General features: G+C 39.0%; 5 protein-coding genes and 4 non-coding genes across 13 annotated transcripts; 8 read left to right on the top strand and 1 right to left on the bottom strand.

The window, feature by feature from the left end:
• Positions 1 to 4,675: 4,675 nt before the first annotated feature.
• map3k14a (mitogen-activated protein kinase kinase kinase 14a) lies at positions 4,676 to 33,663 on the top strand. Of its 2 annotated transcripts, none has more exons than XM_017697544.2 (16): positions 4,676 to 4,767; positions 19,957 to 20,225; positions 20,353 to 20,392; positions 20,488 to 20,689; positions 20,966 to 21,370; positions 23,118 to 23,252; positions 23,392 to 23,521; positions 24,258 to 24,386; positions 27,142 to 27,240; positions 27,323 to 27,480; positions 28,216 to 28,366; positions 28,474 to 28,833; positions 30,681 to 30,790; positions 31,347 to 31,485; positions 32,232 to 32,332; positions 32,426 to 33,663. In XM_017697544.2, exons 2-16 carry the CDS (start codon positions 19,967 to 19,969, stop codon positions 32,642 to 32,644), a joined length of 2,637 nt encoding a protein of 878 aa, XP_017553033.1. In that variant the 5' UTR covers positions 4,676 to 4,767; positions 19,957 to 19,966; the 3' UTR covers positions 32,645 to 33,663. The 2 variants fall into 2 exon arrangements, with proteins under 2 accessions (XP_017553033.1, XP_017553034.1); XM_017697545.2 differs by lacking the exon at positions 4,676 to 4,767 and adding an exon at positions 14,166 to 14,309.
• A 3,156-nt stretch (positions 33,664 to 36,819) lies between these two features.
• Positions 36,820 to 51,385, bottom strand: LOC108427425 (apoptosis regulator BAX). Its single transcript, XM_017697546.1, has 6 exons — positions 51,318 to 51,385; positions 47,986 to 48,034; positions 47,735 to 47,893; positions 45,979 to 46,114; positions 39,521 to 39,625; positions 36,820 to 38,804 (listed from the first exon to the last, which is right to left on the bottom strand). Exons 1-6 carry the CDS (start codon positions 51,343 to 51,345, stop codon positions 38,706 to 38,708), a joined length of 576 nt encoding a protein of 191 aa, XP_017553035.1. The 5' UTR covers positions 51,346 to 51,385; the 3' UTR covers positions 36,820 to 38,705.
• Positions 51,386 to 66,906: 15,521 nt separating this feature from the next.
• On the top strand, positions 66,907 to 69,701 carry rps11 (ribosomal protein S11). The gene is made up of 5 exons (XM_017682844.1): positions 66,907 to 66,987; positions 68,172 to 68,306; positions 68,505 to 68,580; positions 68,874 to 69,003; positions 69,505 to 69,701. The coding sequence occupies exons 1-5, from the start codon at positions 66,973 to 66,975 to the stop codon at positions 69,626 to 69,628; spliced, it is 480 nt and encodes a 159-aa protein (XP_017538333.1). The 5' UTR covers positions 66,907 to 66,972; the 3' UTR covers positions 69,629 to 69,701.
• On the top strand, positions 68,011 to 68,095 carry LOC119265175. Its single transcript, XR_005131458.1, has one exon. It is a non-coding gene; the product is annotated as a small nucleolar RNA SNORD35 (small nucleolar RNA).
• On the top strand, positions 68,339 to 68,423 carry LOC119265173. Its single transcript, XR_005131456.1, has one exon. It is a non-coding gene; the product is annotated as a small nucleolar RNA SNORD35 (small nucleolar RNA).
• Positions 68,651 to 68,735, top strand: LOC119265174. Its single transcript, XR_005131457.1, has one exon. It is a non-coding gene; the product is annotated as a small nucleolar RNA SNORD35 (small nucleolar RNA).
• On the top strand, positions 69,099 to 69,183 carry LOC119265172. Its single transcript, XR_005131455.1, has one exon. It is a non-coding gene; the product is annotated as a small nucleolar RNA SNORD35 (small nucleolar RNA).
• A 1,071-nt stretch (positions 69,702 to 70,772) lies between the features above and the next one.
• hrob (homologous recombination factor with OB-fold) lies at positions 70,773 to 84,719 on the top strand. 4 transcript variants are annotated; one of them, XM_017682845.2, is made up of 11 exons: positions 70,773 to 71,197; positions 71,401 to 71,442; positions 73,954 to 74,578; positions 75,656 to 75,984; positions 76,667 to 76,750; positions 77,784 to 77,921; positions 78,412 to 78,520; positions 79,564 to 79,649; positions 81,099 to 81,221; positions 82,462 to 82,657; positions 84,609 to 84,719. In XM_017682845.2, the coding sequence occupies exons 1-11, from the start codon at positions 71,186 to 71,188 to the stop codon at positions 84,647 to 84,649; spliced, it is 1,785 nt and encodes a 594-aa protein (XP_017538334.1). In that variant the 5' UTR covers positions 70,773 to 71,185; the 3' UTR covers positions 84,650 to 84,719. The 4 variants fall into 4 exon arrangements, with proteins under 4 accessions (XP_017538334.1, XP_017538335.1, XP_017538336.1 ...); XM_017682846.2 differs by having other exon boundaries at positions 70,774 to 71,197; positions 82,483 to 82,657; XM_017682847.1 differs by lacking the exons at positions 70,773 to 71,197; positions 71,401 to 71,442 and adding an exon at positions 71,674 to 71,751.
• Positions 84,720 to 100,393: 15,674 nt separating this feature from the next.
• Positions 100,394 to 118,141, top strand: LOC119265085 (acid-sensing ion channel 2-like). The gene is made up of 3 exons (XM_037544502.1): positions 100,394 to 100,485; positions 103,338 to 103,969; positions 117,918 to 118,141. The coding sequence occupies exons 1-3, from the start codon at positions 100,470 to 100,472 to the stop codon at positions 117,954 to 117,956; spliced, it is 687 nt and encodes a 228-aa protein (XP_037400399.1). The 5' UTR covers positions 100,394 to 100,469; the 3' UTR covers positions 117,957 to 118,141.
• Positions 118,142 to 126,144: the final 8,003 nt, after the last annotated feature.

Genomic DNA, 126,144 nt, shown 5'->3' with positions numbered 1-126,144 from the left:
GATGGTCCATTAAAAGAAAAAATAATGACCTCACTAATGATACTTTGAAAGACAATTGCTAATAAATGCCTTTTTCCTAGAAGATCTCATCAAAATTTGCAGAAACCCAACATAGTGACCTTAATGACCCTGAAAACATTACATCCCCATATTCTAAAGACTAAGAAGAACATGGTGTGAGATTTAATTTTTTTAGTTTTTTTAAGAGTGGTGCTAATTGATTTTGCACAACTGACATGTTCTACAGATGGAGGACAAGAATAATGCATTCAGTCATCTGATTAAAAACGCTTCGTCAACAGTTATCATTTACATATAGTTTGTGCGGCAGTTGCTCGCCAGTATTTTGAAAATAAAACAACATAAGAATCAAAGCCTTTTCTACTAATAGTCTCCTCTGCTTTAGCAGGAAAACAACAAATGAACATGATCTTAAAGGGGAATTCCACTGATATTCTGAAGAAGTCAGTTGATGAAATGTATATAGTGTCATTCATGGTGGTTTAATGTCAAATTCTCCATTCTAGAGAAACTTGCAGAGACTGATTTCCATGAGAGGTGGTGACAGGAACCAGGAGTCACGATGTCTACAACACAAACAAGGGCGTTTTATTTACTACACAAAACCACCAGTGAAACTACATGTGCCTTTATACATGTTTTATATACAGTGTTGACAACAATAATGTTAAATCTACAAAAAAGTCTGCTGCTTGATACTGTTTTGCCTTGCAGTGCCCTGCATGCACTCCACTATGACTGTATTTAATCAGACAATCAGAACAGAGGTCATTTATTCCCTACATGTCCAGAAGTTTGTAGGGAACCATCATTGTGACAAAGCAGCTAAACAGAAATCCTCTTCCAGGCACCTAGTTTAAGCAAGCCAAGGGTGACAGTGGCAAAAAAAACTCCCTGAAAGCAAAAGGCAGAAACTTTGAGAGGAACCAAGACTTAAAAAAGGGAACTTATCCTCCTCTGGTCGACACCAGATAGCAAAATAACAGCAAAATATTGTTGATTCAGGGCAATTTGCTGAAACAAGCTACGCTACTGATTTATCTTGGTTTCTCACCCTCATGGCAGCATGCCTTGCTTGCAATTCTTAGGGTCATCAGAAGCAACAGAGTCCCCCCAGAAAAAAATGTATTGAATGTATGGGTCAGATGTTGCTCTTTAAAGGCTCCAGACACATGATGGAGATTCTGCTAGAATTCATTAGGAGAAATAGCATTACTCAAAAAGAACACATGAGATATGAGACAGATAAAGGAGAGGGAGGAGTTGAGCTGCAGACACACATGACAAATATGAGCACAATGCAAACGACACATCAAAAAAAAAAAAGAAAAAAAGAATCTCCATTTTTGTCGGTTTTTATTTTTCCACATCATGAACACAGCAGCTGCCCCTTACATTGTGTGAAAATGTCATGATACACGGACCAAAAGAAATGCTCCAAAATGACTTGGAATAAAACCTGTTCACAGTAACTTACATTAAAATGTAAGATATTTTTGCATTCTCCTGTAAACTTAATCATCTGGATAAACATGTTTTTCTTTGGATAAAATTAAACAAATTTGTAGCTGTGTTGTGCTGAGAGAGGACGGGGTCTAAACAGGCATATTTGGTAGAAGGTTGATATTTCTGACGAGAGCAATTCCATATGGTCTGTTATGCTATTTTGCTGTGAGTTGTGATGTCCTGATTTTTGTTGAGATAGAGAGGTAGGGCATCCCAATTTTTGTTGAGATAGAAGGGTAGGGTGATGTGTTAGGCTACATTGCCCTCCAAACAGGGTTTTAAGAGACACACTCCAGAGTGTTATGAGAAAAAACGAAAAGCACGCAAGACGGCTGTGCAAGCGATCAAGACAAATGTGAGAATTTTCTCCGTTATGATAACCGTTGTATTTTCTTAATGTTGCTTCATTGCATTATGGTCCTTTTCTTCATAACAAGCATAAAACATTGCTAGTAGTATACCAATGTCCTGGTAGCTACAGTAGCTTGCTAAATTTCCCATTCCACCTCAAATGGTGCAGCAGTTGCATTCTGGTGCCTGTCAGAACTGCAGCAGCATTTAAGGTGGACTGGATAAATTTGAACAAGAAGCTGGTGAACAGCTGACTTCAGCTTCATATCACTGAAGAATTAGCTGTAGGTGATAATAAATAATTGCGCCCTCTTTGAAGGCATATGATGACCTAAATGGAACTAAAGCCCAGCAGTGAGGAGCTGAACTTGACCCTCCTCTGCTATCACTGCAGGCTGGCAGGGTCGCCTACAGAGCAGCACTAGTCGTTATTTATTGAAGAAATATTCTTCTTTATTTGAGGGTCCCATTTCCAGACAGAAGATTTCAACCACTACTCCTTGTAACCCAGTTCCAAGGGGGCAAGGTGACACAAAACAAGTGGTAGGGGTAAAAATAAGAAATGAGATTGGGCAAAAAAAGAGTCTGGCTTCTATAAAAGTGCAATTACCCAAAACATACCTCAAAATTCACCATGAACAACTTAAAATACAGCAAACTGAAGCTTTTGAAAAAGCGTCTTAAACGTGCTGTGCATGCCCAAGAATGTTACAGAAGCGTTCTGAAAGAAAGAGTTGGTGAAAAGTCTTAAAAATAGAAGAGAAAAAGCTAGCTACAAAAAGCATTTGCAAGCTGTGATATGTGCTAATCAGGGTGTTAGGTACTGACTTAGTAGGGTCCAAACTTTTGCACATGCCACAACTATTTCTTGTCTCTGTACCCACAGATTTCCAATGATGTTCAAATCAGGGTACTGTGAGGGCTTTTTCAAAAGCTTCAGTTTGTTGTACTTTAAGTTGTTCATTGTGGATTTTGAGGTATGTTATGGATAATTGTGCTGTTATAGAAGCCAACCTCTTTTTTTAAGTTAGTAAAATATAAAACAATTGTGGATTAACATTTGCTGAAATGTTAGCCTTTGTATTTACAAAATCAGCACACTCCTAAAAATCCCACATCTAAAATCAGCACTATAAGCTTATTAGCACTTTTGTGCATGAAATTACTGTTATAACAAACAACTGACCAAGAAACAATTCAAGGCCACTTGAGCTTGGTCCACGGAGGAAATGAGGGGAAGGCAAAGAAAAGCTAAACATGCCCTTTCTGTCATGTATTGTTGTTAGAAAATACACGGATGTGCTTGTATGGATCATACAAGTGTGTTGTGTTAATTTATTAACACTTAAAACATCATCAGACCAGAGGCGCATATGACTGTAACTGCCACTTTAATGTGTGCAGAATTAAAGATGAAACTCTCGACAAGGATGTTAGAGAGAATAAACCAGTAACTTGGTGCTGAATGTAAGCATTCTGCATTGTTATAATAATTCATGAGAAAATAAGGCTTGTTTTGTTACAACCTCTATTATACATGGGAATACAGGAAACAAGACACTCAGATTTCTTTACAGTGGTGGTGACCAGAGGTCACAGTGTCTACAATGCAGATATAACAGTTTTATTTACTATCCAAAACCACCATTGACACGTCTCTTCTGAGTTTTTATCCAATGTTGGTAATAGTAAAAGAGTGGAAAATATGAAAGAATAAGTTTTATGTGGGGGGCTATTTTGTCTCACAGCCCCCTGCAAGTAAATCTATGTGTCAAGCACATATGGATTAAAAACTGTTTTAAACCAAAACCTTCTCAGAACTCATCTCTTCTCAAAACTCTTCTGAAAATCGTAAAACAATGTCTCAGAGCTTTTTAACTCTTCAGATATCTGGTTCATATCACCACCACTGTGAACAATTCTGTCTTCATTTCACATCCAACCACTCTGTATTACTTTGTTTACATCTAGTCCATTTGATTATAATGCTGAAATATAGAAAAATTGCTGAAATTCTCCATTATAAAAATTTGAAAAAGGATGGAAAATAAGCAATATTTAATACACAAAGGCTCATCAAAGGCAAAACAGTGCTGCGTATTTCTATTAATGCTTAATCATTAAAATGTGTCAAGTGGTTGCACGTAAATAAAATATGGTGTTTCACCATATTTATACATTCATACATCAGTTTGCCTTTGTCTTAATGCACACTCTTGAAAAATGGTTCTTCAAGCGTTCTTTAGCAAAGGAAATGGTTCTTTTTAGAACCTTGAGTTCTATATAGAACTCTGCATGCCTTAATGGTTCTTTGCATGATGAAAGGGTTCTTCAGACTGATGGAGAATGTGTTGTATGTGGTTCTATATGCCACCAGAAAAGGTTTCTTCTATTACAATGTCAAAGTTGTAACAATAGCAGAACCCCTTTTGGTGCCATTCAGAACCATTGTCAAAAAAGGTCTATATATAGAACGATATTCAACACATTCTCCATCAATTCCAAGAACCATTACACAATGTAAAGAACCATTTAAGCATGAAATTGTTCTATAAAGATCTCATGGTTCTAAATAGAACCATTCGCTTTGCTAAAGAGCCATCTTTAAAATCATGCAGACTCGAAGCACTGTTTTTATCAGTGTAATACAGGGATCACAAGTATTGATTAGTGCTCTGTATATTTATTGCTGTGTATATCGTCGGACAAATGATCGATATTTGGGTTTCGGTATTAGTCACAGAGCTAGAACACTGCTAGAGCTAAGAAGCTACTTCCTGCTGAAGAAGGCAGGCAGCTGTGTCTGGAGGACAGAAGCTCCGGCAGAGCAGAAACGGGGCGCCGTGGTGTTAGACGACGGTGTTTTTCTCCAGTCCTGTGAGTTTATCGGTAAGTCCCCCTTCACTTTAACTACCTCAGACCAGCTAGAGTATGTGTGGTATCCCTTCTGTAGGGTCGTGGTTTAGTGATAAATGTACTTTGTTTGCGTTTTCTCAGAAAGAAACCGTACTTTCATTAACTGTGAAATGGCGGATAAAAAGAAGGAAGTGGAGACAACTGAAGTTAGCTTCTTATTTGAATTTTCCGTTCCACCTTAAATGCTGCGGTAGCTGCACTACAGCGCCCAGAGGCGCCTCAATGGAGCTGCTGCACCGTTTAAGGTGGAATGCTAGAGTCTGCGCGAGGAAGAGGCAGCGTTATTTAGCCTTTAGCTCAGTCCTGTGGGTTGAAATCCTAGTGTGTGTTTAAAGTTATAAAGGCTTCTCCGAAGAGTCTTGAACCGATGTTTGTCGAAGTTTTAACGTTTTTCACCACACGTTTTATAAACGAACAGATTTTTACAAGAGATCTTGAAAACTGTGGGTGAAAAAAAGCTTCTTCTGGCATATTTATATTCTAGACGTTTTATATATGTGTGGTTTGTGTGCTCTGGGCTGCAAAAGCCTTTAAAGAAGGTTATCATTAGTCTTTTAGAGTAGACCGTTTTTATGTCATGGAGTAAGTTATGGGTGTAACTTTGGGCCTTCATTTGAAATATACAATTTGTGTTGACACAGTAGCTACTCAGGTAAGGTGAGCATCCCACCTGTCCTCACTGCTAAACAACAACAAAACCTTGGTGTGGGATATAGATAGTAACGTGCAGTCTTTTGAACACCTAACCTAATGAGTTTAACTAAATGTTTCTGGTTTAAAATTTTTGGACGATACTCTTAAGAAGTTACTTATATCCAAATAATAACACACCTTAGGTTGTGACATGCAGTGTGTACTTGTAAGGTATGTGTTGATATTTGGAGGTATTTTAAATGTTACTACAGGTTTAACATTTTATTCTCAAAATTTAGTTTTACATTCAATTTAATCTAAAATTTACTCTCCCAGAATATGTTTAACATTTATTACGCTCAGATAAATTCCCCATTCAACCACATAAGGATGAAGAAAAAACAAAAAATAACAAAGAAATAACAAAAAATTTCCAAATTTCTAATTTTCACATTATTATGTCTTCAGCCACTTACATAGTCAGGGTGGATCCAAAGTTCAATTACACACTTCTGTCCCTGTAGTTACTGAATAATAAGCTCTAGTATGTAATAAGCCCAAGATTTAAGAGGTTAATGCATACTAACTGTAATTTAGCATTAGTTTGGAACAGAAAGCTGTCAAAAACCACAGTCTTTGTACCAAGGAAAGTGGTAAAAATACTCAAAGATTTACTAAACGGTCACTTTCCTGAGCTCATACCAACAAGGGTTCTATATGGTATTGAAAAGGTGTTCTTGGGCTTAATATAATAATGATATAACAATATATATAATAATAATGGAGCCCTTTTTGGTGCTGTATAGAACCAGTTGTAAAAAGTTTTGTTTAAAGGCCCATGTACAACCGGGTATTCATCACAGAGATGAATCACTTGACCATGCAAAGAACCATTCACATGGTTCTATGAATGTTCGTGGTTCTAAATGGAACCATTGCCTTTACTAAAATTTTACTAAATTTTGAAAAGTAGCAGGGAAAATAAAACGTTACTCAGTCAGAATCAATGTATTGGTGCATCCCTTAATTAATGTAGGTTCCGAGCCATTATACTTCATAGTGTAGTGCTGTTTAATGAATGCAAATCTTGGACAGCAGTCGGCGTAATGTCTGGCATGGTCAAATTCCACATTGCGAAGTGTATATGGCTTTGTGTTCATGTGGTATTTTTAGCTCTTAAGCATAAACAGGTGTCCGCAGTGGCTGTTGTGTTTAGTAGACGTTGCCACAGCATGCAGAAGATTCTTGCACTGAAAGGTTCAGCATCAAGTGTCAAGTTGAAACATTACTAAAAAAAAGTATTAAAAATTTAGTTGAGTAGAATATATTGAAAGGAAAGCTGTCTTGAAGCTGATATCGATGATGGTGCTTGCTCCTCTTCAGATCAGTTGTTGTTTCTAAGAGTTGCAGCGCTAAGCAACATGGGAATCATTTGCCTTTTTTCTTGGTTTACTGCACTTCCAATTTGCTGATTGCTTATTCAAATAAATGTATTATTTTGTTTTTTTCTTTTCTTTTTCTTTTTCTTTTTATAGTTTTTCTTAAGGCTGTCGTAATTAATTTCCTAGCATGTTATTATTACTGTGCCTTTAAGACTGATCAGAGAGAGTGAGCTCTGTTCTGAAACACTATTTATAACTTCAGTGTGAGTGGATAAACTGCTGTGGGCTAAAGGAGTTGTTTTTTGTGACATCATGGTAACAGTGCATTCGAAACCTGCTGTTTTTTGGAGCATTGTTGTCACATATCAACCGTATTGACTGGGTAGTGAATTGAAGTGCTGCGTAAATTTAATCTATACCATTTCAGAACGTTGGGCCTCATTTACCACTGTCTTCCTAAGTTTCTTTCCTAAACTTGTTCTTGAAAAAGGTCCTTAGACAAAGTCTACGTTAGATTCACGACGTTAGATTCTTATACTTTACAAGTTCAAATACTTTCTCTAGATTGACAAAGCACTTCTTGTAAGTCGCTCTGGATAAGAGCATCTGCTAATTGCTGTAAATGTAAAGTTCTTAAACTGCAGAACTGTTTGCACTTTTGTCAGAATCTTCGTTAAAAATTTTTTTTTTTAAATTTCTTCTTAAGAGCAGTTGGTGAATGATGCCCGTTGTCTCCATGTGTGTGTGGACTGGGTACATTTTGAAACTTTAACAAAGTTTACATATTGCATTTACTCATTTATTTTAAGGAAGTGAGGGACGTTCAGTTTTCCATGATATGGGCCTTTTAAGCACCAGGCCTGTTTATCAGCGGAAACATCAGCACCTCAATTTTTTCAGCCTTGAGGCTTAAGCGTTGAATGTTGTGTGCCAGACTGCCAGTTCACGAGCTCTGTGTTATTAGCGTAAATTTCCCCAGTTAAAACTGTTACTGCAACATTCAGTGATGTAAAATATAATTAAAATTGCAGTTTGGCGATTTGTAAATTGCACTCTTTCAGATCGCAAAATTGATACAAAAATTTTTGCTGTTGTCAAAAGAAAACCCTGTATCTCCAAAATGGTAACTTTACAGGAGAAGGATAAAACCTACTTTACTTTTAATGTAAGTCAATGGAACCAGACTTTTTGTCCAAGTATATTTGGGTCATGTAAAGAGCAACAGGTATCCTAAACACCTGGCCTAAGTAAGCTACAACACTAGGGATTTTCCAATCTGAGGAGTATGATATACAGAATTCAGAAAGCTACTTCACTCAAACGTCCCTCTTAGTATAAACACGTTTGCATAGTTTATCTTTAAATGCTGATGAAAGTTCTTTCAACTTAATGAGCCACTTTTAAACAGCACCCTTTGAGCTTAGCTGGGAATCTGTGTGGGTGGCAGCTAAATGTGTGTTCGTTCATGTGTCCCAGAGCTTTCAATCTGTACAGCAGAGTCCGAGCTCATTGGATGAGTGGCAGGGCAGTATTTGGGGCACACTTGAATGGCCAGTCAGGCTTTAGGTTCTATTAGGCTGCAGCTATAGAGCTCAAAGCACACTTACTCAGACCTTAAGCATCCTGCACATCTGTGGGGGCGTAGATGACTCACTGCCTCGTTTTGTGCATGTGGGTGTGTGTGTATGTGTGTGTGTTTGTTTTTGTACAGTTTCAAGCTTGACTTTGTTCCCAAAAAAAGTCTTGGACTTTGTAAAGTGCTTTTATTGTTTGATGTAATAACATTATTTCTAATTATTACATATAGATGCTTATCTATATATGATATATATTGCTGCTGTTGGAACAAAACCTTGTATTTCTGTTTCTTTCTTTTTATTTAGTTTTTGACACAATTTCAATATAAATTTTGCCCTTTGCATTGTCTATAAATCTTATGTCGAATGGACCAAAAAGAAATGACCCAAAATTACTTAGACAAACGTCTGGGTCCATTGACTTACATTAAATGTAAAGTATTTTTTTCTGTCTTCTTTTGGAGATACAAGGTTTTGTTCTGACAGCAGTGATTGTTGTTACATCTAGGTACTTATATTTACGTAATATAATTTATGTTTACATGTAGATACTTATGTATATATACACAATATATATGGGACGTTGTATGGTTACTTACAGATATTTAAGCATACAATACACATCAGACACCACCCTTTGTTTTTTTTAAATTTCCAGTCAAAATGATCAAAAGTACAATTCATACATTTTTCAGCTTGTGGAACATAGCAATAACATATATTTAACAGAATTTAAATTACACAGAAGCATCAACAACTAAATATACATAATTTATTTCATTATTAATTGCGTCTCTTTACCTGAATAACAGCTTCCAAAGTTCAGTCTTAGAAGTTGGTTGCATTTTATGCTTTTCATGATCCAGCTAGTTGTAACTCCAAATTTATGAAACCTTGCTTCACATCTCAGATTTACAGGTTTGATGTTTCTTTTTCTCACTAAGTGCTTCTTGACAGCTACACATCCTTTCAGACTCACAGTGTTGGGTTGTCTTCTCACAGTGGAAGGATGGACAGGCATTTCTGTGAATATTTTCAGCACTGTTTATCTGATGTGGACAGTTTTGGAAGTGTAATGTCGTAGTAAGGGAGTGAGGGCGTAAGGGTCCACATTATCTCTGTATCTTAAATTTTTTTTTTTTTAACTCCAGTTCTTTTGCTCATTTTCCTTTGATGTTCCTCTTTATTATGCAAATTAATTATCTTAATTGTAATCTCTTCAAAAATGTCTCATTCAAAAATGAATACATTTTACTGTGACTGGAATTAAAATAAATAAGGGGGGGTCTCTGACTTCTGCCCAATAGTGTATGTAATACATATGAGACATATTATTATTATTGTTGTTATTATTGTTAGTATATAGGTTCTTTCATGTATATATAACATATGGGGGGCTCATTTATGACCCCATGTCCTGAAAATGCATGAGAGCAAGTGTGCTTGGGAGTGTGTTTCTTTCACATTCCTCTTGAAGTGTCTTTATTAGTAGTGTGTGAATGCATGTGTCTTGGAATTACACATTCTTGTCTATCTGACGATCTGTGGTGCCTCTCGTTGCTCACATTCATTACCTTGCCTCAGTTGCTTTCGGACACGCCCTTCTTAGAGAACAGCTCTGTAATCCTTTTTTCTCATGCATTCAGACGATACACACAGACATGCTCTGAATAGCAAAGGCATTTTCCCATCAAACATTGTACTGCGCTTCCTGTCATCTGGTACTTGTTTTGTAATTCCTCTTGGCTATGAGAGATAACGCTGCGTTAGGCTTCTGACATTGTGTATAAGACACTACTGTCCAATTACGATTGATATTCATATAAAAAAAACTGCAGACTTTTTGGAACTATGCGTTTCAACATGGAAGGTTATGGTTAAAACAAGGTTAAAACAATGAAGAGCTAAATCTTTCTGTTTACAGGCTTCTGTTATTGTAGCTTTCCTTTGTAGCTTATTGTTAGTAGGCTATCAGTAACAATAATTAGCTTTGTCTTTTTCATTATTAGTTTTAATGTACACACACAACATTGAAATCATTTAACCCCTCATCCATATCTTGCGAAGAAAGTAAGTTAAATGTAATAGCTAAACTATATTCCAATGACAACAAATTTATATATATATATATAGTTATTTTGAAGTTATTGAGAAAATACATTTAGAAAAATGTATGCCTACCATCTGTTTAATTTTTTTATGAAAAAAAAAAATGCCATGTCACTCCTAAACAGAGTTTTAGTCCATAGGCAGAGCCTTATTTTAGCCACTCCCCTGCATTTCAGAGCAGGAATTGAGACTCCCTCCCTGTCCCTCATGGCCACATGTTGAGCAGTTAGATCCCAGCGTTTTGAAGTGTGTACCAAAGTCTAAAAATCAGCGTGTGAAAACTAACATGATGTTCACAGCTATGTTTGCCAGTCATATACTGGCTAGTGTTATTAGCTAATCATTAGCTAATGTTATCGCTACTGAAACATTTGGTAAGTTACGATTAGATAGATTGTTTTAGTAGTGACAAAATGAAAGGTTTAATTATGTATTTTAATAAAAATTCATAGCAAAAGGATTTCAGAGTGAAGTCCCAGTTGAAATGGGTTCTCTACTCTGAAAATGATCGATACAGGGAAGCTGGCATTTCTTCATTGTCTTTTTAGAAAACACTGCTGTTATTATGACAGGTATTTGAGAATGGCCTGGGTCAGGGTGGTTGTAGTGGTGGATATTTCAGTGGTGAACCCTCTCAGAACTGCTCAAGGCCACGACTGTGTATTTTTCTCCCTGGTGTGCTGCCAGTGCTCTGCTCACCGCACAGTTCCTGCTGCCACAGTGAGAACTATCCACACTTCCCTTTAGCATGGCCTGAGCTAACGGCCCGTCTCCAAGTGAAGCAATTGTGGCTCTCCCCTATCTGCCTGTTTGTCTCTCACTTCCCCAAATGCTCATATGAAACCGTTCTGGATAGAAACAGTGACCCATGAAGGAGCCCATACTGTTGAGAGCTCCTGGGAAATTGTTCACATTTTAATTCGATCCAGTTGACGTTCAGACTCGGTGTTACAGTCCAGTTTCTGATGACGTCAGAGCCAGCGCAGAGCCGAGTGAACACCCATAATAACTGGGTTTCATCCAAGAACACTGTGAGGCAGACCGCACAGTACCAAAAACAGAAGTAACGTCTTTGACTTGTGGTTTAACGCTCAGGCATGTGTTAATCCGTTAATCATCCTGACTGTAAGCCTGAAAAAAGATTCAGCATGCAGTTGAGTAACATTTCATAATAATTAAAAGTGATATTTCAGCAAAAAATCTGATGCAGTTTTCCCCAGGTGGCCTTGTTAATGTGGTTTTTATGCGGTCCTGTGCAAAAAAAAAAAGAAAGAAAATGAAACACATCCTCAACACTGTAAGCCCAGATAAGTTGAATTCATTTATTTTAAAAAAATGCAAACCGGCTGCCTTCAAAAACTTAAGTTAGAATAATGTAAATTTTTGTGCTGGATTAATTTAAAATGCATGTTTGAGTAACTCATGAATTTTAATTATTTTAATTTAACCTTTTGAGTTAATCAAGCCTAAAATTGAAGTTTAATGGTATGTTTCATCCGGTAAATACAGTGAAAATCTATGCTTTTTAGCAACAGTCCAAGCAGCTGACCAACACATACACTAAAAAAGTGTACGCCAGAGGAAAGGTGGGTGGAATGAAAAGGGGTGAGTAAAACAAGCAGAAAGAAACACCCAGTATGCAAATAGATGGAGCCAATAGGAAAACAATACATTTTACCCAACAAGATTGTGTTAACCAAACATTCATGTTCACCTAAACAACATTGCTTACCTAGTTTCACTCAGAAATACACATTTGTGAAGTAACTTCAGAGAGAAACCATTAAACCCAACAGTAGTGCTGTTTCATTTTTTTAATGTAGAGTTTCAAAGACTACACTAAATTGCAATAAGTTGATTCAGCTCAAAAATGCCATTTATGAGTTTGAAATAATCAAAAACAACTTAAAATAATTAAGACATAGCTGAGGTATATTCAGTTTTGTGTACAACAGATGTCATTTATCTGAGTTAAAACGTGGGAACAGTGTACAGAAAATAGTGTACTATTTATTCACTGATGATATATTGAAAGAAAATAAAACATAAAATGTGTCCCAATATGTCCAAAATATTTCATTGTTTTCCCTGTTTTAACTTATTTTTATTTAGGAAAAACTAAAAATTAGCTAAACCTACGACTAACTTAATTAGCCAGAAACACCAGTAGCAGCCATCTTGAGCCAAACTTTGGTCAGCATTTTAAAGCACCTAAGCAAGTCTGTTTGAGATTGATACCAGTGTGTGATGATTTACACACAAGACCACATCCTTTGGTGTAAGTTGCCGAATGATCACTGTAACCCTATCAAACCAAACGTCTTGCCGGCGATATGTTCAGAGACTGCCAGTCTCTGCAAGTGTCCCATTTAAGTCTGCCGCCACATTGATTGCAGTAAAATGGATCAGCATGTTGAATTAGAGCATTCTCTGAGCTACCATGTTTTCTGTCCCTACATAAAAGAAGCTCCATGTTGCCTCTATTGTTGGATGCACTAGGTTAGTTTTATTCCCAGTGCAATTTGGGTTGATAAGCTCATTGTTGATTAGTGTTTGATTTGTTTAATCAGAGTAATGTTCAAATATGACTGATGTGTGGCTTAGAATCCTATTCTTTGGATGTCTTGTTAAGAAAATTAAATAAAAATCCATGAGTTGATAAACAGGTGGAGATTTTTAGGATTTGTAGGTCACATGCTTACTGTATCAATGCAGCAACAGTGTGGAGAAATCACAAGGAGGAAAAAGAGTAGATTAAACAAGAGAAATGGCCATGTTTTGTACATGCCTTGAAGGGTTAAGGCTGTAAAGAGCATCTTCTATCCACTGCAGACAAAAGTAATCGCTGTATAGACAACTGTATAATATAATGACTCATTATAGTGTTTGTAAAAGCTTGGAGGCACTTCCTAATGCTGCATATTGTAAAAGAGATATATCTCATTGTTAGTTAACTGCACAAAATTGTCCACTTGCCATTTCAGTGAAATTAGCCCTCACAACTAATATCTGAAAAGTCATTTCAGTACTTTCACATTTCTTTTTTTTTTTTTTTGCAAAACATATCTGATCTTTGCACATGGCATAGCAGGCCTAGTCCATTAAAAGCCACTTGTGAAGGTAACGTTTGAATATCGGTGTGACGTGAAAGACCAATCAAAGGATCGTATGATCTCAGGAGGGTGGGGCTTTAAAACAGTTCCTTACCAATTAAGGAACTGACGGTTGTTAGTGTAGTATTAGTGTAAGCTATTAGATATCATGCTGCACCAGCTGCACCCGTGCAGTTTGGTTTGGAACCCAGTCCTTCGCCCCCAAAGCATAAAACAAGAGTAGGTGAATCCAGTAAGATGCTATGCTGAAGTTTGATGACTCATTAAAACAACAACAAAATTAACAGATTTTACCAAACAGAGTAAGATTTGACCAAATTTCAGTTGACCTTGTGGTTAAACAGAGTGTAATGAATTGGTTGTTAAATAAAGAAATCAGGCAGAGAGAGCGCCTGTAACAGAGCTTTTGACTTTTTCAAAGGTCACACTGTAGCCCTGTGCAACGGGAAGGGGAGGAGGGAGTGAGCTGCTAAAGAAACGGATGGATTTCTGAGAAATCAGCTCCGTCCAATCACAAAGCTCTGCTCTGCTGGCTCCGGGCCAGCAGGGAGAGGGAGGAGCCGAGTGAGCCGGAGCTTGTGAGTAAACGAATGCAGTGAGAGAAAGTGCAGGTCTCTCCAAGCGTCGCTTATGAACCTGAAAAAGAGTAGAAAAGGGAAGAGACTACGGAGAATGAAAGGTCCTCTCCAGAGTCTTAGCTGGTATGTTTTTATCCCCTCACTCTCTCTCTGTCTCTCTCTTAATCTTTCTCTCACGCTCTCTCTTTCTGCCTCTCACTGTCACGTTCCGTTTTATCTTCTCTTGCGTGTGCATGTTCTCGTGTTTTGGCTTTTCTTTTTTTTTCTTAGGTCTGCACATATAAGCAAGTCGCTTCAGCCCCTGTTCGGAATGCAAATGTGAAATGTTTGCCATTCATAATGTGTCTATGTCCATGCGTACACGGGGTGTATGGCTGTGGACTTCACAGTAGCAGGAAGTTGAATGGAGAGAACAATTAGACTGGAGTAGACCGGAGAAGGAGAGAGTGGATGGATGGCTTACGTTAAAGAGAAAGAGAGTAGATTAGATTGCCATTATTTCTTCCTCAGTACTACTTTCTCCATCTAAATAACCCTGCATTATTACGATATTTGTGCTATGCTTGTGGTTTGTAGATTTAATCCAGTGTATCAGGTCCTTATCTGGATAAGAAGTCCTGCTAATGAGCTACTGCAGAAATAGCCTGCGAATCACTTTGCACTAGGGCTGACATGATTACTCGATTTTAACCAAGCACAGATGAAATTTTACATTCTCAAGTTAATCGCTAGCATCACGTTTCAAATTTTTCTAATGCCGTCTCTTACAGGAAGAAACATTAATGGATGCACTCATTAATATGCATATTATGCAATGTTGTGCTTTTAACTGAGTCCTCTAAAAGCCTCCTTGTGTATCACTTTCCAGTAAATTTTGAAGGCTATGTATAGTTTGTCATTGCTCATTCAAGTCTATTTTTGTTGTTTGGCCACTCTCATTTGTAAATTAAATTTAGAATTTGTCAAAATAATTATCCAAATGTTAACGTGATCAATAGTGGCAGCAGTATTTTACACAGATGAAGGCGCTGAACCTTGCACAGTTTGCATGGCGTTGTCTTTTTTAATCTGTCATTTTCGCAGCCTGAGCAGATGCACAGTATGTGAAGTCAGCAAAAAGGGCCAGATATGGGGAAAAATGATCACGGTATCTATGTAACCTGTACCCTGTATCGTAGCTAGTGCCATGCTCAGATATTGATCCATAAAAGAGGGAACACCTTCATTTGTAGCTGGAATGGGGTTGTAATGAGACTCCTGAGGAGCTGAAGCTGGGCCATGGTCACCCGCAGATTCTCCATCTTGTTTTCCGTCTCACAGAGAGACTGGCCACACCCTCTACTGAATCTTGTCTTTGGTTCTTCAGTGAAAACATCTTGCAAGTAGGGCTTAATATATCAATCTTTAACTAAAAGCAGGGTGATAAATGCGAGCATCATGTTAATTACTGTGCGAGAGAAAAGGGTGGCTGCCAGACTCGAGGAGCTAGACTCATGTTTTGCGGATAGGCCGGTATGATTTGCATGTTTTACATGTGTTTGGGCGCTCAAAACAATACTTACTTGTATGAGCTGATTTTAATCACGCAACAACCTTTCAGTCAAACAGGAATGTCAGAATATGCAAACTTTGTTATTTCAAACATAAACTGCAATTTGTTCAATGATATGTTTTCAGATTATAAGTGAAACAACCCTCTCGGTTAATGTTTTTGACTATAAGCACAATGTTTAGCCACGTTCAACTGCAAATGCTCCCAGTTGCTCAGGAAGCGTTTTGATGATGTCACCAACTGCCTTGCTAAGGAGGGATCAAAATGGAGGATTCAGCTCTCTGAGGCCAGCAAGCGCTTGGCAGGCCTTCTCTCACATGATGTCACCATCAGATCGAGGTCTGTTTTCTCTTAGTTGAGAGATATGCATGAGAAAGAGAGAGAGAGAAGGGAAAAAGAGGATGGACAGGCAGCGAGAGATGGAGAGGGAGCCGCAGGAGGAGGAGGTAGAGTGAGTGAGTGAGAGAGAGAGAAAGCTTGAAAGCGAGCACGTGAACAAAGGCTAACTGGGTCATGTGACAGCTCTCTGATGCAACATGCTGTAAGCACTGCTACATTCTGCCCTTCTAGACTCTCAATCAATAGGCCTATTACAACACCCAGTAGAAGTGCTGAATAATAATGAATAATTTCTACTAATAATCATTTCTTGTTCAAGTAATGCTTTGCAGGGTTGATTTTGTCATTGCAGTTCTGCAGTCACATAGAGTCAGACCTTGCTACCTCAACCTAAAATGCACTTGCAATTAGAGGTGGGCCATATGATGGTATTTTATTGCTATGGTGATAAATTTAGTTGTGAAATATGTTTTTTTCTCATGGATATTGTCAGAACACTGACAAACTGTGTGTGTTATTACATAGAGAGCATAATTAGGCCTGTTGAATTAGATTTAGTGCATTAAGTAGGTGAACATGATTGTTTTTGATAGCAGTTTTTAAATGTTGCGCTACCAGTGCATTGTGCCAAAATATTGTGATGTATATTGTACATCTTTAAGTATCATGATGTATTTTTGCCATATTGCTTAACCCTAGTTGCAGAAAGTGTTCACATATTGTCAGTTTATACATCAAACAACCTGCTTACTTTGTCTTTTTGAGTGTAGGCACCAGTTTCTTTGATTTACGTTTACGGCATTTGGCAGACACGCTTATCCAGAGCCACTTAGAATTTGATCATTGTACTCAGGTTGGAAAAGGTAGTGTGAAGAGTCTTGCCCAAGGGCTCTCATTGGTAGTGTAGAGTATGTGCCCAGGCAGGGGGAATGAACCCCAGTCTACTACGTAGGAAAGCAGAGGTGTTACCCACTAAATCATACCAACCTTTGATAAAACAAGTCGAAAGCAGGGGGAATTGTAAATGAAGATGTGCAAGTTTTTTTTTAAGATTCTGTGAGTCTACATTAATGGCTACAACTAGTAAAGTACACATTGGAAAAAACTTATGCTTTGAATTAGGGATGCACCAATACAGGAATTGTGGGCCAGTTCTGATATCCCATACTTCTCATTCCATAGTTGTACATATCTACTGAGGCTGATACATAAACGTATATAAAATATTGGAAAAGTGGGACAGAGTCTTTCAGATTTCAGCACAGCAGCCCAGCATCACCTAAATATTCTGCTCTTTCTTATTGGTCAAATCTAAACATCTGTCCTTTGATCGTAACTTTTTAAGCAATTATCTGATGATACTGATATGAATCTGATATCATCATGCATTCCTACTTTGAATTGACTCAGTGATTCACATGTATCACAGGAGGTTGGAAACAAAAAAATGTGTTACTTCAACACAATTCTTGTCACAAGATGAAATCTGAAAGACAGCAATTGTGTACTTTATTATTCACGTGCAATCATTTGACACATCTGAAACCAACATTTTTTTCAGTGTGGTACAATAGCAGAAACAAGCAGAAACGGTGCCAACCACTCAAACATACCAAAATGTCAGCCTGGGTTTGCCATGCTCTTTCTTGGTACACTCAGCTAGACATCGCCTTGGTGCAGCTACCGCACGGTTCACCATTTAATCACCATTGAAAAGTCAGATTTGCACTTTTTTACAATTAGCCCAAATGTAGTTGTTAAAGTGGTGTCCAAATATAGCAAAAACAAGTCAATAGTGACTCATATTTTTTTTGGAATACATCCACAAAACGTCTCTCAAACCGCAGGTCATCATTAAGGTTTAGCTCAGTGCAGCAAACAACAGAAATCCTAACCTAGCTCCCATATATCTAAGTCCAGTTTCAATACTTGTGTGAAACAGCTGCACCCAGCATTCAGCTACGTGGTGAAGTTTTGCTATTTTTTTTAGTTTCTCTATTTAATACTGTTGCCAGACAACTCGTATCATATTCCACCCTTGAAGCCTTACAATAAACCAGCCTCTCTGGCTTAAACCTGTCAGCAACTTCCTCATCAACTCAATTTGTTCCTCTGTTCTCATTGTCAAACCAGCCTTGAAGTGCTGTATCCTCTGGCCCAGCTGTGATACGCAGCTTGATGATTGGGTTTCATCATATTCCGTTTCCTTCTCACTCGACCCAACACAAACACCCTCCGCACACTCAAGGACGTGCTAAGAGAACAGAGGAGTGTTTGTGCTTTGTTTGACAGAACACAATGAGAGCTGTCTACTCCATTTATCTCATCACAGGTACAAAGTTCACAGGAGATTAGAGAATCAGCTGTCATTCCAACTAAATTAGTTTTTATTAACGGCTCATGTCTGAAAGAAAATACTCGACACTGTAAGTTACCGTGACCAGCAGCGGTTGAAGAAGTCCAGGTGTGAGATGGCATTACTCACTGAGCAGATGTGAATGGCAGCTTCTCTTACCATTTAATAGCTCTCAGACAGGTCTTCACAATATACCATTTGCTAGTCATTTTTACAATACTAGCCTTTATTTTTGTCACAGAGGGTAATTAAGCCCTCCAACTCATCACAAAGTTGTTTATTGTGTGCTGTGAGCATGCTGACCAATCCTGTTGAGTGTTTCATAGGTTTGTTGATGAATGAACACTGTAATCATGTAAACATGATTTTGTCAAAATAATGCTGGTCTTCGGGAGGTTGATCCTCCCTCTCCCACCATCACTCATCAATAGTGTTCTCCTCCGAGCGTGTTGAGGTGTCCAGTGACATTGCGTTAGCAACACTTAAAAAGATCTTGAGTTATCTGATCATAAGTGGACAGCAATACATAAAGCCATTTATACCTGGCATTTCCATGTGTCTCCAATGCGACACCATTTTCATGACTAGAGAAAGGGTCCTGCCCAGATTCTTACTGATGACATTCTGTCTTTTGACCTCTAATATTTGCTGGGATTGACTAGGGATGTGCATTCCGACTAATTTTAATATTCAGTTGTCTTCATGAGTTAATAAATGGGTATTTGCAGAAAAAAAGGAAAGGAAACTGCAGGATAGGAAATGTTCATCAGGCAAAAATGCAGAAAACACAGTGTATTATATAAAAATAGCAGTGGTTAAATAGTTGGTTTTTATGTTGAAAGCGGGTCTTCAGAGAAGCTATTGAGCTGACGATAAGCAGTATGATGATGAGGACCCATCGTCTTATACGTAAGGTTTTTTCTCCTCAGTGGACGATGGACCAACATGATATTTTGTCAGGGACATATATTTTCACTGTTTTCAAACCTACCTAACATCAGCTAGAGTAGTTGGTCTAGTTAGTGAAAAAGACGCACCAGAACGGGCCGCACTGCCTTCTAAGATACATATTACCCGTATGAGTTACTTAATATGATATATATTGGAATGTCATCTATAATATGCTTGGTATACTCAGAAAACTGTCACATTTTGCAGTCCTCTTAAAACATAATAAGCACTTGAATAGAGTTTTCAGTATTTGAATACTAGCATAATGAGTGGTACTCAGCTAACCACTTGTTATGCTAGTATTATAGTATATATATATATATATATATATATATATATATATATATATATATATATACACACACACACACACACACACACACACACAATATATATATAGTATAACCACTGGCATAACGTGGTTAACATGAGTACCTGTGCACATCCCTAGTACTGATATGATACCAGTACTGTGCATTGGATCAATGCAGTCTTTAGCAAATGCAGATGCCTCCATCTCATGTCCCTTTCTAATTATTGATTAGTTGTGTCCGATTTTGTTTTCTTCACAGGCTCTAAAAGATGGAAAGAATCTTGAACTCCACCAGACCTTTTTCCATGTCCACAGATCAGCCAAAATTCAAGGCTTATGGCTGCCACGACCCCACACCAGAACCACATGCAGCCAGCAGCGTTGGCAAAAGCAGCGAGCTTGATGAGCTGTTGTTTCAGGCAGACTTTTCCAACTTTCTTCTGAAGGTCATCTCTCATGGAACAGCCAAGCATGTGGGGACGGGCCCTCTGGGGACAGAAAAGCCATCCATTATTGCCCAGGCAGAGTGTGAGTACTGAATCAGTCAAATGTAATGGAAGTAAATGGAAATGTGTGAAGAAACAGGTATTATTTATGTAGTGTTCTGGGACACATCAGTGGCTCACCTATGCTGAACCTCTTAACCTTTTTACAGGTGAATCTCAGGACTCGCAGGAATTCTGTCCCAACAGCAGGTAAAGGCCTGATGGTCTGTAACTTGTTCACTGAATCACATATTAAACATGTGCCTTGTTCATAATCCTTAACCTCCTCTTCCATTTATTTTCAGACACAAAAATGTCACCTACAGTGACCTCAGCACTCCCCTGTCCTGCACCCAGGGGTCAGTCTCTCGCCGCCGGCCCCGAAAGAAGCATCGAAAGAGACAGCGGCGGAGGCAGGGAGAGAGGGAGGGTCAGCAGAGGGATGGAGGGAGTGAGAGAGTGAGAGAGAGAAGACTGACCGGAGTGCCGGAACAGGACAGTGGAGAGGTGAGGCCAGCTTTAGTAGATCACTACCGGACAGGAATTTGAAAACTTTGTAAAACAAATGCTATTTTGTGAAGAGATAGTTGACATTATTATATTTATTAATTTAGGGTATATAGATAATAACAGATGATGATAATAATATGGAGTGTTTTTTTGGACCTTTCATCATATGATTCTCACATTTAGGTGTGCATGTTAATGTTAAAGTTGTTATGAGATCACTAACATGAAATAACCTCACTGGGAATTGTGGCTGTCCTGCTGTCCTTCCTCCAGGTGGGAGAGTGTAGCTACAGCAGCACCAGCAGCAGATCCTACAGCAGCAGCAGAGCTGTTAGCACAGAGAGCCTGTCTGTGCAGGAAACGGCACGGCCATGTTACCCTTCTCACCTCGGCCTCCGCACCTCTCCGCTTTCTTCTCCAGACCTCTGGGGGTCAATCCAGGCCCTGCCCTCCTGTGAGAGCTATGGTCAGGAGTGTGAGAGTTCACAGGAGTTCTTGAACAGTGAAAAAGACTGCAGCCTGGCTGTACAGGGGCTCCGAAACTACGTCACACAATCTGAGCGCTCTTATGCCTCAGCTTTCGTCAGAGAAATGGTCAAAGTGGAGAAGGACAGAGAGGAGTATGAGGAGGAAGAACAGGAGGAAAGCAACACAAATGAAGGGATTCTCTTTAATGAGGTTATTTTTGCCCATAAGACATAATTGCTTTGTAACTACTGTGTACTTATGAGTGCTTAGACTTTACAGTGTTAAGTGCATACTCCAGGGCACACATTTTCAAATTCAGACCTAAAATCCAGTTTGCTGTCCTGCATATTGTAATTGATGGTAGGTATGACACTATGTGGCCAATTAGTTGAATCAGTAGTTCAGTTATCTACCAGTGAATACAAAAGCCAGGATTGGAAACTGGATCCAAGGTGTAGCTTAAAATAACTCTTCACTAGAATTTTTAACCTAAGGTCTATCTGCCCCATTTATACATCATAACTATGTACATTATATATATCAGCTGGCAACTAAATGATTGATTGCAGTTGCTGGACAATAAGCCAATAAGGCATACTATTCTCTTTAACTCTCTATCTACCGAGCTGTAGCATACGGTCAATCACAGGCATCAAGGCTGACAGGCCTGGTCCATAGTAATCTACTGTATGCCATGGTCAAGGCAGATTTAAACGCTGCCTTTAGTACTTATTATACAGTAACTGCAATTAATTATTCTGTAATTACTGCTTCTTCTTCTTTCGGCTGCTCCCTTTAGGGGTCGCCACATTATTCTGTAATTACTGCAATTACCTTAATATATAATGCACTTGCACTGTAAACATTCATTGTAAAATGACAGTAAATTCCTGGCTTCTAGTTGCATTTCTTTTACAGTAATTTACTGTACCATGTTAATGGTAAATAATAGTAAAATAAAAACTTTATATTGTGAATACACAGTCACCACAAGATTACTGTGATGTAGCTGAATTCTGCTGTACACTTACAGTAATTAAATACAGTAATCTCCTGTATTTGTACCTATGCATACCTATAGCTGTAAATGTAATGCAACTCAGTGGCCAATAATTTTTCAGTAAATTTACATGAGAAAAAATTTTATTTTACCAGAAAAATGCATTTTTTTAGTATTAACTTTTAGTATTAAGAGTAAATCCAAAACTAAACCTATTACATGATTAGCTTATTTTTTTAGCTTTAAAAATTATATTTTAAAAAAATTATTAAAATGTTTACACCTTTTTAACTCTCAGTTGCTGTTGTGTCCCATATAGCAGTGTTGATTTTCCATTCTTTATTGTTAAAAAAGGGTTAAATATTGTAAAATCCTGTCAATAGTTAACTGTGTAGTTATGAATGTAGGAATGAAGTGCTTCTCACGCTCAGGCAAGAACACGCAACATGACATGCGTGTAAAGTAACACGCTTTATACGTCATCCCGAAAGAGAATGGCCAACAAGTGAAACACATCAATCGCATCGCCTGCTCATTGTTACTGCTGTCACAACCTGATACAACTACATACATGACTGCACAGCTTAATAGTTGAGCGAGGATAGGCTTAGATACCTGTTTGAACCCATGAAAGAATGAGTCACGTACAGTAGTCATACTAATACAGAGAGAGAGTGAAACATACTTCACTAAAAAAAAAACATCTCTGCTTAATACGGGCACGAACACATGCATGTTTTGAACAGCTACAAGTTGCCATTTGTGGCTGCTGATTTCCTGTTTTTCAGTGCTCTGAAGTTTCACGTTTACCTCAGTAGCCTAGTTCTGCTTACGGGAGTTTCCTCACACGCACCACACAAACAGATGAACATTAATAGAACTGCGTGTACACTCTGCAAGTGCAAGCAGATCACTTGGCTCCACTTTTTTACTTTGCTCTCTGTTCTGTGTCTGCAGGAACTGCACCCTGACAACTATGAATATCGGGAGGGGAGGGATTATGAAGTCTGTGATTTACTAAAGCAAGGATCGTATGGAGACGTCTACAGCATCAGAGACAAATCCACTGGCTTTCTGTGCGCTGCCAAAAAGGTAGCCATGAATGTTCTGTGCACACACAGTTTATGCAAAGTCTGTAAATGTATCATTTCCAACACAGGAGTACATTTTGGTATGGGTGTGTGTGGATGTACATGTGCACGTCTTACCCTCCTCTCTTTCTGTTTGCTAGGTGCCGGTGAAGAATTTCTGTATTGAGGAGGTGGGCTCGTGGAGTGCCCTCCAGGCTCCTCATATAGTAGATCTATATGGATTTGTCAGAGAGGGTCGATCCATCATCCTTTTTATGGACCTCAAACCTGGTGAGAGAAACACACATGTGCATGTGTACATATTAGAGAAGGCACAGTACCACTGCTCCTGTTAGCTTCAATTGAATTACTTCACCTAAGATGCGCTTCTAGCATGCTTAAAATCTTTAGATGGAAACGTCACAGATTTTTCTAAATGCAAAGTTTGCACACTTCAGTCATTCAGAATGGTGCATTGCAGGCACTCTTACTGATTGTGATTTCTTTATAGTGGTGGTGATAGGAATCAGGGGTCTACAGTGCAAATACTATTTATTATCTAACATGACCAGTGGACCTACACATGTCTTTTGAGACTTTATATGTAATGCTGATAGTAGTGGAAAATCTGGTCTTTCGGGACGATTTTGAACTATAATGCTCTGTGTGTACCCCTCCTCAGTTAATGTCACTAAAAATGTAAAACTATCATAAAACAGTGTCTCAGACGTCAGGCAGCATTTTTGTAGCCATAATAGCTACCTGTGTGGTAGCTATTAGAAGCATTAAACTCCTCAGATGTCTGGTGATAAGTTTCCTAAGAACTAAGCATTTCACAGCAAACCACTCTGAATGGCTTTGCTTTTATCATATCCATTTAAACTTTAAAAATCTGTGTAATTCCCCTTTGAAAACTCCACCACCCTACAGGATAAAACACATAACCAACTGAAATGAATTATATAGAGCCATAGCTTTTCTCTCTGTAGGATGTCCTGACTCTTTACTTTCTTCTTATGTCCCTTAGGCTCTCTGGGCCAGTTGCTGAAGGAGAGGGGCCGCCTGCCTGAGGATCTCTCCCTGCATTACCTGCACCAGGTGCAGGGGGCGCTAGAGCACCTCCACAAGAGGCGGATCTTACACCTGGACATCAAAGGTAATTTTGAACTTGTGTTTGTGTGCATTGGAGGCAAGTACGAAAAAGTAGCCGCTAAAATTGAGTGGAAGGGTGACAAAGATGAAGACGGTGATAAAACAGTCAGATGCCATATTTGGAGGTAGAACATACATTTCAGGTTAGTGTGGCCAGTTTTGGAATTTCTGAGTGTGTGAAAGATGTCGTGAGCTCTGCAGCTAATGTGTAAGATTTCTGAGCATTCACTTTGAAACTGAGTGGCTTTCAGTTGAGTCATACATTCATAAACAGTTTGTACTGAGGAGGTGTGTCCGGTGTTGGACGGCAGGAAAACAGTCATATGTAACTTTAGCTCTCCAATATTCAGTGGCATGCTAACTGCTGTTGATTGATGCATTTTACTAATATTAGGGCTGCCATGATTGCTCAATTATACTCGATTACTCAGTTTAAAAAATTATTAAAGTTTACCTCAATTAAACAGCAGTTGGCAGTTTATTAGAAGATAGTATATGTTTTCACTTCTCTTACTGCTCTCTTTTACAGTAAGAAACAGAGCCTCGTGGACACACCCATTTATATGTATTTTTTGCCACATGCTTTTAATGATCTCCATTTATATGCTTCTAAGTTCACCCTTTTCCAATAATTGGAAACCATGAAAAATTATATTCTCCTCACTCTTCCAAACAGAAACATTTGTTGCTGTAGGTGAACATTGTTAAAATTTCAAAGTGTATCATTCACTTCCTATTTGACACAGTGCGTATTTGGAAACTAAGCAGAAAAACAACCCGTTTTGCATTCATTCTTTCTGTGATGTCCTAAAAACCAACACATATATCCCCCTATTCGGCCTACATCAGTTTAGCTCTGCCCATTCACGTTGAAGCTATAAGGAGTGTTTCAGTCTGAACTGCTTTTACAGGGCAGTCATTCAGAGCGTCAACATCAGAGCTACATACATCAGTCTTAAGTAAAACCGGTTTTCATTGTTTTGCCTTTTTAAAGACTTGATTAATCGCAATCACTATTCACGTACTAACATAATGTACAGTCGTACATAAATGTTTGGAAGCCCCTGAACAAATGACATGTTTTGTTGGTTTTCTTAGTGAAAATAAGTGAACACATCCTCTACAGAGAACACACTTCCGAACGTTTTGATGAATAATTACTGTTTATTTGCTGAATTCTTCATATGGGGGGGGGGGATAAAACATAACACATGGCATGTACATTCGTTATGGCACATTTAGTGTTATGTTTTATATTTTCCGATATGTTAAATTATGTTAAACTTATTTTCACTTAGAAAATCAACACAACATGTAATATGACTAGGGGGTTCATATTACATACGACTCTAGTTCTGAATGTGATTAGGGGTGTCAGTATAAAATGATGACAGTATTACAAAGACATTGTAATGGTGCATTAAAATGACTGTGTTTGTGCTTAATTTACTTTGCTTGTTTAGCTCAGGTCAGTGTAGCTTAGGGCAAAGGATTATTATTAGAATGTTATATTTTTACATCTTTAATTCTTGAAGAGCTTTTTTCAGAGGTGTTGGGATGAAGTAGATAATACTATTACAACACGAAGTCACTTATTCATCAGCTCAACCAGTTGTTTGTTCTGTGGCTTGCTATTTGGTTTTATGGCTCTTCAGAGGAATGGGGTGAGGCAAAGAGAACGCAGCACCTGTGGTGAGGGAGAGAGGAGTCTGTGTGTTTGTGTGAGAAAAGGAGAGAGAGAGAGAGAGAGAGAGTGAGAGAGAGAGAGCGAGTAAGTGAGACTGAGGTTGGGAATTTCCCAGAGTGACTCATGAAACAGAGAGCGAGAGGGGGGAGGAGTAGAGAAAAGGGGAAAAAACAATATTGACGGTCAAAAGAAAACGAACATAGAGATATAAAGAGGCTATTGTAAGAACAGTGTGAAGATGTGACTCTGTAATATGAGTAAACATTTCAGTTCAATAACATGTTTAGGAAGAAAGGCAGAGATACACGACAGCGTTTCAGGAAGACTTAAAGCTGACTGTGCTCTGTGAGTCATCTACAGTGCCCCCTGGTGTTTGGTTTGAGTAGAAAAGAGAATGAATAGCCTTAGCTGTTTGTGTGGGCTATCAGACATAAATTGCAGCTCTGGTCACGATATGGAAACCGAAAGGACTTTTCTGACACTGTCTAGACCTTCCTGGAACAACTGCCCAAACAAGCAGTTTGCTTTCTGGGAAGAGCCAGTCTGCCTGGCAGTAGGCTTCATTAAAATAATCTGCTGTTTAACCTGCCTGCCAGTACACGTCCTTTATAGGGTGGTGACCTCTAAACAGACATGGTCTGAGCTTTGCTAATGGGAGAATTCAGCAAATGGTTTATTCTTATAACCCTTGGAAAGTTTTCATTCTTGGTTTGCTATACTGTTCAAATGTAATTACATAGTTCTGTTTTTACTTATAAGAGCAAATACCTAGAAAGAAATCATGGATTAAGGTTCCCTGGAGTCCTTAATAACACATTCTTGTGTTTTGTTATAGCAAGGTATAACATAATATACTTACTTTACCGTAAATTTAAGCAAAAGTCTCATACTTGCTGGCTGTGTTTGACCTAATCAGCAGGCTTAAATCTGCATGTACTACTTTCATCTGTTTGTTTGGAAGTCAAGAAATGCTTAACTTTGCACAAATGTCAAGACCAAAAATGTATTGAAATGAAATCATACCATGGCTTGACTTCTCAGGGTTAATCTGCATCTGTATTTGTGTTTTCAGTGGATAACGTGTTGCTGTCCAAAGACGGAAAAGACACATTCCTGTGTGACTTTGGGCAGTCAGAGCGATTAGACCAACATGGATTCAGTCCTTCTAAAGGTAAATGCTCTGCTAACATTAGCAAACCATCAGAAACTATCGTGTTAAAATCTTGTTGGAAACTGAATATGTGTCTGTGTAGTTCTGAAGGGGACGGAGACACATATGGCTCCTGAAGTGGCGCGTGGAGATAAGCGCAGTGGAAAGGCGGACGTGTGGAGCAGCTGCTGCATGTTTCTGCACATGCTCAATGGCTGCCAGCCCTGGACCCGCTACTACACTCGCCCACTCTACCTTAAGGTAATTATAGTTGGACACTAGAGATGGCCCAAATCACTTTTTCTCTTACTGATATTGACATTGAAACCTTGAGTCTGAGAATTTTCCTTAAGAAACACTACTAAGCTTTAAAATGCTGTTTTAATTAAAGCATTAGCTTCTGAAAGTAGGCAGAAATACACACCTAACATCACATCGCACAGTGTGAGTGAGTGCTATTTCAGGATAGGTTTGTTACAGGATTGGATCTGATTCTATTCTTTTTTTACCTTTGATAGCCAGTCTGGATTTTTTCTGCTAACAACCATCAGTACTGATATGCCATCTCTGCTGAACACCCAAATTTGTTATTTTAGCATATAAATATTATTTTAGCTCCCTCATCTTCATTGTTATGTCAACATATGCGCAGTAGGTAATTTAGCAAATAATCGAATGTATGCCGTTATGCCCTTAATTTAAATAAATGTAACAATCAATCTGTTAAGATATGTTTGCTTTGTTAAAAAATGCTTTGTTAGTTTTGCATTGGGAGAGGAAGGACCATCCTACCCTGATCCTTTAATGTTCTCTTGACTCCTGGCTACTCATTTTTAAAGATAACAGCAGGTCATACAGTGTCAGCACCTATGCAAACAAATCCATTTGAGATTGCTTAACAGTTCAATAGTTTGCTAAATGATGAGGTATATTCTTCCATTGCTCATAAGTTTAAAAAAGAAAAAAAAAAAAGATTCAATCTCTGTGTCTTTGAAGATTGCTGAAGAGCCACCACCCCTGAGGGAGATCCCACCTGACTGCAGCCCTCATACTGCTGATATCATCAAACGGGGCCTGCAGAAAGATCCGAACCGAAGAGCCTCAGCCAAGGATCTCAGAGTTCAATCAGCGAAAGCACTTAAAGAATGTGAGCATTTACATCATCTCTGCTTGCATCTTGTGTGCGTGTATAAGTAGACATCCACATGGCTATCTTATCTGTACTCTTTACTGACTATTTGTGTGTCACTGCAGTGGGAGGTCTTCGTAGCCCTGCATGGGGAGGGGCCTATCAGAAACCAATAGAGAAGCCAGAGAGGCGTGACCCCGCCCCCTTCTCCCATAGCTCTGTGCAGCAGTGGATGGGCCCAGGGCAGGAATGGAGAGAGGGGGCAGGAATAAAGGTGGGATCACAGCACAAGAGCACCAATGAGGAAAAACTGGAGGAAGTGGTAGATGAAGAGATGGTGCAGGAGGAGGAGGAAGAAGATGAGGTGGAAGAGGAAACTCGAAGAAATGAGGGATACCCTCCTCCAGCTTCTGCACTTTATATGCACTCTCCGTCTCCTGAGCCTAATGAACTCACTAAGCAGGAGCTTCGGAAACTTGAGAGAGGTTTGTTTCAACGTAACATGCAGTGACCACTTCCACCTGTTCTCTTTCTGCTATTTATACAATACCGATGCTGTTCACTAGGGTGCCGCTCCACTACGAATATGGCTGCATTTCATTATTCATCATCTTTGGCTGAACTCCCAAGCTTTAGGCAGGATGATGTGGTCAGATTTGTGGAAGAGCTATCAAGCACCAAATGTGCAAAACTCGATAAGGGATATAAATTCTTTTTTGAGCAGTTTATTTTTGATTATGAAGGTAAATCGTTAGCTGGTTCCCAGTGTTGTAGTTAGCTAGCTAATGCTAGCTACCTTACTTAATGCCACAGACAGCATGAGGAATGATAGACAGTTTCAGCATTCCTCAGATTTAGAGATCTTCAAGTATGTATCTGTTTAAGAAGTAAATAAACGATGTCTAACATGAATTATTGTGTTAAAGTATATCCTTCTCAGTATCCAGTGCTGCAGATAGGCAGATCCGTGTAAGGGCTCGGAGAAAAGCAAGGAACCACACAGACTAGTGGTCCTCTGCTATACACAGACTCTCTTGCTCGTTGACTCCAGCTAAAACGACATGGTACTGCGCCCCTTTTCAGTCAGATTTTTCCCTTCGGTGTAATGTAGATGCCCGACGGGTTGAAATGAGCGCTGCGCACATACGTGCTGTTTCACATTATTTTGAGTATCGGCCCCTCGCTCTTTTGTATTGCAATTAACCATTTCTTTCTGACCTCATCATCAGATAGAAATGAATGAAAACTCAAAAACGCAAATGATTTTACACAGAACTTCCCAAACCAGAAATGTCGACCCTGGAAACGAGAGAAAGGCTCATTGGGAATCCAATAAATACTGATATGATATTCTCCTTTTTAGGAAAAAATTTAAACAACCCATGCTCTAGTTTTTCATGACATCCTCCCACCTTCTAGATACATCATCTGAAGGAGGTTTTTTCTGCAATTAAACCCAAAAATATCCCTCTGTGTCTCCAACCCTGATCCTGGAGAGCTGCCTTCCTGTGGATATTAGTTTCAACCTGTATCCAATAAGCTTTCCCACCCCTTAATTCTTAAATCATCTAATCCATCTCATCAAGCCCTTGGGAAGAGGTTGATTAGCCGAGGATGCTTTGATTGGAAGTAGGCTCTGCAGAAAGGTAGATTTCCAGAACCAGGGTTAGAGACCCCTGCTTTATCATTACAACAGCTGTAGTAATGTAGTAATTGCTACAGCTGTTGTAAACATGGAGCACTGGTCTCTTTCTCTGGGACGCCTCTTCAAGAATAACTTATTTTCCATTTAATAGCTACATAGCTTACTTTAGGCTGTAATAAGGTAATAGGTAATAATTTGAAGGCCTAACCAAATTATTTAACGAACTAATATAAAAATGAAGCTTTCTTTGATTCTTCTCAACCGCCCGCAACCCAGAAGGAGAAGCGGCTTAGAAGTGTGTGTGTGTGTGTGTGTGTGTGTGTGTGTGTGGTTTTATGGTGCAGCAAAACAAAAGCTATATTGCCCCTATGCTTCCTGTAGTGTATTGCAATTTACCAGATTAACCATGCATTACTTTAAATAATAAGTCAAGTCAAGACATACATTTTAGTTCTATCATCTTACTATTATAAGTTCAGTTAACTTAAAATTTTAAGGCAGTCTGGTCTGGCATCTGTAAAACAGCATTTGTATTGTGTACTATTCACTCTTTTACTGCATCCTGTGCCTATAAGCATCCTACACTACCTTTTCTGTGCTTTTTTGTGCTTTATATTTATATTTTTATTTGTGCTTTATATTTGTATCATGTGAGACTAAAATGCTGCTCTCTTTTTGTGTCTCTAGATTTCTTCCTGAGCAGTTTGTCTCAGCCGCACTCCGCTGAATTACAGGAGCAGCTCCTCTCCTGCCTGGGCAGCGACTGCCTCTCCACCAGAGAGCCATGGGACAAAAAGGTAAACACATATGCTGCTTTTAGCACTGAACTAGGGTAATGCGGGGTATGAGGAAATGCAGACGTTTCCCTGAGCTGATACGCATCTCTCAGACGCTCTGACAGATCAGATTACTCAGAATAAGTGATGAATGACAGTAAGGCGATTGTTCACTGGAAGTTCAAGTTATTCTGCATGTTTTGTTGTCCCTGGCTGCTACCAGAAAACAGTAGGAGGCTTAATTTTCACATGATGGCTTTCAAAATAGTTAATCATTTCCTGTAGTGCAAAAGCTGTTAAAGGTTATATCGCTTAGTAATGAGGGATCATTGTAAGATTTGAATGCTTGTGCTTACTATGAAACACACACTTCTGCATGCTGTTTTACATTTTGCTGCTCACAGTAAACAACTTACTGCACTTCTCTATTCTCTCTGTGACGGGAAAGTCTACACTTCCTCAAATCTTCACAGGCTTTGCTTACCTCCTGTTTTTTTTTGTTTTGTGAGTGCAGTTTTGCATAAACTGTAAACATGCCAGTGTCCCTCACTGCTCGTTTCCTTCCCATCTCTTCCAGGATTCAGGACGCTGGTCTGTCGGTGCTGGCGATGACCTCAGCTCAGGCGTGTTCTCTTACAACAGCCAATCAGACGGCCAGAGCTTTAGCATGGACTGGTTGGTCCCTGCCCATCAGCCCCCACCGCGCTGCTTTGAGGGTGAGTGACAGAAACACTGACCAGGTGGCCTAAAACATACTCTCAAGTGTGACGGTATGTGGTAAAATAAATTAATAAGTAAGAACACCATAAAAGATTGAAAATAATAAAATGATCAATAAAAACATAATGGTGGCAGCACATGAATGCCAATTGACTCTGGCTTATAATTATTTTAGCTTTGAGATTTTTCAATTTGTGGTTTTGGTTTGTGAGTCATTTGGTTATTTTTGCCATGTGTGTTAAAGAGGGATTCCACAGATTTTTTTAAAAATCTACATAATTTAATAGTTAAGATATGTAACAAATCATTCAAAGTGGTTTGATGTGAAACAGTCAGTTGTAGAGAAACTGACAGTCAGAATTGTTCACAGTGGTGGTGAAACCAAACGTCTGGTGAGTTTCATTCCTCTAACAGCTCCATCGTGGAAAGTTATTATAAGAAGTAGAAATGTGATGCCTGACATTTAAGAGACTGTTTTATGATAGTTTTAAGATACACTTTTGGACTGTACATGCAGGGTGTTGTAAGGCAAAATAGACCTCAAGGAAAACTTGTTTTTTTGGGCTTGCTATTAAATAACATTACATATAAAACTAATTCACTAATGGCTTTGGATAGTAAATAAAATTATATTTGCATTGTAGGCATCACAACCCCTTGGTCCTATCACTACCACTGTAAAGAAATGAGTCACTATTGAATTATGCACATTCAGTTTTGAATTTTCTTTCTGTCTCCACAGGGGTGGATGTTTGCATCAGGGATTTCAATGGCCGATGTTTCCGTATCCGTGAAACACCCAGAGTAAAAGTGGGTCACATTGCTGTAGGAATCAGTGATCAGGTAAGGAGAGATTATGGACACAGAGTTAACATTTACATTATACTGAATTGTTATGTGTGTTGTAATATGTGTGTTGGTGTTTGTCTCTGTCAGATCTCTGAGAAAGTGTTCAGTCTACAGAGCGAGGATGGTTCTCTGGTGCCCCATGATAAAGAAGTGCAGGAAACAGGTCTTTTCCTGCGCTGCGTCCGTGCCCCCGACTGTAGCCACGCCCCCTGCTGCAAGAGGGCTCCAGACTGCAGACATGCCCCCTGCTGCAAGACCCCATGGGTCTGGAGAGTCCGAGATGGAGTGCTGGAGACCAGAGACTGATCCCTTCACTCCTGAAGCATATCACTGCTGTCGGAGGAAAACCTTGCATCTCCATTTTTGATGTTTTTTAAACATATTTTAAAAGTACATGTTAGAGTGTGTTTAAATTTCATGATGAACGGACTAAAAGAAATGACCCAAAACGACTTGGAACAAATTCTGGTTCCATTGAGTTACTGTGAAGGTAAAGGAAGTTTTTTTCCTTCTCCTGTAAAGTTCCCATTTTGGAGATATGAGACAACAGTGATATGCTTTCTGCTTTCGCACATATAAAGCTCTGACATTTTTACTTTCTCTGCTCTTATTGCCTCAAACGTTTTGCTTATCACAGTACATATCAGTTTTTACAGTGTCACAGAAGTGCCAAAAAATGATTATTATTATTATTTTTTTAATGAACTAATAATGATTAACATAAGATTTTACAATATGATGGTCATTCCTAGAACAGTATATCCAAGTCAGTAACCATTTAGGAACCTTTCTCAAAGGAAATTCTCAAAGGAATCAAAGAAAAGTGTCAGGTTGTTAGGTAATCTCATACAATCTTGCTTATGTGGTTTATGACATTGTAATTTTGTCCATCTGTGGTCAGTCCACCACTTTTGGGCTAAAAGGAAAATGGTATACAGTTGATTTTTAGCCAGACTATCATTTTAATTGTCCCTCCATTTCTACATATCTTTTTAAACAAATTGTAAGTAGCTTCTCAAACATTGTCTTGTCTTTTGACTTGCTTTTTAAACAATGTTTACAGTGGATACCAGTGTTTACAAATGAATATCAAGGTTTCAATGTAATGTAAAATGTTTTTTTACAAACTGATACGTACACAACTGTTTTAAAACCGAGTCAACCAGCAAGTAAGCAACTCGCACGCCGCTATCAGTCAGTCACAGTAATTACAGAGAGTAATTTCTAGTTCATTGTGTTGTAGCTTCACCACTGCTACTTACATGTACCTCTTACAGCTACCATGTGTATGACTGTGAGAATAAAAGCTGTGATTTTATACCATTTCCCAGCTGTCTGAATCATTCCCATTTGAAATGAAATATTTCAATGCGATTTTGCAGTAATATGGTGAACAGCAATTTTATTCTTATCTGATATAATAAAAGTGGCATAGGCAGGACAGTAAATATTACTATTATGGGATACTTTTGAATCACATTTCTGACTTCATGATTTCTTGATAACTGCATCTCGCGCAGCTTCCCTGGAAATGAAGTGAATCATTTTGCAATAACTTTTATGCATTAGTGAAAAAAGTGTGGCTGACATTTGAATACTGGGATAGAAACTTCAGAATGACTAATATCTAAGACAGGATACAACAACAGGTCTTACCAATGTAAATGAACCGATAAGCATACTTCTCCCAAAAATCTAGATTGGCTGTCTAAATCATATTCTGATCATATTAACATGATCACTTCTTAAACACATGATAGTCCTTTAATTACACTGTAATCTGTGGTGGTTAGCAAATGCACTCACTTCCAGCATCTCACACTCATTTCTGGTCTAAGCCACACCCACTTTCCGTTTATATGCAAATCTAATCGGTTTTCAGAATCCTTTGTGAGTATAAAAAGATAAAACAAATAAAAATCATAAAGATTAGAACAATAAGTACCTTTATTTGGTTAATTTATATATAGTAGAATGTAATAGAACCTATTATATATGTTAAGTGAAACAGACTAAAATAAGGCATTTCTCTGCGCATTTGTTTTATTTATTAATGCAATAATCAAATCAGCCATTCATGTATCATATAACAGCAGTGTGGTGCAGATAAGGGCCAGCTGCTTCAAGGCAACGTTCACATCAAACATGAATGGGAAAAAAATGTAATCTCAGTGATTTTCATCCATGGCATTGCTGAGGCCAGACAGGCTGGTCTGAGTATTTATATAACTGCTGATCTTTTAGGGTTTTCATGCCCAACAGTCTTTAGAGATTACTCTAAATTGTGCAATTAAGAAAAAACATCCAGTGAGCAGCAGTTGCACTGAAGCACATTGTTGATGAGACGTGTCAGTGGACAATGACCAGACTTGTTCAAGCTTACAGAAAGTCTACAGTAACTCAGATAACTACTTTGTACAACTGTGTTGAGCCAAAAAGCATCTTTGAACCTGGAAGTGGGTTGGCTACAACAGCAGATCACGTCGGGTTTGAATTCTGTCATCCAAAAACAGACAGCTGAGGACACAGGCTCACAAAAAACAGACAGCTGAAGACTGGAAAAATGTAACCTGGTCTGATGAATCTTGATTTCTGCTGAGGCACCATATGGTGGGCTCAGAATTTAGTGCCAGCAGCACGAATCCATAGATGCAACTTGCCATATGTCAGCAGTCTAGGCTGGTAGTCTAATGGTGTAGAGAATGTTTTCTTGGCCCACTTAAGGCCTGTTAATACCAATCAACCAATCTATTTAAGCATGGTTGCTGGCCATGTGCATCCCTTAATGGCCACAATTTATCCATCTTCTAATGGATGTCTACAGCATGATAATGCACCATGTCACAAAGCAAAACTGGTTTCACAAACATGGTAATGATTTTAGTGTTCTTAAGCGGACCTCCTTGTCACCTGGGACCAGTACAACATCCCTGTTATGCGGTTGACAAGGGAATCTCAGCATGAAAGTGCACCTGAAAAATCATGTCAACATGGGCCAGAATCTTACAAAAATGTGTCCTACATTTTGTGGAATCCATGTCATGAAAATTCAGGCTGTTTTAAGAGCTTAACTAAACATAAAATGCATCCTGTCACGGTACCACGCTGGGATTCACTGAGCTCCAGAGAGCAATGCATTCTTTCACAAATATTTCACAAAAAACCTGTGGCTACAAAATGTATTGAAACACCTGAATTCAATGATTTGGATGGGTGAGTGAATACTTTTGGAAATACAGTGTATGTATGTGCGCACACACCCACACCCACACCCATTTTATATATATATATATATATATATATATATATATCAATATCATCACTGTCCAAAGAGAGTATCTCAATTTTTATTTTTCTACACCATTTTAACACACCAGTTGTCATTTATATTGTATGAAATTTTCATGACGGATAGATCAATATAAAAGCTCTAAAATCACTTTGAATAAAATCGCTTTTCACTGGCTTACATTTAAACATGAGAGTTTTTGCCTTGTCCTATAAAGCTACTATTTTTGAGATATTTGGTTTTTTTCTGACAGCAATGACAAATATAAACAACATTATTATAAAAAGTAGTTTTTGCAAATATGTTCAAAAACGTGTAAAAACCTCTCCTGAAGGAACTTCAGTGTTATTTGTAGTTAATACATACCATAACCAATACGTCATTAAATCAGGTGTGCTGGTGATGGCCAGTGGCATGTAGACTAATTTGGAACTACTTCACAAGAGATCAACTACTTTTTTAAATGACATATGGCAATTTCACAAACAAAAACACACTTATTTCCAAGATTAATTGTCGTAATTAAGCGCCTAAGATTTCACTCTCCTGGCAAAATAAAGCTAGGCCTATGTGTTTGTTTTGCACTTAAGGACGGATTTATGGACTTATTAGTAACTATACTAATAATGGCCCATATATATATATATATATATATATATATATATATATATATATATATATATATATATGAATAAACACACTGACCCAAGATCAGGTCTCATCAATTCATGTAGTACCACATAAGCATAAACCTGTTCCTGGTCTGAATGTAACTGTGGGGCTTAACATTCTGAGCTCAGTACTTAAAGACAGTAAAACTGGCCTGAAATTCTCAAAAGCACATAAAATAATAATCTGTATAAGAGGAGCAGCAAAGAGTACTTTAGTAAAGATGACTTTAAAAGAATAATTGGGCAAAAATCCAAAATGTTTTGGCTGATTGATCATATAGTTAAAGGGAAACTGTAATTTATTTTTTTTTGCACCAAACTATTCCCATAAGAGGCCTGTCCAAGGTGTTATCTGCCTTCCGCCCACTGAATGCTGGGATAGGCTCTAGCACCCCCTACGACACAGAAGAATAAGTGGCTTAGACAATGTGTGTATGCATTCCCAAAGCACTGAATGTCTTCAGGAAATTACACTCTCAATTGGTCGGGTTCAGGTATCAATTAATTCTCCACCATCAATATTAACTGAAATCCATAAAAACAATTTATTATATCTTATAATGACTTACAAAACAAATGAATGGGCTCACAGCAAGGAAAAAACAGCTTCCAGGCATCAATTAGCGAAATTCTTACATTTATACAAAGATGTAGAAAAAGATGAAAAAGTGGTGACTGTATCAAAGCGATTTCATAGTAAAAAGGCCAAGGCACTGTCAACATAAGAAGGAATTTTAAAAAAAACAAAAAAAACAAGCAAATAAAAATGTTCGGTATTGTATCCATATGATCAAAAAGGAAAAGGTGTATAAAAAGAGTGACTGTGGGTGAAGACTGTGGTGTTGACTAACCATAGAAAAAATACAGTACTGAGAAGATCACGCTGAAGAGACGAGGTAAAGTGAGGACTGTGCACAAGTGTGTACTGTTACACACGTTCCACTCAGATATGGCGCCACATCAATGTAAAACTAGGGGGTGCAAAAACACAAGATGCAAAATATAAACTTGCAAGTTTTAACAATTCACATGTGTAAATATCCCCCCCACGAGCGTAAATGTGAAACTCATGAGCTCAGAAAGAAGTCCTGCGAGCATATTTAGCATCATATCGTGCACAAACCGCCTTTTTTTCACGCTTAATGTTTTTTTCCCCTCTCGATTCGATAGCTGTTTTCTGTGCTCGAGTATTGGATTGGGGGTGGTTTTGACAGTTTGGTGGTGGTTTTTTCATCTTGTGTTTTTGCACCCCCTAGTTTTGACACTGATGTGGCGCCACAAGGGGAGCTTGCAGCAGACTGGAGTAGCTGGTATATCTGGATATTTGTCTTCAGTCAGACAAGACAGGTCTGATTTTAGACTATACTTGCAGCACGATAGAAATCTTGACAAATCCTGGAAGACCCCGCCTCAGGACATAATTCGGCTCTGAGCATACCTGTGTCAGGTGAAACCTTTAAAATTTGACTCATGGCCTGAAGCTCCTCCAAGGACAGAAGATCAAAGATTGTCAAATTGTATTATTTCACTTTGCAGCCATATCTGCAAACACCCCACAGTGGCTTTAAATGCAACTTTCATCACCACAAAGCACAATCACAACCACTCACACAGACATCTCATCTCCAGGCATGCTTGCTTGCTGGCAGGAGGGTTTTGAATGTTCAGATGAATGAGAGGAGATAGTGAACCCAGGAAAAAGAGAGAGAAAGAACGAGAGAAACAGCAGAGTACCACTGGAGCCTATTGCTAACAATTCTGACTTTAGATGGTGATATATAAAAAAGAAAAGACACTGAGGTAAATAATAATGACATTTAAGCACTTATAAACCCTTTGAAAATAGTACATGATCAAAACTGAACCCCAAGTATGTGCAATTTCTGTGTACATCCTCACACATTGAGAGAGGAGAGTGATTCAAGTAAGCATGCAGATTATTTCCTAGTGCAGGAAAAGTCTGTAAATTCCTTTAACTATCTAATATATGCACTGTATAAAGACTGAAGGCATCCCCCCATTTCATTTGTCATGAAAACAAAAAATAAATAACTTAAAAATACGCACTCTTGCACATCCCTCGGTCTGTCTCTCCTTTTGTTTTCCTCCCTTTTCAGTGCATGTGTTACTGAGGTTTGAGTATGTGGATGAGAATGGGAATAATCTCAAGAGTCATGTAGAGGTGCAATTAATCATTACGCTCTGCCCTCTTTTCCTCTCTCTCTCCACTTTCCTTTCTTGAATGGACCCTTGTCCACTCTCTCTGCCAAATCTTTCTCCATTCTTATGCCATGGTCTCTGTATCTCTTTCCCTCCCTTTTCCCCCTTTACCTCTCTGTCCCTCTCTCTCACTCGCTCTGTTTTAACTCTCTTTTCCTTCATGCTCTCTCTCCTTTTTATATTTTCTTTACATCTTGCGCATGACCAACACAGTGGCGAGAACTCCAGCCAGAAAGACGCCGACAGTCTGCCAGGTAGGCGTACCAAAGTAGGACCGGATCCCTTCCTGTGAGAGAGAGAGAGAGAGAGAGAGAGAGAGAGAGAGAGAGAGAGAATTACTATAATAATACCAAGTTAAATTATATATGTTTATTAATGCTTAAAACTTGAGAGCAATTACTTGTATGTTTTGATCAATTAATTCCAAGTAATTAATTGGTAATTACACAATGAATTACATTTCCATTCAACTTCATTCAGGTTCAAGTCTACACCGCTGGCCTTTTTCCATTTTTTTCATTTGCATTTTATCTAATGTCTAATATTGGAGTTTTGTATATGTAAATACAAGAATACTCCTGATGCCTCAGACATTGCTTTATGACAGCTCTAAGATAAGTGCAGGGCGTACAAATGTTTTTTTTTTTTTTTTTAAAGTCCATCTGAAATAGCACCCAAAGTAAACTTAAGAAAACTTCATTTAGTTATTAATGTTTTACCGCTATCAACAGTAGATAGAAAACTAATTTATTGATCATTTTAAATAGCAAATTAAACAGTTATATTTGCTTTATTGACACTGTGCTTCCCATCACCACCACTGTAAAGAAATCTGAGTACAAGACTTTCTCTACAGGATAATTTCACATAAAACCACTCTGAATGACTGCATCACACCTCAATGACTGAATCATTTAAAAATTTTGAAGAGAAAAAAAAAAATCAGAGGAATTCCCCTTCAAACGAGAGACTCAACCAACAAATAAATAATGGGACAATTACCCAGCCTCCCTGTTCCCTGATCCAAGTAATCACATGATCACGCAGGTAGTCGATGGTCCAGTTGATGATGGTTCTGATGATGTCAGGAACCTTCGTCACCACAGCCTAAAGGTTGACAGGGGACAAATGAAAAAAAAAAGCAATACAATGAGGATCCATCACATACAGAGAGAGTAGTAAAGAGGGGAAGTAGAAAACAGAAGACAAATTAAAGAAAGCATACTCCACTTTAGAGGCAGCACCGATACCAGGCATTGTCCACCAATATAAGAGGGGGAAAAAATAAATGTGATCTGATTCCATAACAAGTTCAGCCTGATATATAACTGAACTGCTTCTAGCAAAACAAAACAACAAGCACTGATTACAATGGTATAGACACATATACTCACTGAGCACTTTATCAGAGACATATGCTAATACTGATTAGGGCCCTTTGCTCTCAAAACAGCCTCAAAACTCGGATGGATTCCACAAGACGTTGGAAACATTTCTTTGCGATTTTGATCCAGACTGCACTGTGCAATTCCTGCAGACTGTTCAGGTGCACTTTCATGCTGCAAATCTCCTGTGCTGCGAGATGTGCTATTGGATTCAGATCTGGTGACTGGGCAGGCCACAGAAGAACACTGAACTAAGTGTCACATTCATGAAACCAGTTTGAGACAAATTTTCCTTTGTGACATGGTGCATCATCATGGCTGAAGTAGCCAGAAGATGGATGAACTGTGGCCATGAAAGGATGAGCATGGTCAAAAACAACATTCAAATACACTGAAAGAAGTGAACTTGGCCCTTAGTAAATTTTACACAATAAAACTGCATGTTTTGCTCAATTTAAATGTGTTTTTGCTTCAACTAAATAATAATGAGTAATTTTGAAAATCAGTAAACTAAAACATACGAAACCTGCTTAAAGTGAATTAGAAATAATTGTGTTGTGTCCAGGGGAAGACTTGGACTACCCGGGAAAACTCTGTATACTGTCTACTGTTCGTCATTATGGACGTATAACATGTTCATGACATTTACGCAGAAAAATATTGGCCAAAACGTAACATTAAGGGAGGATTTAGCATGGCTTAACATTTGCTAACTTAAGCTAGCTAACCTAACTAGCCAGTTTAGTTCAAACCACCGCATATTTAAAGTTACACGTAACATCAGTCAGTCAGTCAAATAATCACTAAACTTATAAATCGGGATACACTATTATTGCTGCCATGTAACTTCATGGACACATACCGTTTGCAAATACACACTGATAAAATCATTTCATTTCATTGTAGACTGAAAAGAAAGAAAATAACAGGGAAACGCTTTGTTTAGCAGAACACTGGCCAGAAAATTCCAGCTTTTGCTAAATTGGTGTTGCATCCCTGAAAATGTATTGCAGAAACACACGCTGGCCCAAAGTGTATATTACTAATAAATTTCACAAAGGACCACTCACATGACAAAGTATTCTTACATTTAAAAGAAAGGTGAAAGGTGGTGTGCCACAAACAGCTCTACCACTGGTCACTGCCATGTCTGTTCTAAATACTCAAATTAGATTATGGGAGATAATCTACATCCCTTCAACATCTTTGGGTCCAATATGCATGACCTGTTTAAACATCCTGGATGTAACAATAATTTAGCTAGATTTGAGAAGCAGTGCATTTCCCTGCAGGTTTGATACTTCTGTGAAACAGTTTTAGTAATACACATTTTGGACCAATATGTGACACCTGTATAAACATCATGGACATAATTATAATGCAGCCAGATTTAAGAGGGGGTGCATTTCCTGACAGGTGGACTGCCTTAAAAAGCACCCCCTAAAACTTTCTGTTTACACAACTATAATATGTTTTTACTCACATATAATTGTGACCAACATGCGAAACCTGTGAAACAAGTATCATAAACGCAACAACCCCCCAGCCAGATCTAACAGACTGCTATGCCGTAGAATAGTAAGCAGTGGTGTATATGGGCTGCACTACACTGTATTACTATTTACAACTCACTGTACTTTAGAAAAACATCTGGGGTGTTTCTGTCCTGTAAAACAGTGATTTACTGTGTAGTTGATCAAAATGAAAGTGATGTTTCGTAAGTTCTTCAAACCGATATATGTGAAGTAAAAGCGGTTTACCTGCTTTTGAGCAAAAGACTTTGTGTAGGCTCTCATGTGGGGGTGCATCTCGCATCAGGGGTGCCGAATTCGACACAACACCTGTTTATGATGGAGCCTGCAAACGCCATTGTAGCTAGCATTAGCAGCTAGTAGGTTACAGACATTAGCTACCTGGTTTAATTTCAACATTTGTCCATTTAACACTTAATGCTCTGTTTGATGAACCCAGTTTGTAATGCGGTGTTCCAGCATAGACTCCGATACCGTTAGCACAGCTTGCTAGTTTTAGTTTGCTAAGTGAATTGTCAGTGGAGATTTAGTTCGGCATCATAGAATCTGTTATCTTGTTAACTATGAAGCTAATGACAACTGTTCAGCCCTGTGGTGGAAAAGAGGTTTATGTTTGCCCAAATAGAGCTTCACTGGTCATTATTATAATCAGAATATAATTTTGTATTTAAGATGCCGCATGCACACACACTCAAAAATGTATTTTACTTGTTTCCAAGATGGGGTTTACCTTATGTTTAGTCAAACTGCATTTCTGTTAAACATTACGGTCTTCACATGCCAAGTGGTAGAAGTAATTATTATACATTGATTTTGATGCTCAACAGTGCACAAACCCTAGACAGGGAATCCTGATAGCCAAATTAATTAAAAGAACCATGATGCGACTTAAATATCATAGTTTCAAACTAAAATCATGCTCAAAGGATTAAAACAAATAGTGAAATATGAGTAAAATAATATAATGATTGTAAGTCTGTTAAATTTCAGCCACAATAATGCACTGTTATGTCGTTCCACATGGTGAAATAAAACATTAAGGTAAAGCGATAAAACGTTAAAGTAAAGCTTATGTTTAAGATAAAATGTTAACATGGTCTTTCATTTAATTTCATTTAAATGTTCTCTTTGTTTATAGGTTAAGGCTTAACAAGGTTATTGAGGGCCATGTTTTAAAGGATTCTCTGGCATGTTCTAAGTCTCTGGTAAGTGCATTTTTTATGATCCAGATTTGAAATTTGTATTTAACTATGAGGCTGTTTGTTTTGTAAAGCTACTTTTTATTTATTTGTTCCATTCTTCAAATTAGTAATCATTTTTCAGTCTCTAAGATGATCGGGGTCTTGATGTTTATGTTTCTTTTATCTGTTCCTTGGATGCTTGTCAAGTTAATGTATCTTTTTTTTTTTTTATTAAACAGTTGAAAGTATATTCTAAAAAAGAGCAATCAATATGTGCATGCAAAGGATGTACACCCTAAAAGAGAACCCATCATAAAAGCTCTTTTTCCGCACCTGAATGATGGATTTCTTATCACGGAGTACATAGTAAGTCAGTATGTGACCTAAACGCATCATCATTCTAATTCAGTTCTAATTTCTAACTAAGGTAAATTCATCTTATTTCATATTTGAGCTCTTTTAAAGAAGTGGCAGTGAGCAGCCCTATCCACGGTGCCTGGGGAGCAATTGGGGGTTAGGTGTCTTGCTCAAGGACACCTCAGTCATGGACTGTCGGTGCTGGGGATCGAACCGGCAACCTTCCAGACACAGGGCCAGCTCCCTAACCTCCAGCCCACGACTGCTGAATTTACTCTTTATGGGACAATATAGAGTTGAATGGATGGATACAATGGAGTTTAGTATTAATAACAAGAATTAATGTATAGGACATTTATCGTGAAGACATACTGAGAGACCAGCACAGCACTGAAACGGACATTTATGTCACCAGAAGAGGGTGTAGCGCTTGGAGAAGACGTTGACGCCGATGGAAACGTTATTGTAGGACACATCAAATCAGTTGCACCAGCCTGCAGTAAAGCTTGGAGTAAGCTTGCACTGAATATAGCTCACCACAATGGGCAGTAAGGCTGCTATGAATTTGTACATTTCTCATGCCAAAGGATGGTGCAAAGCTCTCCCCTAATATTCTTGGTTTGGAGAACAAAATCTTGGCATCGTCAAAGTAGGCTGTCCATTCTGGAAATATATTGAACTTTTCACACCAGCTTCTATTTTGATTGAAAAGCAGAAGACTTTTGAACAACGCTTGTCACATGAAACAAGAATGGCTGTATTTGTCACCATCTCCTTTAAAATTCAATGACATTTCAGTGATTTTCTATACAACAGGTCAAGATCCTGGTCTTGTTTAAGAACAATATGTCTTATAAGGGCATGCAGTTAAACTTTAGAATCTTTTTTGCTAACATTGTACAAAGTAGCCTTTTGAACAATTTGAGCTCTATACATTCACCCCAAATCTGCATAGTCTGACAAGCAAAATAAGGTTGTGCTAACTATAGGAAGTGCTTTGATAAGAAGGTTGTACTCTTTAGGCACCATTTCTGAGGCATTATTTTGATCTTTGATGACAACTGAATATTGTATAAAGTCATGTAACATTAATACTGTGTTATTGCGCTGTTCTATTTTAAATATCAGCTGTTAAGTTGTACTTAAGGTTGGTGTTATTACATAATTACTAATGTTACTTCATCGTTTCACAAACTCTGGGCCATTATTAAGACTTAATTCATTGTGAATAAAGGCACATACATTTAGGTGAATATGTTTATAATTGCAGTGTATTTTTTTTTTTCTGTAGTCTTATTTATTACTTAATATTCAGTGTTTTTCTACACTGGTAAAGCAAATGTGTATTTTAGTTTATCCTAACATGCATTTGATGTACCTTAATAAAGTCACAATTTTTTTTAATGTCACAATAGCCATTGTCTTGACTATGTGCTTAAATAGATGGAACATTAATTAATTTGTAAAAATTAACATTTAAACATTATACATTAATACATGCTCTGTGGTATAATTAAGCTGTTGTATCTAATAAACAATGAGTAACTACTTGGAAATACACCAGAATTGAGTAGTTTTACTAAAACGTTATATAAAAATCTACATAATATAATGAAATAGTATGAACATGATTAATTTGAGTTCAAATCACACAAAATATAATTAAGCTGACAAAACTTACAAGCAATGAGTAAATGTCATCAAAAAGGCATCAAATTTGACTTAAAAAAAAGTTGTAATCATAATCTACATAATTTGCTTAAGTAAAAAGAACATGATTCATTTTAGATAAAATTACACTATTGAAGTAAATCCTGCAAAATATAATTAAGTTATCATTACTTATAGTTAATAAGTAAATGTTACTCAAATTATATCTGTAAATGTAGAATTTAATTTTAATTCAAATAAAAAAATTAAGTGAATCCAAAGTAATTTTTTGAGTGTAGGCTGTGTCCTGTTCACCAAGCAATAATCAAGTGATGACTGCTTGGTGAACAGGCCCAAAGTGTGCCAAAATAACTTTTAACACCATTACACCACCTGCACCAACCGGGACTGTTGACACAAGGCAGGCTGGGTCATGGATTGATACTATTGTCACCAAATTCTGACCCTTTAATCCTTGTGCCGCAGCAGAAATCGAGATCCATCTAGGCTACATTTTACCAGTCATCAACTGTCTAGTTTTGGTCAGCCTGTGCCAACAGCATCCTCGTCATTCAGCTCTTGGCACAGAAATGGGACCCAACCTGGCCTGCTGTTGTAGAACATCCACATCAAGGTTCAACATATTATGCAAGTTCGGGTGCCCTGGATCATAATATAATTAAAGAATTTAATTCCAAAATGCTGTATATCCATTTTCATATGTAAAAGAATCACATTTGATGTATAATGGAAAACACATTTTCCTACCTCTAATAAAGCTTCTTTTAATTATAATACAACACTAATGTCTCTTGCATATGTAAAGCCCTTTCACAGGGTATTTCATTAGGGGGGAAACGTCTTGAAAGTGGTCTACAAAGTGTTTCAGTATGTAAAACTTCAAGTGAAAACAGTTACAGAAAACACACTGAATTTAACATATTGGGAAAAGAAACACACAAAATGTGGCCCAAAAAAGTAACTGCATATTTTATATTCTATGTTTTTTTCCTGAAGTATTGAACTCAACAATAATAGAAACTGTGAACTTACATATGCAGAAATGGCATTTTTAAGTTTGTTCTCTGTAAAGAAGGAGTTAACTTTTGATCATTTAAAAAAACAACAAAACATTATTTGATCAGGGGCACACAAATATTTACAAACAACTTTATCTATCAAACTGGTATCGGTATCAGCCAATTATCCAGGTTTCAGTATCGGTGCCAGACACAAAAGTGTGTATTGTGCAATCATCACTTACAGCCACACTGAGAATGACTGAGTGTGAGAGGGTAAGAATCCAGGTCTTCGGGGAAAGGGAAGGGTTTCATTAACTGTGTGTGCATCCTCACCTTGATTACAAGCCGACAAGCAAAGTAGAAAAGCGCCACCACCCTGCCCCAGTTAAACTTCCCATCAGAGAAGATTTCACAGGCGACTTTCACGAATACATCTTTCGTAGGTTGTAGTGCTGAGTCGTTTATCATACTGTCAGAGAGACAGAGAGACAGACTGTAACTACTGCACACTGCCACCTAGAGGTCAGATCTGAGTACTGCAGAAGCTTAAAGAACAATATTTGAAGGAACAACATAACAGTAATATCAAAACAGAAATTATTTGGAATAGAGTTCAAACTCTACATAAGTTCAAACACTTCAAATAACCCACTGGCCATGTATCTAAACTGCAGTAAAATTTGCACTACACTTAAAAAATACAAAACATAAATCATGTTTAAGTAGTAGGAACATCCTATGTAAAAACAGTATTATTTAAACATGTGACAGATGCATATTGTACCAGTATTACACCATACATTATTGGAAAACATAGGCTAAGCAACTGGTTTAAAATGGAATTCCATTGATTTTTCCAAATTTTAGCATAATTCAATTGCAGAGATGTAAACAAGGTCATTCTGAGTGGTTCAATTAGATATGGATCACTCCTAAGAAACTTAGACTCACATCTTTAGGATAGTGCGGGCAGGAACCAGTGTCACAATGTCTACAGTGTAAATATAGACATTTTATTTACTATTCAAAATAAATAACAGAATAAATAGGGACCTTAAACATGAACATCTTGTTTCTATCATCATCACTGAATAATTCTGAATCAGTAAACTTCTTGAGAATGGCCCATTACACACCAAACCACTCTGAACGACTCTGTCTTAACCATTTTATTACACAGAAAGTTTGAAAATTCAGTGGAATTTGCCCTTACAGCTAGCAACAGACTTACAAACATTTAGGAGAATAATAAACCATGTACTGTTACGAACACAGTATATAGGTGGATTGCGCAATTAGCTTTAAAAAAAAAGTAGAAAACGTACAATATTTAATGATGTACATTAATCCAATGTACTCGATCTGTCTGAGCACTGACACTGCCCGGATATCAGTCAGACTTGACCAATCAACATTCAACATTGTTTCTAAGCCGTGGTCATTATAAAATTGGAACTGTACAATTTCTAAACCCTGATTATAGTGCTGGGCACTATATCTTTAATGGGCACTTTTTCATTTATATCATTTATCATTATTGTGACGAAATTATGTAATGACATGCAACAACTGTTACAGTTCTGGACATTGACAGTACTTCAACACACAACACTGACCAACCGCCATGCTGCATTACCATGAGAGCATGATTAGCCCGTTTATTTGGATTTATTGTAGTATAGAATTGTTGATTAAAAATAAGTGAATTTAGAGTTTTTGATAGTAGTTTTAATGGGTCACAAATGTGTCACAACTGATTCTTTTTTGTCAGCACCAACTTATCAGATGTTTGAAAAATTAAATATTATGACATTGTGATACTGTATTTTTGCCATATCTTGCTCCCATACCTAAATATAATTTTAAAAACTGCTCAATAATACAACGAATGGTCGAATCTGTTATGTATTAAGTTTCTAATTATGTTTATGTACTTTAGTATTAGGACATGTGCACCGATATCAGCACTTGGTATCGGCTAACAGATATTAGTACCAGAAAAGAAAAAACTGGATCCCTAATTACACACTATGACATGAATAAACTTCCAGCAACCACCACACACTCTTGAATCCTTGTATCCTCTCACCTCTGCAGTTGTACATTACTGTCCAGCTCGTCTCCAATCTGCTGCAGACACTGTGCAAGTCTCTTATGGCTGGGGTCGCACAGCTCAGACCCACCCAACTGGCTCCTAGTTACCATAGCTTTGTTGTCCCCATGGCGACAAATCCGCTCATAGATAAAGCTGGGAGTCATAGAGAAGGAAGAGTCAGGGCATGGTGATAGGATGAGTCAAAAGGATAAATGAAATCAACAGGAAAAAGAGTGGACACTCACTCTTTCAGTAGTGCAGCTCCTAAGTCTAGTAGTTGGTCATTGCTGGTGCCTTTCAACACAGAACACGCAAACATAACGCAGTGAGTGTGAGTGGAATATAGTCAGAAACGGAGACAGAAATGAGTCAGAAAATGCTGCTAACGTCAGAGACAAACATCATGTCATGAAGTAATGAGCAATATAACAATATTTTGTCTGAGTATATCACGGATAGCATCAGTACTCAGTGGAGTTTCTTGGACTGAGGGCCGTGGCCCACTGGGGGGCCACAGCGGGCCCTAAGGGGCCTGCAGAAAAATCTCAGAAGGTGTCTCTCTTCTTGATAAGTTTTGTGTCAGTTTATTAAATCTGCTTTGAGCATATCTAAAAACATGGTACTCATTTAAAAAGGATGGATATTAATAAACCCTAATCAAATGAAATACATTCCAACCAATCAGCAGCACTTAATATCCACAAAGGGGAAACTAACGTTTTCTGAGAACTGCTGACTTAAAGAACACTGAGCAACTGCGTATTCAGCTAAAAGACAACATAATTAATATGACTTCATTTTAGTGCAGCACAATATGTAAAGTGTGAAGAGTTAAATACAAATAATTCCACTCATATTGTTTGTTTAGTTTGAATTCTCTGTTTGAAATGATGTGGGTTCACATGTCATTTCCTGAATATGCACCAGGCCATTATTAGAAATATCAGGTTCAGGTTCTTCGTCAATCTCAACTTATCAAACTTCAGAAAAACAAATTACTGTGCATCATGTCGCTCTGCAATGGACGGGCGACCTGTCCAGGGTGTAGCCTTCTGCCCAACAACTGCTGGGATAGGCTCCAGCAACCCACCCGTGACCCAGAGGGATAAGCAGTTAGAATCATGTCTCCATGTATTATTAACATTAGATTTTTTTGTCCATATTGCCCAATCATAATATAATGTGCAATGTTCAGAAACACTTCATGTTTGATTGTGAGACAGAAAAACACAGAAAATACAAATCTATTCAAACCCAGCAAAGTCAGCTATAAGTCCGCACTGACATTAAGCTTATGTGTGTTAACAGAACTATATCACCGTGCTTGACACAAATAACAATACCAAAATGCCTAGATGGAAACATAAGGCCATACAGCCATTCAAATTTGTAGTTTCAGTTTCTGTGTAACCAGCGGAAAATGACACAAAACCAAACCACTACAATTTCCACTGACAACAGATTTGAGTCATCACTAACTAGCTTTTCTTTTCCTTTAAACAGGTTCACTCACACTGGACTTCATTCCTCCCTTTATAACCCTGTTGATTTCATACATCACAACAAAACACTTTCTGATACTGTGCAGGCAACACTGAATAGTTAAATGGGTCTATTTCAAAAACATCATCCATACCAGAGAAAGGTAATACGCTAAAAGATGAAAAGTCCTAAAAGTTACCTCGATCAGTGTGTTTTAATCACACCCTTGATGATGATTACAAGCACAACCAAAGAAAAATAAGCCATTCAGGTGTCTTTTAGCTTCCTACTGCCTGTTGACTTCTCTCTAAGCAACAATATTGTAGCTGCCTTCAAAAATGCAGCCTTTCAAGGTTTTACGGAGGTTTCACCAAGCTGAACTCAATTGCACAACATGGTCAAAATCAACGTGGACTGGAAACGTCATGTATTTTCCTTCGCTACCATGAGTAAAACACAATATTAAGGAAGGTCTCTGTGAGGTGAAATGTGATATTACTGGTTTAAAAATATTTTTCCCACCCACTGATGCATGGCGATATAGCCAAAGAGATGTTTTAAACGCAAACAAAAGTCAATACATTTTAATGAAAGATTATAGGAAACCAAATCATTAAACTGGTCAGATGTAAACACATTTATTCACAGCAGACTGATGTGAAAGTTTTTAGAGAAACTTGAGTAGACAGAACTGCTCACAGTAGCAGTGATAGGAACCAGATGTCCAAAGCATTTATTACATCTAAAACACTAAGCGGTTACAAACACACTGACCGATCCTTTCTTGGCAGAGGGCTACAAACATGATGCTATAAGGCAAACCTGTCTCCAAAGAAAGCTTACATTTTTTCAGATTTAATACTATTTGACCATTATCAAGATTACACATTAAACCTCAAAAAACACTTGCAGGTTCACTGACCCCTGGCTCACATTGCCACTATTGTAAAGAAATTTGAGTTTCTAAGTTCCAATTATTTTGTTTACATGTCAACAATTTAATTACACATTTTTTTAATTGTTGGAATTTCCTTTCAATGTGACCAGGCGCATGAAGCAAAAAGAGGTCAGGTGGCCTGAAACTGGATATAAAATGATGGGTGTACAACAACAATAACAAGACAGATCTGTCAATGGTAAGATCCCACAAAACAGAGCTGGGCAATATAACAAGTATCAGTATCATTAAAAATTACATGACTATATGTCACAATATCACCAGCACTTAAAAATCACCTCGCAACTGCATGTTAGATTAAAAATAAGCCATGATTAGTCATCGTTGCTTAAATTTAGACAGCACAATGTGTACAATGTTGAATACGAGTGACTGGATTCACAGGTTGAGAGAGCATTTTTTAAAACCTGGAACTACTCTGACTGCCCTAACTTATCAGATGTCACAAAAAATACCATGACATATCGTGTACAGTTAAAAAACGTCCTGAGGTACCACGATATGATCTGTTTGATCCATCACCCACCTGTACCGCGATATTAAGATTTAGGGATTAGCTATATGAGAAAAGACAGCTGATATTTTCTTACAAAAATATTATTTTTGCGTATGGAAAACGGGAAGGACGCAGGGAATTCAGAGAGTTTAACTCGGTGGGATAAAGACAGATCATACGGAAAAGACGAAAACTAACACGAGCTACTTTCGTTCAGAGCGAACAGATGATCACAAACAAACAAAGTCGGCGAGAAAGCGATGATGTCACCCCCTCTCTCTCTCTCGCTCAAAAATACACCACGAGCACAACCGGCTCAAGCGAACTACACCAAAGCACCCCGAACATCACTTAACTCACTGCCTGGGGTTCGTTGACAGTTAAGTCGCCATGTCCTGAACATTTCTTCATCCTTCGTCAGTTAACTTAACGCTACATGACTGCTCTTAGCTACCGTTAGCGGAATAGCCGAGCGGCTAACGTGACTTAGCTTTAGCGGACAAAGCGGCAATTTCTCCTCAAGTCTCCGTGTCATGTTTGTCAGCTGCAGTTGTATTTAAAAGGCTCGGGTCGTGTAATGTCTGATACCTAACCACAGTGTTTAACACGGCTCTTAAGTTGGTTTTTCTCTCGCTACTTACCCGCATCGCCTTCTCCCTGCGCTGCCATATTAGCACGGTATATGTTATTGCTGTGAACTTCCGCCTCGTGTGACGTAGACGGTCTGGGGCAGGAAAGGGACTGGCCTCAGAAATGTTCACACACTGCTTACTTTGTTAAGATTTTATACACTATATTGCCAAAAATATTCGCTCGTCTGCCTTCACACGCATATGAACTTGAGTGACACCTCATTCTTAATCCATAGGGTTTCATATGATGTCGGCTCACCCTTTGCAGCTACAACAGCTTCAACTCTTCTGGGAAGGCTTTCCACAAGTGTTTATGGGAATTTTTGACCATTCTTCCGCTCTAATTCATCCCAAAGGTGTGATATTGGTTTGAGATCAGGACTCAAATCACGTTCTTCCACACCAAACTCGCTCATCACTGTTTTTATGGACCTTGCTTTGTGCACTGGTGTGCAGTCATGTTGGAACAGGAAGGGGCCATCCCCAAACTGTTCCCACAAAGTTGGGAGGATGAAATTGTCCAAAATCTCTTGGTCTGCTGAAGCATTAAGAGTTCCTTTCACTGGAACTAAGGGGCCGAGCCCAACTCCTGAAAAACAACCCCACACTATAATACCCCCTCCACCAAACTTTACACTTGGCACAATGCAGTTAGACAAGTACCGTTCTACTGGCAACTGCCAAACCCAGGCTTATCCATCAGATTGCCAGATGGAGAAATATGATTCGTCACTCCAGAGAACACGTCTCCACTCCTCTAGAGTCCAGTGGAGGTGCTTTACACCACTGCATTCAACGCTTTGCATTGCGCTTGGTGATGTAAGACTTGGATGCAGTTGCTCAACCTTGGAAACTCATTCCATGAAGCTCTCTATGCTGTTCTTGAGCTATTTTGAAGGCCAAATGAAGTTTGGTGGTCTGTAGCGATTGATTCTGCAGAAAGTTGGTGACCTCTGTGCACTACGCGCCTTAGAATCTGCTGACCCTGCTCTGTCATTTATGTGGCCTACCACTTTGTGGCTGAGTTGCTGTCGTTCCCAATTGCTTCCACTTTGTTATAATATCACTGACAGTTGACTGTGGAATATTTAGTAGCAAGGACATTTCACGATTGGACTTGCACAGGTGGCCTCCTATCACGGTACCATGCTGGAATTCACAGAGCTCCTGAGAGCGACCCATTCTTTCACTAATGTTTGTAGAAGCAATGATTTGAATGGGTGAGTGTATACTTTTGGCAGTATAGTGAACCTCACATACTTAAAACAAGGTGGTTCTGCAAGGCTTCTTTAGTAAATGCAGTGGTTCTGTCTAGAACCATGTTTTTTTTCATGCTTAAATGGTTCTTTGCATGGTGAAGTGGTACTACCATGGGGACAATCATTCTCACCCAAGAGCTTCTCCTAACTTTACGGGCTTCAATAAATGGCGTTATGTCAGCAAGCATACCTGCAGAGCTTTGCAGATCAGTTTTTAAGAAGAATCGTCGGAAAAGGGGGAGAAGAGGTGGAATATGCCGCAGACTTAGAAGTATGGGCCTCAGTGACCACCGCAAGCTTCCTGCACTGCCAACAGTCCTTTCCAATATGCAGTCTATCCAAAACAAGATGGAAGCATGGGTTAAATTCAGACATGAGGGGAAGGAAGCATGTCTTCTGACCTTTACTGAAACATGGCTTAGCGAATCAGACCAGGATGAAGAGCTGTTAATAAGTGGGTTTAGTAGCCCATTTCGACTGGACCGGTCCCCTGAGAAGCACTGTGGAGGAGGTGTGTGCTTCTGCGTTAACCAGAGGTACTGTAACACTGTGGTGGTTCGGGAGAGGACGTGCAAGCCAGATATTGAACTGCTGACAATTTCACTCCGCCCTCATTACTTGCCTCGCAAATTTCAACAGGTATTTTTCACACTAGTGTATATACACCCGCGAGCGATGCATCGGAAGCAACCCAGCTAATTACTGATGTTATGCACAGGTTGGACTCAATTTGTCCGGATGCTCCCAAGTTTGTTCTCAGTGATTTTAACCATTGTAAACTGGACAAAACTCTTAGGATGTATGATCAATATGTGAGTTGTACCACTACACAAAAAAACTCTGTGATTGATCTTTCTTATGGTTCTTTGACTGGTGCTTATAAATCCTTGTCGATCCCTGCTTTTGGTGCATCCTTTCACAATAGTGTGTATCTGATGCCCATGTACAAACCTTCCTTCAGACGCCTTGAGCGTAAGGAGAGAACAGTAAAGATTTGGTCAGAAGACAGTATTTCCTTTCTCTAATGATGTTTTGATTGTACAGACTGGCAGTGTTTCTATGATGCTTGTGATGATATTAATGACATCACTATTCTAGCTAAAAAGGTTATTTATCCAAATAATAAACCTTGGGTAATGAAAGAGCTCAAAACGATACTCAATAAAAAGAAAAGGATTTTTTTATCGGAAATCCGCTGGAGAAAAAGCTTGTCTCCAGAGAGGAACGAAATTAAATTACCAGGGCGAAAATGAAATATAGGGAAAAGATAGAAAGGCAGTATAGCAGGGGTAATTTAAGAGATGCCTGGCAAGGTATTAAAAAATGGCCTCTGTTAACCAAGGAGTAAACAAGTCACAACAGTTTATTAGGATTAATGAGTCTGAATTACCAAATGTTTTCAATGTTTTTTTTTTTCACGTTTTGAAAGGCCTGAGCTTAGAGGGTCTCTCGGGTCTCTTGTATCTCTGGATGAGATTGTGATAACTCATGAATGTGTTACTGAACTGTTTAGGAGGGTGAACATGAACAAACCTGATGCCATTTGTGGGCACATTTTGCATCATTGTGCCAACCAGTTCTGTGAGGTTTTCACAAGACTTTTCCATTTGTGTATTAAATGTGGTCAGATATCTACAATCTGGAAAACATCCACGATAATACCTAATCTAATTGAAAAACATCAAGGAATTAAGTGAGTTTAGACCGGTTGTACTCACATCCCTGGTTATTAAAAATTTTGAAAAGATTTAAAAAAATATAATTGTCTCTTTCATTGGTAACAAATTAGATCCTTTGCAGTTTGCTTACCAGCTGGTACGGGTGAGGAGGATGCAAAACTTTTTATCATTGATAGGGTGCATAAGCATCTTGAGAGACCCCATTCTCATATGAGACTCTTATTTGCTGATTTTTCTTCAGCTTTTAATAAGATGCAGCCTCATACTTTGATTGAGTGACTGGCTTCTTATTTTAAACTACCCGATCAGCTGCTGGTGTTGCTTTTAGACTTTTTGACCGACAGAATTCAGCAAGTTTGGGTGAATGGCCGTATGTCCAGCACTATGGTCTCAAATATGGGTGCACCTCAGGGTTGTTGTCTCTTTTGCTTTTCATTATGTATACAGACAGCTGCAGGTGTTCTAGAGAGGGCAGCTGTCTTGTAAAATTTTCTGATGACACTGTATTATTATCTCTTCTTCAGGGCTCAGATTCAGATCATGGTTGTGCTCTTCCTGCTTTTGTTACGTGGTGTGATGAGCACTTTCTTGACCTTAATGTGTCAAAAACTAAGGAATTAATCATTGATATTACGCTAAATAAGAAGGAACCAAAAGCTAGTGTCATACATGGAAAAGAGGTACAAATTGTGGACAACTTAAATTTGATGCAAATGCAGAGTTGGTTAAGAAGGGTCAACAAAGAGCTCATTTATTGCATAAGCTGAAATCTTTTCATTTTTGTCATACAGTATTGTTCAGTTTCTTCAAGTCTTTTATTGAAAGTGTTAACTTTCTCGTTTATTTGCTGGTTTAATGGGCTGTCGGTGAGAGACAATAATAGCCTGAAGGGTGTTGTAAAAATCTGTTCAAAGAAAATTGGAGTCCCTGTGGGAGAAACAAGTGGCTCAGAAAGCAAAAATTGGAGTCAATGTGAGAGAAACAAGTGGCTCAGAAAGCAAAAATTGGAGTCAATGTGGGAGAAACAAGTGGCTCAGAAAGCAAAAATTGGAGTCCCTGTGGGAGAAACAAGTGGCTCAGAAAACAAAAGGAATTATCACTCAATGTGATCACATTTTCTCCAGTGAATTTACTGTAATGCCGCCAGGTCGGCGTTATATTACGCCCTTCAGTAGAACAAATCGCTATTCCAAGCCTTTTATTCCTTCTGCTATCAAGCTATTAAATGCGGATAATAGTTGTCTTAGGTAAATAGGTACATAAATAAATAATACACTATGTGGTGTTAGACATATGTAAGGCTTTTTAAATTTTATATATAAATATATATATAAATATATATATAAATATATATATATATATATATATATATATATATATATATATATATATATATATATATATATATATATATATATATATATATATATATATATATATAGTCGTGAGTATGGATGAGAAGGCTGCAAATGAATGGCTCTTCCTGGGACTATTAAAGTGAACTCAACTGAAGTCCCAAAAGGGTTGTGCTACTGTTATATCTAGAAGAACCCTTATTGGGCCTATATAGAACCATTTTTATATAGAACCATTGCCTTTACTAAAGAAACCTTGAAGAACCATCTTTTTTAAGAGTGTAGAACTCATGGTTCTACATAGAACCAATGCCTTTACTAAACCTTGAAGAACCAAGTATGTGGAACTAACCTTACTATCCATTTATCAAATCCATCTACCACACAAATACACTCTGTAGTCCTGAAAATACAAACTGTGGTCCATCTGTTTTTTGCATACTTTGTTGGCCTGTTCATCAATGATCAGGACCCCCACAGAGCAGGTATTATTTGGGTGGTGGATCATTCTTAGCGCTGCAATGACAATGATGTGGTAACTGTTGTGTGTGTGCTGCACAGAGTGGATCATACAAAGAGGTACTGCTGGAGGTTTTAAGGGGCCTATATTATGGAAAACCAAAAATTTCCTCAATTTTGATGTACTGTGGAACCATTGTTTTAAACTATGTCATAATTCCCAGCACATACGGTTCCTGTATATGTATACATACGGTTCCAATATGGTCCCTTTAAACAACTGAGTGTCACTGCCAGACTGAGAATTGTTCACCAACGAAAAATATATCAGCTGACAGTGTCCCCTGACCACTGATGAAGGACTAGATGATGACCTACATAATCTGTGCAGCAACAGAGCCATCATCCCTGTTTTTACAATTACAAGGTGGACCAACAAGGTAGGTGTGTCAAATAGAGTGGACAGTGAGTGAACTCTAGCAGCACTGCTGTGTCTGATCCACTCATACGAGCGCAACACACTAACGTGGCACCACCACATCAGTGTCACTGCAATGCTGAGAATGATCCACCAAACAAATTATACCTTCTCTGTGCGGGTTCTGACCACTGAAGAACAGGGTAAAAGGGGACTAACCAAGTATACAGAGAAACAGATGGACTACAGTCTGTAATTGTGTATTTACTCATTTGAGTCTGGTTGGATTATCACTTATAATATCAGTGGACACAATATCTTTATATGATTCAGGTGCAATTATATTGTTTTTGTCACTGTTTATATTACTGCCATTTCTTTCTAGTGTTCTGTTTTATTTCTCTTGAAATCTGCAATCAATATTACAAAGTTATGTAATCGCATAATGTGTGACAGTCAGTAGTACAAATACCTCACAGTAAAAGTTTTGTTCTTTGTTGTTGTTCCAGTCTGTCTTGTGTCCCAAGTAGGACAGGAGTGATCTCATCTCCCCCAGCAACACTAAAGGAGCTTCAGGATCCTGCCCTGTCCTACTAAGGTAACTAGCACAATGACTCACCTGCTTTAATTACGCTGGCTGACATCATGGCTACTGGTGTTTCCCCGAGTCTAGCTGCCTTGCCCACATGACAAAAACTAATACCATAAGCTGCTATCACATGTTTCCTTAAACTAAAGTCATTGCTCACACAACAAATACTAGTTCAAACTGATATTGCTGATTTGCCCTCATGACAACTACTAGCTCAAATTGCAAGCACTGTGTCATACGCTAGTGTACTTTCCCACACAACTACTAGCTCAGACGTCTACTGCTGGTTTCCTCAGACTCTAGCGCCCTTTCCTATAAGAGCACTAGCTGAAGCATTTATTTGATGGGTTCCTCAGACTAGCACACTTTCCCATGTGTCTATTAGCTCAAATGTCAAAGGCTGGTTTCCTCATACTAGCATGTTTCTTTTCATTACAACTACAAGCTCAAACTATCACCACTGGTTTCCTCAGACAAGAATCCATGTGAACAAGACTACTGGCTCACATTATCACTGCTGGTGTTCTCTGACTAGCCTCACTTTCACACATGACACTAGCTGAAACTGTTATTGCTGGTTTCCTCAGACTGTTGCCCTCATGACAACTACTAGCTCAAACTGCTGCTTTTCTCAGATGTGTCAACTCAACAATGACAGTTAAAACTGCAAGCACTGGTTTTCCTCTGAATACTGAATGAGCAGATTCTTCTAGGTCACATTGGCACCTTAGTTTTGCAGAACCATGGCCTTCCCATAAGTTGCCAGCTCATAAGATTATGTGAAGGAGCTCACTGGTGTCTGCGAGTTCTCTTTTTTATGCTTTCAAACTCAAGTCTGCACAAGCTAGATTGCCACAAAGCCATAGACTCATTTCCAGTTTACTGGGTTGTGGGTTTTGAATAAAAGCAATGGTTTCTTACCAGTTCTCAGTTGTCTAAATAGGTACAGGTTGAAGTAAACTGTGTTTGTCAATTGCTAAAATGAATAATGTAATTTAGCTGTGACATGCACGCATCTGATTATGAACAGCAGTTCTTATCTGACATAAGAGCATGGCATGGCTTTCGGGGCAGTTAAAAAGAAATTTGAGATTTTTCCAAATTTCTCTGACCTGGTACGTTTTTCTAAAACTGCACATTTTACATCGAACCATTCTGAATGATTTTGTTAACATCTTAACAATATAACTATACAGAAATGTAGAAAAATCATTGGAATCCCCCTTTAACATTCTTTGGTAAGAGATTGTGTTGTAACAGCCTTGATTTCTTGAGGACAGGTGTGGTTTTGCTGGAAGTGAAGAGGATCAAATTGGCAACAGTAAATATAAGTGGCAGAAAGTCATAGAACATCATTAAAAGAACTAAAAGCACACACTACAGCTAGGGTTGGGCGATAACGATAATCATCGCGATATAACTTTTCCTCGGTAGAGCGATAAGACAGGTCGATACATTTCCAAAATAATGCATCATTCTCACACTTCCATGTTCAGCGAAAGCCCTGGGGGCTTTTCTACTGCAAGGACAGCAACATTACTCTGCTGTCGCCAGGAGAGGGCACACTTTCAAACTTTTCGACGATTAGAGAGGTGGGGGGGTTCATGAGAAAGATGGGTCTATAACAACGTCTGAAGCTCAGAGTTACACATTCTCTGTTTGGGTGGAGCGACCAGCCATCTGCTCACTGTGACCAAGCGTGGATGACGAGATCAGTGGTGTTACTATACTGGCTTAGAGTGAACTCGCCTCTTTCTGTACATCCTAACAAGCTTTAGCAGAGTTAAATCACAATCCTCACAACTACAGCGCTCAAAAAGTCATATTTTAGTATTAGTGCTTTCCCAAGCAACGAAAGTCAAAGAAAGAAAGAAAGGAGCACTCAGTTTGTCTGGTGTTGATATATTACGGTTCACCCCAAACTACTACGATAGTGTAGAGAAATCCAGACGTCTGTAGCTGGGGTTTGAATAGTGTGATGTACTTTGACATGGCTGCAGCAGGACTGATACCAGTAAGGCGGTGTGATCCATCTGATGTACTGAGCCAGCTAATACTTGCTGTTGACACTGTTGAGAAACTAAATAGTTTAGCACTGTTGTTGGCCACTTGTTTAGCATTAGTAACAGGATAGCTGAGCACTCATCACAAGACAGCTAAAAATCTGTTTTCTTTCTTAAACTATGACTATTACAAAAACTGCAGCTGTGCTTTTCCAGCTGTTAAAAGCAGCTCACCAGCCTCACCAGCTCACTCATTTATCGAGATATGTCTCGATATTGAACTATATGAATTTTGTTTATCGTGATAACATTTTTTGCCTTATCGCCCAGCTCTAACTACAACACGTGTTATGCCTCATCTGAAGTAACAAAGTAACAAAGGGCCTGGAACAGCCCCATGCAAATCAACAACATTTTGATTTCCTCTGTGTCCTTGGAAAAACAAGATTTATGTCAGCCAGGTCTTCCAATGGCTGTAGGACGAAGTAAACTAAAAACTGTAGTGTGACTTCCATAAGAACAATAAGCATGTCATTTATGAGTTAAATTCTGGATGAGAGCAGAACAGACATGGATGAAAGCAACCAGATTTGACACCAGATTTGCCAGTTATTAAAAGCTTCTTTTTAGGGTTTAATTCAGTAGCTGCCCGTCATACATGCTTTGAGGATGACGATCGGAGGAAAGGCACTTCCTCAGATTTGCTGATCTTAAGGCATCTTTATGTCTGGCCCTGTACTGAAACACCCAGGCCTGGATCGTTTCAAGTCAGGAGAATAGGCTTTGTCCTTGTGTCTCTTGTGCATTTTGCTCCTGCAATGCTGACAGATTCAAAATATAATATAAACATTAAGGAACTACAAGTCATTAAACGAGCCTATAAAGAATGTCTTCACTCACACTATGGAGCACAGGTCCCATTCTTATTAAACTGATTGTCAAACTCGGTAGTATATTAAATTAGATGACCACCTAAAGTGTTGTCAGGCTAGATGTGCATTAATCTTCTCATTTGAATTTTACTGCCAGGGTCAATGAATCCTGTAGCCGATGCCCTTTCACATCTGCCAAAACTGTCTCAGGACAGTTTCCCTCTTGAGTAGTCAGCTCAATATGTCAGCAAATGTTGAAGAAACAAGAACTGCTAAAAACAGCCAAAGTGAATGTTCCCCAGAATTGTCTGCAACATTTGCTACAGTGAAAACAGTTACATTATTCATTTCAGAGTTCAGGATGTCCTGGGAGAAAGTACAGTGGGCAGTGTACTGGCAGAAGCCTGAGGGAGACCATGACAGGTACAAACTCCACTTCTGAGACTGGGCTAAATGATTTGGTTGTCTAGGTTGGCTTTGAATCCAAGACTGTCCTCTAAACAGCTGAAACGTCTCTTCATCGGTCCTTTCAGATTATGCCAGTGTCATACAATTTACAATGGCCTGCTAATGAGAGCATACACTACCCCCCAAATTTCCTAATTTCAGGAATGTGACTGATTGTCTTCTTCCACTATATATTGGAGACTCTACAGCTCCCAAGTCCAGGGGTCTTTCTGTGCCAGAAGCCACTTGTCAATGATAATATAAATGGCTGCTTCTGGTCAGCATCTTGTAAACGATAGAACTGTGGGGTAAAAGATGCTGGGCGCTTAAAGATATTAAAACTGATCTGAGTTTCCCAAAACTATGCAATACAAAAATCAGCTTGACCATGTAAAAACAGGTTCATCTCCAGTAAAGACGACTTTAAGACTGTGATATCTGCAGAAATTGAGATGCTAATCAGTTAGGTTTAGATCTCACAATCATTCTTATACCATCCGTATTAAATAAAATCCATGAAAAATATTGTATGTATTATTACTATTTACAAAACAAACAAATGGGCTGACAGCAAAAAAAACCTACAAAAAAACAATATCAAAGCAGTTTAGTATACATTCATACAACACCATTTCCAAAGAAGTTAGGATGCTGTGAAAAATGTAAATGAAAAAATGCAAAGATGTGCAAATTATTTAAACCCTGTATTTAATTGAAAATGCTTCAAAGGCAACATATCAAAAGTTGAAACTGAAAGAATGTTTGTTTTTTGAAAAATATGTGCCTATTTTGAATGATGCCTGCAACACTTTCCAAAAAAATTGGGACAGGGCCAACAAAAGGCTGGTAAAGTTGTGTAATGCTAAAAAAACACCTGGTGGTTGATTGGCAACAGGTCAGTATCATGATTATATATAAAAAGCATCCCAGAGAGGCTGAGTCTAGTAAAGATGAGAGGCTCGCCACTCTGTGAAAGACTGCATGATCAAATACTGCAACAATTCAAGAATAACATTTCTCAACATAAAATAGCAAAGAACTCTTTCTTTTCATCATCGAAAGTACATAATAACATTTAAAGATTTAGAGAATCTGGTGAAATCTCTGTCTGCAAGGGACGAGGCCAAAAACCAGTATTGGCTGACCGTGATCTTTGGGCCCTCAGGTCGCCACTGTATTAAAAACAGACACGATTCTGTAGTTGAAATCACTGCATGAATCACTATGAAAGTATTTGGGCTGAGCAGACATGTACAAAAACATGTTTGTAAGGTGAATCAAATATTGTTTTTTTGGTACTGTTTCACAATTTCACAGAGGTCAAACAAAATGTTCTAATCACTGCTTTCTGTTTTTGTTAGCATTTCACTGTCTCAACTTTTTCGGAATGGAGATTTGTACAACAAAAACACACCCACAGGAATCAAAGTTGTGTAACTATCAGCAAACATGAGGCTGTCTCACTTGCTAGCCACCATATGCTTCAAATAAAACTATATAACTTTTAAAGATGGCAGGGTATCTGCACATTTTTAGGTACAACCTAATGACTTTAATACCTCTTAGAGAGAAAATAATACCATTACTACAACAAAAGAAAGTAGACTACAATAAACTATTATTGAGTTTTTTTAATCTGAATAACAGAAATATTGAGGGCACATTAGCTAACATAGCTAACATACTCTCTCAATAATGAAAGTAATCTATATGGGGTAGACACAGAATATGTCCAGAGTGGACAAATTCGCAGTAGGTAAATCACCTCCAGTACATACAGACAAACTGACCCTCAAATCGGAAGCTGGATAAATGTTTTTCTTCTTGTTTACAATACGGATCATACACAAGGTCTACTACTGCCAATTATAAAGTGCCGTATATGCAACCTTTTTAATGTACAAACAAATGCTTTAAGTATAGACAAATAGGGCTTCTTGTATCCTCTCTGGTATAGGGCTTGGGACATTATAAGATTGTTCTGCCATGTTGACAGGGTCCGTTCTTGTTTACATGTTAGCCCGCTGCTCAGTTACTGCTTCCAAACATGGTAATTCCAGTAAATAATGAAAAAAGTTTTATTCCACCAAATCTACATGAATAAATCTATAAAATAAGCTTGAGCTCGATGTTTATCTGCTTTCTTACAGCAATGATTATATAGTATGTGCTGTTTAACCAGACCTGCACCTGAATAGCTGACTGACCCTTCCTTTACAATCTGTTTCCTTTGATTTTGCACTGATCTGTGATGTTACATTATGTAGATCCAGCTGTATGTCATCTCTGCAAATGTATTTAGAGAGACCATAAGCTACAAATTACCCAAAATCAAGGAAAGCAGGTAAATCCACAATGGAGGATCTCCAGTTAAACACTGCATCGCATTCCCAAGCCCTACTGGACGTTGTGAAAATGACTATTTTTGTGGGATATAAAATGCAAATAAACAAAAAACAAATAAAGTAATTCATAATTAAATCATATTTAATGCCTCCTCTCATACAATTCCAGTCATTTTTACATCATGAATGTCAAAAACTAAACTTTAAACTAAACTTTTTAAGGATCCACTGAGACCCTGGATGGGAAGCAGTGAATTACTATGCTGGTAGGGAACAAATGGCCAGTGATTCTTCTGCTGTAATGCACCAGCTCTTAAACACTGAAGTTCCCCGCCACCAAATTACACCATGCTTGTAACAACGTCTTTATTGAATGATGGAACACTAATCATGAACAGACGACTGTTCAGGAGCAATTGCACAACAATATTCTGCGTGAGTACTACGCTCTTTAACTGCTTAAAGACCTAATAAATAGAACCCATAACCCATAGAAACCTTTCTATGGGTTAAAAACAGCAGTAGGCGGTTCCCTCACCGCTGCATTTATACATCGCTGTCTATTGCATCTCCAAACTGCTGCACACACTGTGAAACTTTCCTATGGCTGGGGTTGCACAGCTCAGCCCCACCCAGCTGGCTCCTGGTTTTCATAGCATCGCTGTTCCCCTGACGATGAATCCTCTCATGGATACAACTTAGGGTTAAAGATGGGAAACCCATGGTGATGGGATGAGGCAGGAAAAAACAACCAACCAACAAAAGAATCACTCGGTCAGCAGCATTAATCCTCAGCATAGTTCTTGGTGACTTTCAGTGCCTTTGAACACAGAAAATGCAAACATAATACATCGTTCTATTAATGTGCATTATGGCGCAGGATGGAGAACTGAGGGTGGAGAACAAGCGGCCAGGGACAGGGACGGTCACTTTTTTGTAACAAGAGGAGTGAAAGCAGATGCAGATCAGAGAAACGAGGCTTTTCTGAACCTTCGAATCAACTGAGCCGATCGTGTGGAAAAATTATTCGGTTCCGAAATGCTCAAAATATTGCAGACTGGCGCCATCTGCTGGCCACACGCGTGTAAATTCTAAAGAAGCATATAATCGATTCATTGTATTTTTAATTGTCCAGGTGTGAAAATAAAAAGTGAAATGAACTAAGGGAAAATATATTTCCATTGTTTGCAATTTGACAATGAAATCAAACACACATAAATCTGAAAATTATGAAAATTGGGCCTCGGATTTAAACTCCACTTTAGTACATAGGTTTTTTGTTTTATTTGTTGGGCAAATGAGTCTTTAGGATTTCATGTTTTTTTTAACAGCTTTGAAAATGAATTGTTTATTGATGAAAAAAAGAAAGAAAAAAATGCCCCAATAGAAAAAGTGCATAAAATTAGAAAAGAATAAGAAGCAATAAGAGTCATCTGTGTTGGGCTATGAAATGTAGATCCGCTGCAGCTGTGAAGTAAAAATAGTTACTGCAGTGAGATTTAAGTATTATTATGAATTATTACACACTTATGAATTCTACTTGCACTATATTTCCAAAAGTTTGCACTCGTCTGCCTTCATAAGCATATGAAGTTGAGTGACATCCCATTCTTAATCCATAGGGTTTAATATGATGTCGGCCCTCCCTTTGCCACTATACCAGCTTCAACTCTTCTGGGAAGGCTTTCCACAAGGGTAGGAGTGTGTTTATGGGACTTTTTTGACCATTCGTCCAGAAGCGCATTTGTGAGGCCAGACACTGATGTTGGATGAGAAGGCCTGGCTCGCAGTCTCCGCTCTGATTCATCCCAAAGGTGTTCTCTTGGGTTGAGGTCAGGACTCTGTGCAGGCCAGTCAAGCTCTTCCACACCAAACTCGCTTATCCATGTCTTTATGGACCTTGCTTTGTGCACTGGTGTGCAGTCATGTTGGAACTGGAAGGGGCCGCCCTCAAACTGTTCCCACGAACTTGGGAGCATGAAATTGTCCAAAATCTCTTGGTCTGCTGAAGCATTAAGAGTTCCTTTCACTGGAACTAAGGGGCCGAGCCCAACTCCTGAAAAACAACCCCACACCATAATCCCCCTCCACCAAACTTTACACTTGGCACATTACAGTCAGACAAGTACTGTCTCCTGGCAGCTGCCAAACCCAGATTCATCCATCAAATTGCCAGATGGAGAAGCATGATCCGTTACTCCAGAGAACACGTCTCCACTGCTCTACAGTCCAATGGCAGTGCTTTACACCACTGCATTCAACGCTTTGCATTACGCTTGGTGATGTAAGGCTTGGATGCAGCTGCTCGGTCATGGATACTCATTCCATGAAGCTCTCTACGCTGTTCTTAAGCTAGTCTGAAGGCCAAATGAAGTTTGGAGAGCTGTAGCGATTGGCTCTGCAGAAAGTTGGCGACCTCTGTGCACTATGTGCCTCAGCATCTGCTAACCCCGCTCTGTCATTTTACGTGGCCGACCACTTTGTGGCTGAGTTGCTGTCGTTCACAATCGCTTCCACTTTGTTATAATATCACTGACAGTTGACTGTGGAATATTTAGTAGAGAGGAAATTTCACGACTGGAACAGGTGCACAGGTGGCATCTTATCATGGTACCATGCTGGAATTCACTGAGCTCCTGAAAGCGACCCATTCTTTCACTAATGTTTGTAGAAGCAATGATTTGGATGGGTGAGTGAGTACTTTTAGCAGTATAGTGTATGTCCTTGACGGTAAATGCTTGGAAGCTGTCTGTTAGCTGAAAAATCACCAGTCAGATTTGTTTAGCTTTAGACATTTTCACAAATAAAAAGGATGTTAAATGTACTGCGCTCATTTATGAAGTATATTTTGGGTTTTAAATTTTTTTAAAATGCCAGTTTTATTCACATCCCACACCTGTGATTTCAGTCTTCAAATGCATGAACACATATTTACTTTAACTGGTTAGATTAGGTTTCCCCACACTGTTGTCTGTGCACTCTTTGGGTAACTTACTTATGTTTTAGTCAAAACTAGATTTATTTGACTTTAAAATATATAGATTTTAGGTAATTTGCTCAGTTTTTTTATTAAAGGGATATATTTCTCATTTGTACTAAAACAGTGAAAATGGGCTTATTGCAGCATATCCTTCCCTCAGTACTCTAATGTAGTAAGGACACATCAAGTTGTAGACATTTTCACTGTTTCCTTTGGACAACCCAAACTGCCATTACCTGCCCATTTTTTTAAGATTTGCAGGTCAGTGTGCAGACACACAAACTACAAACAGAGCACTGAAAGACCACCATGTTAAACAGTAAAACAGTAGTTGAGAGGGGAAACCAACCAACCAACCAAATAAATAAACAAACAAACAAAATAGAAGGCAGCTTAATGAAGATCTTCTTCAATCAACAAAATCAACAAAAACTGATACGTCAAAGACTTTAGGCTTTCTTGTTTTTCCACACTTTCAGATACTTATACAACAAATGAACCTCCATCCACAGACGTTATGAACATTCAGTTGGGGAATCACCTCAGTACATTGACACTCGTATATAAAATATTTGCCCAACATAATCAAAACATTCACTAGAAATTCTATAATTTTCTCCTCCAAGAATTGGCCAACCTACAGTCATGTTTCTCAATATTTTCAGACCTAAACCAGCTATGGAAGGCCATTACTGCCACTTAAATTAAAAAAACTCCAGCATATCATTTTTTAAATTAATAATGAATTGTTGAACTGTAATTATTTTGAGATAATAGCACAGTATTTGGGGATATTAAGTTATTATTGTGAAATACTATTTTAGTATTTTGAGTCATTATTTTGAAACACCATCTAATGAGAAAGCATCTCATAATAAAGAGCAAGTTTCTCAAAATAATGATTTGGTGCCTCAAATAATGAAACACATGCACAGACATCTGCTAAGCCGCTTCTCCTTCTGGGCCAGGGGGGGGGTATCCCAGCAGTCAATACACCCAGAAACACCCAAACCACACACAAAAACACAGAAACACACACAAACACCCAAACCACACAAAAAACACAGAAAAACACACAAACACACACAAACACACACAAAAACACACAAACACACACAAACACCCAGAAAAACACAGAATCATAAAACCGCTGGAAGCTGAAAGCCCCGCCCTCGTTTTACATCACATCCGTTCCGTACTCGTCTTCCTGCTGCCTCGCGCATGCGTAGTCCTCTTTACGACTCGTCTGGCCAAGATGTCGGACACTCAGGTACGATCAGGGAAGCGGCGTGGTGATGAAAAAAGGCTCATTTTGCTTTAATCTCTTGGTTATTTTCAGCTTTTTCGACATAAGAAAGTTAGTAACAGGCTTTGGTGTTGGTCCAGTGCTTTATAGGGGCTGGATGTGTGTATTTCGTGGTATTTTTGGTGTTGTAGGCGCGCGGCAGCGGCGTGTTTCGGGCCCACCGCTGCAGCATCGACAAGCCGCGCCGCGACCTCATGGAGATGATCTCTATTAGCTTCATAACTCAGTACAAGACGATTTAAACGCTCAACTGCTGCGTTCACAAGGTGCCAGCGGTTCATCAGCTCGCTCGCCGCCGCGTGGCCCCTGGGCTGGCGGCCCGCAGGTCGGTCTGGGTAACTGCGGGAAGGCGAACCTTTCCTCGTTAAAGCGGCTTCCCTCGTGCATAAACGCCGTAATAGCCCACCACCAATACTAATGCACCCAGCTGCACTACTAGACGGTGGTTCTTCAAGGGCTCTTAGTAAAGGGAACGGTTCTAAATAGGACCATTTTGTGCCTGAACGCGTTGTTATCTGTATATTAGGTTCGACTCCTCGGGCGATCGAAGGCGCTTCCATTGATAAAAAAGCCCTTTTCTGGGAGTTTCCGTCAGAGGCCGCGGTCTGTCCAGTTCATGGATGTGGTGTTATGGTTCTGTGTAGCACTGAAAAGGGTTCTTAGGTTAATTTGTTAATACGTCAAGCTTATAACGTTAGATGAACCCTCTTTGTGCTCTATAGATCCATCTCCAGAAGTCGTATGTGGAACTATATACAATTTACATACTTGTGACTATTTTTGCACTTCTGTTAACATCTAGAATCCAAGCAGTGTAAAGTTTTAATACGTGAGTTTTTTTCGTGGTAAGCTTTACCAATGCTCAGAGTTTAAGGTTCTCATAGGAATCCTGTAGAAATCGCTGGAGATCTTTTCATAAAGCGTCCTTGGTGATGTGGCATCTCGTAGGTCTGTATAATGGGGGAGGAATTATAAAGATGCTTTAACTGCAGATGATGTTTTTCTCACGATGGTCTTCCAAGCCCTCGTTGCTTTGACGACAGTGCCTGTACGGCTACACTGATGCAGTCCCATATTTAATGGTCACTACTGCTGGCCTGCTCCGAAACTGTGACTCGTGTGATGAAAATGTCTTTTCGTTTTGGCAGAATGAAAGGGCCTATCAGAAGCAGCCAACCATCTTCCAGAACAAGAAGAGAGTTTTGGTAACCGAAGGAGGTACCAAGGAAAAGCTCCCACGTTACCACAGAAACGTTGGCTTGGGCTTCAAAACCCCCAGAGAGGTGAGCGCCTCGCTACAGCTGTATCTTTAGACTGCATGTGATGTCTATTCTCACGATGGTCTTCTGAGCCCATGTGGCCTTGAGGACAGTGCCTCATGGCTTTACTGATGCAGTTTTCAGAGATCTTGTTAATACAAGACACAATGCAGTGTTGTGCTTTGCTATCTAATCTGTTTTCTTTGTGGTTGACTCCCACAGGCTATTGAAGGCACTTACATTGATAAAAAATGCCCCTTTACTGGAAATGTGTCCATCAGAGGCCGTATTCTGTCTGGTAAGTTAATGTTTCATGCTCAACATTGAGTGTTTTAGCAGTTGTTTGTTCAGTGTGGCTTTTACTGGAATGCAGGTGATGTCTATTCTCACGATGGTCTTCCAAGCCCTTGGGGTTTTGACGACAGTGCCTTATGGCTTTACTGATGCTTCCTCAATCAAGTTTGTTTTTATTGCATTCTAAGCATTGGGTTTCAGTTTGGCTGTAATCCTGTAGCAAGCATCACACTCTAGTGGAGCATTTTCAGTGTAGTTCTTAATTTGTAATTAGGATTTTTTAAAACTACTCTGAAGGTGTGGTGACCAAGATGAAGATGCAGAGGACCATCGTCATCAGACGGGACTATCTGCATTATATCCGCAAGTACAACCGTTTTGAGAAGAGACACAAGAACATGTCTGTCCACCTCTCTCCCTGCTTCAGGTAAAATACTCTTCATTTAAAACTGAAGTGTTTCGTCCTGCGTCTTAACAGATTTCTGTTGATTGTCGTGACCGACAAATCTAGCTGAAAAAAGCTGCATATGATGTTTTTTCTCACGATGGTCTTCCAAGTCTTTGGGGCTCTGACGACATCGCCTAATGGCATTACTGATGCAGTTTTTGTTGTTTTAAGTCATTGTGTTTTCTTTGTGGAAGCACTTATAAGCAAATAAATTACAAATAACTTGTAATTCATTGTCATTCACAAGGTCTCAGGAATTGACTCTGGAAAACAAGTTTTGGTATTTTTAATTCCGCTTTACTAAAGTACAACTAAGTAATGCTCCATCTTCAGGTGTTGGGGCTGTATTATAGAAATGCAAACACGCTGCGTCAGCTGCCGTGATGCTACTGTGTAATTCATTCTTGCTACTGAAGGTTAGCCTGGAATTCTTTGGACCTTGCACAAGCTCTACAGGTATTCTTTGCCTGTCTTTTTCAGGGATGTGACCGTGGGTGACATCGTCACTGTTGGAGAGTGCAGACCCCTCAGCAAGACAGTGAGGTTCAACGTCCTGAAAGTCACCAAGGCAGCAGGAGCCAAGAAGCAGTTCCAGAAGTTCTAGAGTTGTTTATTTGAATAAATCTGGGTTCTGCTGTATCAACATTGAGGCAGAAATAAAAGATCTGTGGATTTTGTCATGTTGTTGCTTATTTCAGTTTACAGGGTTTTTTTCATTTTCTACTGAAATATATTTAGGTGTTGGTTCAGGAGTTTAGCATGCAAAGTCAGTGAGGGTTCTGATATGCCAAAAAGAACTGCAAGCTATCTGAACTGGATGTTTAATCAATCTTTGTACACTTTATTAAAAACTAGACTGGGTCAGTTTAATCTGGGTTTAACACTGCACATACTTTTATTTTGAAAGTACCTTGGGGTGTTGGTCTCTGCAGAGTAGGATGGTCTGTCTATAACTGTATAACTGTATCTCGCTTGGTACATATGAGGTGTGATCTCCTACAGTCAAATTATTTGCATAGTCGTGTAAATAAGGCAAACGGGGAGTGTGCTGATGGTTTATTACATGGCGTTGGATATCATGTGCAGAGAGAACTGGTTTAAGAGCTCAAAATTGAGAAGACAACCATGAAATGTGGTACATCATTAGGTGCTGTTAGTGAATTTCTTTTGTATTGGGTTTGTAAAAACTTAAAGCATTGTTTAGTTGGAAATCAAACAAAAATTTATAACCGCATGCCATGGTAGACTGAGTGCTATTGATGCTAAAGGACTTCATAATGTAAGTGAAACTACTAGTGAATGATAGGGTATCACAGTATTTACTGCTTGTATATAAATAATAACAGTACCGGTGTTACTGCCTCAGATTTGAGGGTTCCACAAGTCAGATATGTTAAAAGGCTCCTGAAATCTTGGTCTAAACTAAAAACTTGGGACCTGGAAAAGGCTGTTGCATTTGTGTTTTGGAGGGTTAATAATGGAGGTACACAGTGTGCAGTGTTTGTGGTGGGCTGAGGACCAAAAATGCACATTTAGTAAACATTTGACACTTTTGTTTCAGTAATACAGCTTTAAAAGAAAAGAATTTATAAAGCTATAAAAGTGTTATGGGGTTAGAGTGAGTGACTTTATATTATCTTCACGGGCCAAAGACTTTAGGCAGTCTAGGTCTTGTATTATTGGATTGCATGCTCTACTCTTTGTCCTGTTATTGCTCTTATACAAATATTCCCACGTGATGTGCCCTGTTACGAGAGGACAAGGTGTCCTGGGGTACTTCTAATGGTTATTCCCTATTTAAATCCTTCCTCTGTATTTAACAGCCGTTACCGAACGGATGAAATTCTGTTATAACCAGATCATTTCTTTTGCTAAGTGTGTAAGAGCGCGTCAGATGGAACGACCCTCTGCATGCAGTACCAGCTCGCGACCACGAGGAGGCAGCAGCAGTGACCAGATCTGACCGTCTCTGCGTACTACGTCACTCTGTGTTTGAACGTGGCGGCGCCGAGGAGAGAAGGCAGCGCTGTTATTCTCTGTTGGAGGAGGTTTTGTTTCTGTATCGCGGAGCTGTAGAGATGTAGAAAAGTGAATACACGTTCACAAGCGTTACATTTCGCCTGTTTCGTTCACACTGAAATCCGTACGCTTCGTTTCAGACATGACGACCACGGTAAGTGGCGGCGCAGGCGCTTTTCTGGCTAGCAGTGTTTTCTTCCTCGGCCTTTGGCTGCGTTAATGTCAGCTAACGTAGGTTAGCGAACAGGCCGAGTAGAGACATGACATTCATAAATGTGGCTACGAACTGGTGGTTTTATATTTGCTTCTGTTTTCTTAATGTGTCTTTTTAACTTCTTCCATGCTTGCGGCATCAAGTGGGGCAGACTCTTCGATTTTGGAGATGACTTCGATGATGAGGTGTGTTTATTTTGGATTGAAGGTTTTGGTTTGAGCCGAGAGTGCTCAGAAAACCATGCACTAACGTTACTACATGTCCGAGTTCTGGACCGGGGCTGCACAGGTCCAGTCCAGGAGGGCTGGTGTACAGCACAGTTCGGTGATTTGCCTGCCTGAATGCACCTGATTACAATCAGTGCCAGATTCAGCCAGTGTGTTTGAGTAGGGGCACCACCTAACTGGTCACCAGCCCTCCAGGACTGGACTCTGTGGCCTGTCCTTGTTCTACACCAGTGGTCACCATCCCTGGTCATGAAGAACTCCCTTCCGGTAAAATCTAATTCCAACCACAATCTGCCACACCTTTTCAAGTTCGTTAGCTTTTTCAGAAGTCATTGATTGGCTGGGTCAGATACCTTCGTGTTGGGTAAGGAGAGGGCAGCGTGTTGGGTTCTGGTTGGATCTAAGCTGTGCAGGAAAGAGGATCTCAAGGATTAGTGACCACTGTTCTACACCAGTGGTCACCAGCCTTCCTCTTGGAGATTGATCTTCCTCCATAGGTTAGTTCTGACTTTAGTAACATGCTGCGGTAAGGCATCTGGTACATCTGTCAGATGTATTATGGTTAATTAGATGGAGAAGGTGTGTCATTGTGGCTGGGCCTAAAAAGCAGATGTCAAGGACCAGGGTTGGTGATCACTGCACTACACGTTTTGATGTCTCCCTGATCCAGATCACTTCTGTATGTTTGGTAGTGAGTTAATGATCGGCTTGAGGTTGAGCAGTTAAAACATGTACTGGCGGAGAGACTTGAGGATCAATATTTGAGGAAACTCTGCAATGAATGTCTTTAGGTTTGTATCTCAGATTGTTCCCTACTCCCTATGTAGTGCACTACATAAGTCATGAAAGTGTGGTATCAATCAAATGATGCATACTGCAATAAATAGCCAATAGGGAGGCTTGCAGCATATGGTGGCCAGTATCCTAAATGTATCTCTTGGACACTTTAATGATGATGATGTTAATAATAAGAATATAATTCTTTATTACTTCCACAATGGGGAAATTCACAGGACAACATATATATAGCACAATATATATAGTAGGGGTGCGGGAAAAAATCGATTCTTAGATGCAATGCGATGCAGATATGAACGATTCTGACTGAGACACCAAACGTAAATGTGGCACCATTTAAGGTGGAACGGGAGAATTCTATAGAGAAGCAACTTCATCTTAACAACTACAGTGTTTGACAGTCTCTCGATGTAAATTTAACGTACCAGGAAACCAACTGTGCTGCTTGTAAATGCAAATAAGTCCGTTCATCTTCAAATGTTCGCACGTCCCATCTCAAAGATATTTTACTGACACAGTGACCCCTAACTTTCTACAACGAGACCAAATTTGAAGTTATAAAATCACTAAAGAAAATGGGCAGGATGGCTATAACGTGCTGCGTGGACATCCATAACCACTGGATCTTATTTCACCGTAACAGCGCATTTTATTGCAGATGAGTGGCAGCAGCATCTCATGTGCTCTAGACAATAGCAGTGAATGAGAGCCTTCCAGTTTACTTTACCACATGACTTCCATTTGGTTTATTAATAAAAGATATTGGAAGTGAACTCATTGTGGACTGTTATAGATACATTGCTTTAAAAGTTCCATGTAGTCACACCGTGAGAAAAAAGAAATCCCTTATAGAAAAAAAAATGCATCGATAATAGTTTTACAATCGCATCGTAGGCCTCTGAATCGTAATCAAATCGTGAGGTGCCAAGAGATTCCCACCCCTAATATAAAGGGTATATAAGTGTACATATTACAGAGTAATAAAGTGCTATAAAAGGAGTGAGGAGCCATTTGAGATAGACTCACTTGATTCATTTTAGCTTATTATGATAATTGTGTGTTGGATCTATCTCTGGATTGGCTTTATCTGAACTTAACCTTATCTGATGCCTGTGTCATCTGAGTTTAAGTACTTACATCTCAGTTGACATTGTAAGATGTGTAATAAGTTCAATTTATTTAAGGAAGTATGATACATAGATTTCAATGTAAATATTTTAGTGCTGTATGATCACACTGTTTAGATTGTAGCTAAGAACCACTGACTGTTTCACTTAAGCCGTATTGGAGCTGGATTAGATGTACCTGGGGAGGTTCTGTAAGTGATTACTGTCAAGGACTGTGATTTTATTCCAGTATGATTCTGCGGTGTGTGGTTTGAATGGTCTTCTGTTATTGGATGCACCTCAGTAATGGTAGTTCTGTTGTAACCTTCCTCACATTAATAGAATAACACAGTAGGCACAGCCATGTGGTAGGTTGTTGTTATTTAGTGTTTCAGTCCATACTGTCTGGGGATTGTCCATTTAAAGAATTGTATTTTTATATCTTACAGATTACATTACAGGAGCCTCCTCTAGGAAAAGTAATCTCTAAGCTAAAGTAGCACTAGCCTGATTTAAATGTGTAGCCAGTTTAATTGATTTCTTTTTGTGTGTTGGTGTATTGTAGGACTTGCTGGAGGCAGATTGGACACGTGCAACAGAACACCACTCTGTGACCAGAATGTCTGCAGCCCCTGCTTCTGCACCACTGCAAGAACCAGCCACCTCCCATACCCACAATGCACCGCAGAGCTCCTCTAGTCTATCAACCAGCTCCTGCAACGGTAGTTCAGAGACAGGCTCTTCGGCACCACTTGGTCTTCAAGAACCGAGCATTGTTAAAGGTTTAAGAAGCCTCTCCAAACCAAACTCATCTCATGGTCTTTCTGACCCTCACAAGCCCACCGCTTCTCTTCGAGCACCTTTGCGAGGCACCAGCGTTGTTTCTTCTCTGCAGTCTCTCTCTGCCCAATCAAACCCTCCACCTGCAGTTCACAGCGCTCCCCCTCAGGATGACTTTGATGAGTGGGATGTGGATCTTGAGGAGTTGGATGAGAGTCTTTTTCAAAAGGCCTCTGGGCCTGGTTCTAACACAGACAGCATCTCCCCAGCTAAAAGGATGAGATCATCATCTGTAGCAGAAGATACCACAGTTGTATCTTCTCATAGAAGCTTTTGCAGCAGTGCTCCAACATCTAGACCCCCACAGTCATTTGTCAGGACCCCATGTCCGTCCACATTTGTTCCACAAGGTAATGCACAACCCTCTACAGGAGCACTCCTCTTTTTTGCTTGGAAAAATAAGTTCGCCTCATATTTTTGAATTGGAACAGTTTGCTATATGTAAACATGGTTAAAGTTTCAAACCATCCCCAGTCCATACAGTCTGCATATGGAAACTAAGCTGCAGAAGCAGCTTGTTTTGATGTCTCTTTTTAATCTTTATAAGCCTACAGCAGTTTAACTCCGTCGATTCATGTTGAAGTTATAAAGAGTGCTTCAGCCTTAACTGCATTTTGAATGAGGCACAATACGGGGTAGACAATCACAGTAGAGATCATTTACTGGTGTTAAAGGCACAATAATAAACAGCCTGTAATACAGAGAAATTGTAAAATGCTGAAATAAAACTTCTTTATGACCATGGTGCATTAAACTTTAATGGTCATAAATGGACAACATAAAATACAAATTTGATGGATTTTGGACCTTTTAAGAATGTTTGATTATTTCATCTTGGATTTAGATGTTCTTGTGTAGCATACATAGGTTTTGGTGTTTGTTCCAAGCTGAGTTGTGCAGCACGACGTATGCATGGTTATGAACCAGTAAATAATTGTAGGGTGTGTTAGTTGTAAGGTAGTAGTAAAGAAGGACGTTGCTAAACAAACACTATTTGTCAGCCTAAAGTCAGTATGGCAGTATGGACGTTGCTAGAAATATGATAAATGATTATTTTTGTGAATTTCAGTAAACGAATGCAACACTAATGATTTCCCAGTGTTGCTAAAAATATGTATAAAAGTAAAACATGGATTGTCCAAAGGACAAGTGCCTGAAAAAGCCAACAGTAAAGCTCTGAAACACATCAGTGAACTCCTTGTGACCCTTGACTTAAAGTTATTGACTTATCACCTGAATGCCTAAATTTATTTAAACACAGAAAACTTACCCAAAAGTTTGATATGTTTGATATTTGGTTAACACAGTGTGCACTGAAATTATCTAGCGATTGATTAGAGTTTATTTGCATGTTATAGGCTTTCATGATATCAGTTTTTAAAACCCCAATATATGCATTCATGATTAACTGACAGTATGTTGTGCAGGCCCTCCTCAGAGTCTGTGCCAGCCCTTTGTGAGGAACTCTTCAGTCTGCCGTTTCTCCAGTCCAGGACCTGTGAGAGCATCAGCTGAAGGGCAGAGAGGGGTAGTTACTCCAAGAGCTTCACAGGGCCACCAAGAAACCTTGTTTCAGGCTATATCTCCTGCCACATCACAGACACGTACACCCCGCCCCCTAAACACACCTGTCCTGACAAATCACCTGGTCCAGTTGGTGTCCGCTGCCAGCAAGACGCCTCAGAGGCCACGGAGTGGTGCAGTTCGATCCAAAATGCGGCGTTTTCCAGGACCGGCAGGGGCTTTGCCACAGCAGGTAAATTTGTGCTTCAGCTCACGCTAGGGCAAAACTATTGAAGCTGGGTTAGTTTGACCAGAGGAGATTGTGTAATGTAATGTGACTAGCCGATTTATAGGGCGTTAAGTATTTGTGCCATTTTTCACTACTTCAGACCGATGCAGTGTGGATGATCTTTTACTGACGCTAGCTGTATATATATAAAATAGGTAGCAATATAAATCAGACTAGTATTATTTGAGCTGGATTAGTTTTACCAGAGGAGGATTCTGTAATGCAATATTTGACTGGCCAATTATTGTGGAGTGATTTTTAGTACTGCAGGTTCATACTGGATTAAAACCACTCCAGTTATTAGTCAGAATGTAATAATTATGAGTGAATTTAGTACTGCAGATTCATACTGGCTTAATATCACAGATTTCTCGTCACTTCATCACTTCTGCAAGTAAAACTAATCCAGCTCAAATAGGGCTTTCATTGCTTCAACCTTTAGAGGCTGCAATATCTGTTTTGCTAAACATATTTTCATCTGAGCTGCAAACCAATATTGGCGTCATGTAAACATTTTGCCTGCAAATAGCCAGTACAGTATCTTGGAGAATGGCTTATTGAATTGTTATCTCCGTTACATCATATTGTTTGTAAAGATGCCTTTGTTTATTTTTTTTTGCTTTTATGTCTTTTTCTCATCCCACAGATCAGTGGACAGAATCTAGATGACATTGTTGTGACCGTGCCGCAGACGCCAGCGCATGGAGCTGTGGCTCGCCTCCAAAATGAGGTGATACAAAACAGAAATGCACACACAGAAACATCATCTCTCTCCGTATACAGCTTTTTCAATACATATACTTTTACCCTGCGATGATTGAGTTGCAATTGGTGGGGTATTATCTTTAATTACTTTTCAGCTGTAATAGCTTTATAGCTGAAGTGCACAACTAAACACACAAACAAATGCTTCTCTACAGATCAGCAAGTAATGCCTACTATCACTTAAAATGAAATGCCTGCAAATGGTTATTAGTATACTTGTAATAGTGGTTCAGTTGGTACGGCTTTACAGGTGCACCTCAGTATGGGTGGTCTCTTTTTTATGATGTCTTGGGTGTTATCTCAAAGATAATTACACCTTCATTCCTTTGAAAATGAATACATTGTAGCTATGTAGCTATTGTAGAAGGGTGTCAGATGGGGTGTGGTCAAATTTAGATTTTCCCCCTGTTTGAAATACATCAGAGCATTGATTGCTTTATTTTCTAGAAAAATAGTAGGTCAGAATGCTAAAGTACATGACAGAGGCTGGATTCCCAAAAAAGCTCTTACTACTGTAATAACCTACTAGCAAAATCGTGTCTTCCCAGGCATAGTCAAAACTAGCTGCTTCCTCGATTCTTAAAAAATTTCTTGGTGTTGTTTTTGTCATTTGTCATTTGGCTCTTATCTGTGGTTGTGACTGTAATATGATTTAGGACCACCACAGAGTAGTCTAGTACCATTTCACTGTGTGCAAATGGCTGACGTGCCCCACACATATTGTTTCCCAATATGTTAAAGTCAAGAAATAAATATAAATTGTGCAGTTAATTTGTAGGTAAAATGCCATATTTACGTTTGTTCCCTGTAGAAGATATTATGTTTTATTTTCACTTAGGAAATCAGTAAAACATATATAATTTGACCAGGATTTGTTCAGACTTTTGCATACTATTGTATGTTTAATTACATAAGAATTACTATAAATAGTATTATAAGGGCAGGGAAATTCACTTCAGCTCCCATCAGACTGTCTTAGTGAGTACGTTTATGTGCAGGTTCCCAGCTCCCAAGTGAGTGAGGAAGAAGAGTTCAGTGGGGGTCCATGGGCAGCGATGAAGGCTGAGATGGGATTGGATGAAAGGAACCCTTCCTGTTTCCTCCATTCCTACAGCATCGTCATGGTTCTGCGTAAAGTAAGCAGAATATTTTAAGCATATTTTACTTTGTTGAATGATAAATGTATCAGAGTTCTGCACTTCCAATTCATTTTCCATTGTATGCAATGCTTATTTCCTCCAGTTATTGGGGCGCATTGCTTTGGGCTCTCCTGTTTGACTCCATAAATAAATGTTGCTGTTCTTTAATTTGTATGTACAGATGTGGTCCCAGACTATAATCAGGACTGATGAGCAGCCCTTACACTAATAGTGATTATCACAGACGTCATCAGTCGTGCTAATGCAGCCATTATAATTTTAATGTGTTTTTTCGAAGTGCCATAACGAACTGGCGCTAATGGCAGACGCATGTTAATTATTCATCAGGGTGATGAATGCAGAGTTAGTTCATTAGCCTTTCAGTGGCTTTGGGCTTTGTCTCATTGGTTCTTGCTTGTTTTCACTGTTTTTCTTTCTTCTTCCTAATATGTTCTGTGGCCTTCATTATCACCCTTTCTTTTCTCAGGCTGCTCTACGGCAATTGGTAAAGAATAAGGTTCCTAACATGGCTGTGGTATTAAAGAGTATCTTACACACACATGCTGATGGCAAAGCAGCGTTCAGGGACCCCACAGGTAAGGCATATCCATTAAGTTGTGCAATGTGGACGTACAATGCAATAAACCATTTTTGAAATAGTGTTTCTCTGAGTAAAATAAGAAAAAGTACAGAGGCACCATTCACAAAATAAAAATGACATCTGCATGCAAGTTTTTTGTGCACTTTTTAACATTTTTTTTTTTTACATACACACGCACACATATATGTATGTATGTATGTATGTATGTGTAAATGCATCCCATTGTCCCAAACCCTTAAATTCCAACTTGTGAAAATTATATATAATTTTTTTTTATGTGGACTTAATATTTAAATTGATCATGGAGTTAAGAGCTTTATTGAAATACTGTTCCATGTTTTTATGCCACCACTTGCACCACTCGCAAAGTTATTGTCTCTGGCTCAGTTAGACCCTGCTTCTAATACTGCATTATACCAATCTTGAGCTGTGCCTATGTAATCCATTCTGTCAGCCGTTAAGAATGTGTCCATTACAGACAGTGATATTGTGATAATAACAAATATTATTAATCAGGTAGCCCTAATACACTTCTCTAAGAATATGCATTCGTATGCTTAGTATAATACATCTGACATTTGCTCACATCTGTAACACTGGCTGTATTATCTACATTTTTAGAATTTGAGAAAAAGTTTGAAAGATATAACAAAACAGATAAAATAAGCAAGTTAATAACAAAAACATTTTAATGACAAATTTTGGGATTGCAAATGGACCAAATAGAAGCTTATGAAGGCAGCAGAAGTCCTACAGACAGCTGCTTACACATGCAGATGTACAAAGTAGACTGTCAGTTTTCTGCATATGAAAAATTTTAGAATATTTTCAAGGTTTCCTTTTAAAAGCAGCAAAATGAGAGTTCTTCATGCACTGTGTACTGTTTGAGGTCACTCTGTTTTCTTTGCTTGTGTGCTGTCTGTTTTAATACAGTCCCGTCCCCCCACCATCTCTGTATGACTAGTGACTGGACTCACTTGCTCTTTTATTCTCTCTGTATATATTCACACATAATATAAATCTCCCTTTAATCTCTAGGTGAGATACAGGGCACTGTTCACCGTCGTTTGCTGGAGGACAGACAGGGAGAGTTGAAGACTGGTGCTGTGCTGCTGCTTAAACAAGTATTGTTGCCACTATTCAGACATACTCAATTACTGAATTATTATGGAAATCTGACTATACATTGTATGGCAAAAGTATGTCAATATCCTTCATAGTCTTTGAGCGCAGGTGTTTCACACCCATTGCTAACAGGTGGATAAAATCAAGCGTGTTTTAATCTCTATAGACAAATACTGCCAGTAGTATGGATAATACTGAAGAGCTTGTAGGATCTCACCTTTGCCACAAGTGAGTTGGTAAAATTTTTGTCTTGCTTGATCTGCCCTGGTCAACTGTAAGTGCTATTAATGAGAGTTGCAAGTTTCTAGGAGCAACAACAGGTCAACCATGAAGTGGCACACCTCGCAGAGCAGGGCCACCGAGTTCTGTAGCGCAGAGCACCCATCTTCTGTGCATCACTCACTACAAAGATTCTGCTTCTGGAGGCAACATTAACAAAAGAACTGTGTGTCAGATGCCTCATGAAATTCTTTTCAAAGTCTGAGTAGCTACACAACAAACCTGTGGAGCAGTGGAAACGTGTTCACTGGAGTTGTGAATCATGCTTTGCAATCTTGGCAGTCTGATGGCTGAGTCTTGGTTTGGTTTCTTACCAGGAGAATGTTCCGTATCGGTGCATATTGCATAGTGCTAACAGAAAAGTTTGGTGGAGGAGTGATAATGATCTGGAGCTCTTTTTTAGGGTTTGGACACCTTAGTTCAAGGTTAGTGAAGGTTAGCCTTAATGGTACAGCATGAAAAGATATTTTAGACATTCAATTACATGAGGCAAAATTTAAACTACATGCTGTTTGGAGGTTAATTGCTAAGTTGGCTAGCTTGCCAGTGTGATGGAGAAGGTTTACTAGCTTTAAATGATGACAAATGCATTAGGAAAATAAAAGCATGTAAAGCATTTGTTTATTTCATTCTCATTGTAAGTTTCTGCACAATAGCAAATAAATGGCTTACTAGATTGCTTACTGCCTCAGGTAGGTTCACTACAGAAGCATTTTTCCATAACAACGTAGAAACCCCCACCTGTAGCAAGCAGAGAGATGCCGCATGGCTGAATTCAGCTGACAAAAAAAAGAGCAGGTACCATTGCTGTAACATTCAGCCAAGATACCATTACTGTACCTCAACACTGCAAACCAGAATTGTCCCCTGCTGACATTTTCACTTTTCAGCATCAAAGCACTTTTACACTTTCCCTTAGCTTCTACATTCAGATATTTGTTAGATCATAGTATGCAGTGCAGAACACTCTAGGTTTTTTAAGTTACAGAGAAAGAAAAGCGGCTGAACTAAAGCGCAGTTGAAAAAAAATATTAGTTAAAATTGCACCCAAGTAGTGCAAGTAAATTCTAATTCAAAGGTGGTGTTACAAGTAAATTCCATTTATCTATAATGGAGAGGTACTGTTGAGCAACTTTAGATCTATCTAATGCTTTTCACTCTCTGCACAGGTGGGTGTGTTCTCACCTTCTCACCGAAACCACTACCTGAATGTTACTCCCAACAATTTACTCAAAATCTACCCCCCTGATGGAGCCCTCCCCTCCTCCTCCCAGCTTGCACAGCCAGTGCTGGTATGTGGCCATGTTATATTTATATTTTTGTTTATTTATGAGTTTCAATAATTTTAAGTGGGGTTGGGCAATGTCACTATATGATTTCATGATTAATTACATCAGTGTGTTTCTAAGCACAACCTTGTTTCCAAAGAAGTTGGCATGCTGTGCAAAATTTTCAATAGAAACAGAATGCAATGATGTGCAAATCATTTAAACTCTATATTTAGTTGAAAATAGTAGGAAGACAGCATACCCTTTCTAATAATACTCTTAAGTATTTGTGAACTGAAAAGACCAATTACTGCAGTTTTGAAAGTGAAATGTTTCCCATTCTTTTTTTAATGTAGGACTTCAGCTGCTCAGCAGTTTGGGGTCTCCTTTATCATATTTTTTGGTTCTTAAACTGACTTTGTTCACATACACTGATTTTTGGAAGTGTTCCTGAGCCCAGGCAATGATTTCCAGCACAATATTCTGTATTTTAATGCATTGCCACCTGAGAGCTGGAGCATTTCTCCATATTCTCTGAATCTTTTAATGATCTTGTGTACTGAGGATGATTATATTCCCAAATTCTTTGATATTGTATGAAGTCTTGCACAGAGAGCGGAATGTTTCCCCATCTTTCAGAAGTAAAGACGCCAGTCTTTTTTTACCCCTTTCTTTTTTGTAACATACTGCAGGCATCAAATTCTAAATGGGTATATAATAAATGATTTGCAAATCATTGCATTGTGTTTTTATTTACACAACGCCAACATTTTGAAAAGATGGATATTACTTTTAAAATGAATAAAATGAATAAAATGAAAATTGTATATTACTTATGTATATATGTACTTCTGTAACACTAAACAGCTGCATGAATCCAATAAGAAAAGACTTGGACCTATGTTTACAATCATTTATAGAGCACCTGTAAACAACACAAACTCCATGGTAGGTCTGTGGATGTTAGACTGTTGTGCTTTTATTTTACTTGATTTTGAAATCCTGTTTGATCTTTCATCCTGTTCCTTCTTAGTTTATGAAAACTTAATGTTTGAAAAAAATAAACTTAAAATTTTATTCGATTTTAGCTGGCAGTACTGTTTTGCAGGTGTATTTTACCTTGTTCGAATTTCAGCAACTGTGGGGGGGTTTTCATGATTTTATATATTTTGCAATATTGCCCTGCCATACTTTTGCATCATTGTCTCCAGAACTGAAAACACCACTTCTTCAGCAGTCATTTACTTTGTTGTATTTATGTCAGGAATCTGTTGGATTCCCACAGTGTGAGTCCTCTAGGCCTGTAGGGGGCCCTGTGTCTCAGATGGAGCTGCGTTATGATGATGAGGAGGAGGAGGAGGAGGAAGCGGGAGATCAGAGGGCTAACCCTGCATCTTCTGTTAACATGGTGGCCCAGTCTTCAGGGCCAGATGCCACAGAGGAGGCCCTGTGGGGTTCAGGTATGGTGATAAGTTTTAGCAGCATCAAGAAATTGAGCATGTTTTATCCAAGACTGAAAATATACTTCCTCTTTTAATTAGTGTTTTGATTGGGATAAGTTTGAAAATATCAGAGGGCCTCTCATCACTCTGGAGCTTAATCCAAAATACCAGATTATCTTTGCATTCAGTTTTTTCCGACGGTGATCCTAACCTGCAAAATCAGATTCTCTTCAGAACTTTCGTCTGAAGTTTGAGGTCAAAATCAGGCTATAATTCGTGTAGGCCCAGCTTTGTTCACATCACAAAATGAGAAGGTGTTAATAAAAACATTGTGTTTCTCTCTTGCAGTGTTGGATATGACTCCAGTGCTTTGATTAAATGTGTGACGATAAGTGTTGTCCTTATTTATCACCATATGGATAGATAGAGAGTTAGAAACTTTAGTAATCCTGAAGGTGATTGCAGAGTCTGTAGCATCAAAAGAAAAGGAAAAACCTGGAGTGAAGAACCATGATGAGTTCAGATATTCTAACACACAAATGCCTTTTCTTTCCTAGTGAACACTGTTCTTCAACCTGGAAAAAAAACATTAAAAACTAACCAAGTTTAATTTTTACACATTTTGTTAAAATGTGAAATAATTTGAGGGACAATTGGCTATGTTACTAGACTAAGAAATGTCAGTTGTTTTTGTGACACCCTGTATACTGAGCAGGCCCAGCTGACTTTAATTCTGGATAATTGTTTATCGTTGGGGCACAGATGACAGGAAAGCGTGGCTAGTGCCGCAATAGAAGCAGTGACTATAGGGACAGTGTGTCGATCAGGGGGAATACAGTTGGAATTTGTGGTTGATTGCACACATTCATATGTAGAGAAAAACAGAGGAACAGCAAGGAGGAGTTTTTAGGTGACAAAGAATGTCAGTACAGGGCATGATCTGTGCACCAAGAGCAGTCTGTTCACAAGTACACAGAGTTGCTGTTCATAAACCCCTCATTACAAAAAGAAGTACACATCTGAGAGTTCAGTGGTGCAGAAACCATAGCCACTGGTCTTCAGGTACATTAGATTTCCAAAAGTATTCACTCACCTGTCCAAATCATTGAATTCAGGTGTGCCAATCACTTCCATTGCCACAAGTATATAAAACCTAGGCATGCAGACTGCTTCTACAAACATTTGTGAAAGAGTGGGTCGCTCTCAGGAGCTCAGTGAATTCCAGTGTAGAATCGATTGGGAACGACAGCAACTTGGCCACAAAGTGGTAGGCCACGTGAAATGACAGAGCGGGTTCAGCGAATGCTGAGGCGCATAGTGCACAGAGGTCACCAATTTTCTGCTGAGTGAATCGCTACAGACCTCCAAACTTCATGTGGCCTTCAGATTAGAGCTTCATGGAATGGGTTTCCATGACTGAGCATCATATTAAACCCTATGGTTTAAGAATGGGATGTCACTCAAGTTCATATATGTGTGAAGGCTGACCAAATACTTTTGGAAAAGTGTATGTGGAATGAAATCAGATGAGTCATCCTTCACCATGCTCTCTGTGGGGTCCTGTGGCTCTGTCATACGAAGGAAAGGCATTTTGCTGGCATGGCTCAGGTCCACTTGCACACCATCAATAGAAAGTCATTCTGACTGATCAACGAATGGTTAGATGAGTATGACAAATGAGCTATGGACTTCAGTCACCAGATTTTAACCTAGTCGAACAGCCGTGGAGAAACACCAACTAAGGGGAATATTTTCTGGGAAAATGCTGTTCCATCCTTCCAGTGCCATTCCACAGCCTTGTTCTGGTTGCTTGTAGTAGCCTAACACCATACTAGGACACACTGGCCATTTGGCTGTATATTACAAGAAGCTAAACAATGTACAGAATATTGATACAGTATCTTCAACATATTTTGTACTGACTGTATAGTCCTTTCTAATGCATATTTACTGTTTGTGTGTCTTGCAGATGATCTTGATGAGCTACTGGGAGAGTTGCCTGTTGAGTAATGCAGCTCCTGACACTTTTTCAAATTTCTGCTGTTACCGTGGAAATACACTGTCCCAAAGTCTTCAAATTTTCTTTTGTTCAGTTTGTATATTGTAAATATTTTTGTAAAATATATATATATATATATAAAATCATAGAACATCATCTGAAAAAGATGAATAAATACTTGAGAGAGTGGTGTATTCACTTTGGGTGGGTTTTCTTCAGCGTCATTATCATAAAAATAACTTACCCACTCAGCAGGCAGCAACTGTTCAGTCTGAAAGAAAACATCTGTGTTTCAAATGTCAGTATCACATTGTTGTTTTGTAATCATCAACCAACCAGTTAGTCAAACCAGAATGATGGGCAGCATGTCTTTAGTTGGTGACAAAGGAAAAGAAATTAAACTGTTGTGTGGGTTATAGGAGAGTTCCACTGAGGCGGGTGCGTGTTTTTCATGGCCACTCCATCTGGCTCTCTTGAATTTAAAGCAGCACTCAAGACAAATGTCTGGCAGCTTGATCCAGTCGTGAAGCTTTTAAAGGTATAAGTAGTTTTGTAGAGACGCCAGTAGAATGGCTTTGGTAATGGGATTTGCTACCATTGTTAAAGGGCACGTCTCATGGGGGGCAGGCGGGGAGAGAACATTTTTTTTCTTCACCTTATTGAAAAAGATCGATGTAGTATGTACACTGCGCCTGTAGGTGGAAATGAAGCTGCAACAAAACAGCCAGTGTTAAGTTTGTGATGTCACATAAACCAACACGTTAACATATAATCTGCCAATTCATATTAAATTCACAAGGAGTATTTTAACCCAGATTGCTTTATGAGTGAGGCGCAATACAGGGTACAATGATTAATATGAGTAATATCACAGTAACATAATTCCGATGACACTCCAAAGCCAACATCTTCTAAACACAACCACAACTGTGTGAAAGATTCAAGTGTATTCTCTTCCTATTCACTCTAGTTTCTATTTTGCTTGTGACTTTCCTGAGCGTTCTATGAACAACTGCCCACGTTGCCATGTTAATGTGTATTCAACTTTGTCGTGTCAGTATACTTTGGCCTTATGTGGTAAAATGAAACTTGCTGTAGGGACACAAAAAATGCTCACTTTTGTTCAATCAGCCTGACTTGGAGACTCTGTGAAGAGTTCAGGTTGCAGCGACACTCATTGCTAAAAGGTGCCATAGCCATGCTGTCTCCACAGACAAACATTAGCAGTAGAATGGGTTGTACTGAAGAGGTTAATGACTTTAAACATTGTACTCATAGTCATAGCACATTGTCATAGCACATCACCTTTGCCACAAGTCAGTTTGTGAAATTTCAGCCGGTGCTGCTACTGTGGAAAAAAAGATGCATCTAGGAGCAAGGCCAGCTCAGCCACCAAGCGAAGTCACAGGGTGGGGCTGCGGAGTGCTGGATAATGTAAAAATTGCCCACCATCTGTTGTATCATTTACTGAAGTTCCAAACTGCCTCTATAAGCAACACAAGCACAAGAACTGTGTGTCTGGAGCTACATGAAATGGTTTCCCATGGCTGAGCTGCTGCATACAAGCCCAAGATCGCTATGTGCAATACCTAGGTGTTGATCGGAGTGGTGTAAAGTATGCCATCACTGGACTCTGGAGCAGTGAAAATGTGTTCTTTGGAGTAATGAATTACACTTCACTATCTGGCAGGTTGATGGATAAATCTGGGTTTGGTGGATGCCAGGAGGACACTCCCTTCCAGAATCCATAGTGCCAGCAGTAAAATATGATGGAAGAGGGATAATGGTCTGGGGCTGTTTTTCAGGCTTTGGGCCCTATAGTTCCAGTGCAGGATTATGTTAATGCTACAGCATAAAAAGATATTTAGACAATTATCTGACTGGTCCAACTACGCATACTCATGGTTTGTGATGTGATGGTAAGATCGCAAACATTTGGACATATAATGTATACCGTATTATCAGCACTATGTCATTGTGACATACAGGGAGCTACGAAGTCTGTCATTTAACCCCAAAATGTTTCATGTCACAACATAATGTCACAAATAAATCAATGACACCTTACGTAGCTGTCATGTCACTGTTTATGGAGATTTATGTAAGTGACATGTAGCCTTAGGAGCATTGCTCTACAGTAAACAGTAATGTTATGTAATGAATTAGGACTGCTTTTGGTACATAAACCCACACAAACATCATACGAGGAGCTCAAAGAAATAATAAATTACAAATAAAGGAGGGATATTTCTATCTTGAAATCTTACCATGGTGGTGCATTTGTTGAGTACAGGGTGGATTTCACAGTGTGGAATTTCATATTCCCCAACATCCACATCTCTTTTTCTTTCTCTCCTATCTATTTTCCACCGTCTCTGACACTCTCATTCCTTTTTTCTCTCTTGATCCCCCCCCTCCCCCCCACCCCTCCCCCCCACCCATCCCTCCCCAAAGTCATTGTGTCCTAATTATCTCTGGTTGAAGCTTATTCCCCCTAAGTCATTATGAAGTTATGAAAGTGTAATTACTTATTCAATCTTCACAAGCGTATCAGGGCGTCTCTCTTTTATTAATGATTTGATAAAATGTCACGTCTCCTCTCCACTCTGCCTGTTTTGTCCTTTCAGTTACGCGCCTGGCCCCATGGGTAAGAGCTGTAGACTGAAGGAGAGAGTGTGCTTCTCTGAAGTTTGGAGTGTTCTGGGGGAACTTCAAGAATGGTAGGTGGAGATAAACGCTTGTGAAGTGGTGCCAGATGGCAGAGGTGGGCTGTGAATTCAGATTGTTCTTTTTTTTCCACCTTGTATCTCAGTGATATTTTTGACAGGCTTTGGAGAGTCTCTGAGGTACAAAGGGATCAGTAAAACAATAGCGTTTTTGAATAAACGTAGGTTTGTTAGGTTTGTTAACATGACAGTCCACCAGTGGGGTATCTACAGGCATCATGGTAACATCTTGATTGGACCCCTTGCTACTTATTGCTCAGTCATGAATACCATGTTATGCTTGCATATCCTAATATATATGTTGACCAGCCACTTTATTAGGAACATTTTTTTCTAAATTGTACCAGAAAGAGACACAAAACATGATAGTTGGTTGGTAATACATGACCATTTATGTGCCAAAACAAACCCTTCATTCCCCACCACCATTTCACCAGCACCACCAGCCTGAATTGTTGACACCAGGCAGATTGAATCCATAGATTCAGGCAGAATTCTGACTCTATCCTCTGCATATTCATCAGACCAGCAGACAGGAATAAAACCTGATGTGGTCTTATGCTCTTCTAGCCCATCTACATCGGGGTACGACGTGTTACATGGTCAGAGAGTCAGGCCATTGACCTCTCTCATCAATCAGGCATTTCCACCCACATAACTCACTGGTTGTTTTAGTTCTTCCACGATGCTGTGTAAACTCTAGAGACTGTTATGTGTAATACTCTCTGGAGATCAGCAGTTTATGGATTACTGGAACCATACCACAGTCAAAGTAGGGTTGCCACCTCAGCCCTGTAAAATTAAAAACATTTTTTTTTGCTTAATTCAATGATTTGGTAGTCATGCTCATAATTCAGTGTAGGGTAGATAACAGTCAGCTGTCAGCTACAGAACCAAATCTTCTCAGGTATCACCTTGTTGCCTAAACTATTGTGCACAAGCAGTGCACAATTCCCAAATAACTGTCCTTGTGCTGAGGCTAATATAAGCTAAACAAATAATGAGCTCCACAAAATGCAAAGCAATCTTCATTGTTCTTGCCACCCTGCATGTGTGGCAACCCTTGGGCAAAGTCACTTTGATCAAATTTGTTTACTCCATTCTGATGTTTGTTGTGAATATTAACTGAAGATCTTGACTCAATTAATCCTGTGTCTGTGTGATTTCGTCCATTGCACTGCTACCACATGATTGGCTGAAGCATCTCTTAAATGGTAACTTTACAAGTAAAGGCAAAAATATCCTTTAGTTTTTATATAAATCTATGTGTCTATAAACATCTATAAATAAATATTAAATGTATATATATAAACTATCTATAAACATATGTCCGGCTGGACACTGAAGGACGACTGAGCCCTCCTGCTACCCACTTCAGACCAGCTGCTCATGCCCCAGCTGCCACCACCTGCCTTGGACGAGCTGCCCACTCTACGCTGATGTTCTCATAGACTCCTAGTTATTCCTAATACCAATATTACTGCTATTAATATTAGTAATATAATCACTTGTAGGTAGTTTGACCAGAGGAGGATGGGTCCCCCCTGGTGAGCCTGGTTCCTTCCAAGGTTTCTTCCTCAGTTCTGAGGGAGTTTTTCCTTGCCACTGTTGCCCCTGGCTTGCCCACCAGGGGGTTTCTGTACATTCTTACAGTCCTGTTGAAACAGTCCTGTCTTTTACGAAATTCTGTAAAGCTGCTTTGTGACAACATCCGTTGTAAAAAGTGCCATACAAATAAATTTGATTTGATTTGATGTAATGAGATTTTTTTTAACAAGAAATTTTGGTGAATTTCTGTTGGTCATAATAAAATTCTGCAGGAAAAAAAGGAGCTACATGTTTATTTTATGCTGTTTTATTTTCTGTATTAAAAAATATATATGTATATATATATATATATATATATATATATATGTGTGTGTGTTTTTCATGTAATGTGATGATAGTTTTGCTAAAGGTTTATATAATTATAAATATTGTAAAGTTCTTGTTCTTACGTAACAGTTTTGTTGATCTTTTGCTGTGTTACCCTCCAGCCGTTTGCAATGACCGCATGCAGTCACACAGTTTCTCATTTTAATTTATGTACAGATTTATAACAGACATTGTCATTGTGCAGTGAAGCCGTCCTTCAACATCATTTTGCACCTCTGAGCTCAACAGAGGATCCAGGCCTGGACAGAAAGGATCAAGCTCTAATCCAGGCAGAATGTTTCAGAAGCTCCATCTTAGAGGAAGATTGTATTTGGTCTCGTGTGAGACCCAGAGAAGGACTAATCTGTGTTTAAACTGCACTCATTAGCCCAGCTGAAGAGGCATAGGGACCCTGCCAGAGATGCCTCATTAAATCATTAGCAGGCTGGAAGGCCTTGCGGCTGTCAGGAATATCAAAGCAATCCACAGAGACGCTTGCAGGCCTGATATAAGAGAATATGTTTGAAAAGTGGGTCTAAGACAGGCTTCCGAGGCAGGAAGGTCTTGAATGTATCAGGTTCTTCATGTAGTGCAGGTCTGAACAAAGAAACATTGTCTTATGTGATAATGTCATAACCTGAATTAAATAAGCTAAAAAGAAAAAATCTTCAACATTCACCACCATGTTTAGTGTCATTCTGTTTCAAGAGAAACTGCAGAATCTCTTAATGGGGAATTCCAACATTTCTTTCAACATTTACTGATTATTCAAGCATTTTTTCACACCATAGACCAATGTGATATGAAAAAAAATGAATTACAGAGAAACTTACTGACTTTAATTTCTTTACAGTGGTGGAGGAACCAGAGGTTGCGAAATATGGCCATTTTATTAACTATGCAAAACCACCGAATGAACCTACATGTCTTCTGATGTTTTATATGTAATAGTTTTAGACCAAAACCTTCTCAAAACTATACTAAAACAGACATCAGGCACCGTATCTGTCACCATTTCATGTAAGAATTTCTGTCAGGGATCTTTTAGAGGCATAAACACTTCAGACGTCTGGTTCCTATCACCACCACTGTAAACAAATCTGCCTACAGTTTGGAGCATTTGGAAATTTGAGAACATCTCACACCATCTTAACCATTGAATTACGCTTCAATTTTGAATACTGTGTGGACTTTCCCTTTAATTTGTAGCAGTTACCCTACAGCCACAGCTGTAGACAGGGTTCTTGCCCTTTCCTTGTGAACAAATTGAACAAATGCGTGAAAACAATATTCTAGACTTGACTGGTCCAGCACATTTAGAATCATGGCGTCTCGAGTCTGGCATAAAACGATAAATATATAGGATAGGATATACTTCGTAAATGTACTTTTACTGAATATGCGCTTTAATGTATGGAGACGGGCGCAGGACCTCCACACGTTCTCCTCTACAGAGGTAATGGCATCCAGGGTCACTGAGGAAGCCACAGCCGGGCCTGTTCCGGACGCTAGGGGGCGACTCGTACTTGTCCTGAGCGGCTGCGTCATGACATCTCAGCACAAAACGTATTTTGTCAGCGTTTTGGATCATTCGGGTTCAGTGTATTCAGTCGGGCCGGCGTGCAGGCTGTGCCCGAAGCTCTCCAAAACCTGCACCTGTGTTAAAAAGCCAGGATGGGTGACGTTCCCGGTGGAGGTGGAGTCTCCTGTGTGAAGCTCCTCGTAGTTTCAACACATATAAAGAAACCACATATTACTAATTCCTCTATGAAATGACCCAAAGTGGTCTAGAAACTGATCCCCAGCTTTAAAAGCCTGGACTCCGGCTGAGGTAACGTTAATTGCTGCTTGTTGACATAATTGGAGCCGATTAGCCGCCATCTTGGCCTTCTCTCCCCGCACCCTTTCCCTTTTCTCGCCTTTTTTGGCCTTTGTAGTTTATCTCGCTGGTTTCTTTTTCCACGATAAGATGTGTTGTTGAGTTTTGTTTGCTGCGTTTTAGTCATTGTATCGTTCCTTTGTGTTTCTCTCCCTGAAGCAGCTTCTGCTTCTTGCTATGCCGCCTTTTTGTAAATGTTCTAAAAACAGTAGCGGGTGTGGAAAATACTCCAGAATTTGTGCTTCAATATTATACTTTTTGGACGGGTGGAAATTGAAATGGTGTCTTCCTTCACTCAGTTACATTTCCCAAAGTAAAAAAAAAATCACTCGTGAGGAGGAATTTGTGCCAAATTGAAATTCACAAATCGCTCACTGCAGTGATGAAATGAAAGTGTAGTTTCTGCTGAAAAACATCCCAGAAACCACTGAGCTTCTGTGTTTCTGGTGCTGGTAAATAGTCACTCTGGGTCCAGTCCAGTCTTATCCACAAAGCGCCTCTGTGGCCACAGGTTTGCATTCCAACAAGGCAGGAGATCACTTGATCAGCAGTTTGAATACTGAAACCAACTGATTCAACGAGGACAATCAGGTGTGCTTCAACTTACATTGAGGGAAAACCTGCAGCCACACTGGCCCTTTGTGGCAAAGATTGGACACCCCTAGTTTAACATGGGTGCTCAGTCCTGGTTTTGAAGATCTTCCACCCTGGAGGATTCCGATCCAACCAGCACACCTGGGTCTTATGATCAGTTGCTCCTGAAGGCCTTCATTAATTGTATCATGTGTGTTTAGATGTGGAACTAAGCTGTGTAGGGTGGTAGATCTCCAGGACCAGGACTGGGTACCCCTGGTTCAACAGGCGTTCTGTGACCGACTCCAAGGGGATCTAAAGGTGTTCTACAGGAAGCTAGTGATCTCTAATGGAAACTGTTAACCTATTTTACATAAGTATGCAAAACAGCCAGTGTTTAAAAAAATAATGGTTTTAATGAATTTTTTTCAGAACACTTGACATTGTTACCCTGATAGCAAGAGGATAGTGGGAGTGTTTTTTGGGGCAGTTCACCAGTGAGTATTAGACTAAATTTCTCTTATCATTGCTCATTTTCCACTCTCAATCCAATTTATTATTCAACACAATCCAATTATTTTTCCTTCCTTTCTATGTTTAATGCTTTATAAATTAATTTAGAAAAAATTTTAATCCAGCACAGTGTCCGCAACATTTTTCTGTAAAATCGTTTTATATTAACCCTCGTCATTATTTTTTTTCTCTGTTGTTTGGGATATTTGTCTTGGCTTATTTTCCAAAATTAAAGGCTCTATGCATTTAGAATATGAGGAGATTAAAAACTAGTTAGAGCTTGTATGCAGGACAGTAATCTGGGTGATCCAAGGGTGGACCAGCAGTGGCAAACAGTCAGTGGGGTGCTGACTTTATTAAGCCAGTTGACCGATATGCGCTTGCTATCTTGCTATCTGGGCGTTCTCGATTGTGAAAATGAAACAGAACCCCTTACATTATTTTCACTTTGTCTCTTTGCTGAAAACACAATGCATTAGGATTTGCATTTGAAAAACATTGTTCAGTTCATGTCAGAGTTCAATACAGTTCACCTTGTAAAGAACACACAGTTGTATTGCTTTCCATTGTAATTGATGCTTTGCTTGTCTTTTTGACACATTTCTGCATATTAGTGTTTAAATGCAATCTTTTGTGTGCATTGCATTTCATTGTTTTGGTTGCATTTCCATTAGGCAAAAAGAGGTCAAGCAACAGGAAAACATTGTAGCAGAGGTTTGTTTTTCATTTTTGGCAGTGTTTCAGCATGTCACAGATGGAAAAGTAATGTGCTTTGTTGTATTTGTTTTCACTGCTGTGATTGCATTTCAATGAGGTAAATCTGTTACTGCAAGTAATAAGTATTACATAGTTGAAAGCAACATATCCTTGTCTTTGTTACATTTCAAGGTAGGCTGTGTTCATTTCTTACACATATTCAGCATCTTATTTTTTACATGCAAATCCCCATGTGGTCTTTTTAGTGAAGTGAAAACGTAAGGGAGGTATTGTTTTTCATTGTTTTTCACGTATTCTGCTCATCACCATTGAAAAGTAATGTTGTGGGCAATGCTTTTCACATTTTTCCACTGTAGTGATTGCTTTTCAATTTGGCACAGATATCTTTCCATAATTTTACTCCTTACATTTTCATGTAGACCTTCAAAATAGTTTACAAATATCTGAATTTCAAAGACAGAGTTTATCTTTTTTTTCTGACAGGCAGTGAAGTTGAAGTGGGCATGTTAGAGTGGGAATACACAAATTTTTTTTCTCAGCTTCTAAATACAGCCTGAAGACTTTCTTATCCTAGGACGATTCTGTGACTGATTAGTGACCATGCACATTCCTCCTTCTCTAAAGAGGGACAGGACATAGCCACCTTAAAGCAGTGGTCACCTGTGCATTGATGTTAGCTCATGGGGGCAGGATGTTCGATGCAGGTTGGAACTAACCCTGCAGTAAAATAGATCTGCAAGTGGGAGGTTGGTGACAACTACTTTAATAGGATAGTGCTACCAGTAAGTGATAGCATTTCAGTATACACACAGCCAATAGAAAGAGGTTGAGGAAGCCCACCTGGTCCATAACAATGTTGTGATTTGTTTTATATATGCATATTTGACTAATGTTAAAGTCTCATTGTTTTACTGCATATAAATGCATACATAAAGGGAGGGGGGGGGCGGAAAGCTGGCAAGAATGCCTCTAGGGTACAGTTAAATCATGATAATCAGATAAGTGAATCAACCAAGTTTTATTTGATCTTATTGGTTAACTTAAGGTAAGTATTAGGACAGTTCATATCAATCTTTTTCTTTTTTAAGCTCAATGAATAACTTCATAAATCTTTAACCTAATTTCTTTCAAGCAGAAAATTCAACATTATAGGCTGTAAATTTATCATCCTCTACTAGTTGGTCAGTTGGTTTTAGGGGAGTTTACAACTGGGAGTGCTCTTTTTGTGATGTTGAAACTTCATAAATATCTCCTAGTTTTATTCTACTAGGACTTCTCTGAGGTGGTCCTAAATTTTACTACAAACATGCTCGCAGATGAGTAGTGATGTCACAAAGTGGTGCCCAAAATATTTTGAGAAACGCTGGAGCAGCCGCTTGAGGGAAGATACTGTATGTCCAAGTTGGGTTCAGGCCCATGGGCTGTATCTAAAATCAGATACTTTACATTCTACTATATACTAATGAATGCACTTCTAACGGTCTGCTGTTGTGGCCATACTACTTAGTCTGTGTTTTTTGTTGAGGCCCAATGCCAGGCCTTGGGTATGTTGTACAGAGACCAATTTGAGATTCTGCCATTGTTTTTTAGTGCTGCAGTTTGAAACCCTTAGAAGTCTCCTACATAGGCTTCATTCATGCTGTTTGGTCTTTTGGTTGTTGTGTTGAATACAGAGAGCATTGTGTCGGCAGACTCATCGCTTCTTCTGTTTTTCTTCCCCTGTTGCAGTACCATGATGCTTAGCTTAACATCTGTCCTCATCCCTTAGTGACACTGACATCTGCTCTTAGCTGGACCAGTGCTGTTGTGTAATCACAGGCTCTGCCCAGTCATCAGCCAGCCAAAGTCACATGATCTGGCGCAGATGCAAGTTCTGTATGTTGTTGTGTCTGTGCTGTGCATCCTAATGGAAGTGGGCCTGCCATATGGTGTAGTCTTATTTTCAGTGCAGAGTGTACAATCTGGGAGATCTAAATGCAGGTCCTGGAGGGGCAGGGTCCAGCAAGCACGCCTGATTTAACACATCAGTTTGTTGCCAGTAGTAACACGTTTATTAGAGCTTTCAGATCTCTAGGCTGTGCTGCACTCTGGACCCAGGTTGAGCTCCTCTGGTATATAATCTCAGATATTTTATTGTATGCATGCAGTAACCTGTTTAGTAGCTTATGTTGACATTGCAAGCCTTGTCCCTCAGCCTTATTGCTCAGATTCATTCTTTCTGCCTTGATGGTTTACTTTGTGAGTGACTCGTGCCGGACATTAGCTTAAACATATTAGCGTGAACTCGCCTGCATGTGCACATTTTAAAAATCAGCAACATTTCAAGACTGCAAAATGTCTTATTTGCTAGACAATAACTTAGTGCCATTTTCATTGCCAAGATCATTGTACTAGAAATTTTCTGGCAGCTTACGTTTACAGCATTTAGCAGATGCTCTTATCTAGAACGGCTTACAAAAAGACAGCTTGATGTCCTTGACTACTGAGCAGATCTGCTACTAGCACTGAAGTATCAACATTAGAAGTTGGATGCTGATAGTGATGCGTATGTGCACTAAAAATTATATAGTGATAAAAAGTAGGGGTACCCAAATAACTAGAGAACTGGAAAAAACTTCAAAATACGGTGTACTAGCCAAATAAAATAAACAATAAAATGAAACCTAATATAATGATTGTGATGCTATAATTCTAATTAAGTATACAGTGCACTACACCACTAGATATGTGCGTTGTAAAAGCTGTAACTGAACAAAAGGGCTACACTCGTGCTCAGTACCATAGCAGAACATGACTTGCAAGTAGCTGGGCTTCAGCCTGACTATGGATACATTGTTCCCACATAAATTGAAAAAGCAGGTTTCAGGTCAACCTAAAAAAAAAAAAAAACTTCCTGTGTCAGCTCCAGGTTTTCTGTAATATGTAGAACTTTGTTGCAATAGATGAGTTTTAGTGTGTAGATCCACAGCGCAAACACTGTATATAATGGCTGTAGCAGTCACGGTGGCGGATCACTTGTCATGTAGAAGAGGACAGCAGCGGAACTGCATCGATTTTAGAAAGAGGGAGAAAACGGATGCTCTGCACTCTGGGCAAAGTAATGTCTCTCTCTCTCTCTGCTCCCAATAAGCACCACTCACATACTTTATTTAAGCGAGCTTAAAACATGCCTTGAATGACACAATGCAAAATAGTTTAGAAGAACAAAAAACTTTTCTCCATTGGTTCATACATCAAAGATGCTTCAAATCAACTTCTTCACTTAATTGTTTTGGGTACCCATTCAAATACCCTTTTCAAATCCATTCCTGTTTGGGCCAGACCTGTAAATGTTAATACTGAAATATTTATGGTAGTTACAGCTCACACATATTTACTGCTATTTTATAATGATCACAACCAGGATATGGCCTTACTTTGAAGAAATACTGCACCTAGGAGCTACTTTTAAATGGCATTTGAAAACATCAGATTTTTGTGACCCCACAGTGCCAAAAAAATAAAATCTGTCACATTCAGGCAAAAATCAGGTTTATTCTACTTCAACCTTGGAAAGTAAACAAAGCCTTAAAGCTGCACCAGAGAGATAATGTCTCATATTAGGCTTATGTTGGCTAAGCTGCTGCCAGCTATCTAATGTCAGGTTAAAACCTCTAAGTGCATTAATTCAGCACTCAAAATCATTATATATCAAACTAGTTCTAGCTGTTCCATGTACTCTGGTGGATGACATCCTACTTTTAGCTCCTATACACTGCTGTTTAAAAGTTGAGATTTTTCAACAGGAAATGGAATAGAATACAGATGTGCAGTGATAGGAGTCACTTATATCGGCGTATATTTACTTTTTTTTTTTTTTATTTTAAATCTGCATCGGACAGATGTTTAGATTTGACCAATAAGATCAAAAACATACATGTTACTGTTCTCAGTAGTGCTAATCCAGGGAACGCTGGATCTAATTTCTGCATTTTAAAAACGTTTGGCCAGACATACTGAATATCAGCATTGGACACTATTCACACATTGGCCCATACCCATATGTAAAATCACATCTGCTGCAGATTCATTTATAGGATGATTCTACTATGATGCTCTGCAATTTCACAGGTTTCAAATAATTAATAGGAAGCTGTAAAACATTGCTCTTGTCTGGGGGGAAAAAAACCTTGTATCTCAAATGACCGCTTTATAGGAAAAGGAAAAACTTTCTTTACTTTTAATGTAAGTCAATGGAACCAGACTTTTTTCTAATGCATTTTGTGCAATTTCTTTTCCATTCTTCATGAAATTTATACAAAAGGGCAACAGGCATCTTCAAATTATGCCAAAAACTGAAAAACGATAAAAATGGAGATATGAATTTTTTCCCACAGCAGCGAAATGTTGTGTCCAGAAAACAAAATGGCATAAGTTACCCAGGGCAAAGTTTATAATAAAATTAGTTATGATACAATTAGTATCCAGAGTATGTTTGAAACTTGCTTTTCAAATTCCAAGTTAGATTTTTTTTTAATTTCTGCATAATTAAATCATTTACATGCCAACAGTCATTTGGAGTGGTTTGATTTGAAATGCACCATTGTAGAGAAGGTTAGAATTGCTCCTAGCAGTGATGATGGGCAGATGAAGTGTTTGATGCCACTAGAACCTTTCAACAAATTGCAACAAATCTCACAAATTCCCATTATTTCATGAGTTTTGAGATTTTTTTTAACATTTTAACATCATTATATAAAAACAGACATGTAGGTTCACTGGGTTCACTGGTGGTTTTGGTTTCTAAATAAAATGGCTCTGTCTGCATTCTAGACATCCCAACCCTGACAACACCAAAGTAAAGAAATCTGAGCAAGTTTCTCTACAATGTGCCATTTCCACTCCAAAAGCATCTTAAAGGCTGATTATGCAGAATTTCTGAAAAACTGGAAGAGTTCACCTTTTTCTCTCTGTGTAGGTGAAATTGAAAGGTAGATTGCAGTTAGGGTTGTATAGGCAGCTGTAAGCAACTCTGTCCACAGCAGAGTAAAGGGAATGAGAGAATAAGAGAATGAAAGAGTGCAGGCTGAGAGAGGTGTAGGAGAGCAGAAGGGAGAACAGGACAGGGAAATAATAACTAAGGAACACATCTAGAAGAAAAAAAAAATCTTCTTTCAAATGGGAAGGCATTTATGATGCGCAGGGAAAAGTCAAGCTCCTCTTTCTGCTTTTCTCTTACTTTGAAGGATAGAAGAGTCTGTCTGCACCCTGTGGAGTGGATCGATAGTCCAGGTTGTAGTTTTGCACTGCCTTTCTCCAGCATGTAGCCTTTTGATTCTGTACTAGGCTGTGTCTGAGTTAGGGATGTGTCGATATCTGCAATTTTTTTTGTCTCCAGACTGGGCATGAGAGCATAATTAATAAATAAATAAATAAATAAATAAGTGTGTGTCACCTTGCCCCTTTCAACTGAGTTACAAGGGGTAGTAGTTGAAATCATCCCATATCAAATTGAGCAACTCTCAAATAAAAATTAGTATTACTTCATTAACAGCTACTACCGCTGCTCTGTAGGCAACCCTGCAAGTCTGCAGTGATGGCAGAGGAGGGTAAAGTTCAGCTACCTCACTGCTGGCCTTTAATTACATTTAGGACATTATATGCCTTCAGAAAAGGAGGGTGCAAAAGCTATTTATCACCACCCACCCCTAATTCTTCAGTGATTATGAAGCTGAACCCAGCTGCTCAACAGCTCTGTTGCTTGCTCTATTTTTCCTGTTCCACCTTGTCAGTTACATTCTGGTGCCTCAGCAGTATAGACTAGTTTAAGGTGGAATGGTAAATTTAGCTAGATGGCTACCAAGGGGTGAAATGGGATTGGGTACACAAATGCAACGTATTTCAACAATTAAATCATTAAATTCAAACTGTTTTTCTGTGAAGTGCAGTAGCTAGCTATGCCACATTAATAGCCTTTGACCAAGTGAACAGTGGGTTTTGTTTCAGAAAAGCACTTTTTTGTAAATAAAATACATTTCATAGTTTTGATCTCATGTTCTTCATCTCTTTCAGAAGTTGCTGTAGCATAGTGACTGTAGGAATCAAATCAGAGACTAATCTGACGAGCTAATATTTTAAATATTATTGAATATTGGTATTCGTTTACTTTCTGTAAGTATATGAGCGTGGTATCTAGCCTATAGCTCATTCCAATATTGTCATCCCCACCTGATGGTAGATTGATGGGGCAGCTGTCCACAGGGCATGAATTCGCTGAATGGTTTGTGTATGTAAATGTGAATTCTTTGCTTTGATTTGCACTAGAACCTGAACCTAATTTAGTTGTACTCTCCACCCATTATCAGAACATAAATTGAAGGAATATCTTTTGGAAGAATGGTGTTCCATCCATCCAGTACAGTTCCACGGACATGTAAAATGTACTGCAAGGCATGTTGAATCTGTGCTGGTAGCTTGTGGTCGCCCAACACCTTACTAAGATATTTCGTTTGCTTTTCATTTAACTTGACACCCAAATTTATAACTATGTACCTGCACTGGAGCCCTGAGTGACTACAGATGGCAAGAATCAGCCCTCACTCTCTTTATTGAATATGTAGCCTGTTGATTGTGTTCAGAAGACTGATAAGAGTGGTAACAGAGAAGTGTGGCAAATGTGCTTTCACTGTGGCTTCAGCGCATGACAGGCCGAAAGCACCGCGGCCGAATGTTAAAGATAGAAAGTGTGGTGTCATCTTTTGTGCTGTGAGAGAGACGAGTATGATCTGTTCCTTCTCTCTCTCAGTTGTGCTGCCAGGTCCTGTATGCTTTCATCCATTTAGCATTTGTTTTCTCTGTTGTTCTTGAACTAACACATCCCCACTTCCTCCAAAATCCCTTTTTTGCTGTCATCTTCTTTCTCATCTCCCTCTGCCCTCGCTCTTTCTTTCCTTCCCTCCCCCTTTTTTTGTTTCACTCCCTCTTTGTAGACTGTCTCTTTCTATTAGTAGACACACTTGTAGCCTCTACGTCTTGCTCTCTTTTTAACACGCACATATACGTCCCGTGTGCCCACTGAGTGGGACACTACTGTCCTGTCACACCACAGGGCTTAATGACACACACACACACACACACACACACACACACACACACACACACACACACACACAAAATCATGTTTCTGTGTAATAGCTGCCAAATGTTGTCTGTCAACCATATTGGCTGAAGTGACTAGTGTCTGTCTGTCTCTCTGTTTTATTCAGTGTCTCTTTCTGCCTGTCTTTCTTTTTCACTCTCTTCAGTTTTCTCTCTTTGTGACACTTTTTTCTCTCTTTCCTTAACTCTCTCTTCTTTTTCTTTCCCACTGTTTCTCTCTCTGCCTCCTAACTGTCCGTTCCCTCTCCCTCCCTCCTTCCCTCCCTGACCGTCCTCTGCCTCTCGTGCAGTCCTATATCCTTCCACCGGTGTGAGTGTGTAGAGGCGTTGAGTGGGAGCACGTGCGGACTAGCCGCGAGAGGAGAGAGAGGGATGGCAACAGAGTTAAGTAAGCGATTGGGTGCGCGCAAGTCTGTCTGTCTGTCTGTCTGTCTGTCTGTCTCTCTCTCTCTCTCTCTCGCGCTCTCTCTCTCTCTTTCTCTTACCCTCTCCCCCTCCGCGTGCAGTTCGCCAGTTCTTGGCTGTCGGCGCGTGGATACGGCGTCAGGAAGGAATCGAAGGGCACGCGCGTGGCTCCGTCTGTCTGCAAGAGAGATTTCGGCGCTCCGAACACTCACACACACTCTCTCTCTCTCGCGCTCTCGCTCTCTCTCTCTCGCGCGCGCGCTCTCACGCGCTCTCTCTCTCTCTCTCTCTCTCTCGCACAAGCACTCCGCCGCCTCAGGATCAACTACAACATCGCCTCTCGCCCTGACCCGCCTCCTTCGCTCGCGTGCGCGCGCACCCGCACACTCGCGCCAGACTCACATGCACGGCTGGATGTTGTATCGTTAAGCTGCACGTGAGGTGCTTACACTTGATTGACCGGTGCGTGTGAGTGCGCGCGCGCCTGTGTGTATTAATTTGTATGTGCGTGATGTAACTCGATGTTAATACGTATGTGCGCGTCCACGCGCGTCTGCGTTTTGCTTGCTGTACATCAGTGTAATTGCTTACTTTAAAGGTGTTGGTTTTCTTTGGCACGAGACTGAAGCTGTGCGGTGTTCTGGCCGAGAGAGAGAGAGACAGACAGAGAGCTGTGTTTGGCTGTGATTAAGGCAGAGAGATAGAGAGGAAAGCCGGGGGATGCTGGTGTGGGTGTATGTGTAGGGATTGCTGGAAGGGGTTTAAGGAGGAGGAGCGAAAGCCCGGGTCGTGTCTTGTCTCTCTGTCTCTCGTTTCTCTGCTTATCTGGAGCAGGATCTCTGTCGCTCAGCCCTCCACTGGCTGTTCCTGCGTTTTGGTGTGTGTGTGTGTGCGCGCGCGCGCGTTTTCTAGGTCTCCCTGGTATTTATTTATAGGGACAGCTGGGCTTTTACTTCAGACGCTCTGTGTAAACTGCCCTTTTCTTTCTGTGTCCGTGCGTAGCCTCGCTAGTTGGTGTCTAAGGGGACAGTTTAGAGTCGAGACGCTGTGTACATATAGATGTGTGTGGATGTGTGTCTGCGCGCACGTGCATTGTGTGTGGACCTATGTTGGGGACAGTTGCCCAGAGAGTCGAGGGGCTCCATAGACATCAAGGCTTTCTTCCAAAACGCATTAGAACACTTAATTTTCCCTAGTTTATGATTTGTTGGTTGGGGCGGGGGTTAAGAAATATCAATATTATATTATGATTAATGTCTCTTTTATTAGAGAGATGATGTTTTCCATTGTGTGATGTGGATATTCTTTTTACAAGTAGTTATAAATGAATATTTTAAAGTATTTCTCAATAGATTTTCTTTGTGTGTGTGGTGTCTCGTTGTCTGGGGACAGTTTGTGGAAGTTATTCTTTAAGGTTGCAGCGCTGGTGAGATCAGATATCCAAACTTTTTTTCATGCATGTACCTGTTGATGAATGAGATTAACCCACATTAGCATTACAGAGAAATGTAACATTTGCTTGTATAAAGCCACAAATGCAGTAATGTAAATTTCTGCACTTCCCTGATGTTACATGTCATTTCATATATTATTAATGCAGTAATACATCACTAAATATTTAAAATATCGGTTAATTAAAAAACAGTTGTTCAGTGAGTGTGTGTGTGTGTGTGTGTGTGTGTGTGTGTGTACATTTATATATACTAATTTTGTTTTAGTATAATCTTCCATCCCTGTTGCATGTATAGATGTGTCCCCTCAGCCTTTAGTACAGTGAATGGGTTAAGAAACATTTTCTGCGTGTTCATCGCTATTTTATCTTTCTGCTACTCTCGCTCTCTACTTCTGTGCCTTTCTCTCTTATTTTCAATGTTTATTCTCGCCCCCCTCGTTTGTTCTTTCTCATTTCTCTAGCTCTTCTGTTTTTCTTTCTCTCAGCCTCTGTTTATATATGCTCTCTGTGCTTTCTCTTATTCTTTCTCTCCTTCTTCTCCTTCACTCCTTTCACTCTTTTCCCCTTCTCTATCTATCCCCCTTGTCCCCTTCTCTATTTATTCTTTCTAACTCTTATTGTGTCTCTCTTGCTTACGTACTTCAATTCCTTTTTACAGAGGATCATCTTATATACATCGTCATCTTTTTTTCTGTCTGTCTCAGCATCTTGACATGTCACATACTTTTAGAAGTGTACAGCATCATCATACTGTCTCCTTTAGCATCATCTATGGATGTCATTCCACCTCACGTCTGTTCAGTGAAGCTTTTGGCATGACATTAAAACCAGTGACCATGAGTGCTTTTTTTTTGTATGTGTATGTCTGTAGTTTATATGCTATGAATATGTATTTTGTAATATTGTATATTCAGACAAAAGGCATTGCTCATATTCCTAGTCATAGATCACTTACTCAATTTCCTGTCAAAGGCTGTTAGATGCAAGTTATTCATTTTTCAGAGTTAGAGAGAAAAAAATTAAGACAATTAGACAGAGCCCTCAACAGCTGAATATAATATCCAGTTTTTTCAGTATTTAAGTTGTCCATCCTTTTCCCCAAAACCTCCAAATGTCAGTCTGGTTGAATTTTTTTTTTTTTAACTATTATACTATTATATTTTTACTATTTTACTACTTAATCTTAAACAGTGTTGTTGAGGTACAAAAAAAGTGTTTCACTGTAATGCTAATTCTACATTTAATTCTATACAATTGTATCAGCACCTGCAGAAACGTACATGAATATCAGATTCCAGCTTTGGCTAATAATTCCTGTATTGCTGCATCCCTAATTTGTATTGTCCAATTACATAAGCACACTGACTATTTCTTTCCTGCAGGTGTGCGTGTGATTGTGCCAGCCCTGATGATGGAGCTAAAGGACAACTGTGGCAGTGAAGGCAGTCGTGAGACAGAGAGTGGGGTTATGGGTAGTCTTGGAGGTCCGTCTTCCTGGGGCTCATTCACCCAGCGCAGCACGCTGCATGGCCTGCGCTTTGTTTTCCCGCACGCTGCCTCTTCCCGCCGCTCTGCCCTGCGACGTCTGCTCTGGAGTGCTGCCCTGTTGGCCTGCCTGGTGCTACTTGTGCTAGAAAGTGCAGAGCGTGTAGCCTATTTCCTTCAGTACCCCCAGGTCACCAGCGTGGACGCAGTTGTTTCTGGCAGCCTGGTATTCCCTGCCATAACAGTCTGCAACCTAAATGCCTACCGCTTTACGCGACTGACCCGCAATGACCTGTACCATGCCGGAGAGCTGCTGGCGCTACTGGATGTGCACCTACAGATCCCTGAGCCACACCTGACTGAACCCCATGTGCTGTCCTTCCTCACTGAGAAAGCCAACTTCAGCAACTTCCGACCCAAGCCCTTCAGCATGCGTGAGTTCACTGAGCGGGTGGGTCATGACCTTAAGGAGATGATGCTCTACTGCCGCTATCAGGGCCAGGAGTGCAGCCACCGGGACTTCAAAACTGTGAGTATCTGCTGAGTTAGGCTTACTTACTTAGTTATGCACAGGGTTGCCTGCTTGAGCTGTTTGTGGGTTAAAGTGTTGAACTTGTTGGTCACGCTGCATTTTGGGTGTTGTGCTATTTGGGGATTCATCTACAGTTACGCGTTTAGCAATCTGGTTTATTTTAGAGTAATGGTTCTCAAACTGATGCTAAGGTGTTCCAATGTGGTCCACTTGTTGGCTCTATCCCTGTTCCCAATAGACAAGGATAGAGCAGATGGACAATCTCTGGGACCCTTAGGACCAGTTGGGAGAGCACATGATCTGGAGCAACTGAGATGAATGTCTTGCCTAAAGATTCTAAGGTCAGAAACGTACCTCACATAAGTACATGGATGTAACGACGGAAGGATAACATTTAAGGCCCAATCCCATTTCTTCTTTTTACCCCTACCCCTTGTTTTTGAGTGTCACCCTAACTCCTTGGAACAGAGTACCTCTGTAGGTAGTAGCCTGTTCATTAACAGGCTACTAGCAGTGCTCTGTAGGTGACCCGGCCTGACGTCTGTGATGGGAGAGAAGGGAAATGTTCAGCTCATTGCTGGGCTTTAGTTCCATTTAGGGTATGCTTTCAACGAGGGGGTAAAAGACAATTATTTATTATCGCCCACCGCTAATTCATTGGTGATACGAAGCTGAACTCAGCTATTCTTGTTCGAATTTTCCTGTTCCACCTTAAATGGTGCAGCAGTTGCATTCTTGAGCATCAGGTGTCGATACAGCTGAGTAATGTAGGGGATACTCCTGGAATGTTTAAGGTGAAATAGGACAATTAGCTAGCTAGCTAGCTAGCTACCGAGACATTAGCATGCTATTAGCAATTTTTGTGCTTGTTACGAAGAAAACGACAATAATACGTTGAAATGACATTAAGCTAAAATAATACAGTGGTCATCATATTTTTTTTAACAGAGAAAATACTCACATTTGTCGGTTTTTTGGTTGCTCGTGCAGCCATCTTTTTTTTTTTTTTTTTTTCTTTTTCTTTTTCTTCTCTCATAACACTCTGTTTGGAGCGTGCTTCTGAAAAACCTCATGTAGCCCGAACACTTCGCCCTACCCGTCTATCTCGAAAAAATTGGGACACCCTAACCCTAGACGTGAAGTGGTAGGGGCAGATTTAAGTGCCCAGGATGCACATATGACTACTTGAAACTGGATGTGTAACAACAAAAACACTAGTTTATAACCATCGCTGTAACAAAAGAACAGTCCGTACGGTGGAACTAAGCTTTACATTTTCATATGTATACTTGAGTGGTTTGTTTCTGGCCTAAGTGTCTTTGGTGGACCTTATTTAGTAAAACTGTTCTTGCTTGGATGGGGGAGTTGGTCTTCTTGTACAGTGCATTGGCATCTACTACCCAAAAACGGTGCCCTATCACTTTGGATAGTCTTAGATTCATGTTTATTATTCATCTCCCTGTTTTGTAGAGGCATCAGGCATGTTTTGTGAGCTTGGGTTGCTAGTTTTTATGTGAGATTGTATGGGCTTGAGATGATTGTGTAGCTGTAGGAATGTACCAGGGCCATTCTTTTGACTTCTGTTGACTCTGCAGTCTTTGAAGAGGCTGTTGTTCTGCACTGCTTTCTTATAGCCTGTAATGCGCTTCAGTTTCAGCCTCTGGTTTTAACTAAAGAATTGTAAACGAGGTATTTCATTGTATTTGTTGGATTCTGTCCAAACTTACTAATTCTTTATATACCCTACAGATTTGGAGTGGTAGGTCAGGCATGCATTGCCTGCAGTTCATTGCTTTTGTGTGAGTTGACTGTGGACCATGTTCTGTATCATATAAAATGGAGTTGAAGTAGTGTGCTATATGTTGGTTTGGTTTGCAGTTTTGGTTTAGGCGAGATGCGTTTAAGGAGCAGCTGTCCAAGCTGTGAGATTGACACCAACTTGTGGCTTCATCAGCATTTCTTTTAGGCATACTTGATAACTGCGTCCTTGGCGTAGGATGCAGTAGGGGTGGGTGATGTGGCAACAATATATGACCAAAATAACATCAGGATATTATTTTTATTTATTTATTTTTTTAAAGAGGCTTAATAAATTCAAACAAAATAGAACCTGTAGTGTCACATAAGAAATACGATAAGAGTAATAATAAAAGTTGTAATAATAACAAACCTACCACTCTAATAATTTTTCATTGTGTTTTGCAAATTGTGTGGCTTTAAATCAAATTAAACAGGCCTAATTACATTTATTTTAGAATTAAACACATAGTTGGTCAGTGTTCTAGTAATGACATCCACCTCATGCTGAGAAAAGTGTGAAGTAATTTATGATTATGATAAAATATTGTCATATTACCCACTCCTAGCATGCATTGTACACTGTGGCAACTTTATGCTTTCACTTTTCTGCCCCATTTTGATGCCATGACAGATGGCTTTACCATATGGCTCATGCTTCCTTCTGCTGCTGATATGTAGTAGCTGTTGTTTTCTGTTGCTGACTTGTCATGCTTTGCTATGTTTGATTCTCGTGTTTATGGGGTTTGTAAATGTAATTATTTGTATTATTATTATTGTTCAGTCTGGCGCTGTCTCTATTGATTACATTTAGTACTCTGCCACTTACTTTGATAGATTAATCATGCAATCAGAATGATGTGTTGGGACTGGATTTAAGACGATAGCTATTACACAACGCCAGTTTCTAACTCCAGATGGGACAGTAGTAATACAGAAGCGTCCTAAATTGACAGTTTCCTAAATGCTGTCCTAACTTCAGAACAACACCAGTGGTGTTCTAACTGCTTTTTTAACCATTGTTTCTATCATTTTTAGGCAGAGTTCACTACAAGCATAATGAGGTTACATCTATTTATATCACAAAATGGTATTTTTCTTTGAGAATTTTTCTAGCTCCGTTTTAAAAATCCATGACACTTCAGACTCTAGCTTCACCGCCCCATCACATTACTCTTGTGTGTTAGTGTTGACAACTCACCAATTAAATATTGCAGCAAAAGCAGCGAATAATGGGAGAGTTGAATGTGTGGCTGTTTATTAGAAGGAATAATGCAGTGTGGGTCACATGCTGGTTAAGGTGATTGGGAAATGGTAACTGAAACTGTGAAGGTGAGATACTCTGTTAAACAGGAATGGGTACCATCGCTCTTAACTTTGTTGCACAATTTTTTTACTTTTTTTGTTTTAAATAGATAACAGTAGCTGTCTAGTGAACTCATTTGCCTTTTTTAATGTTATTCTGATTGTGTGTTTACATTTATTTATACATTGTCATGACATGACAGATGATTGTCAACTAAGTTGGTTAAGATTTGTGAACTTGAGAAGATGCTGTAAGAAGGTTAAACTCGTAAATTAAGATGAGTATTACCACTACTGTGAACATTTTTCACTCTCTTGACTCAGAGCAGGGTATTTCTCATCAACCACTTTGAATTACTTTATTTATAGCTTATTAATTTAATTATGCACAAATAAAAAAAAATCTACTCTTCTTTAATAATCTTCTTTAATTACTTTTAGTAATAAACCATGTACAGCCTTGGGGTGTTTTTTTTATTTATTTTTTTAATATATATTTGTAGACTTCAGCAGAAAATAATACATTGTTGCATTTTAGCTTTGGTTCACTTAGAGTTCACAGTGACGCATTTGACATCGATCTCAAAGATGGAAACCAAAGTCATGTGCAGAAATTGGCACAATTAGTAGGGTAAATTTTATGACATACTTTTGGTGACCTTTTGGAACCCTGCTGTATTTTGGCTTAGAGATTTTCTGTATCTCTGCCTTTTGTATTTTCATATTCTGAAGCTATAAGCTGCCAGAGGCACTGCGTGCCATGCTTGAATAATAATGGTCACAGGCACAGCGCCTAGAGAATCTAATTCTGTGGCGAAAACATGTTGCATTAGTACATAATTGAAATGTGCTGTCATGTGTGTATGGTGAGTATTTTATAATGCTGTTGTTTGTGTGATTGTGCCTTGGTCATATATTAAAACTGAATGGAAAAAGTACAAATGTACAGTAATTTAGAACAGCAGTGGAATTTAAAAATGCTCTGTAATCCTCCAAATTGCCAACTAACCACTGCAGATTAATTGAGAGTGTATGTTAGTCATTTTTGAAATTATGTAATTGAGTTAATTTGAGTAATCTTGACAGCCCAAGTTGAATCAAACTTCAGTCTCTTAATAAGTTAGCCAGTATCTTTTAATCTCAGTAGGAATGATTTGTGCGACTGTAAAAATGCATACAGTTCTGTTGAAATGTTTTGGGCATAAACAGTTTAAAACACAAAGAACGCGAGTTTGGTTCTAGATTGCTCCTCGGTGCCTCCTGCCTTTGTGTGCACTTATAAATTCCATCAGCAGCTCATGTGATTTAATTTAATGAAATATAGATTAGCCTATCCAGATATTGGATGATTTTTAATGCTAGGCTTGCTTGACAGTGTCAAAAAAAACCCAAAGCAAATTATGCAACTTTTAATCTTAACTCAACATTTTACATTACTTTTATTGAACTTCAAATAATTTAACATATTAAATAGGTTATTCTTCTGTTAGCATGGAAATTACATTCAGTGAACTGAAAAGTAAAGCTAACTGTTTACTTTTAAGTTTAAATGCTGTGCTACTTAATATTTGTACACTATAACAAATGACTGTTTTAATAAAAAAAAAAAAGAAAAGAAAAAGCATCCTGGGTGCCTTTGCCATTGAAGTTGAGCTTAATAGCAAGTTGTCAGTCTGTTTTCTGTTCTGTTGACTTATTTGACGTTTGAACCAACTAACCAACTCAGTTTTTAGGGAACCAGCAAGTTAAACATTTGAGTCATTCTCACAGGGTTTCATGGGCAAATAAATGGTTACTGCCCAGCTGAATACCTATTAAATAGCTGCCTAAAACCCTATGCACCGTACTATACGTTAAGATTCAGTAGTTCGTTTTAGTGGAACACCTGCTATGCTCTTGGAGTTCCGGGTCCTGTTTAAGGTTCGGCTTGCTTGCTCTGCAGGTGTTGTCTTATCACAGAGAGATATGAAATGGCTATGTGCTGTGGTCTGCTTTGAAGATCCCCCTTTTAAGAAGTGTGTGTGTGTGTGTGTGTGTGTTTGTGTTCTGTCCCTCCTGGGGACCAGATATCAAAGGCAGGCATTGGTCTGGCCAGCCGCACGTGCTGTGCTGTGACCCCACACACGCGCACACTGTACTTGTGGACTCTGACGATAGTCCGTCTTTGTGGGGGTGGCAGCGTAGCATGAGGATGGCTCATTTCCCCATCCTCATATTCTGAGAAGATGAGCCTGTCTGCTTAAGATACAGTGTGCATAGGCTATATCTGCCTATGCTACTTTGCTAATATGCTAGCAGAGTAAAGTGTAGGTATAGCAGCGAATTGAATAAGCAAGGATGTTTGCATCTTGGCCATACTGTGGTGTTGCAGTTACTAAAAAAGGGCCTGAGGAACAGGCATCCAGCCGGGCTCTATTAAGAAATGGCTGAATGAGTTCCTCTGCAAGGATCTGGGGACATGTACTGTTAGCACTGTGAGCTCACAAGGAATTACTCACACAAAGCTGTGTTTTTCCTGGATTTTGTTGGTAGAATATCCAAAGCCACTGGAGAACTCATGCATATGTGGTGTCACCAAATGCATTTGGGTCTGGGTTATTTAAAAAAAAAAAATACCATGAATACAACTGGTTTACACGATACGCATTTATCTTTTAATAAATACAGTTGTGATTGATTAGATTAGGGCCTGATTTATACATTATAATTTATTACCAAACTCTTCTCTGACAAAATGCTTTGTTTTTCACACTTTGACAAATAACGCAAATGTATCCCTTTAGGAATATGTAAGAATAGTTATAACAGTTCTTTAAACCAACACTACTGTTTAGCCTGTGAAGTCTATTTAAAAGAAGATTGTATCTTATTGGGACTGGAAGAATGCTGTAGATTGGTTATGTTTGCAAATGTCCAGTAGGGGAAGGGATCAGGGAGTTTCACATCTTTTTTTTTTGCTTTTTTTTTTTTTTTTTAAAGAACTGCCCCAAAATTTCATTTTGCTGGCAAATTTTGTTTCTGTAAGGACTAAGAAATTTTGTGTTTAAAGCCTGTTGTGTCTAGCTAGAAGGCTAAATCTAGATGCTATTCCTACAGCACAATCAAGCTCATCTTGGCCATCATGATTAGTGTTAATATGCCCCCTCACAAAACACATACATGTGGTCTGCTGCAGCTTTGACCTACTATTTTTGGTGTACATTTTTTAAACGTTAGTTGTTTTATAGTCTTTAATAAAACCATGTATTAAATATAATATTGAGTACATTTACATTTATGGCATTTTGCTGACACTCTTATCCAGAGAGACTTACAATTTGATCATTTTACAAAGGGAGGCCAAGGTGGTGTTAGGAGTCTTGCCCAAGGACCCTTATTGGTATAGTGTAGGGTGCTTGCCCTGGTACAGCGTAGAAGGCAAAGGTGTTAACCACGTCGTTACAGTAAACATTACAGCAAATGTGTGCATTCATGAGCTTCTTCTGGTGCACATTTATGGCAATTTGCATGCTAACAGTGCTCCCTCTTGGAGAAGCTTCAAACAGCAAGTAATTTTCAAAGCCTTGTGCGTGTGGTTTCATCATTAAAAAAAAAAGCTGTCTTCTGTTATAGCAGAGTTTTTATATTTTAGCTTACAGCTGACACTTAAGCTATACAGAATACTGCAGATTTTGCTCACTCAGCAGGGACAGTGCGGCATTTACTTTATCATAGTATTTTAAAGGCCTTATTATAACAACGTTATAACGGTAAAAATGAATAAATGTTTTTAAATATTTATCACCTTTTCACTGAGCACACCAGCCATAGATGGACCAGAAGAACTTTTTCTCTAGTTTAGCACCAACTTGGCTACTCTAGGGTAAAATACAGATTTGGACTCCATTTAAAAAAAAAAAAAAAAAAAAAATGTATATTTTTTTAAAACCCCAACGAGTCACTTTGAGGCAAGCTGAAGTTCCGAAGCATGTTGATTATTTATTTTTATCCTGCCCTCAATCTGAACTTAACACAAGCTAAAACACAGTAAAAAGCTACCATTACAGCGCATAGCAAGAAAACTAACAGACAAATTAACAAATGTGTCTTTCTCCCTCACAAATAGAAAAAACTGACTACTGGGGTGCACGCCTGCACATTTCTTAAACAAACCCCTATTTCCCAACACATTTTACGAGGATGTCTGTCCAGGACTTAATTATGAGGGAATTTTGAGGATGTTTCTTTTGAAGTCAATGCTCTTTTTGATTTTTAAAAAATTTGTTTTTCCCCCAGTCAGATCATCTGTATGTAAAGAATGGCTGTGATTATTTTCCTCAACAAAGTGCCAAGTGTGTTGGAAAGGTGCACTGGTGACAAGTTTAGGCACTAGTCAGTCCTGCAACACGATAACTGGGAGGACTACCTTTATATCTGTCTGAGTTGACCTGCATTTTGAGCACAGCTGTCTGTCCACAGAATTTAAGCTTCAATTTAAGTTTCATTACTTGTTAGCTATACCAGCTTCATAACTCGAATGCAAAGCTAAAGAAGTCACCAAGCATGTCTTGGGTGTTCGATTACATTCGCAATAAGGGGGGAAATTTGTGTAAATTTTATTTTTCACAATGCGTGCTAAAAGGACAGGGAGATTGGAAAGGAGTCCAGTGTTACTGTTTTTGAACATCATTTGAATCTGGCATCTCTAGAGGCCTCTTTTTTTTTTTTTGAGGCAGATACCACAGAGATCTGGGCTGTTTTCCATATTGTCGCCATTTTTCAGTTTTTTTTTTCCCCTGTGTAAATACGGCAAATTATCACCCTCCCATTGTTGTTATCCCTTACCTGCTACCCACAAACCCAGCAGATAGTGAAATGACTTAAAGATAGGATCTCTCCCAGAGTGGTCCCCATCCACGCATGGCGAAACAAATCAGCAGCAGTGTGAAAGCGGATATCATGAGCTGTGGAAGGCTGCAAAACATTTGCTTCTTGTTGAGCCCCTGTGTGACTGTGTGTGTGGCCTACACGGTTATGGCACAATTATTGTGTTTTGAGCCTGAATTTATCATGCGGTGAGTCACTTAGTCCCCAGTAGAGAGCAGAGACTGATTAAAGTGTAGTTGTATATGTTGTGGTTCCCTGTGGTTCATTGGTGGCTAGCGTGGCTGTCTGCGATGACTCATTTGTATTAATCCTTTGATTATGGAGTCCTCCATTTAAACTCTAACAGCTTCCATGTGGGACTTGTGAAAACAGTCTGTCACTGTCCCTTAAAGTTATTCCCAAATGCTTATCTACTAAATGACTTACTTATACTTTCTTAAGCAGTAAGGCTCATCCTACAGTGTATATTCTGCTAATGATGTTTCCTTTTTTACACTGCTTGTCAGTGTTTTAATACAAAGAAACGTGCATTTATTGGTTTGTAGCAACAAGATATTAAAGACGTTTGACCAAATTAGTGATGGTGCTTCAAAGTCCATGCATTTTATTATAATAAGGAAAGGATATCTTCATTTGTAGGGTGCTTTTCATACCAGGGACAGATTATTAATTTAAAATCAAGGCAATGACAGATCGAATTGAGAGGATTAATACCAAAGAGGTGTAGAATTTTAATGAAATACAAAGTTAAAGTGATACATTTTCCAGTGTTTCAGAAGTGAGCACCATGCTTACCTGTCTTATAAAAGCTGGAAGAGTCCTTTTTGTTTTCTGTATGTTACAGAAGGATTTGGATGAGTGGCAGCTAGGTTATATAGAGCCTTAAAAACTAATTGCAGAACTTTTAAAATGTGTCCTGAAAGATGCAAAACCTGTGTAGTTTCTAAACAAGTTTGATATCTTTGTTTTTCTTCTAAAACATATACTACATACTAAAACATATCTATACTGCTGCATTTTGTACAAATTGTAGAAGATGGATTGTGTTCTTAGGAAGCTCGGTCAAAAGAGCATTATAGTAAACATCTTAAAATCAAGGCCAAAGTTTAGCACTATTTCCTGAATCATAAAAAGCTGCTTTAGTGACTGCATTACATTTGGGATAAAACAGAGCTCAGACTATAAAATTATACCCAGGTTTAGTGCTTCAGGTTAGGACTTCAAAACAAAAGAATCAGGCTTCTCATATCTTTTAATACCAAGGGTCACTTTTTTTTTTTTTTTTCTTTCTTAAGTTGTAGAAAATGATCTCCACTGAGTAGTATCTGACACATAGCTGATAAGCTTGTCAAGAGTCTTGATTTTTCAAAGGAATGGAAATTTATAATTGCATATCATCAGCATAGCTATGGAAATTGATGTTTCCTAAAGACACCACGTGGAGAGAACATGTACAAAGAGAAAAGCAAAGGCCCTAAAACTGAACTCTGTGGGACTAAAGAAGTATTGAAATTTTTGACTAACGAAACTTTTTTTTTATCCTCTTTCTGTGCATTCATCTGTAAAATTTAATGTAAAGAAAATGACACGTTTGTTGATTTGTATTTGTGATGCAGAATTTGTGTGAATTGGAATGTGACAACTCATTTTACCATTACTCAGGCTGAACACTGACTGATCTGAATTGTGCTCTGAATGATTGCATGACAAACTCACTGTGCATCCAACAGTAAAGGAAACTTTGTGCACAGGAAGCTCAGATTCTACATGCTTACACATTTTACTATGCACAGTGTGAACATTGTTACACTGTAACACTGCCCTGTAATGGATTTAAATGAGTTGAAAGGAACAACATTTCTGACTGTTTAGCTAGGCAGGCGTTTGGTTTGAAAAGGTTAAACCACCTTTGGGCCAAAAATGTTTGAATGTGGGCCTTTAACGGTAGTTTGAAAAACACAATTGTCAGTTATTTAGGCAAAACCTGCCCCAATTTCTCCATAATGTTTTATAGCTGGTTCTGATTTCTTTGTAGCCAAATTGGCTGGTGGCTTATTTTTATTGCTGGCCTCTTTTACTTTGATGCTCACACTAGGAGGGATAAATGAACACACTTTCAGTACTCTATATTAGTTATTTAAAAATTTTGGTTGAAATTTAACAATCAAAAAGTGCTGCTTTGAAAGTAAAAGGCAACGAATTTGGTGCGATGAATCGTACGTAATTGCGCCAAGACACTTTGGCACAGGTGTAACAGCAGCATCCAAATACAATGCGAGTGCCTCATGTTATCACCGTCTTAAACTTACAACACTGATCAGCCTAGTCAGCCATTGCTTGTTTGGAGCAAAAAACTGCTGACTCCCATGTGCTTCTCTTGTTAAACTTTGCAGATATTTTTTTTTATTACCTAATTGAAAAGCAACAGTGAAATTCAAGAGAAGGAAACATGTTTCTGAATTTTTTGATAGGCAGTGTACTGTTCTGTTGTTTTGATTCATGAAGAAAACCTCGTTACATGTACTGGCCAGTCAGCTGCTGAAGAAAAGTGGCTGTGAATTTGACGTCATTTAGAAATCAATGTTGAGATGATCCTGTAGAATCGGAGGGGAAGCCTGAGCTGCTGTGTGAGGATTTGGTCTGTGTGTAGGGCTTGTGGGATTAGCGCTCAAAGCCTTTGGCTCTCTCTCTTCCGTCCTCTAGCACTCAGTCAATAACACTTGGCCACTTTTTAAAATCTTAAGTTCAGCCAGACTCTGGCTTATACTGTTTTCTTCCACTGATAAAATTGTGTTTGTACCTTTTGCTTTGACTTCTCACAAGTAATAGTTCCTGAAGGTTCTTGTCTTGTTCGGAGTTAGGAGAAAAACATTAATATAGAATCTTTCTGTTATTGAAAGTGTCTTAAAGCAACCCAGAATGGTTGTTCTTTGGCTACTCTCCAAAAAAAAACACCTTTTAGCACATTTGTCTTTGAGTGTAAGGGAAGAAAACTTTTTTTTTCATTTGAGAAATATTCTGCTGTGCGTTTCTAAACTGACATTCAGGGAAATTAGTTGTTTGAGAGCGAGAGAAGAGAGTGAAAGAATGAGTGAACGCATCATAGTGGTACACCAGGGACCAGAGTCAGCAGTTGAGTGGCATTTTTATAAATGACCACATGGACGACTGCAGGGGTGAGGAAATTTGTTTCTGTGTGTCAGAAGCAGCGATGTGCTAGAGAAGAGAAAGAAGGTGCGTGCGCGCAACTGATAAGAAAATTGGAACATGCTAAATCTATGGAATGAAGTTCTGGTAACAGAAAATATTGATGTTTTATACATACTCAGAGAAAAGGTACTATGCTGTCATTGGAGCAGTACCCTCAAGAGTACGTCTTTAGTACTTTCAGGCAGGGAATATACAGGGAGATTCACACGAAAGAGGCCCCAAATACACTAATAATCTTGCTCAGACAAAGCAATCTGAATGAAACCATGTGCTGTGTGTTCCTCAGTATATCGCTGTTGTCGGAACCAAACCTAAAATCTCAAAAATGATAAACATACTTCACTTCTAATGTAAGTCAATGGAACCAGACATCTTACCAAGTAATTTTGGGACATTTCTTTTGGTCCATTCTTCATGAAATGTACACACAGTATAAAGGACACCAGGTATGTTCAAATTATGTCAAAAACTCAAAAATGACAAAAATGGAGATGTTAGTTTTTCTTCCGACAGCAGCGATATGGAGCTTCAAAGCTGGGATTGTCTCTACCTCTGAATGAGGTAGCCAGCAGACGGGCATTGCAATGCCTCTGCTTGCAACTTCCAGGTGCGTACGCACATATCTCTTCTTGTGTCTGGTAGAAATCAGTGATTGCTTTTAGCGTTGCATGTAATGCAATCTATTACATGTATGTCAAGGTATGTAGCATATTTTTCTTGGTTCAGATTGCTTTATCCTAACGAGAGTTACAACAGAATAACCGGGACCTCTTTTGAGTGAATGTAATTCTGCTGTAATCTGTCGCAATAAGATCATTCAGGTTGTTTTGATGCATCCTGTTTTTTTCTGCAGCCTTATTTCATTGTTCTGTTTTAAAACATTTCCCACCATTTTTTGCTGTTTTTGGTTTTCTTTTTCTTATATCTGATCCTCATGCTAAAGGTTTGGATACGTTTAACATGCCTGTTAACCCCTGAAATGTCCAGGAGCCACCAGCAGATTCAAGCTTCCATTTCTCACTTTTAAGGGAGACTGTGGCCAAAATCTCTCTAAATGTGGTAGATTTTTGGGGGTAGAATTTTATTTATTTTTTGGGCAAATGCAGCAGGAAATCAGTCAGCTAATATTACTGCTTTCTTATTGCAGCTGTGTATCTGTTGCAAACGTCTTTAAATGAGTCGTACAATAGTGAAAGGATTACTAAAATGACAGAAATGACTCATCAGATGAGTGAGACAAGAGGTTGCAGAGCTGCAGCTGGCTAATGGTAGCTTCCTGGGTATCTAGATATGTTGGGCTTCTTTTCTCTGGCTTAAGGTTGAACAAAAACCCCACTTGTTTCTGGTGTTTTGTTTGGTTTTGTTGGACACTTAAGTGTTGCATACTGATACAGATCAGTATTTTACATTATTGGCTCATTCATTGGCTAACCACTATATCAGTCAGTGCCTAGTGTGCGTATGTCTGCGTTTGTGCTCTGCATACTCGTGCTTATGCATCTCTTTGAACATAATAACAAATAATGATAGTCCTTTGTTATATGTAGGACAAGCAGTAATTAGCCAAAAGAATGAGGAGTACATGGGAAGCAACACTGAGCACAAAAGCACGTATTGATGCATGTGTGCGCCCAAGAGAGCAGCCAAAGTAGCACTGTGGGGTGAAGTGTGTACAATAGATGAGATTATGTGAAGCGCAGTGTGTTTATGGTGAAAGAAAAGCTAACTTTCAGTGTATAAAGTACATATGTGGGTTAGTCAGTGATCCCATGGGGAAGATGTGTAGCAGAAGATGAATGGTAGACTTCATGCACTGCACGTTTTTATATTTCCCCTGCTGCAACACACCTGACTCAGCTCATGAAGGGATTTATAATGAGCTCTAATGAGTTGTATCAGGTGTGCTGAAGCAGAGGAAAACGTTACAATGCGTGTAGGGCAGGGAGTTGGACTGTTTTTTGGTATATGTGAAAAGGCCCATGTAGTAAATAACATTTTGCAACATGGGTGTTGTCACTGATGTAATAAGAACATGTATGTCAGAGATAGCAAATTTGCAGGACAAGGAAAAAAGTGCTTAACTTTCAGATGCCAGTTTCCCAAACCAAGATTAAGGCTAAGCCTGGACTAAGAAAAATCTCAATGGTGATACACCACTAGCACTGCAGTTTAGTCCAAGACTAGCGGGACGTTCCAGTTGGGAAGCAGATGTCTAAGTAGACCGCATGCTAAGGCAGCATTTGTGTGCTCCCGAAACAAGTGCTGTTGTTCGAGAGGCAGCATAAGGCAGCTGCCTTCTAAGCTGCCTTAGTTTGACCAAATACGAAGGCAGCATCGCATGTATCCATCTCCATGAAGGCAATCCCACAATACCGTACACCTGCCAAGAGTTCCAGCGCTCCGGTCTGATCAACACGGCAGGCGAAGCGGCCGTTTCTGCAGAAAGAGGATTTTAGAAATGCAAGTTATTTCTTTACTTCTGTCTTTACTGTTTTGATGAATTGTTGTATTTGTGTAAAGTATTCAACATATTGGTTTGTAGATACCTAGAAATTGTTCCTGTGGTGAAATTCTGGCAGTTCGCTTGTCTAAGGTGAATTGACTGGCTGCGTTAGCTAGGTTACATAAAGCCAACGTTAGTTAGCCTAGTTAGCATGCTAACTATGTAAATGCGATGGCTCTTCAAAACGAGAGTCCGGTTTAAAATACTGGCTGTTTGCTGTTTAGTAGCATTTAGTTTAGTGCTCTGTTTTTTTTCTGTCCTCAGGAACTAACTAACGTTACAGTGGTGAGAGGTGCTGTCTGAGGGGCTGAGGAAGATGAGCAGTTATGGGGTGGGGGGCTGCGCTGAATGACTGAAAGCAGCTGACTTGCCCAGTGTTATTTGGGGAAAACAGGGGGACCAGCGATACAGGCTGACGTTCTTCCTGAACAATGAAAAATTCTGTAACTTGTGTAGAAGTTCAGAAATAAAACGTTTTTTAAAGTAAATGGTAGTAAACTACGGGTGCTTATTTTTGCTGCTCTACTTGTATTGCTGTGCTTGCCACAGTCACGGAAGTGTGAGGTTGATGGCTAAATTTCAGAATATGAGCTCATAAATCAAATGAGAATGCATAAAATAAAAATAGCTGCTTAACATATTGCGTGGAATCCCTTTTTCTGAGTGCATTTTGTACAAAATTATACATGACGTTACTGGTTATCCTTTACATGTTAGAAATAAAGCAGCTTCATTAAGGTGGATGAGGACGGAATGAATTGAAATGATTCATGCACTAATAGTCACGATTATCTACATTTATCTGGGCTGCTGAGTCGAGTATATAATGATAAATATTAAATCAGCCTGTTCATATACACATTTCCACAACCGTGTCAGTGCAAGAAAACAGCTGCTGCAGATTCAGTCCTTTTACACCAAGATGATCCACCTTTAGTCACAGGTGAATATAAGCTAACGAGACTGAGAGTAAACACAAGTTATGATGTACAGTGTGGTGAAGCGCTGTCCCGAATGCGATGCCTACTAAGGTTCCTTTTCTGTTAAAATGCTGTCCAACAGGAGAGCTGCCTTAGAAGGCAGTGACTAGTAAGGCAGCTGCCTTCAGAGTGGAACACACTGGTCTAATCCATGTCCAGGTAGCTGGTCCTTAATGTTGTATTGCAAATTATTTAAAATTTAAAGGGGAACCAGAGGGAGTTTCTAGGCCAAAAACCTAACCCTTTCTGTGGCCAGAGCCAGTAATAGATTTTTGTGGTGTAATTCTTTAGATTTAGCAGATTCTTATCTAGAGTGATTCATAATGTTAGGTGAATGGAGCCTAATGTGCCATTACTGAAGATTTTGGTGGGCGTGCACCAATCCGTTTCCTCTGGTACTGATTGATACCTAACCTCTGCATTGAAGTGTAGTTAAGAATTGGAAACATGAACATTTTATACATGCTAACACACTCTATTGCCAAAAGTATTCACTCGTCTGCCTTCACAAGCATATGAACTATTCTACTTAATCTATAGGATTTAATATGATGTTTGCCCACCTTTTGCAGCTATAACCGCTTTAACTCATCTGGGAAGCCTTTGTACAAGGGTAGGAGTGTGTTTATGGGGCTTTTTTTGACCATTCTTCCAAAAGCGCATTTGAGAGGTCAGACACTGATGTTGGACGAGAAGGCCTGGCTCGCAGTCTCTGCTCTAATTCATCCCAAAGGTGTTCTGTCGGGTTGAGGTCAGGACTCTGTGCAGGCCAGTCAAGCTCTTCCACACCAACCTCGCTCATCCATGTCTTTATGGACCTTGCTTTGTGCACTGGTGTGCAGTCATGTTGGAACTGGAAGGGACAGTCAGACAAGTACTGTTCTCCAGGCAACCGACAAACCCGCACTTGTCCATCGGATTGCCTGACAGAAAAGTGTGATTTGTCACTGCAGAGAACACGTCTCCACTGATCTAGAGTCCAGTGGCGGTGCCACTGCGGTGCTTTTCATTGCGCTTGGTGATATAAGGTTTGGATGCAGCTGTTCAGGTCATGGAGACCCATTACATGAAGCTCTCTACGCTGTTCTTGAGCTAATCTGTAGGCCACATGAAGTTTGGAGGTTTGTAGTGATTGACTCTACAGAAAGTTGGTGACCTCTGCGCACAGTATGCGCCTCAGCACCCGCTGACCCCGCTCTGTCATTTTATGTGGCTTACCACTTTGTGGCTGAGTTGCTGTTGTTCACAATCGCTTCCACCTTGTTATAATAACACTGACAGTTGACTGGAATATTTATTAGAGAGGAAATTTCATGACTGGACTTGTTGCACAGGTGACATCCTATCACAGTACTATGCTGGAATTCACTGAGCTACTGAGAGCGACCCATTTTTTACAAGTGTTTGTAGAAGCAGGCTGCATGCGTAGTTGCTTGGTTTTGCACACATGGCGATGGAAGTGGTTGGAACACCTTTTATTCAATGATCTGGGTGGGAGAGTGAGTGCTTTTGGCATTATAGTGTAGCTGACAAAACACTCACTAAAACAATTAACTGGGAAACCAAAGCCACTTGGAATTACTGTATAAACCCAATTATCAAAAAGTCAAGTTTTCTGCAGCTGCTTAAACTTATAAAGCATTATTAGCTGGCTTCATCAAACAACCTTAGCTTATTCAGAAACTTGGCCTTTTTTTTCAGCCATTTTTGAGTGAATAATATTGGCTGCCAATCATGTATCATTAAGATTTGGCTATTTATATGTCAGCACGGTTTTAGCAACAGGAGGTTTTTATTTAGAATGAACCCGTGTGTGTGTGTGTGTGTGTGTGTGTGTGTGTGTGTGTGTGTGTGTGTGTGTGTGTGTGTGTGTGTGGTAGGGTGTAATTAGGGCTCTGACTGAGCTCTGCTGATCACACTGACGGCCAACATCAGTGCATGTCAAATTTTATTCACATCAGAGTGACAGGCTTGTCTCGCTCCTGCGTTCCTCAGAGCACCATCTTCATTAAGCCAAGTGCATCTGTTTAAAGGGCATCTTCAATCAAAAGCCATCTACTTAAATGCGTCTCGCCATTTACAGCATTGTCAGTGTTTTGTAGAAGCATTTGGAGGTAAATATAATTTAGTATTAAGCACTATCAATACTAAAGTGAGGAGGAAAAGATTTCCGATATAGATTTCAGTTCTTGAAATGAGAGAAAATGAACTGACAGACCTGTCCCTGCTGAGTTAAAGTACTTCCTAAGGTGAAGTGTGCTGCGCAAAAACCTCTTAGATAGTACCTAAGGATGTCTTTAAGTGAAAGTCATACACCCTCACAGTTTCCCTTAATGATCAGATTTCCCTTAAATAACCCCTCAAGCAGTGCATAAAGTTCAACTGTCATTTCCCTTAAGATAATTTAAAGTAAGGGAAGGAATTGGATATGAGAAGCTGAAGCTGTTTCTGAGTGTTGGAGATTTTTGAAGAGGAGAATGTACACGTACATGTTTGTGATGAGAAATGAGCAGTTACAAAAATATTGAGAGGGCATGGATTTGGCTGGCACTGGTTTTTGATCTTTTTCATCACCCCATCTATCCATATGCATATATATATATATATATATATATATATATATATATATATATATATATTTTGCTCAATGTAAGGCTGTTTTCTGAGGGGAATGGCATCTTCAAAATAAATTCAAATACATAAAATATGGATAGATTGATTGATACACTGTATTGCCAAAAGTATTCGTCTGCCTTCACATGCATATGAACTTGTGTGAGATTCCATTCTTAAGCCATAGGGTTTAATATGATGTAGGGCCACCCTTTGCAGCTATAACAGCTTCAACCCTTCTGGGAAGGCTTTCCACAAGGTTTAGGAGTGTGTTTATGGGAATTTTTGACCATTCTTCCAGATGTGCATTTGTGAGGTCAGACAGTGATGTTGGACGAGAAGGCCTGGCTTGCAGTCTCTGCTCTAATTTGTCCCAGAAGTGTTCTATCAGGTTGAGGTCAGGACTCTGTACAGGCCAGTCACATTCTTTCCACACCAAACTCACTCATCATTTGGATGAGTGAGTGAATACATTTGGAAATGTAGTGCACGTGTTTGTACATCAATAACATATGTTCAGACTGGGGATTAAGCCTACCTGGTCTCCACTGCTGCAGCCATGAGATCAAGGATTTTTTTTTATTTCTAGAAAAAATGAAAGGCTGATAGCAGCCATGCCACAATCTTGCACATCTTTGTTGTAAGAGGTTTTATTTTAAGCTGTGAGAAGCTTTAGACAATTCCACCTATATAGTGACTGACGATTGTTGTTATACTTGGCTAAATCCTACCTCCTTTGTCAGAAAAGGGACTGACATTCAAGACAAGTGATTTTGCATGACAAGGTGGCAAATGCAGAGTTAGTCAAAATGTAAAAAAAAAAAAAAAAAAAAAAAATCATGTCAGTATATTTATAGTATAGTATATTTAATTTATGTGAACTGTATTACAAAATGTAACAGAGGAGTCTGCAGCCTACAGAGGGTGATATTCATATTCATGTTGTCTGTGTGGAACACAGTCTTTGCTGATTTTGCTGACGTGGTGTTTTATGCATCTGGGCACCTGTACTAAATGGATTGTATGGAGCTGGGTTATGTCTGCCTGTGTTTTGTATATGTCTGTATAGGGCAAAGTGATATTTAGGTCTTCTGTTTTAGCTTAAGTTATGTTGCAAACTCAGTGCTCCAAAATAGGAGTGGGGATTTAAAAAAAAAAAAAAAAAAAAAAAAAACCTCTTTAATCTTCCTTTAAGATTTTTCTTTTTATCAGCTGCAGAAATGGCACTAAACGTCGCTACTTTAAGGATCATTTCTGGCTATGAACTAGATTTTATGTTATGTAGTGTTCTGAAGCACAGCAGTGGATCCCTGAGCCTCAGAATTCACAAATGTCTATTATTTTCCTCTGTGTTCACCCACTACAGTACTCAGCATGCATTACACAAATGCATCGTACAGTTGTAAAGAAAACAGCGATTCTATCTTTATTCAGCACATCCTTCAGCCAGAGAAAACAAGCTTTGTAAAAAGGAGCTGTATAATCCGTTTCCTCTGTTGTAATAATTTTTAAAAAGTTACTGTAGTTACATGGCTGAAATAAGATTTTTTTGGAATAATAATAATAACAAGCTTTATTTATGTAGCACATTTTTACACATAAATGCAGTTCAGTGATTCAGAGGCTTGAAAAATGAAGGTGTATATGTTATTATAACAGTTCAACAAGCAGCATTATTAAAACAAAAAGCAGGTGTAGTTGAGACATTTCACAAAATTACAAAGTAAAAAAAAAAAACTCATGAAAGAAATCAAGAAAAACTATTTGTTTTTTGTGTGTAATAACATACCACCTCTGCACTTTTGTTAACTTTCGATACTATAAGTAAGCCTGCATTACTTTAGCTTCAGGGACAATTTGAATAATGCAGAGACACGGTCTGATAAAAATAAAAATCTAAAAAATTTAAAATGTAGTCTGGAAGCTTGTGTAATAATGTCAGAATTGGTGTGATATGTTCTCTCTTCTGTGTTGCTATTCAGCACACTGGCTGCAGTGTTCTGGACGAGCTGTAACTGATCAACTTTTTGGCAAACCAGTAAACGGTGAGTTATTGCAGTCAAGCTGCAAAGACCAAAGCATACATTTCTTGGCATCAGGCAGACTAATATAGGCTAACATAAGCAATGTTCCTCAAATGAAAGGTAGTTCAAGTAACATTGTCAATGTGTACTTTAAAATTTTACTTTAATATTTTGCTGTGTTTATTTAATACCTAAACTAATGCATGTAAATGTACATTATACATTAACACAATTTTTGAAGTGAAACAAATGGCCATGTTGTTAAAGTGCAGAATGCTAGCTTTAATCATGATACTAGCCTTCATGCTTATTAAGTGAAGCGTGTAGAAATCAAAGTCCTTTCTATACATTCCCCAATTCCAGGGGACCAAAATAGTTAAATAAACTAACATAATCTCTTGTAAATGTGTCATTTTTAGTACTTGTTGCTAATGCTTTACAACACTGAAGATAATTGCTTCATTAGCCAATAACTGATTGCTAATGGGCAACATTCACTGCTTGAGTACAGAGGTCAGAAGATTAGTACTTGGAAAAGGCCTGAAGTTACTTGCTCAAACTGGATGTGTGTTTCTTTCTCAGAGCTCATTTGAGGTCAGGGCTGTTGGAGTCTGTGCCCTTGGCTTTAGGAAGAAAACATCAACCCAGATCAGCTACGAGATGTTCTGGCGTATAGCACTCAAGTGATTTTAATATGAAATACAATGTCCTTACATCCATTTACTTGGCAGCATCAGATAGTAAACGTTGGCGTAATAACATGGCGATCGCTGCAGGCTGGCAGGAGATTGATTGATATCATAAAATGTGGTTTTGTCACCTCCATAAAACCTTTTTTCAGCAGTGAATGAGAGCTTTTCTTATAGTCCCTGAAGATGTGCTGACAAGATCTTGAAGGCCTTGTTGCTTGCTTGTGACTTATATTTATTTATTTATTTTTTTTAGTACATGCATTCTCAGAATAAGTGAAATAGCTGTAGAAAATTCTCACTCAGGGTGAAAGGGGGAAGGAGGAGGTAGGAGAAATGGGGAGGAATGAGAAAAGTAGAGTGAAAGAATGAATGAAAAACAGATTTGTCTGGTGTCCTTTGGCTTAGCCAGGTTCATTATTGTTTAGCCAACCTGCATGTTTCTAGCTCACTGACTGTTCCACTCTAAGGTACCCCGTGACCCTTCTTTCTGTCATATTGTGTTGGGTTATGTTGGCTCATGCCTAACATATTGGATTGTGCCTAGCTTGTTAGATTGGTACACTGTAAGCTGCTAAGAAACTAGTCTTAATGGACAAAACCCCTCTGCTCTGAAGTATCATTTACTATGTTTTATAATGTTGAATACTCTAATAGATTGAAAATGAAAACATAAGCATATTATTGAGTTAGACAGAATAGCGGTAATAAGGTGTACTATGGTATTAGAAATTAGTAGAAAAGGTTCCCCATGTATTTCAAAGTTACTACTTCAAAATTGTGTATATTCCACATTTGAATGGCCAAATAAGCACATTCCACTCATTTATATTTATCAAAAAAAAAAAAAAAATATGTGGAATGTGCTTCTTTTTAATGGGGCTCATTCATATTTAGCAGGGCTCACTGGTTGGTGCTGTGGGAGTTCAACAGTAGATGGAGCTGAAAAGAGAAAGATCAGAGTCAAGAAAGCTAAGCATTAGAGTAGCTCAGCGATGGCGAAGTGGCAAACACAACAGAACAAGCTTGGTTTCGGCTTTCATGGGATGTAACATGCGAACGCAAATAAACGGCATGACCTTCTTGTTTCACCTTGTTGTCAGTGCTTAAAAAAACAAAAAACGGATAGAACAGCCATCAAAAATATTGTTTCCTCTCACTAAATGATTAGGAGAGTATCTCCTCCTCATTTAGGAGGTAAATATCAGTGCTTTTACACACGGCCACACAACAGATTTATCTGGTTTTGTAGACGTGGAACTACATGAAATGCATTACAAACTGAATGTGCACAAAACACAGCCTCCACAAATGAGCAAATAGTGAAACTGGCTCGGCTGCTTTCCATTTGGTATTAGAAGTAGCATGTAGAGCTTTTTTGCGCCATTCAGCAGCTATTCTTTGAGTTCTTCCACATGTAATGTTAACTCTGATGTTAATGGCTAAGTTTCAGCATCTTTTTAGAACTGCTTTTGGATAATGTAATCCTTTTGATGTTTGTGAAAAAATTTCGGTTGCTGTATGTGTTAAGTTTAAAAGAAACATGATAAAATATTTGATAACTGGAAAACTATTCAGAGCAAAGGGGGATATTTACAAACATGCACACAATTTTGCAATAAAATGTTGCATTTGAACAGAGAATGAATAGGAATGTATGCAAAATTACTGCATAGTAATTCGTAATAACTATAGTTATATGTATTCCTTTTACATGGTGCTAATCCCTAATTTAGATTGCAAATGCAAAATGACTGTAGAATATTGTACTGCACAGCTTTTGAAAATGGAGTTACTTTCACTGGTGTTAATTACAACAATGTGAAACATTTTATTTAAATAAAAATACTTAAATTAGAACACAGTTCTTACAGCTTCATACTTGAATGTCTATATTAGAGGGATTGTATATTCGTGTTATAATGCATTTACCTGGAACTTCAAAAGAAAAAACAGGATGTGAGTAGGAGCTCAGGTCTCCCAAATCAGTTCTTACCACAAAATTCAGAAAAATTGCCTTGTTACGCAAGTCTGAAACAGTCTTAAACAGACTGTAAGAGAAAGCAGGATTCATCACAATGGTAATTAATAAATATATATATATATATATATATATATATATATATATATATATATATATATATGTATATGTATATGTATGTATGTGTATGTGTGTGTGTGTGTG

The sequence above is a fragment of the Pygocentrus nattereri genome, chromosome 14 (genome assembly GCF_015220715.1).
Source record: "Pygocentrus nattereri isolate fPygNat1 chromosome 14, fPygNat1.pri, whole genome shotgun sequence".
Taxonomy (NCBI): domain Eukaryota; kingdom Metazoa; phylum Chordata; class Actinopteri; order Characiformes; family Serrasalmidae; genus Pygocentrus; species Pygocentrus nattereri.
Note: the sequence above shows the minus strand (reverse complement) of the source record. Positions and strands in the feature narration are given on the sequence as shown.

Excerpts from the sequence above, each read along its gene's own strand:
- map3k14a (XM_017697544.2), top strand. The coding sequence starts at position 19,967 with ATGGAAAGAATCTTGAACTCCACCAGACCTTTTTCCATGTCCACAGAT. Across the intron at positions 20,393-20,487 it reads GAATTCTGTCCCAACAGCAG|ACACAAAAATGTCACCTACA; the intron begins GTAAAGGCCTGA and ends ATTTATTTTCAG. Across the intron at positions 23,253-23,391 it reads TTCTGTGCGCTGCCAAAAAG|GTGCCGGTGAAGAATTTCTG; the intron begins GTAGCCATGAAT and ends TCTGTTTGCTAG.
- LOC108427425 (XM_017697546.1), bottom strand. The coding sequence starts at position 51,345 with ATGGCAGCGCAGGGAGAAGGCGATGCGG. Across the intron at positions 47,894-47,985 it reads GGAGCTGCACTACTGAAAGA|CTTTATCTATGAGCGGATTT; the intron begins GTGAGTGTCCAC and ends TATGACTCCCAG. Across the intron at positions 46,115-47,734 it reads AGTAATGTACAACTGCAGAG|TATGATAAACGACTCAGCAC; the intron begins GTGAGAGGATAC and ends TCTCTCTGACAG.
- rps11 (XM_017682844.1), top strand. Across the intron at positions 68,581-68,873 it reads CAGAGGCCGTATTCTGTCTG|GTGTGGTGACCAAGATGAAG; the intron begins GTAAGTTAATGT and ends ACTACTCTGAAG. Across the intron at positions 69,004-69,504 it reads CACCTCTCTCCCTGCTTCAG|GGATGTGACCGTGGGTGACA; the intron begins GTAAAATACTCT and ends TGTCTTTTTCAG.
- hrob (XM_017682845.2), top strand. Across the intron at positions 71,443-73,953 it reads GAGATGACTTCGATGATGAG|GACTTGCTGGAGGCAGATTG; the intron begins GTGTGTTTATTT and ends GGTGTATTGTAG. Across the intron at positions 76,751-77,783 it reads TGGCTCGCCTCCAAAATGAG|GTTCCCAGCTCCCAAGTGAG; the intron begins GTGATACAAAAC and ends GTTTATGTGCAG.
- LOC119265085 (XM_037544502.1), top strand. Across the intron at positions 103,970-117,917 it reads GCCACCGGGACTTCAAAACT|GAACTAACTAACGTTACAGT; the intron begins GTGAGTATCTGC and ends TTCTGTCCTCAG.